Below are 108,789 nucleotides of genomic sequence, written 5' to 3'. Positions count from 1 at the left end.
TTGTCTGTCGTCGTACACTATTTTAAATTTTGATATATATTGACAAACATGGCCACCATGGCAAAAAATAGAACTAAGGGGTCAAATACCGTTTTTTTGTTTATATTTCAAAAACTTAAGCTTTAAGAGCAAATCTGAATTGATCAATTGGTCAAGATTTATCATCCCAAAAATATTTAGGCGAATCAAAACACCCCATTGTTGGGTTGATGCCACTAAATTGGTAGTTTTAAGGAAATCTTGCAGTTTTTGGTTATTATCTTGAATATTAATGGTTATAAAGTTAAACTGTAAACAGCAAATATTTTCAGAAAAGCATAAGGTCTACAAAAATGTTTTCTATGAAAAAAATTGTCAATTGACCCCTTAATGGGTTATTGCCCTTAGAGGCCAATTTTACACAAGTTGTTTAGGTTTTTTAACTTATGAAAATCTTCTCCAATGAATCTAGTATATTTTGTATTTCATTTCCTTGTACGTCAAGGAACACAGCCATTATGGTTAAAATGGACCATAAGGATAAAATGCATGTATTTGCTTCACAGCAAATGGAATAAATTACTATTTTATAGATCAACTGTCAGAATTTAGTCAATTTTAGGTGATACATTCTCTTTTATCTTTTATTTCAATTTCTATTGTTGCCCTTAATATAATGTGGATACGTAGTACAAGGAGAAATTATGACTTCCATGGCCATAAAATTTAAAGATGCCTTTCCAAATATAAGCTTACTGGCTTCTGTTGGTGCTGTTATACCTGTAGCTACTGCTGGTAAGTCTCCTTTATAGTAAATCTGCTTGAGTAATTATTTTTCAATCAATTATATATTCAGCTCCTACATTGTAGGTGTTTTGGATAAATTATTTTTATCTTTTGTTTGTAGTATAGGATGTGAGAGAGGATTTAGTACCATGGCTAGAATAAAAACATTACTCAGGAACAGACTTAGCAACAATATTTTACAAGGATTAATGATGGTGTCTATGCATGGGCCTAAAGAAGATGAATTTCGGGAAATTTAAGAAAGAGACATATTTTGTTAAATTATATCAAAAAGTGTGGACAAAGAAACAAAGAACTTAAGTCTGTTGTTGTTAAATCCATGCTGATACATACAATTGTAAATGAAAGAAGAGAGAAAAGAGATAAATTGTTGAACAAAATCAAATCAAAGAATATTTGACAATTAATATGACTACTTTTATTTATGTTTGTTCAAACTCCATTAAATGTGAATATTATACTTATCTTTATTTTTGTGACCCCCACGTGCACCCACAGTAAATAAAAAAAAAAACGGTTGGACAAAAAAAAAAACCACCCGGTTGCAAGTGATTCTTTTAAAACATTTTTAAAACACACACCTTACCTTAGTGAAAAATCGAAAACACTGCGTACAAAGAGTGACAACTCTTATCTTCCAAATTGTCCATGTACAATCCTTGACCTTTTATCTGTTATTGATGAATTTCAATATCTAGGTATTGTATTTTCTAGAAAAGGTGCTTTTCATGTTAATAAATCTAGACTGGTTCAACAAGCCAGAAAAGCAATGTTTTATGTATAACGTAAGGCAAGAACATTGTATTTACCTATAGATATATAAAAAAAAAAGAAGATGTGGTATGATTGTGGTATGACCAAAATGACACAGACATTAACAACAATAGGTCACCGTAGGGACTTCAACAATGAGCAAAGCCCATACCGCATAGTCAGCTATAAAAGGCCCCAATAAGACAATGTAAAACAATTCAAACGAGAAAACTAACGGCCTTATTTATGTAAAAAAAAATGAACGAAAAACAAATATGTAACAAATAAACAAACGACAACCACTGAATTACAGTCTCCTGACTTGGGACAGGCACATACATAAATAATGTGGCGGGGTTAAACATGTTAGCGGGATCCCAACCCTCCCCCTAACCTGGGACAGTGGTATAACAGTAACCACTGTCCCAGGTTAGGGGGATGTATTGTTTCAACTTTTTGATGCTATAGTTGGCCCTATTCTTATGTATGGTGCAGAAGTTTGGGGGTATGAGAAAAATGATGTTATTGAATCATTGCACTTAGAATTTTGTAAATATATAATGAAAGTAAAAATTGTACACCTAATTGCATTGTATATGGTGAACTAGGTAGAGTACCAATTAATGTCTGTTAATATTAAGGCAAGAATGGTTGGTTTTTGGAAACGTATTGTTACTGGCAAAACAATAAAAATTCTCGTACATGGTATGAAATGCTATATAAACTCGATTCTAGTAATGTTTACCACTCTAAGTGGTTGAATTGTGTAAAAAATATATTATCTGAATGTGGTTTTATTAATGCCTGGAATAATCAATATATATAGTTCTACAAACTGTCAGTTGTCTAAAAATGTGAAACAGTAAAACTTCAATTTGTTTGTAAATGAATGGAAAGCTCAGATATTTTATACGTCAAAATGTTTAAATTATAGAATGTACAAGTCTGAGTTTGGTTTTGAAGATTATTTAACTACATTGCCTTTTGATTTAAGAATTAATTTGTGTAGATATAGGTGCAGTAGTCATATGTTACCTATTGAATGTGGTAGATTTGATAGCATTGATAAATCAGAAAGAATATGTGATTTATGTAACATAAATGTCTTAAGAGATGAGTTTCATAACATATATGATTGTACTTTCTTTAATGCTAAACGGCTGAAATTTTTGCCTGCAGATATTTGTAAACTTAAAAATACTATAAGTTTATCTAATTTAATGAACAGCACAGATAAATTTGTTCTTGTAGGCTTAGTCAAGTTTTGTGAAATTGTAATGTCAATTAACAAATGATATTTACCTTTCCATTTATTCATGCATTTGTAAATATGTTTGTTCATGTATTATTTCTTATTTGTTATATTGTTGTACTATCATGCCTCATGTGAGGCCTTTAGTGAAATAAAATATTTCAATGTTTCAATGTTTCAATGTTTCCTTACATTATCAAACCAAAAATTATTAAGTTACTTTCATCCTTAATATATTTTCTCATTTAAATAATTATTAAACACAACTGATTTATTGAAACCACATTTTATCTAATAAGAATTAAGCTTCTGATATAATAAGGATTAAAGGATTTCAATCTATATTTTAATTTGATTGAAAGGATTTGAAATTTATTCATATAATTTTTCGTACATAAATGACAGAGCATCATAAGCCTCTAAAGGATGGTTGGTGTAAATATGTTAATTGACTGCTTATGTTTAAAATTGCAATGTATTGTATTTCATGTATATGTATAAGTTGTATTCTAAAAAATAATCTATCAATCTATTGAAAAGCAAAAATTATCATTGATGGAACATTTCAGCAAAACAAATGCAACAGGTGAGCGATTCAGACTCTTGCGAGCCTCTTGTTTTATATAGATTAGACCGCGTTGGTTTTTTTCTGTTTGAATGGTATTACACCAGTCATTTTTGGGGCCCTTTAAAGCTTGCTGCTCGGTGTTGAAATACTTTAAAAATACTACTGTTATATAAAACAATTGTAATTAAAATATATGGTCGCGAAGATAGGTCCAGGATGGTAATTTCCTTTAAGACGTACAAATATGTACATGTACCTTTCTATATAGACAAAACATTCATGTTGTGCAAAGTATAATGTAAATGAAATCATCTTATTAATGATATACTTAGGTGAAATTAAAACGAAACAACATTAGAATTTAAAATTTATTCTTTAAGTCGGAAGATCACTAGAGAAGGAAAAAAAGAGCTACATATATTGATAGTTTATGGAGTTCCTTTTCGAGACATTTGATTTCTCTTTTATATTAAAATGGCTGGAAAAGGCTGACTCGGACTTTTACCTCATATTTTTATTTCTTTTATTTAAGTCTCAAATAAAAAAATCTGCTAAAATTTGGGAAAATGCCCTTTTATGTGTTAAGGTAACACGATACCGAATGGCATATCTCCCGATTTCCAAAATTTTTGGCATACGTGTACTTTGAATCGAGTTACATCGGAATATGTAATAAAAAATGGGGGTCACCATTTTTGTTTTTTTGTAATTTTCATAGGAAAACGTCAATTTTGGCGACAAATTTACTTAGGTATATAGGGGAAATGCCTTTTTTTCGGCTTACCTTTTTAGATTTTCGAATGGATGGCTATTTTCTTATATACGGAGAAAAACAAAAAACTAACATAATATCCAGGATTGCATAGTGAATCCATACACGTATAGAAACTCATATGTCACCATCCTTGTTTTTGAAATAAATGGCTTCAAAGTTGATCGACAGGCCCAGAATTTGACTAAAAACGTGTGACGTTATGATGTACGGAATATAACGTTATTCCTTCTCAGAGAAATGGAGAAAAAAATATGTGTCGGGATTTGAATGAGTATATTTTATTTTCATTTCCCCTGTCGACTGTCGTAAAGTTCCTAGTAATGCAATATAAAATTCTACTGAATCAGATACATGTATAATTTTATTTCGTCCTGCACATGGAATTTCACTCATATGAATTAATATCAATATCGTCCGATTTTCACATCAAACGAGCATATCATGACTTGAAACTTGCGTGAACAGGTTCCATGTGAATCTTATGATGATAGTTCATGCATAAATCACCGGAGTTTTGTACACGTTAAATTAACGTAAATATTTGAAATAAAATTATTTAAATAATATCTTTGTTCTAAAATTTGATTAAAACCATAAAAAATACCTTCAGATTTTTGTTAAGTTTACGTGAAAATTAAATGAAACATTTCACGTGAGATTCATCCGAATTACTGATTTTTAACTCCATCAAATTAGACAATGGTGGTATCATCACTGCATCCCGTGAAGCAGAAATATAGTATTTTAAAAAAATTGATTCATTTAACAGTTTTTTAATTGCTCGGTTTGATGGTTGTTTAACGTTCAGTGGCAAATAGTTCATGCATGTTCGGGACGATACAATACAATTTTGAAAACAGTTGTTTATAAAAGACACATTTGATGCACCAGTCAAAAAAGATTTTGTGAAAATTATGAGGAAAAATAATGATCTTGATAAAATACACATTCTAAAAAATAAAATAACAAAACTCCAAGAAAAAATCAAAACGAAACAATCCCTTATCAAATGACGAAATCAAAAGCTGAAAAACATCAAAAGAATGATAAACAGCTGTCATATTCTTGACTTGGTACATACAATACATGTAGTATAGTGTACTCTGCGTTGTGTAAATGTGTTACTTGTTTGCTCAGCAAATCGGACAAACCTTGCAAACTGTTAACCCGAATAATTCAGTCGTTATATTCCGCTTACTACATTAAGTAAGTATGAGGGATCGATTACGGGGAGGGACTGAACTATTCGGGTTAGCAAACTTCAACATTCTGTCATTTGTGAAAAATTATTTACATAACAAATCTTGAGATCATATATGCATTCTTTATATAAGTAAAACAACTGCGAAATTTAAAAGTTCCAGCTTGAAATTCAACCTGTATCAGATGTAAGCCGGAGTCTGTACTCTGTGTGCCTTTGTATTTTTATCAAAATGCCTAATCCAGCTGCCTGTCATGAAACAAAAAAGAAACTCCAGACGATATGCGCACCTATAATATGAGTAGTAACACCAGGTACATAGTTTTAAAGCTGAAGCAAAACTACTGTAGTTCTAAATAATTAGCTGAATTAACTCTATATATAAGTTAATTGCGGGATTAACGGTCGAACGGACAAATGTAAAACAATATGATGATACGTGCTCTATAAGTAATTTGGTGACAATGCATATTTTTGAATACGCAGTTCATATAATGGAATGGTAATTTGGAGATCTGAAATGTAGTAGCAATGTAAGAAGGATAGCATTTCCGTCATTTCGTCTTTGGTGGAAACTTGGACTAATTGGAAATTTTACCGCATCTCCTTATATTTCATAATGGTTTGAATTTTCTAGAGAAGAGCAAAAGTTTTAAGACTTAATTAAACTAATCTTTACCAAGAGACTGAAATGTTACTGTGACAATTATACTACACATACTCAAAATTTTCCAACGTTTACTATAAAAACTATAAATAAGAAGTGTAAAGATACTACAATGTATTCCAATTAGCATTAGTCACGATTTTCTTGATGTCTTCAAGGTGTTGATGTCAGTTAATTAATGCCCAGCTGCATATCACATATCTCCATTTATCATTCTATCAGCCAACTTTTGTACAAATAACATGTACATGTACACAAATTTTTTTTTTTATTTGTACTTGTACTTTTACAAATAAAGTCTCATGTTACCCCACTTCCAAAATGAGCAAGCGGTAACGTAGATATTTAGTTTTGCATAACTGTTCAATTTTGGTCTTCCTCGCGGCCTGCGTTTAAACTTTGTCGAATTTTTTGAAAAAATTAGAGGCAATGATTTAAATTTTAACAACGTTAAAGTTCCAAGTGACGGGGTAAATTGTAGGATTGATTGCTTTGATTATTGGTTGATTAACGTCCAGTGGAAAATAGTTCATGCATGTTCAGGACGAGAACAAGTTAACAATAAATACAATAGGTAGGTTTTGCAATAGAGGCAGGGCATCCGCGATGATGGTCGGGAAAATTTAAACTGACACTATACATGTATATATATACTTGTATACTTGTTCTAAAAACTAATTTTAAGAAAGAAACTTTCCGGGCCTTTTCCGACGCCTATTATGCGAGCATTATGGCCCTCAGAGCCCTAAAAGGTAACTTTGTTAATTTTCTTTCAGTCGTTTTGTCTCCCAACTTGTACATGTACATTATTTCCAACTCAAAACTAAAAAAACACCGAATACCCATGCAAGCGTAAATTAACACGAATATAAAATCTAAATGATTTCAAGATCTAGCTTTTTTACAGTCTCTTGCCGTTTGAATAATAAAAAGTCAGCCGTTTGCATGTAAATTTCGAGAAAAAAATTATAACGGAATCAGGGAACACGGAACCGGTCTGACTACAGCCAGCCCCAACTATCAACTTGCGTTTGTAGACGCAAGTGGATACTCGGGGCTGGCTTTATTCAGATTGTAACGGAACCTGAATTTTGTTATTTTATTTCTGCCGAATTAAGTGCCCATGTATTTCTCAGCTTTCGTTAACTTTCTAATTAGTGCTTCATTCCAATGTTGCTTTCCGTCCTGAGTAGACGTGGTCTACACGATTACAAAGCTGGCACTGTATTTTAAAATATTTCCAAAACTATATCGAATTTACTCTGTACAGACCAATGAATTTCAGAGACTGTTTACACATGGAACACAGGAAAAGTTATTCGGCTAAATAACCACTTTTTTACATTCCATACAAACAAACTATTTTCTGTATGATTTTCAACGGCTGCTTGTATTGTGCTTTCCCCCCTAATTATATCCGTATTCTCATCCAAATAAATTTCAATTTTGTCCGAGCGGTGTTTTTGATGACCATTTTAAAACGAATTAATAGTTGTAAAATTCCCCGTTTTTTTTCACACATCATCCTAAGCTTCTATGAATTAGATTTCTACTTTCAAAACAAAATTTCATAGGGATAAGGCGTGAATCATGAATAAGTACTTATTGCAAAAATAAACCAAAGTTTACTTTTATAAATTGTTATTTGGATGGAGACTTGTCTCATTGGCACTCACGCCACATCTTACTATATCTATACCAAGAATAAAAATAAAGTGATAAAACTGTGCCTGTTATGCATAAGAACATATATAGATAAAGCGTGTGGATGCTTAAATATCAAAGAAACAGAACATTTAAAAAGTAAAGTAATACTTTTTAAAGATTAACAATGAGCAGAATGATTGCCGGAAAACGATAAAACAATCTATGTCAAATAACCGCTACGTATTGCATCAAAACTCTCGGCACTCTGCATCTAGGGAAAGTTACCGTTAAAAATGCTACACAAAACCCGCTCGGCTGCATTGGCTTATATATATGTGTGAACGTTATTCGATAACGTCAGGAACGATAACTCATGGCGTAACGTCATTCGGTATCGTGTTACCTTAATAAAGTCTTATACATGAATATGACAAGAAAAATGCATTGGTGTTATATTTTTTACTCTGTATCATGGGAGGGGGGGAATAATACAGGTGTCCGGATATCTGACACACTCAAATCCCTAACCTCACCTTAAGTACGTCCTTAGAAATATAATATATCATAATATAATATAATATAGTAAGAAATTTTCATGAAATTAAATCAACAAGATCACTGTAGAAATTGTTGTTTACTCAAATGATCGATGTCAACGGAAAAATGATATTTTTTAAAGTCAAAGCTGTACGATCACTTCTCGAAAAGAAAAAGAAACACACTTAAATTAGCTCTTCAACATTTACATATGAACTAACCTTACATTTGCACTTCAGTCAAAATCGTTATTTAAAAGAAATATTAAAGCCTATAAGCAAAAGAAACCACATAAAATACAAAAAACTAACCTGCTTCCTATCATAAGTCCATTTTTAATACTTGGGTTATTAATAGATCGGATGAATTTTTAAAACTTTTAAAATAGCATACGTTGTATAATACTTAATTTTACGCGTTATAAATATAGATTAAATAAAACCTTTTTTCTAAATATACATGAAGTATATGAAATTGTAAAAATCCAATGGAATGTAATGGCAGTGCATGTAAGTTTTTCTTTTCTTTTTGACAACTAATAGTTAATATATACTAGCATAGATTATTCACCATTTTTCACAGCTTAACACCTTTTTAATCCTGGAATTTTTGTTTACAGCGGCCAGTTGGTGAACTGATATTAAACGCAACATTTAGATTTGCTAATATCATTTAAAATGATGTCGAGTCGTGTCCATCATATAATTATCTGTTTTACTTTAAACCGAGTAATATTTTGTTATTTCGTATAACCAATTCTCTCTATAATTTTTTTTAACACTACAGTACGATGAAATGGTAGAAATATCATCAGTTTTTAATGTAAATATGCATATCTTATATGTAATGATGTTAAAGTTATAACAGGAACATATATGAGGAGGGCAACAGGGGGTCCGTTAACATGTTAACAACATCTCGATTTTGGCAAAAATTTAAAAAATTTAAAGTTTGAGTTACAAATTTTATTCAACATTAGGGACGACATCAAAAGTTCAATGAAGGATAAAAAAAACTTAATTCACATTGTTTTTTTCACTGACCCGCCCACCCCCCTCTTAACTTAATTTGGGAAAAATTGATTGACCCATATGAATATAGGTAAACATCAATGTCGGATAACTAAATCTTGCAGAAGTTCACCCCCCCAAACTATTTGAAATAAGTTTTTTTTTTTTTTTTTTTTTTTTATCTTATATTGATCTTTTGATGTCGTCCCTTAAATACTTTATCATATCCTTTCAGAAATAACCTCAAATTAAAAGTCTAAAAATCTACGTAGCACTACGTAGCTGTTACAATATTGAACGCATATTAGGGTTGCCTTCAATGATATCGTAGCGGCTACATACGACCTTACTCTAGCACTACTGACAAAAAAACACGTATGCATTCCGGTAGGTTTGACTTCACATCATAACTTGCCTATCAAATTTCTGAAATTAGAATAAAAATGTTTATCAAAGGGTCAAATAATTAAAAATGGTCCACTGCGCAAATTGGAACCTGGTGAGTTATTTGCCATTAGAGAATTTGTTATCTTCCGTTGACCGTTTAACTTGGAAATTAAACTAAAATCGTATAATTATATACTGTATATATATATATATATATAGGTTTGACAAATCTGTGAAATTATCTGGGTTGTCCTTCAAGACTAAAAAAAAAAAAACCAGTACGCTAAACAAATCCCAATCTGGGATGACGTTGTATCGCATCATGTTACAGCATATGCGGCTGGTAGAATGTTACAGATGGCAAACCCGGGTATATATTGGCGCAAATCTTGTGTGCAAATTATAGTGCCGGTTTGAAACCATAGATCATGCGTATGCTGCATGGAAGGGAAGTAATTAACGCATAAGATCAGAACATCTGTATCTTACATACCTTTATTATTATTCTACTCTTGATTCCTTTCACACCGAACTCTTTGTCTATATGAATAGCATGTCAGCTCATACGAGTATCCACTTTATCGAGCGTACAAAATTATTCTTAAAATCTGAATAACCGTTCTGAGCAGATTTATGGTCCTTGGAAGTGCTAGCTAGATAAATTACTTCCTTATGTATCATAGTAAATTGATGCTGAACAATCGTTTCGCCAAGAAATTTGATAAAGGCCTGCTGGTTTCCAGTCAGGAATGTGACGACCTTCTATATGTGACCAGAAGCAATTGTACAGACGAACTAGAACTTGATTCAGCTTTAAAATAACTGAAGCTGTGTCTGCTAGTGTACGATTTATAGCAAAAATGGTGGAACAATATTTTGTTATCATCAGTAAGAAGAGGGTCTAGGTCTAAAGCATCAGGCAATATACTAAAATATACATGATCTTTCCGTGCTCCCGATATATATGCTTTTTTCCTAGCATATAAATAAGCAATTCAGTAGAAGAACCCTGACATATAACACATGTATCCCATTGTATTTCATTCCTACTTCGTTTAGGGCTTAATAGGCATAGTTTATCAGGACTCACTGTGAATGTGTGCCATATTCCGGGTTTGAAACGTTCCGAAGAATTTGATTTGTTTATTACAATTATAACAAAACTATCAATTAAAAAACCCAGTTAAAGTAATAAAAAAACAACAATTTTTTTTGTCCTAAAACAAAACAACGATTTTCAAACTAACTGGACTATTAAAGACATACAAATCGACCAGACAACATGAAAAAAAGAGAAATGAAGTTAGTGACATTGTCCTAGTTAATGACTAATAGTGTAAGCTACAAAACGATTAACGGCACGAGATAAGACGTGTTTGAATCAAGGTAGAATAATCACTAAATTTGTGTTTTAAATTGCTATTTTCCTCGCACCGACGTCACGGCATTCATGATTGGAAAACATAATGAGTTTCCAATAGTTTGCATATTAATAAAGCCGTGTGTTTTCCGTTAATTACTTAAACTCGTTAACTAGACGCTTTTTTCGATACTGGGCACCCTACTAATAGACATTAACGATCCTTAACTTGATCGTTGTAAAATTGTTTATGTCTCCCTTTCCCCATTAGTTCAAATCTATTTATAATAGCGTATTTCACGAGCGAGACTTTACACTTGTCTTAAATCTGAACATACGAATAGGCAAACTTTTTTGCAGGGCACACAGGTATATTTTGAAATATATATATATGTTACAGTGAATTTGTATAATCAGTGATTATGTAGAAACTCTGAAATTTTCAGGAATTATGTAGAATCACTGGCCAGTTTAGGGATTATATATAATCACTAAAAATTTCAGGGATTATGTAAAATCACTAAAAATAACGACAGGGACTATACATCTATAATACTAAAATTACGAGGTCCAATTTGTCAGCCGTCATCACGTAAAAACGACGAATCAAAGAATTCAACTTTATATATAACTAATATAGTACAAAGGTGTAGATTAAAAATTACACCACTCCAGGCCCTTTTGTTTTCCATGTAATTAATATTGCCAATAATTAAGAAGTTGCGGGTCGAGTCCGATACCGATACCAATAGTATATTCACATGTTACCTATTACCTTATCTGTACGTTCCGCATCTGACAGGCGCACCAACAAACGGTGTATTCAGGATTAATATGTTATATACAAGGGTCATAATCACAGGCCAAATTGTTACCTATTGTAGTATTTTAATCAGTAAGACTTTCTAAGATAACAATACGAATACTAAAAATCTGGACTAAAAATAAGGCGTATAGGTACAGTTTTCAATTTGTTAGCGGGCATGACGTAAAACAGCGAATCAAAGAATTCGACTTTATTTATAACTAATATAGGACAATGCTGTTGATTAAAAAATACTACATTCCTAGACCTTTTGTTATCCAAATAATTAATATTACCAATAATTGATAAGTTCCAGTTCGACGGGTTCAAACAGAAAGATTTGAAAGCACACGGAAAACTGTGTATCTTATAATCGGCATGACCTTATCAGATGACAATACTTATACTAAAATAAGGCTGGCGCATAGTTATATATAGTTTAATTCAGTCACGGACCCGCGATATCACGGGTGTGTTCTAGTAATAACTGAAATGAAGAAATAGTTTTATTTATAAAGAAAATGAATAAAAGTCAAATTATTTATGCTATGAAATCATATTGAAACAGCATTACCCTTTATAAACATCAGTTGTAGAATGCTAAGAACAAAATATCAAAATGTTAAGCACAATATATCAAAATGTTAAACACAATATATTAAAATAATATGCTTCACATCTGTTTTAACAACATTGACAATATCCAAATTTTAGAAAACATTTTCCTTCACATATCAAATAAGATTTTATGACCTGCCTGAGAATAAAGCAAAAACATCTGTAAAAAAGAGAATTAGCAACCTCGAACTGATTCGATCAAGATATGTGTTTTTTTACCAGGTAATATCCTTTTTCAGACTTTTGTTGACCAATTACCATTATGTTTTTTTTATTCCCTTTCCTTTTTTGCTATGAGAATATTACACCAAATGCTCTAAAACTTTCTTCTAAATGTCAGTCCTTAGCTTTTCTATACATTTAGATGTGTAAGATTTCTCTGTTTGGATTTCTTGTTCATTTGAACCAGAAACATGTCTCTGTTTGAACAAAATCGGAAAAAAACATGTTCCATAATCTTCTTCGCCATTTGTTTACATGTACCACAAATAACATGCTCTTTGGATTTAAGAATAGAACATGAATATTCATTTGAAGCTTGCTTTTAGTAAATAAATAAAACAAAACACTGCATGTAAAGTTATCGTTATAAAGGGAATCTTGATATTGTTAATTTTAAAGTCTTAAACTTTATCTCGAAACCCTGTGCTGGTTATATCTTTTGGACCATCCTCTGTGTTTAGAAGCAAAATTATTTCCTCTGGCATCGAATATAAAGGTAAAAAAATGAGAATTTGTTTATATATTTTCATTTTTTTTTATCAAACAAAGGATCCTTAAATTATTCATAATCCCTGAATTTATATTAGGGAATTTGTAGAATAATTATTAAAATGTTCAGTGATTATGTAAAATCACTGTTCATTTTCAGGGATTATATATAATTTCTAATAATTTTAGTGATTATACATATTCCCTGAAAAATCAGGGATTCTACATAATCCCTGATTATACAAATTCACTGTAACATATATACATATATTGAAGTTAAAATTGGTTTTCTATTTTAGTACAAAAATAGTTTTGTTACTCGTGCTGTGTGGATTCAGTAGAATGTGTCTTCGTGCCTGTAGTGTATGCCCTTATATGTTTACAGTTGGGTTTTTTTTTGCTTGTGACAACTTATTTTTATAGTTCGTTCTTATGTTGTACTGTTATACCACTGTCCCAGGTTAGGGGAGGGTTGGGATCCCGCTAACATGTTTAACCGCGCCACATTATTTATGTATGTATCTGTCCCAAGTCAGGAGCCTGTAAATTCAGTGGATGTCGTTTGTTTATGTGTTACATACTTGTTTTTCGTTCATTTTTATACATAAATAGGGTCGTTAGTTTCTCTTATCGGGGCCTTTTATAGCTGACTATGCGGTATGGGCTTTGCTCATTGTTGAAGGCTTTACGGTGACCTATAGTTAATGTCTGTATCATTTTGGTCTTTTGTTGATAGTTGTCTCATTGGCATTCAAACCACATCTTCTTTTTTAATATATCTATACATCTAATTTGTGAATATGGGGTGTCGCGTTCAAACAGTATACGGGAAAATGAGTTTATGAACACATTTCTTCTAAAACGGATAAAGTTGGTCAAAGATTAAGGACACAAGTTCAGTATTTAGGTAAATATATACATATAGGTTGTAACGTTTTTCTAATATTTAGGAATACCGAAATACTCAGATCGTTTGGGGGGGGGGGGGGGGGATTTTATTTGATTGCTTTTCACATGATTAATGGCTATTGTTCATATTTGTAAGAAAACCATTTTTTTTGTATTTTATTGATAACTCAGCTTTTCTTTTTAAAATAAATGTTCTGTGTCGTATGTGCAATAATCTATCAAGAAAGGCTGTTTGAAAACATTTACCTGGAAAGTTCATTATGGCAAGTGACAAAAAAACACATATCGCTGTATGATAAATCTGTCATGTTTAGAATCCCTTGAATGATGCCGATTCAAGAGTGTCAACATGCATGCAGGGGTGTTACGAACGACGGACGGATCGACTGACAGGCAGAAAAATTGAAAGTAGCATGGTGTTACTATTACCCTTCGAAGCATCGCTCGAGAAAGGTAAGTACTCTGAAAAAAGGAATGCTGTCGCGGGAAGAAAAATGTTATCTAAGACGAGATACGGTATCAAATGAAGCAAAATTGGTAATAACATCTTTTTGACTACTTATGTCAAGGAAGCATGATTTGATTCTAAGATTATTAGTTAATACTTCAGTTTTATCATGTACATCTTTTGTATAGTCATTTTATAAAATTTACTGCTTGCAAAAGTATAATTTATTCTAAATAATAGGGATGTTCTGGTAACTAACAGAAAACCCTGGCCGTTTTTGGCACAATTTTTTTGATCTTTTGGTCCTCGATGCTGTTCAACTTTATACTTGTTTCGGCTTTCAAACTTTTGTATCTGGGCGTCACTAGTAGGTCTTGTGTGGACAAAATGAACCTCTTGCGTATTAAAATTTTGAACTTGTTGCCTTTTGTTCGGTGTTGTTTGTGTGTTTCTTTGTCAATTGTGTTCTCCAATTCATTTATATTGTAGTCCTGTGGTGTTGAGTTGTCATTTTGATGTTATATTTTACATGGCTTTAAAAAGAGGGAGGTTTGGCATGCCACAATACCAGGTTCAACCCATTTTTTCCTTTAAAAATGTCCTGTACCAAGTCAGGAATATGGCCATTGTTATATTATAGTTCGTTTCTGTGTGTGTTACATTTTAACGTTGCGTTGTTTGTTTTCTCTAATTTTTTAGTGTAAATTCACATTGCGATAAGACGTGTCACGGTACTTGTCTATACCAAATTCATGTATTTGGTTTTGATGTTATATTTTTTATTCTCGTGGGATTTTGTCTGATGCTTGGTCCATTTCTGTGTGTGTTACATTGTAGTGTTGTGTCATTGTTCTCCTCTTATTTAATGCGTTTCCCTCAGCTTTAGTTTGTTACCCCGATTTTGTTTTTTGTCCACGGATTTATGAGTTTTGAACAGCGGTATACTACTGTTGCCTTTATTTATTGGTCCCGCCCCTTTAACCACGATTAACGTATAATATTAACTTCAGAAAGTTGTACTGGCTTAGCGGTCAATCAAACCAATACATTACCATAACAGGGTTTCGGAAATGGTCATCATTGTATTTTTTTTCTCCTGTTCAATTGCCTTAAGTAGTGGAAATTAGACGTAAGCGACAATCAAAGCTGAATGAAGCAATTATTTTGATTTGGTAAAAATCCGTGTATCGGCTCAAAGGAGGTCTAAAAGTAAAGACTTACCTACAAAATATAGCTCTGAAATTACCGTTTGTATATAGTTTCTGACAAATGTCTTTGAATTATTTTAAATCAAAGAAAACATGTGCTAGTATTTTCAAATTAAAAGTAATTCACAAATAGTAAGAAATCATAATTCAAATTATTTAAAATAACTTTTCGAAAGATTAATCTAATTGTGAATATGCGACATACATTTTTTATCGTTTTCTATAGTGCGAGTTTAATTTCTGTTGTTATAATTCGGGTAGCTATCAGACTATATCTGCTTCATGATAACACAGTGTAGATACTATTCTGTACACTATCCGGAAGTCGCGATTTTCGAAGCGAGAACTTTTTGGAACACATTTTAAATTTATTGGATATACTGAATTAAACGGTAAGATGTTCATCTGTACATTGCTTAATGATTAATTCAGCTGACATCGATATTCTCAAATGGTTTATAATTCAATTCAGCACATTCTTTATTTGTATCTTTGCCTTAATCAAGAGATTTTCAAGTGCATCACTAAGGAAAATCAGTCGGTGAACCTAAAAACAATCTTTTTACCCCTTAGTGTACAAATTAACGGTAAAAACAGACTTAATTAACTAAATAAAGTATATTTCAAATGGTGGTAAAAGTTTCAACCAGATCTTTGAAGCCAGAAATAAGAAAATTACACTTGTTTGAATTTCTCACTGTACGATCAGTCTCGCTTGTATAGTTTGAAACTGTATGATCAGTCTTTATTCACTGTATTCAAGTGGTGATTTCAAGTTATTTACGATACATTTAAAGATGGCATTTTTCTAAATAACACAAATAGTGCGGTGACAGAAGTGTAAAAAGTCGTCTAGATCGCGAGTTTAATCTCCCCAAATAACACACGGCTAAAAATGGTCTTAACTTTAAGACAAATATTTCTTCTTTAGTTTTTGCCCTGTCGTCAGAATTTCGTACGGTCACATTTTTCTAAAAAGTCGTTTTAATGACTAGTAGTATATTGGAGAGTTTCAACCCCCCTTTTTCAAAATCAAAAATTGTGTACGTTTGCTTACATTTAATTGAAATAGTTTTTCATGAAGCCATTTTTATATGTCAAAATATTCTATTTAGTATTTTATTTTCTTCTAATCTATAAAATTTGCGAAGTTTGGACTGTTCAAAATTGAGGTAATTTAATTGCAAATTCAGACACAAACTTTAGTTTCTTCTTCATATTAGTAATAAAAATTATCCCATGATATTTTAAGCATATAGTATTTCATAAAACTAATAAGTGATAAAACTTCTGAACTAAAATATGAAAAAAAAACATAAGAAATCAATGGAAAAAGAATGGACTAAAAACTTCAATTTCAACACGGAACTCAATCACTTGCCTTCCGTCACGTTTTGTGTATTAGTCAACAATTTGCTCTCAACTGATCTATGAAATTACTACCTTTTTCGCTATTATATACACACATTTTCAATTAAAGTGCACGTATATGCCACATACTTTGTTTGTATATGTTTATATTCTATGTTTTTTGTTATAAAACATCAAATATACTTTGTCAGAAAAGTCTTATTGTAAAATCAAAATAATTGACGGATAGTTTCAGTAAATATTCCGTGATATGTCAAATCCGTTGCAACTTGCTCCGATAAGTCCAAAGAAAAGACAAAAGTCGTTCAATTTTATGCAGTGCTTAATATGCAAAAAAAAGCAAACTCGACTGGAATTTTGAGTCAATTAACCCATATAGGGAAGTCGATTTTTGTATCTGCATCGAATAAAAAATTGGATGAGGTGAACATCAAGATGTTTCATGCACAGGCACTTATTTCTGTCAATATGGGTTTACTATCCATACCCGTACGAAAAATCACCCTTGTGATTTTCCGTACTGGTATGGATAGTAAACCCCATATTGACAGAAACAAGTGCCTGTGATTTCATGCGATAGCTGTTAATTCGAAGAACTCCGTGCAGGCAGTTTATCATCGTTCATGCTACAAAAGTTACACAAGTTAACATATTTGTGCCCCCTTTTAGAGCGAGGAAGCTTCTTATCTGATATTTAATGACGACATACAATTATCGGACTGTTGTTCCTCAGTTTCGAGTATTTGTATTCGTTCTAGAATGCAGTCGTTCAACTGGAGCGCTTGTATATTTTGTTGCAACAAAACATTTTAGAAATATTAAAAACGACTCAAGTTTGAATCAGATGAGCGTATGAAGAATGTTTTATCCGTGTCAGATAAAGTTAAAATTGAAATAGTTTTTCCGTCCATCTTTTAAACTTCAAGCACTCTGTCATTTTGGTTGCATTACAAATCATTTGCTAAAAACGAAAAAAGACCCAAAAAAATCCAAACCCGTGGAAGCAGATATCTCAGATCACGATACTGCTTTTACTAATTTTATGTTGGCTATTGACAACGATTTAATGGTCATTCCTCTTGACACCGTTACTTGATAAATATAGATCTTTTCTTCCGACTGACTCTAATTTAAAATATTCTACTTGTAACATGCGGTCTAAACTTATTGATTTCTATAGAAATTCAGTTGTCAAACAACTTCAACAAGTTCAAGGCAAATATAACATAATATATAGTAGCAAAATAACTATTTGAGATGCCATATCAGCTGCTAGGCAATTGAAAACTGACCTCAAAATCTCAATGTCAACGGTAATAGACACAAATAACGGACAGCCATTTCATTCCGCTGCAAGTATACTTAGGAAACACATCGAAACTCTAAAGAAGAATACCCAACTTCGGATGAACTGTCTCTTCCTTCTTCAATTCAGTCAATGCCTTCGTCTTTATTACAATTCATTTCATAGTTACTTGATGAAACTGCATACAGCCAAGACTATTCTCAGGAAATGGCACCAGAGAAATTGCGTAAATGCTAAGCAATTGTTAAGTCAATCGTTTGTGTGGCCAATTTTGTTTTACTCTTTTTCATTTAGGATTGGTTTTACAAATGTACCATGAGTTTGGTTCAAAACACCTTGTTGAAACATTGAATGCCAATGGATTTTATGCTTCTTAAAGTAAAGTGCGACGCTATCTAATGTGTTGCCAACCATGAAAATGAGCGAATTCAAGATAGTGTGTACATCTCGTATATTTTTTTCCTCAGCATCTTTGCAGACACGCAAATGGATGTCATCGCACCTTCCTAAACCCCCTTTTAGATCTCTGTTAAATCTTGGATGAATTGATAGGGATGGTTTGAAACTGGTATTTTATTTCGGAACAAATGTCTTCGGACTTCCTACAATACCTTGTCTATACTTGTAAAAAAACCTCAAAATAACGTGTTTGCTTTGACCAGAACCTTTCATGTGTCTTGTCATGTCTTGTGACGGTTGATGAAAATGAAGATGATGAAGATAATGGTTGATTTGGTATAAAGCTTGTTGCACTGGTACACCCAGGTTAGGGGAGTGTTGGCGCACCCTTAGAAAAGTTAAACCCCGCCACATTCTGTATGTGTCAGTTTCAAGTCACGAGACGGTAATGCCGTGTTTGTCGTTTGTTTCTATATACTATATTTGTTTGTTTCTTATTTATTTTGTACATTAGTCGGGTCGTTAGATTTTTTGTTTGTTTTACATTATTTATTTCGGGAATTGAAGACTATGCAGTATGAGTTTTACTCATTGCTGAAGCCCGTACGGGACCTATAATTGTAAGTTAATGAATGTCTCATTTGTAATCATATTACATCTTCTTTTTTTATATGGAATACTTTTGAAGTTTGTGGTACGCTGCAAGGAAAAAAGGGGGGATATAGGTACAAACCCTATAATGTAATAGATTTTAACCAGAGTAAAATACACAACAACAGATAATACTATGGAAGCAATAATAATTGTGAAAAACCCAAAAGCAACGAGTAGTCTATAAAAAAAACCTGAAGTATCCCCAAATTCAATTTTAGGTCTTATTTGACTGTAGTGTTCTATTGCTTTGGTTTGATACCTCACCCAATATGATAGTTTAAAAAATAATTTTAAAGTATTGTCCTGCATGACACTTGATGTTTACCTGAAATTGAAATTTGTCAGAAGGTTAAGGTGCTCTAAACAATTTATAGGTTGAAAACTTGATTTTTGAAGTTTTGTTTATAAAAGGTCGTTTTATGAATTTTTTTGATAAAACAATCTCAATGATTAAGGTTTATGTATAATAACAAACATTACTAAAGCCAAAACAGTATCAGTTGTATTTAGGTAGAGTTTAGAAATATAAAAAAATGTCAAAATTGAAACCCTCTCAAATTTTCACAGATTTTTACATATGACCTTTGACCTCAATTTAAAAAAAATGTGACCATATCAAGTCTTGACGACAGGCATATTATTATAGTACACGATTTCCTCTTTCCAATGATATATTATATAGGTGTGTGTTCGGTGGGGAGATTAAATTAAAAAAATTCTGCCTTCAGTCACCGCACTAAAATGTATTTCAATAAATTCACATCCTGAAAACTTATCAAACATGTTTTAGCTTGATAGGGTGTACTCGACTTACTACATTAAGTATAAGGATGTTTGAATGTTGCTAAAATAAGAGGAAGGTTTGTTGTTTATATAAGTTTCAGAAATGTCCTCAGTTAAACTTAAAGTTGTACAAACACACAGATTTAATTGTTATATAAAAATGCATGTATTTACAAACATTCGAATTTCGAGGCCGTACTGTAGCCTATAATTTATCACAGTTCCTTCACTTTGTTTTGGATGTAGATCTGTATCACACTCAATTGTACACCACTTTGTAACCCGGGGGTTTATAGTGATGATGAAGTCCGTCTTTCCGTCTTTCCGTCCGTACATTGGGGTTTCCATACATTTTTAAATGGAGAGGGAGTCCAATCCAGGAGACAAGAGGATTCCAAATATATGTTCCCATACAAATGCATTGAAAGTTAAAAAAGGGTTTCAAACCGCCAAATCCCATTTTTTTTTATCCGTCACTAGTATAATTATTAATGAATTTTTCTCGGATTACCGTATCATCACATTGATGATAATATAAAAAAGAAGATGTGGTATGATGTCCACAAAAGACCAAAATGACACAGACATTAACAAATATAGGTCATCGTACGGCATTCAACAATGAGCAAAGCCAATACCACAAAGTCAATAAAAGGCCCCGAAATGACAATGTAAAACAATTTAAACGAGAAAATTAACGGCCTTATTTATATAAAAAAAAGAATGTATTTCGAATTTTATTAAAAATCTTTTATGGGGTTTCTTTATATAAGATACGGACTTGAACATTGCATTATATGGGGGCACACGTCAGGTATTTCAAACACCTCCAAAACCAATTATTAAAGTTTTCTAAAATTGCTCCAACTTAATCAATTGATGTATTATGGACCTTCTATTTCGAATTTTTGGTAAAAATATTTTTGATGTTTCTATACTTTGCCATAGCCTTATATTGGACGTACCTATTTTATATCCACAACTTCCTTCAGACACTTGTCATAACTTAAGGGCATACGATACAGTTACAGGGAAGGTAATGGCGTTGCTAACGTAATTTATTATTTTCGCGACGTCAAACAGTGAGATATCGGGAAAAGATGCATTTTTCGACTGATTTTTATCATTCAAACTGATTTAATTTGAAAACGAGTTCATGGACCCCTATTTTTTAAAACGGCATTTTGTTTCATTTTGCAGGGAGATTATATGACCCAAATTCTATAAAACTGTAAATAGAGGATTTTTTTTAATTTCAATAAACATGCAGTAAAAAATGACGTTTTTTCCTCAATTCATGAACATTTGATAAATATGAGTTACTTCTGAATAAAAAATTGCATATTTTTTTAGGATATTTATAAAATACGGAAATTACCGATTATTTAACAAAAAACAATTTGTGTTTATCTTTTATAACAAAAACGTTATGTCTTTCTTTCGAAAAAGAAATTACGGCCACAAATCTGAATTTTGAGCAAATATACAAAATTTCGACCTCGTTTTACTCAAAAAGTAGCACATGAAGGTATATTTTTTTATTACATATTTGATTAAATTAGGTAAAAAATAGCCTATATGCAAATTTTCATGAACTTGTAAATACAGGATCAAAACTGTATCGTATACCCTTCATGAATCTTTTTTTCAGATTCCTTATCATTTAATTCAATTGTGCACCTCTTAGTTTGATTTTTCGAAAATTCAGCAGTTATCTTTTCAATGATAAGGACTTTTCCACTACCTTATTGGGTGGTACCCATTTATTATACGCAACTTTCAAAAACTTATTATATTAATAAAACTTTCTCAGATTCTTTATTAAATGATGCCCCTGTGCACCTATAATTAAGTGTTTTTTGTGGTTTATTTTTTTTTCTTTTCCAAAAAATGGACTTTAGAAGTGGCGGGGTATAATTTCGTTAATTCTCTCCTCAATACCTCAATTTTTTAAACAAAGCTTTCTCTATCTATTTTTTTGTAATTTTAAAAGAGACAACCTTGATTTATGTTATCAACAACTGGTCAACGGCAGACGATGTAAATAGTCGATAACAATGTGATAGCTAGACAGATAACTTACTGCAACGACACACTAATACAATTTGAAAGTCCACAAGCGAACCATGTATTGCTGTTTAGGCATTTGATTTTAAATAAGACTGACGGAACGAAAATATTATTATTTTGCCGTCTACAAAAATCATCAGAAATATATTTGTATTGTCTGATGAAAGAAATTACACGTTATAGTTCTATGGACAGTTCATAATATCACATAGACACGTATATACCTTCAAATTGCTGTTTTTTTTCCTTCAAAATCACGACTGGTCATATAGACAAAAAAATCTGAAATCGCTTCTAGAATACAGTCAGTTTTAGACTGATTGTACAGTAATTTATATTGGGATCCTCAAGGAAAACATATTTTTTATTTGATATACGAACATTCTACTTAAATACGGTAAGAATATGTAAACAGTATATATTTAACTGTAAACTGATGCAAATATTTGCAATAAAAGATTATTTGCGTTGTACTACGAGAGCAAAATTGGCCATCGATTTCATTTTTTTTCTATGAAGTTGGTGTGATGCACACGTATATTTTATATTCTAATGCATGTTTTTGTTACAGTTACTCATATGTATGATGCTATACATACATTGAAGATGTTCAAAGCACTTTATAGATATAGGAGTGAACAAATGATGAGAAAAAGCACCGTAAGCAAAACCGTTCTGTTAGCCAGTTGGAAATCTTCGCTTCGAAAATCGCGACTTCCGGATAGCGTACAGAATAGTATCTACACTGGGGATAATATAGATTACAATAAACTTGAATATGTAGCAAAACTGTGGTTCTAAAGTGGGATATTAGAAACAGGGGCGGATCCAGACATCTCAAAAAGGGGGTTCCAGAATTAAAGAAAAAAACTATTGCTGTCTACTTTTTCGTAATATTATATCAATCTATTAGTTCAGTTATTTTCGTGTCTGCCCTTCCATTTTGTGACTCAAGGTAAAAAACCAAAAATTGGATAACAGTTGTATTGAAAAGAGAAAATCGAGTGTACCTTTTTATGTTAGGGCGTGTTTGAGTTGAATATTTCGTCTTGGAAACGTATAAAGCAAAAGTATTTGACACATCTCAACTCAGATTCTATCATTTTTATAAGGCTACAGGTTGACTTTATAACATAAGAAATTGACAGTACTTAGATGAAATATATAGGTCCAATGAAATATTTTTAATGAATAACAAAAACAGAGTTGGTGTGTTCGAATAGCTTATTTTTACTAAAATTACTTGACTTTAAATTGGATGGTAAAAATCTTCGAAAAAACATAAACTTTTTGTGTGTGATGATTAGGGTTTATAGTCTTCAACAACTGAAAATTTTAAGTCTGAATGATAGTGCTAACTTAACATACAACAAACGAGAATTTTCCATGTCTATTTTTTACTGACAAGACTCAGGGGCGTAGCTACCCGGAGGCACGACAGCACGTGCATCCACGTGTTTTCACAAAAAAAAAAAGAAAAAAAAGAAGAAGAAAAACAGAAGAGAGAAGAGAGAGAGAGAGATGAGTTTGTCAATCGGTATCGGACAGAGTGATGCATAAATTATCTAAGACTATTATGATTAAGATATTTGTTTAACGTTCGGAGACTGTTTGTGTCTTTTCATCTATCCCGGATATTAGTTTGACAACCTATTTATAAGATATTATAAGTGTTCAAGTCACGCAGAAAAAGATCGTAGCCGCTCTCTATACACTAACACGCAGTTGCATGTACATTGATTCAGCATGCAAGAAAGAAATGGCAAAATAAAAATTTATAAATTGAATGTTGAAGGAAACACCTATGTTTTCACTTTTTTAATTGATGAAATATCATTAAATAATGACATTTGTTTGCAAAATAACATTTTTTTTGGAGATTATGACAAAATCGGAAGGTAACTTGTATCTTTTACAAGATTTGAACTTGTAATACTCAATCTAAGACATGTAGTGTTGAAGCACATTTTACAGTGTACAGTTCATCAGTTTGGAATGAGATGTTCCAATCGGCATTAGAATTATCAGATCCCTTCGATATTGTTAAAAATATGCCGAGGTCGACAGACTACCGCCGCAAATCACCCGGCAACCACGCCAACAGACTACCGGGGCCAATCACCCTGCAACCACGCCGAAACAGTATTGGAAAGTCTCATTTTTGCGTTAATAGACCATATGATAAGGGAACTGGAGAGTTGAGTCGCATGAAGTATTATCAGAAAATCGCTTCTTTGCGCTGTATCTGCTTCATCGTGTTGTAGGAAAGATCCCAAACGAACAAATCTCAATATTGTCTGAAACATACGAAACTGACCTGGCATGTAATTTTGCCGACATCAATTGGTAAACTGTTAAATTGAGGATATTTGTCAAATATTCATCCTGGTAATTTGGCGCAAAATGAATTTCAAATTCTAATACGAACTACCTCTATCAGAATAATAAAATGATCATGCAAAGGCTTTTTTCTATATTAAATGCATATTCAAAAGAAGAGATATGTATGCGCTCACAAGAGAACCTATGAATATTATGAATAAGCCTCCATTGGTTTGAGCAATAGTTAATGTAATGGTTAAGAAATGAAATGAGATAAAATTGAGAAAAGAAATGGTGAATGTGTCAAAACGACAACAACCCGACCATAGAGCAGACAACAACCGTAGGCCACCAATGGGTCTTCAATGCAGCAAGAATTGAGAATGTTTTGTCTTATCACTATAACTAGATTAAAAGAAAAAATGTACATGTTCTTTTTGAGTTCGCTATTCAGTCCTTGTATATTTTAACTTTTCCGTTGCATAATAAAAAAAAAGTGGCATAATAGTGAAAATCTAGTAGAATAGAATTGAAAATTGAAAATGTGATTGTGTCAAAGAGACAACAACCCGACTAAAGAGTAGAAACCAGCCGAGGCCACAAACGTACGAGGAAAACCCGCAACAAGAGGCGGGCTTCAGATGGTCAATAAACAATAGCATGTACTAGATTAGTGAAAATGGACGTCATTAAACTAAAAAAAAATATAAATGAACTGAAAAAAATACCAGACTTAAAAAGGGCAAACGCTCCTGACTTGGGACAAAAAATCCAGCGAGTTTAAAAATGTTTTATGAGATATCAACCTTCTCCCTAATACCTAAAACCAATATATTATAAACAAACACACAAAACTCGATTTAAAGGAAGTCCGATTGCGAATAAATTAATTGAAAGATTATGTGTTCGTCGTTTGAAAATCAAGCAGGAGTCAATTTTACGAGCATTATGCAAACAGATTTCAACAAAAGCAGTATCGCTTTTACTATACGGATAATATTTCTAACCGAAATAAATCTTTTATAATCATTTTTAGGAACCAAAGAGTGTGGCCCTGATAGGCAACATTGAAGCTGTGAAGTTCACGACTAAGTTCGATAATTTAGTTATAGCACTTACAATATTAGAGGTATAATAATTATGCACTGCTAACCTTTCTGTAGTTCATTAGATCACCTTTGTTTTTTTTTCAGTTTGTGTTCCTCAGTTTGATTTTTTCTCAGTTGTGTTTTAAATAATGTAGTTTGGTATTTTATGTAGTTTTTGTGTTATTGCCATGGTAAACAGTTTGTTTTCATTTTTGAATCTGAAATTGTCTTTGTTTTCTTTCTCCTCTTATTATACACAAATGGACCTTGCATAGTGTGTTCACTAGTTTTGTTGTACATTTTTTGTATTTTGCATGGATTCTGATGAAGGTCTCCATTCCGTTCTGAAGTAACCGACCCCAACTGGTTTACCACCAAAGTCATAATCATTTCTAGTTGGAGTACGGTGCGTCTTAGTTGCCTTAAATTTCTAGATAGCGCTCAAATAAATCAACTCATATGATGTAATCAACCATTTGTTCTTCTTAAAATTTCCTGTTATCATGTCTTAAATATGGCAGTTGTTATCAAATAGTCCGATTCTATGTAACTAGTATTTATTTTCTTATAGTTGAGTGATTCTGTTGTTCTGGCTTTTATTTTATAGTTGATGTCTTCTTTCGGTTTTGGTTTGTGGCCCGAATATGTTTTAATTGATTTAAAAATATTGAAGATTGGTATACTAATGTTGCCTTTATTTACGACACTACCTTACATATGCGTCTTATCTATAAACATTCGTTACATGCAATCAAAGCCATTATGCTATGCAAAGGAAAATATATACCTCCTGTTCATTGTCTTTTTTTATCAATTAGACGGATGCGCTATTTCTATTTCTAATATCATGCTGATGGTACAATGTATATTCTAACAGTTGTAATGAACGAGGACAGTTGTGGAATACTGTTTACTGCTCACACTTGCTTTCATTATGATAAACATATGTCAAACTTACTTTAAAACTTAATCTGTATAGTCGTATATGGCGCACACTTTGTAGCACTTATTTGTATTATTAATGCAAAGTTATTAAAATATCTATACATATGTTAAATACTTGCCTTATTTGATGGTGTTAATGTATTAAAATCTTGTTTGATAACAGTACTTCAAAACAGTTCTCAATGTTTTGTATAAAAACATGTTTGAATATGTTTTTCTCTAGAAACACAATGTTAAGATATCTCATGTCGAATCACGTCAATCAAAAGAGTTTGAAGATTGTCATGACTTCATGGTGGTACCAACAACACAAATGAATGGTTTACAAACGGCTATTGACGAGCTGAAGAAAATAGGCAAATGTGTCATCATAGTTGGCGAAGGTACGTTATGTAATTTCATAAATATTTTTGTTTGCGTATATTTTTATTTTTAATTAGACATTTTATTTTAAAATGATAGAGAGATTTAAACGAAGTTACAAGTATAAGGTATTACAAAAAGATGGTGTGGAATATGTATTCTGGCCTTTGTTAGTCTTGTATTATTTTAATTTTAGTTTCTTGTGTACAATTTGGAAATTAGTATATATTTGTTTAGGGGCCACCTGAAGGACGCCTCCGGGTGCGGGAATTTCTCGCTACATTGAAGACCTGTTGGTGACCTTCTGCTGTTGTTTTTTTATTTGGTCGGGTTGTTGTCTCTTTGACACATTCCCCATTTCCATTCTCAATTTTATTTCTCAAAGTTTTGCTTAAAACAATATTAAACGTGCGGAAGTGATCAACTGTTAATCTGCAATGGATCTAAACCCGAACAAAGATATTTTTACCAATAGTTCTGAGATATCCCTATCAGTTTTGATCAGTATAATACCCAAGCTTACACAGAAGAACCATACAAATGAGATCAGAAAAGAGTTAATATATATTTTATTGTTTGTATTGTATCATAGACGACATAAAGAGGGACATGCCAATAATACTAAATAGAACCAAATCATCATGATCATAACACGTGTACAGTTCAGATGCATGATTTTTTGATTGGAGACATATGAGTTTCCTTTGGAGATTTTGTTTTCGACAAACAATCGGAATTCCCATAGGTACCGACTGTGCTTCTCATCTTTCCGACTTCATTTATTCTTATGAGGTTCACTTCATATAGAAACTTCTTACGATAAAAAAAGAAGTAAGCAGTATCCGATAACTACACTTTCAAATATAATGTTGATGGTATTTCACTAAATAGTTTGATATATGGCGACTATGAGAAACGCTTATATCCCATCGAGCTTGAGATTAAATACACAAGTCTGACTCATGTAGTGACTTACATCTTAAAATTGTCAATTAACGTTGATTGAAAACAATATTTCGATTCGAAAGAAACGATTTCTGTAGCAACATTCCAGCAACACCTGCATACAGGGTATATATCTCAAAATTGATAGGATATTCCGGGATATAAAGAAGACGTTTTATGATTGCCAATAAGAGACAACTTTTCATAAGAGACCAATATACACAGTAATACACATATATAGGTTACTGTACGGTCGTGAACAAATGCCACATGCCACATAGCCATCTAGAACCGTAATGTTGTGGTTAGTGCCTCTGACTACATCCCAACAATAAAAAAAACACCAAGTAAAGATCGATCTGAGAGTACTTGCAGTTAGTGCCAGCTAGTTAAAAGCCAGTGAAAGCTCATAGAAATGTGGCCCTCTGCTGGTTCTGAATTTCAGATTGTTCTTTGGTTTAATGCTTTAATTTAGAAAAGGATATTTTTAAATTACTTTTTATAATTGTCCGTAAAATATTATGGTTTTCCACTATGTCTTGACGCTTGGATTTTCTTTTGAAAACTTTAATCTAACTTATTCGTACTATGTTTATACAACGGATATGTATTTCTGGATGAGTACACACCAGAAACGCCAATTAATGTCGCTGGTTTAGATTTTAGAATTGAATGACACTTAATAAGCGATTTAGCCAATGGAAATTTAAAAAAAAAAAAAACCATGAAATACCGAACTAAGAGGAAAATTAAAAATGGAAAACCCCTTATGAAATGGCAAAATAAAAATCTTAGACACATAAGACTAACGAATAAAAACTGTCATGTTCCTGCCTTGGTACAGACATTTTTCCTGTGTAGAAAATGATAGATTAAACCTGGGTTTACAGCTAGCTAAACCGCTCATTTTAATGACAGTCGCTTGGAAGTCAAGTCTAGAACATTAACAAAGGTGCCTGCTGTAAAACAAACCTCATCTTTTGTTCTTTTACCATTTTCATAGTATGTCATCTGCAATTTTCTATTAATATCATATTTGATAAACTATTGACTTTTTCACAGACATATGGATCCCTAAACACGTTTCGGATCTAGACAGATATGTAGACAAAGTTCTGAGCGCTGGGGAGGATCTAGAAGCAGACCATCCTGTAAGTTTTACAAGGTCACATCGTAACTTAGATATTTGCTGTTGTTTTATAATAATTCGTATATTGTATTTTTGAGAAAAAAAATGTCTTCGAGAAACTTGCATAGACTAAAACGGACTTTGTGTAAAAATGAAGAAAAGGAGTAGGGGTGTGATAATGGGTAGGGGTGTTATAAAGGGTATGATAAAGAGTATGATAAAGGGTGCGCATGAAATTTGCGCGATGTGGATTAAACAGCAAGCTTTTTATCAAATATTCAAAAGTGCTATATGTATTACTAAATATATGATGAATGTGAATATCTATATCTAAATTTGGTAGCAGAATGAGTAAACAAATTAAAACAACACGTTTAATAATTTATTGCGTCCGAAGCGCTTTTCTGGATTTACCTTCATCATACACGCTCAACGCCAAACATTTGAAATCCGAAGATGTACAAGATCAGAAACCTTTGAAGAGCTATATGTTAAAAATACCTTAAATAAATAGCCAAATTCATCTTAAGCCAACTTCGCCTGGAGGAGTTGAAATCTTAGTTTCTTAATAATTTCAAAATTTATAAACGGTCAATTTTAGTAATGTTTGTTAAATCATGTCAGTACCGTATTACTGACTACTGGGCGGATGATACCCTCGGGGACTGATAGTCGAACAGCAGAGGTATCGACCCAGTGATGTTAAAAAATGAAAACAACCCGTTAAATAATTTATTGCGTCCGAAGCGCTTTTCTCGATTTACCTTCATTAGGAACGCTCAAAGCCAAACATTTTAAATCCGAAGATGTATAAGTTGTCAACATTTTGTATCTATTCATAGGGATTTACAGATGCAGTATACAGGAAGAGAAGGAAATACTTTGCAGATATAGCTTTAAATTACAAACAGTAAGCACTACTACAGTTAAAACAATTTATTGTAAAATTTCTTAAGCAATTGTTATACTTGTTAGACTGTTTAGCTACAACGATGTTTTTTTTCCTTTTCATACCACCACCTAATGAAGCGGAGTATATACCTATCATTATGTCCAATTCGCACATTTAACCGATAAGACAGTTTTGAAGAAAGTTCAAATTTGCCATGTTGAGTGCGATGACATTTTGAAACAGCATGTCATTCGATACCACTTACTAGTCCATGTCTCCATGATTCTATAAAATTTTCAAGAATATTTCTTCTGATCACTTATTTCAATTATCATTAAAAAAAATTGCTGAGAATGCTAGGAAGGCGAAACATATCAAAAGAAAATTTTAACTAATCGAAAATCGAAAATAAAATGACAATACCCTGTAAAAAAAGCAACAAAAAAAAAACAAACAAACAAACAAACAACATTAAAAATCAAAATAAAAAAATAAACAATAGTATACATAACACAACATAGAAAACTAAACACTGAGCAAAGATACCCATTAAAAATAAATCTGGGTGATGTCAAAGGCTTTGAGAGAATTGAGTATATAATATTGTTCGTCATAAATTTGGTTGTTTCTTTGTTTATTCAGTTGTATGTTTTATATGTATATGAGGCTTACTTTATTTTGTATAGTTTTATATTCAACAAAACTCATATATATATATACCTATGCCGAATCGGAGTAAAGTTTTGTAATTCGATTGTAAATACAAACTGAAGATTATCAAGAATACTTTCTTTTCAAATAATTCAGATAATAATTGAAAAAAAGACTCAATACAAATGTATGAATTATCTCATTTTTTTTTGTTTGCAGTGGAGAATCTATTCCACGTGTAGAGTATACGGAGGATGAAGTTAAAACATGGTAAGTTATTACGAGATTTCCATAAAGGTAACAGTAGTATACCGCTGTTCAAAGGTCATAATTCGATTAAGAGAATACAAATCTGGGTTACAAACTAAAAACGAGGAAAACACATCAACTATAAGAGGTAAACAACGAACTGACTGAACACAATACATGACAAGCCTGCCTGCAAATCACTCGATAAGAACAGTTGCAGTTCATTTAAGCATGTGAAGTTGGGAAATAAATACTTTAATATACAGTTAGCTTGACAAATGGAAGAACTCATAGAATATTCCATTATAAAAACAGCAGAAAATGAAATTTCAAAGTTTCTGGTAATTTAAAAAAAAATAGTTTCATAACGCTGAAACACGGAAGGAAAAGTCAACACATCAACACCAGAAAGCCAGTTTGTAACAGGAAAACCCTTAATTGTCTTGATAAAAATATCATATTGATGGAGACGTCTTAAAAAAAACACGACAGATAAAGAAATAATTGATGCAAGGTATACTCTATGATTGTAGTTTTAACATGGATAGGCAGTATATTCGTGATTTTATTTGCCCGATCAATAATGAGGGCTAACATTACATGAATATAATGCCTACCCATGATCAAACTCCAATAAAGTATAGCTTGTATCTATAATTTTGATTCTGATCAGGCAAATTAAGGTAATTTCTATATCCGATAAATATTAGTGTAAAAGCGTTTGTGAAGGCTCTTCCATGAACCTCCCTTTTTTGTTTCTTAAGAAGCAAACGGCTAGCACTGTGACTTTTCAGAGGGAAGAGTTTTGAACAGTCAACATGAACGGTTGTCGTATCTTGGTCAAATATATCAATTTTGAAATGAAACTTAATAGAGTCATAATAAATGAATAAGCTACAACATGTGCATCATTCAAAAGTTAGAAAGTGTTTTAAGTTAATGAAAACTGTAAAATGCATGACAATTATTATTCTGCAGTGGTCAATATACGCGTATGCAAACAATTTTGTTTAGATTTGGAGCATTGATTTGTTTACAATGCGAAAGAAGCACGTCATATTAGAAAAAGAACTAAAGATGTCATCTCAAGCCATACAAAACCAATATTTTTAATAGGTTCATGGTCGTTAGAACGGTAAATGACCTTTAATACATGAAATGATAGTCGATACGGCAAATGATCGTTGATTAGGTAAATTTTATAAATAGTTTAAGAGAAATTACGAGGAACTGAACATAAAATTACAGTATGTATACATAAAAATCTTTGGCAGAAATAACAACTTATGATACATGGCTTCATGCATTAAAGCACAAATTTTTGATAAAATTTTGCATTCTACTAGGAACGCAATCTATACCAAAATAACAGCATTATGTCCAAAACATGCTTGTAAGGAATTCCTGGAAGCGGTTCCACTCTTACAGCAGAAATGTGGGTATAGTGCTGATAACATTCCACAGCTGGAAGATATATCAAACTTTCTGAGAGGTGAGCATGTTACGATATCTTTTTTAGTAAATGACTCAATAAGGTAAATATTTTTTTAAGGAAGGGGAAAACATAACGAAAATGTTTTTTACTTTTAATTGATGGAGTATTCAGTAAATACGACAATCGGAATATTTTCCTTGTCCTCGGAGTCACATAAATATCATAGTCATTTAATTATCATGGCATATGTAATACTTTCGATCAGATGATTTTTTTTAAATGTAAGAACTGTTGGTTCAAAAAACTGCTACTTTTCTTTCAAGAAAGTCATGGTAACTATTGAAAGCCGTTAAATGTCACAAAAAGATGTATACTCAATATGCGAGATCAGCTGTACTTTGAATGTTTTATTTTGCATTAAGGAAGGCAGATACTAGACGCCTTTAGAAGAAAAAAAGATTTGTCTAAAATTAAAACTCTAAATGAAAGTTCAAGAGTCTATAATTCATTGGTTGATGTCTGTCCTAATACTTTTTGTTTGCTATTTTTTTTTATCAATCTGAAATCAGTTATCTTTAATTATTTCAAAATGTCCCTTGTTAGACTCTTTTGTAGTTTAATATTTTGTAAAGTTTTTATATTATTAAAGGCTGAACTAAAAACCATTGTCCTATGTTGTATATTAGCCTTATTGGTTGGGTGGTTATATGCATTTATTGGATATCATATTGTTTTTCCTTCCCTGAAAATTTAGTGTAAGTAAAGTTTTCTGCAATATGAGAGAGCTGATATTGTCAAAGCTCCCTTTCATACATATACATTGATATCATTTGTTGTTTTTTCTTTTCAGATCGTTCCGGATTCTCACTACGACCAGTAGCTGGTTTACTATCATCAACATATTTTCTGGCAGGATTAGCTTTTCGTGTCTTTCATGCAACTCAGTATATTAGACATGGTTATAAACCACTCTATACACCCGAGGCGTAAGTATTTTCGTACGCAAAATATCAATGAATGTACATATATAAATAAGAAGATATGGTATGAGACAACTATAAATTCATATATCAATAATAAATAATTTATATCATTTTAAAAAGTATCTATTCGTGTTATTGGCGAATCCAAAAATATGCATACAGTGAACAAATCATTATAAGTCATCGTAACCACACTTATATGTTGACTTTAATTATCATAGATATGATCAAGTTTGCAAATTATCTGTGGAAAAATGAATATTTAAGAAATAATAAGGTTTACCCCAGGAATGTGTTACTCCGGCTGTATTTTGCAAACCCTTTCAGGAATTTTGGTTCTCAGTGCACTTGAACTTTGTACTTCATTTGGCCTTATTGCTGGGTTTTATTCGAACGTCACTGATAATCATCTTTTTGAAGACGAAACGCGTGTCTGTGTTCTGAATTGCATCCTGGTATCTATGATTTGTTTAAACCCTTATTTAAAAGACTAAATCCTTTTAAAAATAATGTATAAAAACAGGAGCACATATACTAATACTTGAGATATTAACTTGATACATTACCTTAAATGTATGATGATTACAACTTGATTCCTTTATTAGAAATCTGTTTTAACCGACGATAATGCAACATCATTAGTTGTAGTCTGTAAAATCATGTAGCAATCCGTGTTGTCTATGTTTTTTTCCCTTTGTGTAGATTTGAGACAGTTAATGGCAATTTTGGTTGTTTCAGCTCCTGATATTTTTTATTATGTTTAGGTCAAACACTCACAAATGTTTTAACACAATTCGTGTTTTTAAAAATAACGAATTGTGACTGCCTTATCAAGTCAGGAATATGAAAATTGTTAAATTGTGTATCCTTGCGTTGATGTGGTTGAGCTTTTGATTTTGCCATTTCATTGGGGATTTTCCGTTTTAAATTTTCCTCTGTGTTCAATATTTTTGTTTTTTTACGTTTTAAGAATTTCTACAAGTTATGTCCCAACCATCTCTTACCAAGTTAAACAATTAAGGAAATATTAACATCATGGGTTTTTAGAACTATTAATACCAAATAGAATATCAAATATAGTGAGTTTAATCCGTTTCCTTTCGTCGTTTTCAATGCTTAAAAATTGTTATCATTGTGTTTTAAATTAGCTTTTTAATTTTTTAGAAATGTCTGCCATGAGTTACTTGGTCAAGTCCCCATGTTTGCAGATCCTGATTTTGCACAGTTTTCACAGGAATTAGGATTACCCAGTTTGGGAGCTTCAGAAGAGGATGTTAAAAAACTTACAATGGTATGTTAGATTTTTAAAAGTCTAGTTCAGAATACGGAGGGGTTGATTTGTTTTGTAACGATACAAATATAATAGATAATGTGTTTCATTAGTTTAAAAACTGTAATATGTAATATTGTTATAAGAAGTAGTATAATCTAAGTATTACCTTAAGTTTCATACTAATTATAATCGGCTGTTATAAAATTTGCGAATTTCGAGAGTAGTAGGTAATTCAAGTGAAAAATGTTTCATTTTAATGTAGTAAATGACATATTTAATCATATGTTTGCCAGAGTACAGATTCTTTTGTCCACCTTTGCCATAAAAGTGGACACACTTAAATGTAAGGACAGATTATTCAGATAGACTTACTTTTGCAATAGAATGTGTTATGAAGTTACCTATTTTATTGTGTAGCAAGAAAACATGTAGCAAGAAAACGAGTCCTGTGACTCCATATTTATACTATGATATCCATATAAAACTGGTATGATTTGTGAATGAATGGAGACTATTGAAAACACCCTCTTATAATTAATGATGTGTCTCCCTCGGTTTTAAGTTTGAAACCCAAATTTGATTGCTCTCAATCGACTTATGACTTTAACACTGGTATACTAATGTTGCCTATATCTTTTTGTAGTCGTATACATTTTTACTCAATTAATTTGATTGTAGCTGTACTGGTTTATCATAAAGTTTATGCTCTGTCGTGAAAGAAAAGATGTGAAGGCGTATGGTGCTGGAATTTTGTCTTCATTTGGAGATGTGGAGGTAAGCATCTACATATTAAGAGACAAAATTGAAATGGATTTTTAAACATACAATATATAATTACCTAAATCGTAACAATGATTTTTAAGAAAACGACATCATTGTTTAACACACTTTTCTAAAATTGTCCGTTTATAAATTTTGAAATGATTAAGAAACTAAGGTTTCAACTACCTCAGGCAAAGTTGTCTTTAGATGAATTTGGCTTTCAATTTTTGGTATTTTGTCTTCAACGGTTTCGGCATTTATAGATCCTCGGCTTTCAAATGTTTTTTTTTTGACTTTGAGCGTTCCTGATGTAGGAAGGTAAATCAAGGAAAGCGCTTAGGACGCATTGAAAGCATTAAACGTGTTGTTTTCAATTTTTTGATATACTATCACAGTTTTACTCCCCCCCCCCCCCCCCCCCAATTAGAGAGCTTATCATTTCACTTTAGTTAAAACACAAAATAAAGTTTGAATAATTGCAAAGCCTATTTTATGATATTCAAGATATTGTACGTTATATTGTCAATTAGATACTTTCGTCAGCTAGTAGACGTATATAGCTGTTATATATTCGAAAAAAAGTACGGTTTATGCAATTTATGCTTTACTATCTAAGTGCCCCATTAATTGATCAATAATTGTTATCAATATTTTCACAGGAAGACTTCGATCATTGAATTTCGAAAAAAAAACATTATTTTACAATATTTCGTGCACAAGTTAAATTCAGTTAAATCCATATATAAAAAAAGAAGATGTGGTATGATTGCCAATGAGACAACTACCCACAAAAGACCAAAATGACACATACATTAACAACTATAGGTCACCATACGGCCTTCAACAATGAGCAAAGCCTATACCGCATAGTCAGCTATAAAAGGCCCCGATAAGACAATGTAAAACAATTCAAACGAGAAAACTAACAGCCTTATTTATGTAAAAATGAACAAAAAACAAATATGTAACACATAAACAAACGACAACCACTGAATTACAGGCTCCTGAATTGGGACAGGCACATAGATAAATAATGTGGCGGGGTTAAACAGGTTAGCGGGATCCCAACCCTCCCCCTAACCTGGGACAGTGGTATAACTGTACAACATAAGAACGAACTATAAAAATCAGTTGAAAAAGGCTTAACTCATCAGATAGACAACAAATACAAGTGGACGTGGCCGGGTACTTATACATCCCGACACAAAAAGACACAATGAACAGATCTGAGAGTACTCGCAGTTATATGACAGCTAGTTCAAAGCCACTAACAACTAATAAAAAAATAATGCCTCTTATCCTAAACAATCAATCCGTACACATCCAACATACAATTGATTTAGTGTAAAGACGTCATAAACAGCCAGAGAAAAACATGACCTTGTGCAATGCCAAGTTACAGGTATCGACAGATTGTAGATCCATGAAAGTGTTTATGTATATAACATGCTTTTAATATTTAGTTAGCTTTCAATCTACTGATAACAAAATCAATATTTATACCAATAAAAACAATATTAAGTGATTTTATTACAGTGTTGAATAGGTAACCTTTTAGAATAAGTTTATTTAAAGGAGCAACACGTTTACATGGCTCATTTTTAAATGTTACATATATTGTGTGCTATACTTAAACTACTTATATGGGACACATTAGCCTATGATGCTTTTGAAAAACAGACAAGTGAGTGTTTTTTATTCTCATATTCATATTTAAAATAAAAATTATTGGATTTAGTGATTTACCATTTCTGTGTTTACTTTTTAGTACTGCCAGACAGATGAACCAGAGAGACGTAATTTTGAGCCGGAAAAGGCAGCCATTCAAGAACATCCTATCTCTAGGTTTCAACCAATATACTATGGTCCTGATTTGTTTCTAAGGTAAAACACAATACAAATGTATTTTAATATGAAAGGTGTAAAAAAAGGGTTAAAATGTCATTTCAATCGTCAAATGATAGCTTATTGTACGCTGATTCCAAAAATATATGGTTTCTAAACAATATTTTTTTAGATAAGGGAGATAATCTCTTACTTCCGGTTTGAAAAACTCTATTTCCGATAATATTTGACTATTTACTTGACACTGATTCCAAAAATATCTTGTTCTATATACTTTTATATAATAAAGTACAATAAATAGCTACTTCCGGTTTACACAAGGTCACTTCCGGTTGTTTTTTCAAGGTTAAATGGTTTGATAACGTTTGTCAAAAGTCTCATGACTTTATTATGTATACACATGAGGTAAAAGCAAAGGTCAAAATCTAGAACGTCAAATTAAGCTATGACCTTGAGATCAATTTCAAGGTCATTAACCAAGAACCTCAAATCAAAAGACCATAGGTCTTAATTATGTTTAGTTAATGAGTTATATCACCATACGCGTATTTTTAAATACCAAAGGGGAGAAAACTCCCTTTAACATTCAACGTACCCTTGCAATCAAAATGTACGTGTTACGACATGTCGCAAAAAACAATTTAGAAAAAATAATTTGTCGATATCTTATACGTTTTCTGGAAATGAGTGGAAATGAGCCATATTCAAAAATTAGAATATGACCTTGACCTTTGACCTTGACCTAATTTTCATTTTCTTGGACCAAGGACCTCAAATCAAAAGATCCTTGGTCTCTATCAATTATGGTTTACCAGTTAGAAATGCAATTCACTTATATCAAATGAATAAGGGGAAATAACTCTCATATGGAGCGTTCATATCACTTCGGTCAAAATAGGACAAATCATGCGAAGGATATAACGAGCAATTTTGTAAAATAAATTTGTCATAATATTTTACGATTGCGAAGGAGTTGCGCTAACAAGGAAAACAGTTTTTGGGGAGATAACTCCTACAAAGAAAAGTTTTCGGTTACACAGGGTAAATTTCAAAAGCGCATTAATTGTTCGATATCATATACCAAATATCTAAGCGACATATTGCGAAACAAATGTTTATTGCAAGAACAAAATTAGGCGGAAGAAAAAAAAAAAAAAAAAATCAGGAGAAAAACAATAGGTCTTTCCACAGAAAAGTGGAAAGACCTAATAAAAACAATTGAAATAGGTGTCGGATTATTTGTTTTAAAAAAAATAATTTTTTATATTATTCCACTGCATGTTGATTTTGATGGTGAAATCAACATTTGATTGGTTGAAACTATCACACGTGACGTCGAACAAAACTTCATATCCCCCCCTGAATATCATATTCCCCTCAGAACATCATATTCCCCTCTGTAGATCGGGTCCTCGAGAAAACAAACGTATCCAAATTAATATAGTATACTCAGTAAGTAAACGAAGCATAGGCAGTGGAATAAAACATTCATTTCCCTAAGCTTCGAGAGATATGAAGATTTGTTCACCCTCGAAAAATCACATTTCCCTCGGGCAAAGCCCTCGTGAAATATGAATATTCTTGGGTGAACAAATCTTCATATCTCCCTCAGGAACGGGAAATAAATGTATAATATCCACTTGTGGATAGGAAAATGTATATTAAACAATGTATCAGAAAAGAGAGAAGTGAACTCAATAATATAAGTACGATTATTAAAATCACAAATAAAACAATAATACACAAACCTATAATAAAAGGTGTTAAAAGTTGATGTTAAGAGTCTGAAAGTACGAATGATGCCGATATGAAATGAAGACGTTTATATATTTCCTTTTTATAGAGTAGGTTTAAGACAGCACCGTCATACGCAATACTAGGACAACAGGACGTCGCTATCTTGTGACATACCCGGAATGAATTTTGCAAAACATCATAACAATGTTATATGATTGCTAATAACTGTTGACAAAAAGACCACAGGACACAAAACAAATATATGTCCACCAATTCTTAGTCATATTATACGGACAAATGGTTGTTTAAAGTAAACTGTGATATTATTAAAAATAGTAGACCTAAATTTGTATTTGACAAATACATTCTCTGTTACATATCACACCAACAGGTAAATCACAAAAATACTGAAGAAAATTCAAAATGGAAAGTTCATAACAGGTAGGTAGATAGAAGCAACATGTATGCACGACTTAAAATCTTAAAATGAGATCTTGGTTGTTGCTTGTTTAGTGAAACCATATCACATTATGTTTTATTATTTTATAGAGATTATGTATCTAAGATTCCTCGATCGTTTAATGTGCGTTACAATCCATTCCTTAACAGAATTGATGTCATCGATGGGACAAAGGGAGTGGTTACTCTAGTCAAAAAATTGCAAGGTATAAACTTAAGATAAAGTTTTGCACGCTTGATGAATAACATTATTAAGTAAGAGATATATTAGATATGATATTTTGAATTAAAAAAAAAAAGAAATCCAAAATGATGGTGTTTTTCTATTAATTTCAAACTTCTTCAATACAACAAAAAACAACAATGCAATTATGAAGAGAAAACCCTTTTCATCAATTGACAAATCAGATGATAATGCCTTCAATAATGTTTAAACCAGAAAGATTGATATGTCTTTCGCGTATTGATATTTTTGTAAAGAAGTTTACTGTATTTGATGAAAAACAATGTGTTGTTCGAAGTTGAAATGAACAGTTTGAAAATGATCAAATTTCAACTTCATATGCCACGCCTTAATTCGATTTGGTCGAGCTATACAAGTTGTGAATACATTTACTTCGGTACTAAACTGATATATATACATAAAAAACTTTAAAAATCCCTCTGCCACAGGTCGGTGGTTCACTCCGAGCACTTCGTAATTATTCGTAAAAAAACATAATATTAACGAAATAACCACCAGTGCTGAAATGTGATATATACAACCAATCCACCAATCAATCAGTCTAGAATTACCCGTTGCAACATTGAGAAGTTAATTCGAAAATAAGCGAAAAGACTGGTCTGCTATGAATTTGTTCACTCTTTGGGGGTAATCCTAAAGTGGCTACGTATTTATGCAACACTGGTTTATTTTTTTATGAGGAGCACTCTGAACGAACATAATAAATATTAAAAGTCAATTGTTCATGAACAATTGAAAGCTCTTTCCTATTCCATTTTATTGATAGTCTTCTTAGTTAAAATATATTGTTGCTAAGGACTTTTATGTTCATAACAAGTGGTTGTTTAGGACAGAAATCATTCCTAAGAATAAGAATATAACTTTAAGTATTATGAATGTGATATGCACTATTCATAGTCTTTAAAGTTAAAAAAATAAGTGATTACTGAGGACTTATATGTCGTTGTTAGGGACAAAAATGTCATTTCCAGTATTGAAAATTTCTATTTATATTATTCATAGCCTTCTAAGTTCAAAAATATAAGGTTGCTAAGGTGTTTTATGTCGTTGCTAAGGATCTTGACCTCTGATCTTGACCTAATTTTATAGATCTTATTATGCTGAACATTTTTGCAATTCGGAGTTTCTTTCTATCTCTAACCTCTTTTGAGTTATAAGCAAAAGATCATCATTTTGGAGCCGAAAAACTGTTTTGGTGCCCTAGGTCCATAATAGTTGGTCCAAAAATGTTGGATCCAAAATAACAAATGTTTATCATGACAAAAAACACATTTTCTCAGTTACAAGTTTCCCGATAACAAGCATAGGTCAATATCTACGTCATGACCTTCACCTTTGACCTTAGCTCAATTGTCATGGTCACGTGACTTGCTGATCATTGGTGAAGATCCTAGGTGGCTATAACTTACGGTTTCTGAGTTTTAGTGGCCAACCGACATTGGTTAATTTTCAAAGTTGCATAACCTACCAATGAGTCGTTCAATCTTCTCGATCCAAATGTAATGAAGAACCAAGGTCTGCTCCTGGACAAATTCCAACCTTCGTCTTTTCATACCTTTTATGGTTACGGAGTAAGAATGATAACTTGGTTTTCGGTGTTAGGGAGACACAGCGATTACATTTCGCAACCGGAGGTGGACTACAGCTTGTACCTAAACCAAACGGTACTTGTTCAATGCAAATGGACGTAACACTTAACTACACAACATATTAATAAACTGTATTTACCTCACATGAATAGGATAAATAGCGAGCTGAATTTTTATTTCAGTCTAAATGAGTCCGAAACACGGTGAGGGTAGGATAAAAAAATGCTTCCGAAAATCTGCAGAAAAAACATTGTTGTACTGATATTTAGAAATTTCATGGATATATATATATATATATATAATTTAAAAGTAAAAAACACAAAAAATCACATCATAAATCGAACATTGTTTCTGAAACAATGTTCGATTTATGATGTGATTTTTTGTGTTTTTTACTTTTAAATTATATTTTCTGTACCAAGGACTTTTTATTTATCAAAATATATATATATATATATATATAAACGCCTAAAAAGTGTACATAACAACACCAATAACACAAAAAGGAACTATAAATGTAATTATTTATAAATATTTCGGATAATAGATATCCTTCATCAGTATATATGATTGTAATGTTGAATGAATCAATTATCAGTCTACTTAGATTAAGCTGTTACAATCTTGAAGTTTATACAATTAAAAAGGTCAAACCGAACATCAGGTAAGACGCTTGCACAGTTCTAAAAATGTGTTAAACACATGAAGGATATCTGTTATCCGAAATATTTATAAATAATTACATTTATAGTTCCTTTTTGTGTTATTGGTGTTGTTATGTACACTTTTTAGGCGTTTATATAATTTATTTTATTGTGTACATGTATCGTTACTTGTAACAATCCAGCGCCCTCGTGGGGAAAATCTTTGACTATTATTCGTACGTTTTATATATATATATTAAATTTATATTCAGATCCATTTTGTTACATCTTGTGATCAATTTTATTTGGCAATCGTCAATGGCAGTCAGCAGGGTTAAAGAACATCAGTTGTTCGACCTGTTAGTCGAATGCGTTTTGTTTAAATATACTTTTTCACTTTTTTGGTCTTTGGAAAATGTTGTTTGTGCTGTTTTTAGACCCTTCTACAACGAAATCTGTTTGACATGCACACGTATAAAAATTGCGGTTTTTATCCAAAGCAATCATAGGTTTGAACGTAGTTTTCAATTTAGACTCGTATATATATATTTGCGAAAGCAAATTTACAGATCTAACATTGTTGGGTTGATGTTAAGACGAGTTATATATATATATATATATTTGCAGAGCAGGCATCTGTTCATGTTTATCCTTTTTTTATATATATATCTTGCCCATGCAACTGTACACTTTACTTTTACAGGTGTTCCAGTTACAAACACGTTTGATACTACTTTCTGGATTATTTATCGTAGAAGTCTTACTAATTTGAACCGTAACGTCGAGTTACCAGTTGTTATAGACACCACACAAACAGCATGGCATGAGAAGCGTGTTGTGGTATAGATAATTGATCTGTTTATCAATTTATTCAGTGGAAGCATATTTCACAGTTTCAGATTGTCAATAAAGTTTTAACATATAAAACATAAAAATGCACAAGAAAGAAAAAACAACCCAAAATAAAGGCAAGAACAAACCAACAAACAAACCAACAAACAGATTACTTCAATATATTTTGCTTGGAAGTCTTATTAATGTTTTATTTACACATTTCGTTTCAAAATATGAAATAGTTAACGGAGTGTGCAGTTGTGAATGTAAATGAAATTTAATAAACAAACTTGAAGTCAATATATATCTGTAGGTTTATCAGTTGTGTAAAATAATCGTTGCAATTATGTTTTGCTGTAATTCGCCTCTATATATACATTGAAGATAAAACTAAACTATTGGGTTCCACGTAAGTTGCTGCAGACAAAATATCTAGCTGTGCTGTTTTGGAAATGGATTTGACTAGTTCTAATGTCAGTAAAGTGCGAGCATTTTATTTCCTGGTCAGTTAATCCGTTCGACTGTCCCTCCGTCAAATGGTCCGTTTCGTACAAAGTACCAGTTTTGAATAAGGTTAGGGTTGTATACCGGAATGTGTTGTCATATCAACTTGAAACTAGGAACGAATGCTCACTAGGAGAACATATTCTGGTTATTTTTTGTGATTGAAGATAGTTCAAATGAATACATTGTAAAAAAAAATTGAGTAGCCAGACACATTTTGTTTTTTTCTCTAAACGGATAACATTTCCTTCAGATAAGGGTAAGACTCATTTCGTTCTGTGTCATAATAATCAGGAAATTTGAATAAGCATTCATCAAAATAGAAACATTAAACCAACGTTTTGAATGTTTACAGGTACTTAAAAGATTTGGTTGCCAACACATGCCTGAAGAATATGTGGGTTCAAGGAGAAAAAATTACGATGAGTCAATTGAACTATCAAACAAAAGTGGTAATGGTCACAAATTCGGATCATTCAAACAACGTAAGTGCATTTAACAATATAGTATTCTAGGTTATAGTTTTTGCGACGTTTGAGAGGACAGGGATCAGTTCAATTTGATCTCTTTGTTACCTTCTATGTACTTTTTGGTAGCCTTTGTCGTTTGATTACATATTCTATTCATATTGAATATTTACTACTGGATCACAAATCATCATCGTTTTGTATGCCCCATTTATGGGCATTACATTTTCTGGTCTATCCGTTCGTCCGTCATTTCGTCGTACCGTTCGTTCGTCCGTCCGTTCGTCTGTCCCGCTTCAGGTTAAAGTTTTTTGGTCGAGGTAGTTTTTGATGAAGTTCAAGTCCAATCAACTTGAAACTTAGTAAAGATGTTCCCTATGATATGATCTTTTGATTTTTGTTATGCCAAATAAGATATTTTATCCCATTTCCACGGTCCACTGTACATAAAACATGATTTTGCGGAATCCGTGTAATTTTTTTTATCATTTGAAAAAGAGTAAAAAATCATATCGAACGAAAGCAACATTAGTATACCGCTGTTCGAAATTCATGAATCGATTGAGATACACAAATCCGGGTTACAAACTTAAACTGAGGGAAACGAATCAAATAAAGTAGGAAAACTACGACACAACATCGTTTCTGACTTTGCATTTTACGAATATTAACCTTAACGTAAATTACAAGTTTTCGCTTTATAATTTGTAGATTCTTATTTATAAAATGCTATCGCAGATGTACTTTTAAAACATGATATTTCAAATATCTAATAACAAACGGACAGTATAGAACTATTAAAGATTAACATCTTTTTTAAATGCAAATCTGCATTCGATAAGTACTGAAGTGCAAGTTTGAAACAAATTATATTGCGAAATCATCAGGCCGAATAAATGATAGTTGAATAAAACTTGTCAAACATTAAGATGAAAAAGTGTTTGCTAATTGTTGAAGTCCGTACAGTGACTTATAGGTGTTAACTTCTATGTCATTTGGTTTATTGTAATTATACAAGCTCTTCTTATGTTCATACACAAACATTTTTTTCTTTTATATTTGCTGTTTTATTTTATAGTAAAGTGACGTTTTGAGTCCCTTGCAAAATATCAATAACAAATAATGTCTCAGATATCATTTGATGAAAGTAATGTATTTACGCCAACCCTAAATGAAATTCAAATATAGACATTGAAAGACCAGAAAGGTTTCACTGTCATATGAGCCGTCACCGGGAGTCTTTTACAATATATTTTAAATATCAAAGACTTCGAAAATATCAATTATGGTTTCTATAATTAGGTATGTATCATATATTATGATATTTTCAGTGTTTTCACTTAATTATAATTAATGCGTGTTTATTTAGTAAAATACTTTTTTAATTAACTTGATTGGCCAACGATAAGGAAGACTTGTGCTTTATGGGGTAATATTTGTAGACAATGATAATTTGTCAGAAAAAAAAGATTTCCATCGCTGTTTTTTTTTGTCTTTTTTGTCTTTTTTATACATCCTTAACGCGTGATTATGAGAATGGGATATTGCTTGATATCAACTGGAGTTATTTAGTATAGTAATTAACTAATGCATCATGCTTATAATTTATTACTTTAGACACGCGTTTCGTCTACAATATTTGTTTTAGTATTGTTGCCTCTGAAATTTCATTGTTTGTCAAATATTGGCGAAGGTGCCAGGAGAACAAATCCTTGCTCAATCACATTGAATTATTTATTCTAAACGTAATATTATAAGCACAATATGCTAATTGAAAAAGGCCAATAGTAGTACGATATTGAAAAAATTGCAAAGGGAAAAACAAATAAAAAACCTTGTCCCTTTTTGCAAAGGTAACGACAACCATACTGAATATTCCGAATTCAAACAGTTCATCTACAAATGGCACTTAACATGTTTTAAAGTTTCACAACATTTGAAGTATATCGAGTTTTTTTTACATTTTTGTTCTTTTCATGGTAACGATGACCACTTTCAAAATTCCAACTATCGATGCGCCATTTGCAAATGTCATGTGGCATATCCAAATTTAATTAGGGTTGATCTAATATTCCTGAAAAAAAAATGCACAATATTGTGTCTATTTTCATTAGATTTATGTTAATTTTTCTCCTGTTTCATTACAATGACGGCCATTTTTTAAATGAAAATACTGTCTGTACATCTAGACATACCAAAAAAATTTCCACAAAGTTTTACCCAGTTAGGACTTATAATAAAATATAACACATTTTGTTCTTTTTCAGCATTTTAAAAGTTTCATAGCAACGCTAGCCATCTTGAAAATGCCGTACACACCCCGATTGCAAATCTGAACATCCTGATTAACATCATGATATCGTTTATTTCATTTATACATTTCCGATGTAATTTTGATATTGAGCTATGGTACTTATAGGGTTCAGAAATACATTTCATATATTAAGATCTAGTAAAATAGTGATATGATATCCAGCGTGTGTATGTACATGTGTCTGCATGAAAATGATTTGAAATAAAAAGTAAAATTTATCGGTTTCATTCAACACACTTAGTTTTATCAACAAGTGTATTTTCAATTTTTCGATATTTTTTTTTATATGAAGCGTGAAACGAGAAAAGACATGTGTCTGTAAAAAACAAAATGGAATTTTTTACTTCCATTTACCAACAAATGATTATTAATTGAATCATATAGTCAGCACCATTTAAGAAAACAGTTTAAAATGATAATGTCAACGAGAGAGCAAACAACTGGTATTGAAGATTTTTATTGGATGTTTGCAGCTTGCACAATAAAAATAATTTGTTTTCAATAACTAGTAACATGATTAATCTAATATAATTTGTTTTCAATTGATCATATGCCAACATAGTTAATAAATGTAGGTGGCAAAAGCATAGCGTCTTTAATTTCATTTCCACGAGACACAGATTATTCTCAGGTCATTCTCCAGACAGGGATAACATAACATTAAGATTGATATAATTTTTTCTTGATCATCGTTGATCTTCAGTCAACATCTGTAAAAACATGTATTAACATTGGAAACTTATTAAAATGACAAGGAACAAGATAGATTTTCCAACGATACATAAGCAAATCGAAACCTTAGGAAGAAGGACTACAATGTTTCTAGTAAAAGTACATAGAGACAAAATACAAGAGTGAATACAAGAAATAATAGTTTACCGCTGTTTAATAGTCATCAATTGATTAAGCGAAAACATATCAGGATATTAATCAAAAACCGAGGAAAAATAACGTATGACCGAAGCACTTAATTGCTACAATAATAAACGCAAAAATACATAGATACGGACTATTTGATATCTTTTGTAACATCCCTGACTCAGTACTGGCCACTTTAAGAAACCAATGGCAGATTGAATCTGGTTTTATGGCTAAGCTCCTGCTTAAATTGCAATGTAAAAAACACCGTTCTACTTGACAGCTTTATGTGACTCGAATACAGTCAATATAAACAAAATAACACCCAGGACAGAAAAATACATTAATAAATTATGATAGTGCATTGCAACATGGAAACCACAGAATAACAACGGACAATGTATACACACATTTCACTTCAATATAATTCTAATGATATAGCATTTACCATAGTTGTTAGGTACCATGCTTATAATTTAATACGACCGACGTGCGTTCTGTCCTAATGGGTCTCATCAGTGAGGCTCAGATAAAACAGTTGTAACCCCACCTCCTTAAAAAAAAATACAAAAAAAAAACAAGTCGAAGAATATTGAGGGCCAACCATTCCAAAAATTGCCAATTACGGCTTAGGTAATCATTGCCTGGGATAAGAAAATCCTTAGTATTAAAAAAAAATCACACGTTTGTCAAAAGAAAATTAATAATAAAAAAAACAACAACATATAACAGATTTCCATGTCATAACCTTAGTGCTGATAAGTGGGCTGTTAATACCCCCAGGACGACCCAGTGGTGTTTATAGTTATCAAAGGTACCAGGCGCGTTTTGTTTACAAAAGATTCATCAGTAACGCTCAGAAAAAATATATCACAAGACAGATGATATTCGCAGCCATATTGTTCCTGTAATGCTAATACATAAATGACAAAATGATTTGTTTATATTCGCATATTTTAGCTACAATCATTGGTGTAGTTATTACTGCTTGTTCCGGTGTTTGGAAAACATCTCTACGGTCAGATCTGTTGGCAACTGATCCACATAACATTGTTAAGTTTTTAAATCCAAGTACGACACAGCGGACTGTTAATTATCGTAGTGAGTTGGCACTGGTATGTAATACTGTAATAGTAGATTTGGTAAGGTTAAGATCTGATGTCAACCATATATCACGCAAGGAAGACATATGGATGAAAATCGAACATTTCGAAACAGTATGGAATGATATCGAGGTATGCATAATAGTTCTGTTTAATAACTTATTCAATAAATATGAAAAAGAAGATATGGTATGATTGCAAATGAGACAACTGTCCACAAGAGACAAAACAAAACACAGACATTAACAACTATATGATACCGTATGGCCTTTAACAATGAGCAAAACCTATACCGTATAGTCAGCTTTTAAAGGCCCCGATAAGACAGTGTAAAACAATTCAAACGAGAAAACTAACGGCCTTATTTATATAAAAAAATGAACTAAACACACATAAACAAACAACAACAACTGAATTACAGGCTCAATAAAGCCTTTATAAAACAAGTGTTGAAATTTTAGAACCATTAAACACCGTTAAAATTCAAATTTGACATGTTTCACAATACGTCTCTGGTTTTTAAAGGTTTAAAGCGCAAGGTAATAATAATGATTATAACTTAAAATGTTGATTAAATAATTTAAGCCAGCCTCTTTCTTTTAATGGATATACTGGCTTCCTTTCAAACATTTGATATGTAATCTAATATGTAAATTTATTTGTGAAAGCATGACTAACTAAAATTGTGAATGAATTTGAAGAGAGTTTTTGTAGTACATGTACTTATATTATTGTGAAATTCCTATTTTAATTGTTTATCTTACAAATTACGAACTCCGGAATAGGTAAAATTAAAATATAATAATGATAGCAGGGCATAGGGTGCTATGAACACATCATGTTATCATATTTATTTTTTATTGATAAAACTTGAATTTGGTGTAATTTTGAATCTGCAGAGTATCAAACAAAAACCATGAAATTTTATCTTTTACAGCAAACAATGTTATCTTGTGCTAACATTTTTGCGGGAAACTACTTCAGCTTAGCCGATGATTCATATGGGAAAACAAGTCACGAAATCTTAGGAATAAGAGGTAAGAACTGATTTAACGTTTGTGGCTTATTCTACTTTTAACGGTAGTCATGTTAGTGGAACATATGTAATGGCCTGAAGAGATATCACAGTCCCTGCGACTCGTCGATTTGTTATTGTCCAGATAAAATCATCCAATATTCCATTCAGTTTATTCCAGAAAACAGGATATTTAAAACTATCAGAATTACATTATTATATGATAATGAAAAAAAAAGATAATGACATTTGTACGAATTGTGAAAATTTTAATCTAATGTTTGTTTAAGTTATACTCTTTCTCAATTTTTTTTTAAACGGTTATCGAATTTTACGACTTGTTTGTCCTGTTAACAGGTATCACCGATTCTAAGACTTTTGATTTTACACTGGTGCAAACACAGCTTTGGAAAATCACTTCTGTTATACTTGGTTTCGAACAACTACCTGATAGTAAAGAATCAACACTAGCCCCAGATTTAATAAGAGTTATTCACCTCAGAAACTTGCTGCTGGAACATCGTCAAGATGAAAAGGAAGATGAAACATTATTCACTACAGCTTGGAAAAATATAAAAAAGGTAAGTAAATCTAGAACTAAACACTATAAAATATATCTGACACATCTTTAAGATGGCAAGGTCGGTTGCACAATATTCACTACGACATGCTATTGATTGATTGTTGGTTGATCAACGTCCATTGGCAGATATTTCATACATGTTCAGGACTACGGAAGGATATGAGTGATGTAAGAGTACGGTGCCTTAAAATATTTTTTCTAGTCCTTCCTGTAGCTCGGTTAATGTAATGAATATTTTCAACTCTGCTCCTCGACGTAGACGCAGACAATGGTCATCGTCATTATACATCACCAACCCTGCATGATGTCTCTATTTGCGACTTGCTGCCATTTATTCAAACGCCGTTCGATATTCATCACAAAGAACGAAACTTTATTCACTACCCCTTTACAAACTTCATTCCCTGTTTAATTTATGTTTGGAGACCACTGTTACAAACCTTTGCCTCATTCAAACCAAAACAAACAAAACAAACTTACGGTGTGAGCCAAGGCTCCGTGTTGAAGGCCGTACTTTAACCTATAATGTTTTATTTTTTAAATTGTTATTTGGATGGAGAGTTGTCTCATTGGCACTCACACCACATCTTCCTATATCTATTTACAGCTACAATGTATCATTTCGGATATTGCACGGCACAGACCTTTCAAACGAGCTCGCAAAAGAAAAGATGAAAAAAGAAAAAAAAATTCTTAAACTTTTCTTTGTCAACAAAAGTAATGATGGCATAAACCTGGGCATTATCCTTCATCATCAATTAGTTGAATTGAAAATATTCTAAAGATCAATCTGTACCCATTATTTGATAGAGGGTTGTTGCTCACAAGGAAGCTATTAAATAAACTCATCATACATGTAGACACCAGGACTAAATTTTATATATACGCCAGACGCGCGTTTCGTCTACAAAAGACTCATCAGTGACGCGCGAATCCCAAAAAGTTAAAAGGGCCAAATACATCACGAAGTTGAAGAGCTTTGAGGACCAAACCAAGAGTTCCAAATGGTGAAGTTTAAATCATCCCTTCGTAAATTTTACGGACGCCAATACGAGTCGGTTGATCATTTAGGAATATCCGTATTATAGATGATATCAAATATGTTTCATATGTCGTAACTACAATTCCGTTCCCTTTTCACGAATGTAACCTACCGAATTAGACTATTTACCGGGTTTGTAATAAAATGAGCAACATGACGGGTTTCCACATGTGGAGCAGGATCTGCTTACCCTTCCTTAGCACCTGATATCACCCTAAGTTTTTGGTGGGGTTGTGTTGCTAAGCCTTTAGTTTTCTCTGTTGTGTCTGGTGTACTACCCGGTATTATTTGTCTGTTTTTTCTTTTAAACAATGGCGTTGTTAGTTCATTTTCGATCTATGAGTTTTAATGTGTCTCATGTATCTTTCGTCCCTTTTTAAGCAAGAAGGAAACACAATAACACAATCTTGTACATCCTCTGAGGCGAGCCATAAAATCCCTTATGTTTTATGCCATACTATTTATTTTTTTCCTCTAACGAAAGTCACTGAAGCGCGCCATAATGTTTATGCATTTTGTTGACGCAAAATGTATTTCAACAAACACTGCAATCTTGCTATACTTTGATATGCCGAATCTTATCGTGTAATTATCATTTTATAAAATTCAATCCAGGTTTGTATTTGAATCTAAATTTAGGCTGAAACTTAATTTGATTTAGCACAAAAAAAAATATTTCAAGGGGAGTTCTGAAATGCTAAAATTAGTTTTCATGTTTGTGTTGCTAAGCCTTTATGTTGTGTGATGTGACTATTATTTGTCTGTTTGTCTTTTAATATTAATTTAATATGTGTATTTAGATTTTGGATTTTGCTCCATTATCAAATAGGTCCAAAGTGAGGTCCAAAGGGTCCAAAATTAAAATTTGTTTGATTTCATCACACATTGAATGCTAGGAGTTCTTTGATATGTTAAATCTCACCATGTATTTAGATTTTTGGTATTAGACCATAATTGGTAAAAGTTTAATCTAAAATATTTAAGTTCTAAGTCACAATTCATTCTATTAAAAAATACTATGCTATTTTCAATCTTTCATAAATCATACCTAATAGATATAGGAAGATGTGGTGTGAGTGCCAATGAGACAACTCTCCATCCAAATAACAATTTAAAAATTAAACCATTATAGGTTAAAGTACGGCCTTCAACACGGAAGCTGTTTTGCACAATGTTAATAGAAATTAATGAGTAGGTTCATAGTTAAAAATACATATAGCCCGGAGAGTTATTTCATTTATACACCGCTTACTTTTTAAATGTTATAGACTTTTGGAAGACTGGCTTATCAAAATATGATTGATGAATGGAAGGCAATAGTTTTTGAAACAAGAGGTAAGGATAAACTATTTGAACCTGTAAACAAAAAGGCTAAGATAAAAACCGAAGCTTACTCTGTTGAAACATTGGAGAGAACAAACTGTGCAGACGGTACACAAGCAAATTCGAACATTCAAAGAAAGAGTTAGATTTTGTAACTGCACATACATAAGTTTTTATATTCACTATGAGTATGAGTAATATGTATAATATTGGTTTTTAATATGTTTGTACATAGGTAGTAAGATGAAAGAAAACACTTCACACTTCAATCTTCTATTTTAAATCCTATATATATATATATATATATATATATATATGGCATATCAATATATATTAAGGTGGTATGGGTGTCTTCCTCTCCATCTTGGATTGTGAAAAACAGAGAACCAAAGGTCCAGATTTTCTATCAAGTTAGCAAAATTTGATGCAGGAATGCAGATTTTTAATGTGAATTTTCATTTAAAAGAACCAATTTATAAGAAAGTAACTTATAGATATTAATATTTTTGTAAATGTTGATTATTTTTGGTTGTTTGTATTTTTTTTTTTAAATTAGCATTTTCAGGGGAGGTAACTCTAAAACAGTGTATTTTCTGAGGGATTCTGTTTGGAATTTTCCTATATTGTATTTTAGCCGGAAAAAACGTACGGTGACCCTATCTTTTCTTTTGTTATTCTCAAAGCATTGTCTGAAAGCTATCTTTTTCTTAATTATTTAACAATTCTATCATTTTGTTTAGTTTCTAATCACAAAATTGGATTTTTTTCCTGTATAATCCATACAAAATGTGTCATTTTGTCACGTCCTGTAGCTTGAGAAAATGCGTGGTGACCTATCATTTGTATTATATTTTTCAACATATATCTATAGATACTACGTTTTGGCAAAGTCTGAGCCTATTCTATCATTTTTATTTTAGACTCCCATACCACCTTAAGGATCATATGTAATACAGACTAATTTGAAAAATACTGCAAAAGTTATAATACTAATAGGTTGCGTTTCTGATGTTTTGGTGAAATAACTCTATATTTTTTTATGTGTCATGTGTTATGTTTAATTCCCTACAATAGATGGACCTTCAAAGTACACCAGGAACACTTTAGACAAAAATAGAATTGTAAATTACGATACACTCTTCACAATATTGCATGTCTGTCCCATAACTTAAAAATAGTATGACGATCTAGGAAGCGATGGCATTGGCGTAAATATTTCCTTCAACATAATCATTTAATTTTTAGAACCCAGTGATTTCTACTGCAAAATATTATTTTATAGATATAGGAAGATGTGGTGTGAGTGCCAATGAGACAACTCTCCATCCAAATAACAATTTAAAAATTAAACCATTATAGGTTAAAGTACGGCCTTCAACACGGAGCCTTGGCTCACACCGAACAACAAGCTATAAAGAGCCCCAAAATTACTAGTGTAAAACCATTCAAACGGGGAAAACCAACGGCCTAATCAATTTGTACCTTGATATTTCTTAAAAAATTGATATCCAGATTGTATCCAATTAATATACCGAAAACCTGTGTCTCGATTTAATAATCTTTCAAACAACAATTTATTAAGTTACCTAGTTTGACTATGTAGATCATAGTTATGTATTCGGGTTTAGTTTTCTGTAATTAGTTAATACTTCAGTTTCTTTATGTAAATCTCTTTCATATTCATTTGATAAAATTTACTGTTTGCAATAGCATGAATTGGTCTATATAATAAGAATGTTCTTATCCCGGGCATAAAAACAAAGCCGTATTTGGCGAAACCTTTTCAACTTTTGATCTTCAGTGCTGTACAGCTTTGTACTTTTTTCACTTTCGATCTTTTATATCTGGGCGTCACTGGTGGGTCTTGTGTGGACAAGGCGCGTTTTTGGCGTATTGAATTTTAAACCTGATACTTTTTGTTATCTATTATTCGTTGTCTAATATGTTCTCCTATTTATATGTATTGTAGTGCGGTAATATCATGTTGACATTTCGATGTTATATTTATCTTTGCCATTAAAGTGCGAGGTTTGGCATGCCACAAAACCAGGTTCAACCCACCACTTTTATTCCCCTTTAAAAGTGTCCTGTATCAAGTCAGGAAGATGGCCATTGTTATATTATTGTTCGTTTCTGTGTGTGTTGCATTTTAACGTTGAGTCGTTTGTGTTTTCTCTTATTTTTGAGATATTGAGATAAGACGTGGCACGGTACTTGTCTATCCCAAATTCATATATTTGGTTTTCATGTTATATTTGTTTTTCTCGTGGTGTTTTTTCTGATGCATGGTCCGTTTCTGTGTGTGTTGCGTTTCGATGTTGTGTCGTTGTTCTCCTCTTATATTTAATGCGTTTCCCTCGGTTTTAGTTTGTTACCCCGATTTTGTTTTTTGTCCATGGATTTATGAGTTTTGAACAGCGGTATACTACTGTTGCCTTTATTTGCCATCTTTCTTAATATGCAACTAATTGAAATATTCAATAGCTTATTGAGGTCTTACAGTCAAAACAAACAAAAAAACAATCGCTATACCTTTTATACACTATTTTAACCAAAAAATTATTGTTTATGGAGGTTTTCTCATGGAGAAACTATGTATGCATGTGGATTCATCAAATCGAAGGAATAACAACAGGTTGAACCAGTGGTCAACAGGGATTGCTGGTGATGTTTTTGTTTGTGAATCAAATGATTCAAAGATATTTAAACGCATGAGAAACACAACGCCAAACATTACAATAGTAGGCAAGAAAGGTAAACTTAATGTATTAAGTACGCAAAATGTTTTAAATTGACTAATGAACGCTGGATTATTTTTCATAAAACACGAATTTGAATTCCATAAAACGAAATGTTGAATATGACAAATCGGCATAATTTCTGCACTTAAGATTTGTAAAGAAAACAAACAATCACCTTTGAAAATATGCAAATCACTTACATCTATACAAAAGGTTAGAAACGTTCCATTTATAACCAAATAAACGCACTGAAGGAAACAAAACGTTCATAATTCTCATAATTTTCAATGTGCATTTTTATAAATTACTGATTATTTATGACTACTGATAGACAAATTTTTAGGCAAAATTATGCAGGGTATCTTCGATGCAAACTACTTTTCTTTTATAGGTGGTACTCCTGTTAATCTTGTCGAAAATAAGTATGCCAGCTCTCTAGTACTGACTATTTGTAATTATTTAAAAGAATCTGAACTGAACAAATATGATGTAATGTTCTATTGTAAACCAATGCATCGTCAAGTAATCTTAAATGGATTAGTTACTGAAGTTAAAAACACAACAATTGAGAAATGTACAAAAATGTTGATTCATGGGAAGGACTTTAAAGAGATATGGGATATAAATGTGTTACAGGATATAGCAAATCATCAAAGACAGTGCAACACGTGGATACAAGAAGATTGTGTTAAAGTAAATCGTGATGAATTATGTTTGCACCTTGATGGTAAGAATAATGTTAAGAAATGTTTGAATAGTAAATTGATAAATTCTCTTCATAAAATGTATTTAAAAGAAACAAAATAACAAAGCATCGATAGTCGAACATGGTACGTAAATAAGGACAGAGATACTCAAAGATAGAGATGAACGTTTTAACGAGTCAATTGTATTCCTCTGGGCATTTTATTTTTATTGATGTTAAGCTTAAACATGAAAAACTTTTAGACAATCTTAGTCAGAAACGAAGATGAAGATTAGGTTGTAATTATATTTGAATTTCAACGACAGTTTGTATTAACATTACAAGGTTTTAAACAGACAGTCGGTATACAATTGGTATTTATTGTATACCCCTACTAGCGACCGATTTTGTACACATAAGAAGAAGAAATTTTACAGAGTATTTAAACGGTTTTAGAACCCAAAACATTTGTGAAACAGTTAAAAAGAAATGTAAATTAATCATACGTTTGTTTTCGAAATTTCAAATTCAAATAAATTGTTAATTTTGTGCAACTAAAATTTCAGTGATTGTTTGCATATCTTACATCCGTCTGCTTCGTCTCTTCATTTCTTTGGTATATTAACTCAGAAAACGATTTTAGAATACTGTCTTTGACATGTTTGATGAGTAAGTAAGTAAGTAAGTAATTATTTATTAAAGTGACATGTGTATCACAACATACATTTATACAATTATATACATAGCAATTTTATATTTACATCCGGCCCATTGGACCTATATGTCACTTTAAACAATATGATATCGTATCCGAAAACGTAAAAATTTACAAATTAAAATACAGAATTAGAAGTAAAGTTGATTTCAACATTCCAATTATCAACTTTCTAATCGATGAAATCCAATTTGCTCAATTGTACGTCATATCATATCTCAAATACTACGTTACACTTGTGTCTAAACACATTATACACACTTTTTTGTACGGTTTTCTAAACTCGACACTTAATCAGCTTTTATAAACATTCTAACGAATTGTTTTACGTATACTGTCTCAATTCACTAGTTATATGTTTTCGTAGATAATTAACTTCCCAAATAGCTTTCTAATTTGTTAATGTTCCAGTTGTTACTGTTTGAAAAAGTGTAATCCATAAACAGTATTAGCTCTATCCTGTCAACACAAGTATTCTCGCTAATGTTGTAAGGTTGTTGTCGTCCGACGATATGTGGTTTGTAAAACATAACTTTAGCATAAGTGTATGGATCTCTATGAAATTGTACTCAGAATCTCTTATCCTAAAAGTACGGTTGGAATTGATTTAAGGATTACTGTCCAAACTGTTCAAAGGGATGAAGGGGCATAAAAGAGGCCAAAAACTAGCATTTGTTTTCTTTTTACCTTTTCAATACTAAGTTCCCTACCGACGAAGTCGAAGGAGACTTTAGGTTTGCACTCCGTTCGTCTGTCTGTCTGTCTGTTGTCCATCCGTCAGTCTGGCAAATCAGTTTTCCTCACTTTTTGTCTTTGTTCTTGAAGATATTGATTTGATATTTGGTATATAGTTTTATCATGACAAGTTATAGATCAAGTTCGAATTTTGTTACGGTCTGGCGATTAAGTCTTCAGTTATGGTCCATATCTAAAGTACAGGGTATTATGTTAAACCATATTTCTGTACAAAGGGAGATAACTCATTTTTTAAAAGATATTATTTGGTAAATTGTTTGAACAATGTTGTGCAGGTTTTATTTTATTTTGAATAAACTTATTTTCTGAATGCTATATATATAAAAAAAAAAGATTAATGAAGTGAAATCCTTTAATTAGACAATAATCTATATTTATTAAGGTATATAATTTTCATAACATAACATTGTGTTCATACAAATTTTAAAAATAAAAATGTAAATTAGATTTTGACAAATGAAGGAAAATACATTTGGAACTATTAATTATATCTGATTATAATTTGAAAATAGATATACATTGTCTGGCGTAAATATAAAATTTCAATCCTGGTATCTATGATGAGTTTATTTGTATTACATCATATGTAATTTTAGAGAATTATTAATTATATCTAATGTTAGAGTGTTTTCCACAATTTTTTTCATCATGCTTGAAGATATTGATTGATAATTGGTAAATGGTTTCATCATGACAAGTTACAGGTCAAGTTCGATTTTTTGTTTTGGTCTGATAATTTTGTCCTTGCACTTGAAAAATTCACTCATATTATACCACTGTTTATAGTCATGCTTGAATATATTGACTTGGTATTTTCTTTTTGTTTACACCATGACAAGTTGTAGAACAAGTTAACATTCTGTTCCAGTATAATGATTTTTTACCCGGTAGTGGACTATTTATTGCCATGCTCTGAGAATGCTTGCTATTCTTTGATTTATGGTTATATCCTTCAAATGATTTTGGTTTGTATACATAATTTATTAAAATTATGTTGCTGCATTTTCTACATTATTACTTTTTCTTATAGCCTACGCATTAAAAGATTACATTTGAGAATTCACTAACATGTGTGTCTATTCTGATTTTGTGATATTTTCTTATAAAGATAAGAAGATGTGGTTGATTGAAAATGACGTCATTTGGTTTTTGAAGGAAAATTTTGTTTTGTGCATTCTTACCAGACCATTCACTTAAGTTAGCGTTTGTTTTGTTGCAATTCAGTGTTTCCGTTGTTTCCCACTTATAGTTGCTGTGGTTTGACTTTGGAACAGCGGCATACTTCTGTTGCCTTAATCACCCCCAGTTATTGGTTGGTGGGGTTAGTCATGCTTAATCTTTATTTTTCTATGTATTGCTTTGTGTACTTTTATTTGTCTTTTTCTTTTTTAGCCATGGCGTGTCCGTTTATTGTTAATTTATGAGTTTGAATGTCCCTCTTGAATCTTTTGCCCTTCTTTTACAGGATTGATCTGTTATCAACATTAAATGGAGATAACTTGTTAGATAATAACGGGACTGTCGATGTCGAGAAGAATTTTCGTAATTTTGTACTCTTTTAACAGCTTCTTTATTTTGTTTCTTTTGACAAATGGTATCTATATCATAATCAGTTTTATTTAATATCAGATAAGATTAAAGATGTGAAGAAATATCACAACAGCACAGACGTGCCATGGAAGGACAATCATATTTTTCTGGAGAGGGTTGCAAATATCCAAAAATATTGTGACCAGCTTTTTGCTTTTGTGACGAGCTCTGTGCAATTTTCAGAAGAGCAAAAGTTATGGTTGGAAATGCAGACAGAGGTTAGTTGTTGTATTGAGATTTCAACCAATGAAAATGTCGGGTTTTTTACATTTTTGTACATGTCATAGGTTTGATAATTTCATGATAGTTCATTTATTAACTGAAAGCAGCTTCCATGGACATATTGTAAAAACATACATATTTCAACACAAATATGAGTAAGTGTAAGTTACTACATCATTGCAAAATTTTAAATATAATATACTGTGGATTCATTTTCGAGGGTAACAATTCCGTTGAATAAGTGAAAAACACATTTTTGTGGATATTTTAATTGATGATTTTGCCAAAATCTGTATATATAGATATAAGAATGTGTGGTATGAATGTCAATGATACAATTCTCCATTCAAGTAACAATTTGTAAAAGTAAACCATTATAGGTACCACCTTCAACAAGGAGCCATGGTTCACACCTTACAGCAAGTTATAAAGGTCACCACAAAATAACAAGTGTGCTACCATTCAAACAGAAAAAAACCAACGGTTTAATCTATATAAAAAATGTTCGGCTAGTTATTTCTATTTGCATAATCTATGATTCTGATAAAGGAGTTCTAATTAACCATGAAAGACTGGTTTTGTGCATTTCACAATTCACTTTCGATTTTGATTAAGTCTAGCTATCCAAAGTACATTTAAGCCTTTGCTAAACTTATTTAAGTGACTATATGCAGTACTTTAACGCTATTTGGAATTAACATGTGTGGTTGTTATTTGTAATTAGGATCTTCTGAACACTGCATATAAACGCATTTTTCAATTACTCGTAACATCAGAAGGAAATGATGGTTTATGCAGTGAATCTTTGACAGTGGCGAATGATGATAATGAGGTCAGTTTAATTCATTTAATATATTTACTAGAATTATTGTATCACACCTAAGTATTTTATATATTCCAAAACTGAAAAAAAGAAAACAATCATAGTTTAATTGTATTGAAGCCTGTTGAACTATTTAATATTTTCAAATACCATGTTCATGCTGAACATTCAATTTATTTTCGAAAATAAACAAAGATATAAAGATGTTTATGTTGTAATGTGAGGTATAGCACAGTAGTAATTTCATTCAAACGATTAGGCAAAATATAACCACTTTCTCCTGACAAAAGACATTATTTGCAACATTTGCAACACACAAAAAATGCAACCAAATGGCGATACAAGTAGAAGAAGACCATCCTAATTATAAACATGTTTGAAAACTAAGACTTATTGTGTTGATTTTTTTCCCTCTGCAATTGTAAAAAACACTTATTTTTTTTTCTTTCTTATGAATCTAAATAGTGTTTGTTTATAAGTAAACATTTATCAAACAACTCCTGTTTTTGAAATTAACTTAACATGTCCAGTTAAAGTATACATTTGTATAAGTGAACGTTTATCTTATACTATATTACTTGATTTAATTGATCTAAGTAACTATTTTCAAAGTAAACGTACAATTTTTCGTGCATTTCGTTGAGACGAAAACCGCTCACAATTAAAAAAGGATTGTATTAATCATTGGTCAATTTGAACAAAGATTCGAATACAATATAGATGTCATAACAATATCTACTTTTAAAAGTAATTGTTGTACCAATACCGTCCGTAATTTAATTCTACTGATATCATACAACACTGAGTAAAATCAAACACCATTATTGACGTTGCACTATAACGAAGAGGGAGGGACAGACATTAATATATTCCTGACATTTTCAACATTGAAAGACTATAATATCAAACAAAATTTCAGAAGATTAAATCTTCAAAACACATTCCACTCCTACAAGATATATATGATCAACTTATTTTTTTTATAACAATGATGGATTTGGCCACACAGAAAGAAAAGTAAAAACAGAATTTTTTAGAAGCCAATTGATGTCTGTCACTGGCTGCAGGATTTTCTTTTTGCAGGACTTGAGTTGTTTTCTTCTCTTCGGTCGGCTTGTTGCCTCTTTGATGCATTCCCCGTTTCCATTATATTCTATTACCTTTAATTATCTTAATGATTAATGATGATGATATTTGTATTAGTTTGTCAAGGGTAATGTTATAAAAAAAGATTACAAAAAAAAAAGATGATATAATGTCATTCGTTAACTTCTCCAATATAAACATCGAGATGGGATCAATTAGAAAACCATTCAACAATAGTGTGTTTGCTTGTTTAATTTCTTTTGACCATGTAAGCGTACTTATCTTCGCTTTTTATAATGATAAACTCTATTTTGCTATTGATCCAGTGTTAACAACATTTTGTTATGACACATTAACTTTAAAACATTCCATTCGTGACCTTATTTTGTCATTAACTTATCACGATACTGAAAATAAAATTACAGGTTACAGTCAAATGTTTCTCTTGTTTTAGGGAAATGCTGTTTTAGTGCAAACCTGCGATGGAGCTTTTGAAGAGCAGTACCATTTTTCAAAACAGCAATTAACCGAATGCCAAATGTGCATCGACCAGAATATTGCATTGTATTGGTGTAACAACTGCAGAATGAATATTTGCAGCTTTTGCAAGATGTATCACGAAACAGTTTGGACGGTGATGAACCATGATGTGCATCCTCTGCACATACTTTCTTAAACTAGTTTGTGAAGTACATATGTGTAGTGGAACTATTCTTTGAGTAATGATTTTTCTTAATGACAATTTTATTTGTTTGTACCTTTCTGAATATATTTCAACATAAAGGAATATTTTAAAATGTAAAGAATGACTTAATAAAACAGCTGAAAAAAAACAAACCTACATCTAAAAATGCCTTGTTATACCTTTTCCTTTAAACGTCGAAACATTGAAATAAAACGTACTTGTTATCACCCCTCCCTGCATAGACCCACTGGTTGAAAACAAAATACCTTATATACCAGGAGTAAAATCCCTCTACAAAAGACTCATCATTAACTCTCGAATGAAAAAGATTAAAAAGACCAAATAAAGTACCAAGTTGAAGCATTACGGACTCCAAAAGGTTTTTGCCAAATAAATCTAAGATATTATTTTTCTAGGGTAGAACATTCTTAGTATATCTAAAATACAAAGTTTTGTTAGCTGTTCATTTACAACTATATTATAAACATATCAATGATAGTTCCTGTAAAAAAGCGTTGACTGCAGGGCTGCATTCAGACTGTTATTATTTATGTATTTAACTGTTTGTGAACTGATCCCATCTCCTTAAATCGCTTACCGTACGGTATTTTGTTTCCTTTTGGTACAAACACCGTACAATGACCTTTAAAAAGTTTGTTTTCATGTTCTATGTCCGAAAGCGAAAAATGTTGTAACCTTAGGCCTCTGTTTAATGTTATAGTAATGTCTGTCGTCCTACTCTGCTCTAATTTTATAGTCGTTCTGAACTTCATCATTATACCTGTCTACAGATAAACCAAACAATCTGAATTTCCATTCCAGTAGTGTCTCTTACTTTGAATGAATACATAATTGTGAATCACACATCTTTCTGATTTGAACTATTATGTTACTTTAACAGTTGGCAGGGTCTTTTGTATACACCCAAACATATTTCAAAAATTAGTTCTTTGAATTGTGAATTCCTTTACCTCGGCTAAAGAAGTTTTGTTAATGATTGATCAACTTATAAAAATAATAATATGAAAAAGGGCAAAAAAGGGCATTACCCAAAAGTTATCTTATTGTATTTTTTTAATAGATATTCGCCGCTACATTCCTTTCGCTCGCTTTAACATGTTTAAAAGGTCATGATCTTTATCAAATATAGATAACGAGATCGCTCTACCGAGTTGTATTGTTTAACAAATTTAAAAACATTGATAAAGTTGACTCAGTATTCTATTTTTAAGTATATATCATCAAATGTAAATAGATTGCTGAAATCTTACTATTAATAAAGATAAAAAACCGAGATATTTTTAAAAATAGGGATAAACCCTACCGAAAAAATCCAGTTGCTTATTTTAGAAAAAAAAGACTTTCATCAGGACATTTTATTATCTATTTTTATCAAATTGTTGACTAGCTTGCAATAGTGCCTGAGTATGGTGGTGATTCCATTATATTCATTACAATTGCAGTTTGTATTTCTCATTTAAAATTACTTTATTAATGGCGCATTTGATGATTGGGGTCTTTATTGCTTCTAAATTGGTTCTTCAGGTTGTAATTAACTTTCTATTTCTTTTATCAACTTTTTTTTTCAAAACTAGCTCGAAAGTGAAACCGGGTTTTCGCTAAATAATTCAAGGATCACTGAAATTTGAAACAATACTTTTTTTTGAACAAATAGAGATTTACTATCAGTCAATGATTATCATGCATGCATGCATACATCAGCCATTTATTTTCATTTTTAACTGGTGTTCAGTGTTAAAATATTCAGTTTATGTTAACGTATATTTGTTCATAAGAATACAATTTTTTTTTCATAGTATGATTATATTATAACAATATTTTCGTAAATACAAATACGATCAAAAGTACGTACTATAGTGTAAACTATATTCCATAAAATTACAATAATTATCCGCCATATGAACTTTGCTGTAAGTCAATCTGGAATTGATTATTTTTTGGAGTATGTTACGATCCCAAGCATGTCATATTTTGCGAAAGATTTATAATTGTTATTTTGTCTAATGAACATTGTTTGAAGAACCAGGTCATATAAATTGTATAAGAGATTCGTAAAAATATGTATTATTGCACGTTAGTATTCTCTCATTAGTACATTCTGTTGTTGAATTAAATGAAACTCAACATATATCTTTTATATCAAATTTGAACAAAGTACATTTTTCCCTATTTTATTCATTTACTTCACCTTTTGTTTTCAGAATAATTAATGGAAGAGAACGTTTTAGGGGAATAATCAGAAAATTAAAACTTGCCCTGAAAAAAAATGAAGCTGAAAATATCGACTAGATATAATTTTGCAACGAAATAAAATCTATACAGATCAATCAAGGATCAAAATAGATTTTAGTTTAAAGGTAAAAGAGAACTTAATTTAAAAACTTTTCTTAATCAAAGAAGTAGGGACACTATAGCCTTTTTTGTCATTAAAAATCATTGTATTATTATACACAAAAGCCTACATGTACGATCTGAAATGGGCAAATTTCGATAAACTATTAGACCCTCTTTATGGTTGCTGTCTAATAGGTTAATACTTTGATAGTGTATTATATCGTATCTAGATTAACTGTTGTATGCTGTTTTAAAGTTTATTACTTATAAGAAAAAAGCACATTGACTGCACTTTTCGGATAGAACAACGCTATTATAGAATGGTATACATTGGTAAGATACACATACTCACAAAAACTGTGGAAGTCCATTCATGTAGCAGTTGTCGTTTTAAGTAAACACTGTTGTGTAGGCACAAATATAGTCAAATGATTATTTTCATCAGAACAGTGGCTTCATAATGAGTGATTAATGATTGCGTCAGAACTTTTTATTTTTGCATTTGTCAGATATTTTCAAATATTTGGTCATCAAATTTTTATTATTATTACTGGAATTAAATTTCACAAACTTTAAGATCCAATATTTATTTACCTTTAGTTTTCACAATCACTTATGAATGATACATTTTTTATTGTTAAATGTATTCGCTATATTTTCAATTTTAGATCTTCAAAGTAAAATGCCTTGTTCACTCTATTTTTTTGGGGTTCATTAAAGATATTATTGCACATTACGGTTTGAATGGATACTTTCACCTCCTGTTACAATACAACGATCACACGCGTACGGAAACCAAAAGAGCAATCAAATGTTCAAGATATAGAAAAGAATACATGCATTTGAAGTACTAACAAATGGAATAATGCAAAGGATGTGGACCAGTACAAATCATAAATAACAGAAGCCCGCTGATGCTTGAATTGTAGAATTGCTTAAATGGCAACATTACCTATTTATTGATCAAGCGAAAATAAGTTATTGGAAAAAAAATGCGTTTGGTGAGTTTTTTAACCGGATTTTTGTGACAAAAATGTCGGTTATTGATTTGGGGATGTACGGCGAGCGGGCGGCAATCAAATGTTGTCCGTGCATTTACTCATGAACCGTTCAACCAAAGCTCTAAAAATTTTAATATGTTATTACTGACAACTATACGAAGGTCAAGTTCAATAATGGTGATTTTGACTTTTACCGTTCGGGAGTTATGGTTCTTGAAAGATTGAAAAATGGAGTTTCTAGTCGTGTCCGTGCATTTACGCATGAACTGTTCTACCAAAGCTTCCCAAATTTTAATATGTTGTTACTGATGACAAAATGGAGGTCAAGTTCAATATTTAAATGTTGTTACTGATGACAGAATGGAGGTCAAGTTCAATAATGACGAATTTGACTTTTACCGTTCAGGAGTTATGGTTCTTGAAAGATTGAAAATGGAGTTTCCAGTCGTGTCTGTGCATTTATGCATGAACTGTTCTACCAAAGCTTCCGAAATTTTAATATGCTGTTACTGATGACAAAATGGAGGTCAAGTTCAATATTTAAATGTTGTTACTGATGACAAAATAGAGGTCAAGTTCAATAATGAAGATATTGACTTTTACCGTTCAGGAGTTATGGTTCTTGAAAGATCGTAAAATGGCGTTTCCATTCACGTTGTTGCATTTACTCATGATCCATTCAATCTAAGCTTTTCAAATTTTAATATGTTGATATTGATGACAAAATGGAGGTCAAACTTGATATTGACGATTTTCACTTTCACCATTCATCAGTAATGGTTTTTGTGATATTGCCAGGACACAAATAAATGTTAATAAATCCGGTTTGCTGTCGTTGTGACAGCCTCTTGTTTTCAATTCGACTGAAATTATTTGAGAACCTATCGTGTGTTTGAACTTTTGCGATGCACAAATGTTTCAAATGTCTCTTATCCAGGCATAGATTACATGTACCTTAGCCGTATTTGGCACAACTTTTTGGAATTTGGGATTCTCAATGCTCTTCAACTTTTTACTTGTTTGGCTTAATAAATATTTTGATATGTGCGTCACTGATGAGTCTTATGTAGACAAAACGCGCGCCTGACGTACTAAATTATAAACCTGGTACCTTTGATAACTATTAGGCGTGATTGTTTGACGCTATGGAGAAGACATTTAGAAATGAAATAATCATAATCAAACATTGTGAAAAAAGCGGTCGCGTTTGTTGTATTATTAATTTTAGATAGTTTACGTACATATAGCTTTAAGTTACATTACACATTATTATTTTCCTTTAACATTCATGTATAACTATAATATATGATAGATAAAATAGATATAAGGAGATGAGATTGTATGAATGCTCATGAGACAACTCTCCATCCAAGTCACAATTTGTTAAAGTAAACCATTATAGGTCAAAGTACGGTCTTCAACACAGAGCCTTTGCTCACACCGAACAGTAAGCTATAAAGTGCCCCCCCAAAAAACAGTGTAAAACAGTCAAACGGGAAAATCAGCGGTATAATCTATATAAAAAACGAGAAAACAGAAACACTTATGAACCACATCAACAAACGACAACCACTGAACATCAGGTTCAAGTGCAGCGGGTTAACACGTTTTTATAGGTACCAACCAATAGTGTAACATCACAGCATAGAAAGACACACTATAAAATATCAATTGAAATAACTCAATCAAAAGACATATTAACATAAACAAGTGAATATATACACTGAACGAATAAATTTGATCTATGACACAATGTAAATACAACATCAATAAAATAAGAGGTGAGATGTTAAACTATTTCAGAAAGACAACCATAACCTTGAACAAAATGTCGCCAAATAGAATAATTTACACAGATAAATGAAATTAATTTTGTACAGTAATGGAGAACGGAAATATTTTTTACAAAAAATAATTTTATCGTTCATAGTACGAGAACAGGAGTGAAAATTTATAGTCATACCAAACAATAATTACAGCTGGTATATATTAAAAATAGAGATAAAAGGTTGAGTGTATAAAACGAAGTTAACGATAGACTGCTATAGTGTGAGAAAACATGTTGTGAGGGAATTCGAGGTTTGCTTTACCATGATTCAATTCAACACACGTTATGACAATACCAATCAGAATGACATTTGTTGCAGTGTTTTAGGATTTCAAATATTTTGGCCACGAGCATCACTGAAGAGACATGTATTGTCGAAATGCGCATCTGGTGCAGGAAAATTGGTACCGTTAATGTTATTGGACTAAACATACGCAATGAAAGATCGGAAAGCTATACCAAATAGAACGTCATATTTTAAAAATTATAGCAAAACCATTGGTTGGCAAAATATCATTGTTATTATAATCAAAGTACTGAAGTACTGAAAATCGAAGGCACCGCAAGTTCTGGTGGATTCTCACAAGCACTTGCCTTCGAAAAAAAAATCTACAACCTGAAAGGTAGGTTAAGGTATATAGATATGTATTATTTTTCTGAGAGAAGTTCCTGTGTGGATGATGAATAAATGAGAGGGAATTCCACCTCACCGTTATAACTATAATATTGTAGTGATATAATCATTCGTTTTCAGTATAACACGGTTTGTTGTTACATATCATATTAATATTTCACGGCCGACACTCGGCTAACCGAGAGATTGGTCGGTTAATCTATATTGAGTATGCGGCTATATGGGAGATTGGTCTGTTAATCGGGTTGGTTATACGTCTGTTAAGAGTAAAACGCACAATTTAATGTTAAACTCTATTAAATATAAAGATTTTTGGCATATTATAAGAACCAAATCAAAAAAAGAAAACTGTCTGACAAAATGATATCTATCATAGAACATTTTCCACTTGTAAAAACATTTCATAGTCTACGTAGTTTTCAGTAAAATCAAAAGGCGTCGCGCAAGTATAGGACACAAAATAGTACTTTGGTTCTAAAACATAAATGTCCTCAACAATCGACAATAGTCTTTACTGCGCAATATGACAAGGTCTTGCTAAATTAGTCTAAACATTACAGCTAATATATCGATTCATTATAATCTAAAGCTCCCTTCATTTTCTACTATAAATGTGATATGTATCAAAATCATGAAATCCTATATTCAAGGATTTGTATATCTTACTATACAAATTTTTGCTATATTCAATACATTAAAATACAACTTTAGGGAGCTACCATTTGATTTTAATGGGGGGGGGGGGGGGGGGGGGGGGAGGGGGGCTAGGATGAAAAAATTTGTCCTGCATTTTTTTTTAGCTGTAATCTCTGTCCTGCCTTTTTATTTTTCACTCTGTTCGGTCCTGCCTTTTTTTTCTAGTTTATCCTGACTTTTTTTTTTTACCTAAATTGTCGTCCTGACTTTTTTTTGCAAGTGTCACATCCTGCCTTTTTTTTTTTACTCAAAACTCCTGTCCTGCCTATTTTTTTTTCAAATTTCATCCTAGCCACCCCCCCCCCCCCCCCCCCCCCCCCCATAAAAATCAAATGGTAGCTCCCTTAAGTAATAAAACAGTGATGTCATTTAGTAAATTATTGTTAAATCTATGCAAACAGAAGATTTTTAGAGACAACCTTTCTTTAAAAATGTTAAATAATTCATAATTCAGAATATTTATTAATAACAGGCATACTAACAGCTTTTAAATTAATGTAAATTTCATTTGTGATTTTTTTTATTATTCAATACATCTATATATCCGTACAAAATAGTATGTGTGAAATGTTACATGCTGAAAAAATATAGTGTAGGTAGGTAGAGAATTTTTCTTAATTTTAATATTTTGTTTACATTGAGCCTATGCCAGCAACATTGTGACTTCAACAAGGCTTAATCTCAAATCGTAAAAAAAAAAACTCTTTCGGATAGGGGATAAAAACTAGGGTAGGTAGGGGCATAGTAGGTTAACACACATTCTTTTTTATTTAGCCTAATACATGTATGTTCCTATGAATGTCTTAAATGACACTCCTGTAACATTCATCTTTTATATTTTAGTAGTCCAAAAATAGATTTTCGCAATAAATGAGCTTTATGTCAACCAGTGTGTTGACTAGATAATTATCTTGCCTATCCTACATGTTAAAGATAGGCAACTAATTTCCACTGTACTAAAATAACTTAACATATACAGTTTCACTTTGCACATGGCGTACAGACTATATTAAATCTAATTATGGATAAACGGAAAACCAAGATCTAAAAGTAGATATCAAAATTTCACAAGGACGTATACATATCTTAGATCAGATTTAGATAGAGTTTAATGCAAATGATCATACTATGAAAATGTACTCACAAAATATGAAATATTTTTATCCTCGTTATTTAATGTAAAACAACAAATTTTCTCCTCTAAATGTTTTTATCTCCCAAAGTTGTATAATGTGTCAGATTTATTTTTATCACAGTAATTCTTTTAAATCAATCTATATCTATAGGTATTCATTGATATAAATGCTTCCTATTGATAAAATTAAGAAAAGAAATGGGGAATGACTTTATCAACATATAGATATACAAGACAAATCAAGTTTATATCTATATACATTATGTCAAGCACTTTATCGTCATGATTTTTTTTAACGGTCAAAAATAAGAAGATATGGTATAAGAGCCAATGTCACAACTCTCCATCCAAGTCACAATTTGTAAAAGAAAAACCGATGGCGACTTCCAAAATTATGTGAAAGCAATATTGAATTTGACACTGAGTCATCATCATCACCAACTTTGAAACGTAAAGCTAAGAGTTGAAAGACATTAAATACTTACATCAACCCTAGTATCGTAATTAAATATATATCTTTATAGCAAGAGCAGCAGCAATAAGAAACCATTACAGGACTAGAATTTGTTTATCAAATGAAATGAATTATTTCCGTTTCTAAAGCCATTGGATAGACCCCAACCGGAAGCAGTGATATAGCGCTACACATACTCTTACTACATTTAGAGACCATACGTGAGGTATGAAATATTTCAACAGTTTAACATTGGTTTTTTTAGAATGTCCAGCTCTGCATTATAGACTTATAATACAGACTTTAAAGGATGGAATTTCTTTTCTTTATATTGACTCAGTCGTATGTCTATATTAGTTCTAATTGGACACTCCCCGAGACTAGTAGTATTTCTTCAGCAAAAACAATTGAAAAACCCGTTCCAAATCATATAGTCTGACTACAGAACCGTGAGTCATAGTTAATAGAACATGTTATAAAAAAAATACAAGGGAAAAAAGCACAACAAGCGACAGCTAGCAGTAGGGCAACCACCTTTCCCTAAAACAAACTCCCGTAAAACCTATAAATATATATATAGAAAGAAGATGTGGTATGATTGCCAATGAGACAACTCTCCACAAGAGACCAAAATGACACAGAAATTAACAACTATAGGTCAACGTACGGCCTTCAACAATGAACAAAGCCCATACCGGATATAGTCAGCTATAAAGGCCCAGAAATGACAATGTGAAACAATTCAAACGAGAAAACTAACGGCTTTAAGGTTTATTATAGAGATCCAATGAATTTTGCATGTTTTCATTTAAGTGTTCGGCTTATGTTTAATATGCTTAACGGCCGTCAGTATGAGAATGGATTGCTCGGATTGATTGAAGCGTGCTTCCTTTACTCCACCTTTAACTAAATTCGTATATACCGACAATCTCCGGCGCAGTGTGCATATCCGTTCCATACATTCTCCGCAAAACTACACTTAACTGTAGTGTTACGAAGTATTGAAGGGAACGGATATGATCTCTGCGCCGGAGAAAAATATACCGAGTACTTGTTATGCCCTTAAGTACATGTACATGAACACGGCCGACACTCGGCTAACCGAGAGATTGGTCGGTTAATCTATATTGAGTATGCGGCTATATGGGAGATTGGTCTGTTAATCGGGTTGGTTATACGTCTGTTAAGAGTAAAACGCACAATTTAATGTTAAACTGTATCAAATATACAGATTTTTGGCATATTATAAGAACCAAATCAAAAAAAAGAAAAGTGTCTGACAAAATGATATCTATCATAGAACATTTTCCACTTGTAAAAACATTTCATAGTCTACGCAGTTTTCAGTAAAATTAAAAGGCGTCGCGCAAGTATGTAGTCTTTATGCTTATACGCATAGGAATTTTTTAGTAAAAGTCGAAACAAACAATTTTAAATATCATTTAAAGGACACAAAATAGTACTTTGGTTCTAAAACATAAATTTACATTGGTAAATATTTCATAATTGTAATAAAAAGTAAATATTACCACGTTTTAGTGAAAATTATGGGAATAAAGTCTGTTAATGGGTTGGACAATTGAAATTGTGTCAGTTAAGAGTAATTTAGCCACAGTTATTTTTGCTACCTTTATATTTTCCTATAGAAAAAGTTAAGAATGAGATGTTCCTGAGTAAAAAAAAATGATAATACGATGCAACAGTATCCTACGGAAGCGAATTAGCGCAACACATTTTTTTTTTTAATTTTCGTCCTATATTTGCGTTACAACGCAAACCTTTTGCGTTATAATGCAAACCTTTGCAATAAAACGCAGACCTTTGCGTTGTAACGCAAACCTTTGCGTTATAACGCACTTTTGCGAAATAACGCAATTTAACCTCAAATATCTTGATTTCAATTGTTCATTAAGTTTTATATAAAAAATGTCCGTCTGTCATTCATTTCGGTTGTGATTTACTAGTAAGAGCATTTTTATTTTGACTTTCTTTGCATTTTATTGAAGGGTGTGTCACTTCAATATATTGTGATATGGATTGGTCGCTGGAATACGCATGAATTTATTATTAACGTTTTCAATCAGCCTCAATTTTTGTGTCTGTTCAAAGTAACACGTTCTCAAATCCGACTGAAAGTGTCTTTCTAATACAACACAGGGTACATATACCGTGTTGTCATTCTCATATGCACATGGTATTTGTTTAATACTGGACGTTTAACCCTAATTCGTAAGCATCGTCCAATTGGTTCTTTATTTTTATTACTTAATCATATGTTGTTTACAAATCATTCTCAAGTAGTAAATGGAAATGAGCGAATGCAGCTACATTTGGTCATCTTGAGTTTTAATACATTTTATTCCGTTTAGTTCCTTTCTTCATAAGTGTAGAGGAGAACGGCAGTTGTCCGCATGTAAACTTCTAGCATTTGTCACCAATTAGAGTACATCGAAATTTGTTACTGTTTCAACACCCAGGGATGTTTCTTAAACAATTATTATTTTTTCTCTCTTTTTTAGCAATGCATCACTCTCTACTGTCCTTATTTATTATTCTATATTCTGCTACTCCATCCAGATTATCGTGTATACCATGAGGGTTCGGATTAGGGGGGGGGGGGGGGGGTTATTTCTGTGTTCTTTAAATTATGTCACGTTTCCTTCGTGACTTTTTTTCCTTTTACCTTTTATTTATCTTACTCATTATTCTTTCTCTATTCTTTATATTTTAGCATCCCAATATATTTTACTTACTGATGTTTAGTTACATTACGATGTTTATCTCTGATCTATATACTGGTTACCAATGTAGATGACAAATTGGTGTCATTCATGACAATTAAACAGAATCCACATGACATATGCGACCATTCTTGGAGGAAATTAACATTACTTTAATATTACACGTTTTGAAACCGTTTTTATCAATTTTCAATTTCCATTGTTTAAATTGTTCATTGTTCATGTGTTGTTTCCGTATATTTATGTTTCATTGCTCATGTGTTGTTTCCGTATATTTTAGCCGCTCGGCTTGAGCCTACCCATTTGATCCGATAACACCCCATATAGCAATAAAATTATACTTTTATTGCCATTCATAACTCTTAACAGACCAATTAACAGACTGGGTTTTATACATCCGACCCATTAACAGACCAGGTTTTAAATAAAGATTGATTTATGTCACCAAAATACAGATTTTCGTGAAGATTTTTCACACAATGATTTCATTATGGTTAACAAACATAATGCCTGTCTTTTCTCGATGTTCAAAATATTGCATGCACGTAAATTCAACCAACGTGTCATTTTGTGTACAGGTTGTGTGTGTAAAATGTGTATAAATTTATTGATGAGTAACCCGCCTTTTCATTTTATAGATCGTACATTGAAGCTAGAAAAATAATAATTACACCACTGGATTCAGTACATTGAATTGTTTTGTTAGACATGAATATTTTTTATGATAAAAATATATTTAAAAAGTTATACAATGAAACATGCTGAACTTTCGATGATTTTCTCGATAACACCTGATTAACAGACTTTAGCCAACCCGATTAACAGACCAACCGCCGATATAGCCGCATACTCAATATAGATTAACCGACCAATCTCTCGGTTAGCCGAGTGTCGGCCGTGTATTTGTATAACGGTTATACATATGGCAGAGCATCTTAAGAACTTCAAAACAAATCATAATCATAAAAGTTATGGATGAAATTAATATATAACAATCGATAAGGAATTGGCATTCGATAATATCCGCGTAATTTTTCTAAATACGTTCGATGATCAGTTAAGAGCGTGAAGCAATTTTTGCGGCTACATATCACAAATTTGACCACTAAAGGCAACACAAGATGTAAAAAATTAGCTTGCCTGTCATTTTGTCCTATTCCAGTTTACCAATATTAATTATTCAATATGGACCCAGTATTATAGACTAAACTCCTTTTTAAGATTTATTGGTGTACAAACTCGACCAACAAATAAAAGTGCGAAAGACTTTTATGATATGTTTTTGCGTGACTTGGCCTTTACAATTAGAGATAGGGAATATACACACTCGTTACCTCTATCACACGTTGATTGTATGTATTAATAATTACATTAGATGTATGTTTCATTACAATACGTTATTCTGATTGGCTAACTGCACATCATGTGTTATTCCTTAAGCAGTTGTTTCACTCAATAAAACTTCTCATTCATGATGACACGAGGTCCCACAATAAAGTGCACAGGAAAATAAAATATAAACTTGATAAAAGGCGTGTTTTCATGATCCTATAGGTAAAAATGTAATTATAAGTATTGAATGCTTTTTTTTGTAACTTTATAGGGTTGTAAAAGCGTTGACCGTGCGCACATTTTAAGTATGAAGCGCTTCCGCGCTTCATACAAAATGTACTTCGGTCAACGCTTTTACACCCCAATAAATTTACAAAAAAGAGCATTCAATTCTTAAATGACTTCGAACTTGTTATAGACAACAAGGGTTTTCCGTTTTTTTTTTCTCAAAAATATAGTCATCTTGACGTTTGCTGCTAATCCGGAATAAAAGTGGTCCTCAAGAGGTACAATCGTTTGGCTACCATCTTTCGAACGGAACAGGGATGTTGTTTGAACGTTGTTGGAGTTTATAACGAATGCATAATCGAAAGAGGGCTTAGATTGTCTCCTTTTTCGCTGTTTATGGATTAACTCCGAAAAAAACCCTGATGTTACAATATACTAATAAATATAAGGTTGTTTTGAAGGATTTATCAAAATGTACACTCGATCGACTTACTTATAAACTGTTTGCAGATGAAAAACCGAGTTTACCAAGCAATACATGCGAAAACATAACCTATTATCACCCTGTATAACCCTGATACTAGTATACAGATGAATCCGGACGTTGACGCGTTCGAATCGAACACACCGTGTACCACTGAGTCCTGACAGTAAAGAATAAATATTTTTTATAGAAAATCCAATATATACACATGGAAAAAAGTATTGCACCACCAAATTGAAATTAAAATTAAAAAAACACTTTTCATTTTTTGGGGATATAATTTGGTAAAATAGAACTAGTTAAACGTTATTTAAGTATCACCTGAGTTAAATCAATAAATATCGACTCGATAATTTTTTATCTGCACATGCAGCTACTGTACCCGTAAACAGCAAAACAGTTGTTTTTATCCTCATTGTTTTCAACCCTTTAAATAACCAAATTTTTAAAGTTATGTAATTGACACCATATAATGGCTCCTTGACAAATCTTGACTGCAGCAAGATGGCAGATTATCAGCATAAGGGAAGCAGGGATGTCGCTGTAAAAACTGCACGTATTGTTGGTCATCACCATTTCACTATAAGTCGTTTTGAGAATAAATCAGGCAATAAAGACATTCCAAGATAATGAAGACCCCCTATACCATTTGCTAAGGAAAATCAAGCATAATGAAGCTTGGTCAGAAGGAAACCCATTGCATACAAGACAATCCTAAAAAGAGAGTGGTGGCCATACAGGAGCCTTTTAACAAGAACTGTTCGAGATCGACTCATCGCTACTGGTTATCGTGCGATAAGACCATTTCGGAGACCTTCGCTAACGAACCGACACACAGTTTTCCGTATCCAATGTAGTGCAGAGCTCGCCAAAGTTGGAAATTAGCATCGTGGAGGAAGATCCAATGTTCAAATGGAATTCGGTTCATCTTCCTTGGCACGATCGTAGCCCTGATTTCAACCATATCGAGCATATTTGGGAAACTATTGGGCGGAAAGTGCGCGAAAGGACACCCCAATTCAAACACATCCTGAAATAAACAATGCCCTTCATCATAAATGGTTGCTGCTAACTTAGCAACAAATAAGTCGATTTATGGCAGGAAACAGAAGACGTTTAGATGCGGTTATCCGTTTGAATGGAGGCTGCGCACAAAGTACTTATTCTTTGGCGTATAACGATCAACCATGATATGAACAGTCATCTAAGGATTAATTTTGGAATGTCTGACATTGTAAAGTTCGACTACAGTAAAAGTTGTAAAATGCATTTTTTTGTACAAAAAACACTCCATTTTGGTATTTACATTGTGGTTATATAAATCATTTTTTTTTTCAAACATTTTTTGTTTGTTTCAATGCCAATGTTATCATAAACTATGTTTCAATAATATTATACACATATTTTTTTATATTTCATCCAAAAAAAGAGGCTGATTTTTCAAGTTTTAAAAAATCAAGGTGTTGCAATACTTTTTTCCATGTGTATATATTCTTCGGATATTTTGCTCCAATACATTCTTTGCCATAATACTCAAACTTACTAAAAGGTTTTTCAAATATTTGACATTTTTATACACAAACATCAACAAACGCACGACGATATCAATGATAAAACGTGCTTGGTATTTTTAAACATTCAAAAATTAATGTTTCTCGTGCCTCGTAGTTTTAAAACATACATTTTAAGTTTAAAATTAACAAACTAATAAAGATGGTAGGTTTATGTTGTATCTAGAAACAAAACAAAAAACACGTTTTAAAGTGTCTTTATTTTCATGTTGTGTACGCTTCGTTGACATAACACCTTTTTATACTGTACGCTTCGTTGCGACAATATTGCGTTTGTCAATGAATTTTGCATGCATTAAATTATGCTTTGATATGATTTAAAAAAAAATACCACCATAACATGCTGACAGCAACCCATAATATCCGTTGTACATGTATTATCGAAACACTCTCGGAGGTATTTTGTACATGCAAAAAAAGCCTTAGGCAGCAACCATTTGATTTTCTGGGGGGGGGGGGGGGGGGGGGGCTATGGTTTTTTTTGGAAAAAAAAGTTTGTTTCCAGGTTTTCGTGAAAAAAATAATTTGTTTTGGACCCTGAGTAAAAAAATTGTTTGTTTCACCCTCAGCTGCCACTATATGTAATGCTAAAATTGAAAGAAAAAAATTGTCTTCGGTTTGTCGCTAAAAAAATAGATTGTTCTTCGCCGAAGGCGAAAAAAAAAGTTTGCACAGAAAAAAAAACCATAGCCCCCCCCCAGAAAATCAAATGGTTGCTGCCTTATGTATACGAAAGTGTAAATTGGTAGGAAAACACAATTACTCGACAGATGCAAATATCACTGGCTGAGCATAAAGATACACACGTTCGATTTCTTATTTGATAGCATTTTTGAAAGTGTTTACCATACATTCAATGTACGGTTACACCACTGTCTCAGGTTTTGGGCGGGTTGGGTGCCCGCTATCGTGTTAATCCCGCCATATTCTGTATGTGTCTGTCCGAAGCCAGGAGCGTGGTGTAATTCAGTGGTTATAATTTTTTTTTTGTTCACTATTTTGTGCATAAATTAGACCGTTAGTTTTCTCGTTTAAATTGTTTTACATTTGTCATTTCCGTGTGTTTTATAGCTGACTAAGCGGTATGGGATTTGCTCATTGTTGAAGGCTGTACGGTGACCTATATAGTTGTTAATTTTTTTATCGTTTGGTATCTTGTGAAGAGTTGTCTCAATATCAAATCTTCTTTTTAATATAGACAGCAATCAGAAACAATCAATGGATTATAGGCTTTTAGCCTGAATCACAGAGGCGGGTCCTAGGGGGTCATGGATTACAATACGCACGGTATTCGGTCTATGTTTCATTTGACCATTTCTTGATGAATAAGTAGTACGAAAACAAATCAAATCTACGAATTATTAAATAGTAACTTGTCTGTATTTGAATCGAAATTAAATAAAACCTGATTTTAATAAATAAAATGTTATGTCTTATTTTATGATTAAGCAATGATTCCGTATTAACAGTGCCATATTTGCCGTGTAAGACGTAACAACAAGAACCAACTATCCAAATATAAACGAAGAAATTAATACAAACTTCTGCATGGATTTCGACAAAATTTGTACAGATGAGATATAATATGATCACATTTATGATGTGAAACGGTCGTGATAAATACCTAGTCTGTTCACAATCTAGCGGCTATTTTTGAAATTCCATAGAGCTGTAAGATTTGGAATTCAAGTACAAAAAAATGAAAGCAAACAGCTTTGGTACCGTATGTGGCCGTCTCTAAACGATATATATGCCTATACGTAGATACATATGATGACGCAATCATGAGGATCATAGAGGATTATGCATTTTGCAACAATTGATATGCTTGGACAGTGACAAATATTTGAAATATATACTTTCGAAAAGTTAAGATTATGATGAAATAAGGTTTGTTTGTAAAAATTATATAATCAGTCATGTTAACAGTCTAAAAACTAAAACATCAAAATGACAGCTAATTTAAAAAAGAGATAAAACGCGTTGACGTTTTGTACTGAAGTACAAATGTAGGTTCAAATAATAGATAACGACGTTGAGTAACGTTACCATTACTAAACCAAACACCGTGCGTAACGTAAAATTTGTGTATACAATGAATATTTATTAACCAACTAAGTACATTATTGCCAAAAATGACTGGTTATTAAAAATAACATATGTTCTGTAATGGCCCTGTTTTTCTGTAATTTCTGTAATAGCCCTGTTTTTTCTGTAATGGCCCTGTTTTTCTGTAATGGCCCTGTATTAATGCCCGGTTTGTCTGTATAAAGCACAGTTAGGGTTTTTAATAAAGTTAATAAAAATAAGTTGTAAAGAGTATAATACTTTTTTGTATTTTATTTAATTTAGTAACCAGCAACCAACATTAAAGAACCATATATAGGGATCACTGTTCCTCCTGTTTTTCAACACATAACTTCTGTCAACTTAATATCTTGGATATTTGATATATTAACACATACACTTTTATTCAGTTGGTTAATAAATGTATTAAGAAATGGGTGTTTTTATAATGGCTCTGTTATATGGGCTCGGGTCAGTAATAATGGCCTCGGATGTCTGTAATGGCCCTCGGCGTTGCCTCGGGCCATTACAGACTTCCTCGACCATTATAACAGACCTTGGGCATATAACAGGGCCATTATAAAAACACCCATTCATTAATACTATAGTAATTTATAGCCATCGTTAATAAGTAATACAGTTTCTTTAATACGGAGAAATGAAGATAATGAGATAATTCTTAATATTAACTGGTTTGCTTTCTTCGATTATGTTTTTATTTTTTATTTTTTAAGATTTAAAGATTGTGCTTAATTTCCTCGAACATTTCAGTCTTTCTACTGTGGTGCCAATGCAAAATCTAACTGATTGTTCATTCTGGTTATATGAGCAGCTTAAAGTCTATACCCACCCATATGCATTTCATTCAAATTTCTACCTAACCATAGACATGTGCTTTGTTGCTTCTTTTATGTTTTAATAGTTATCAATAAAAAATGTAACGTTTCAAAGTTGCTACTGAACAATTTATTGACCCCCTTTATTTGTTAATGACACGCCTACGTAATGGCTGATTGTTAGTTGCTTAACGTTCACTCGAAAATATTTCATGCATGTTCAGGATAATCACAAAGTAGCAACACATATAACATGTTGGTCCCGGAAGAGCCCTGCGGAATTACGTCAGAGAAGTTTGGACTGCCACTGGATAAAATGAGGTATAATATAGAATAAGGCACACATTTTGCCTTGCAACAGGCCATTTATTGTAAAGTTCGTACAGTGTAGTGAGCGTGGTGCCCTCTCTACATGAGACATTGGATATTGTATTCCCATTCGGACTGAACGTGACTGCCTACTTTTAAATCCCATACAGCTAAACGGATGACTAACTGTGGCCAATCTACTAGTATATTTCTCGAACACCCTTTACCAAATTCTTTCATAGATACAAAAAGAAGATTGGCTACAATGTAGAAAATTTTGTTGTACCTGTTAAATCAAAACATCACTTAACATTATTACAATATATGCACACTTATGAGAACTCATAAGATCGTACATACTCTCGATACTGTTAACTTATATTTGGCATTGCACGTCAAGTTAATGCGGTTTTTTAAGGTCTTTACAAACATCCGTTAGATATATACTGACTGATACTTTAGTAACATGATTTACCTCTTTGTAATTTGCTTTGAGATGACTATCAGTTACTACAATAACTCTTTTGTCGATATTTTATGTATATGGTTTTTGTGCCTTGTACTGACATTTTGAGTTGAGCCAATTGCAATTGTACAGGTTTATTTATCATGTTGTGCTGTGACACCAGTGTCCCAGGTTTAGAAGAGGGTTGGGGGCTCACATGTTTAATACAGCCGCATTTTTTTGTGTCTGTCCAACGTCAGGATCGTATAGTTAATTGTTTATATAGATTTTTATTTCCACTGGAATAAATTTATTAACAGCTTATTTCATCTGGAATAACGTTGAAAGTCCCAATTTTCAATAGTAACATTTCTATTAGATGTTCACTGGTTAAACATTGCAATTTTGGCTTTGGATGACTGATATTTCATGTTGAACTACTTCGACTAAGTTAACAGATGCAAATTAACAATAGAATACACAAAAAGGGTCGCCGATGCCATCTCGAATACCTTAATAAGAAAGTGATTTGTGACGGTTTTTGTCAACGGACTGTACAGTGATTATTTAAAAACGCACAACGAACTCGACACATTTGGTGAGACGAACGATACAGTAAGAGAAAACTTATGAAGTATGCTATTGTGTTTATTCTGAGTTCTATGGAACATTTGAAGGCACGTAGTAATTCAACGCATATAGTTTTTGTTATTGCTTAAGGTATTAATACGCAAAGGTGTATGCACGAAAAGATATTCAGCATTGTTTATCTCATAAAACGTATGAAACTGCACTATGTCTGTGCGTTTTGCAGCTAGTAGTTTTATAAAAAAAAAAAAAAAAGTAAAAACACAAAAATACTGAACTCCGAGGAAAACTCAAAAAGGAAAGTCCAAAATCAAAAGGCAAAACACATCAAACGAATGGATAACAACTGTCATATTCAACGTTCTATGCAATATCTAAAACAATATTACAATAACTGTATAATTGAATAAATAAACTAACTTGCACATTGACATATTTATTTATACTAAATAAGTTCTAGAGAGGTTTTCGAAATTGTTGGCATCCCAAATGTTGTCCTGATTATCGCTTCGAACGTGTCAACGTCCGGATTCATTTGTATGAATGTTATACAGGATGATTATATCGATAATTTTTAATTAAATTCAGAAACAGGTTAATGCATACATATTTAGTATATCGCTGTAGATAACATCGTAGAAGTATTCTTCAGTCGTTATAGAGCATTAATATTGCAGCAAAGTGAACACATAAACAGTTATTGTATAAAAAGGCAAACATATAAACAAATCTATATTTATTGGGAATATTCTCTATAAATAGGAAAATGACGGAGTTGGCCATGTATATAAATAAGTAAGTCTTGTCTTTTTGACCATGTTGTTTTATTATAAAAGGCAAAACAAAAATGTTGCATTGTCATTTAAAATGTAAATTCATATTAATTGACGATTTCGGATGTATATGAGGTGGATTGAGCTGTATCTATTCGGCACAGTAGATTCAGATAAGAAGACTAATGTAAACTCTAATGGACAACGGAACGACGGACGTATATTATAAGATAGGCCATCTATGCCCAATTTCTATAAGTTCTTACATATATGTAAAATATCTGTAATTAATATGTTTTTATTTTACTTTTGTTTGTTATTGCACTTTTCCCCCCGGTGCAACACAGTGTGGATAGCATAAGATTATTGTGCCCGTTTGTCCGTTCGTCTAGTCTTGTTTCTGCTGCAACGTGTACAGCACGTCTGTGTTTTGCTTTTTCCGCCAAATGGCATTTCATGTGCGCCTGAAAAAAATCTTTCTTTTGGGCCACAGACCATATTTTATTTTTTATCAAAAATGAAATCTTTCATTTGCGCAAAAATTACAGGTAAATGGTATAAAAAATAGAGCATTTTTTGTATGCAAAATTAAACATACTCCTCGGAAATATGTCACCATAAAACCATGTTGTGTCATTAATCAACGTGATAATGAACCTAAGCAGATTATAACATGGCATTTTTCATATCGCATGTATTATCAGCCCTAGGTTCAATATAAGCCCAAGAGCCGCATGGCTCGAGGGCTGATATTGACCGAGGGCTGATAGTATATGAGATATAAAAAATGACATGTTCTGATCTTTATCATATGCTTCAACAATGGAGAAAAATAACAGATTCATATAATGATTCTTTTACGTGGTTCCAAAATAGAAGTTCAAAGATTGAAAAGTATTTTGATATGGACGAACCAACAAAATAAATAATTCAACAATTTACATAATGAACACTGTTTGAAAAATACCCTTTTTTTTAACTAACTTTCTAAATGATGTTTGAAACTTTTAAAAATGCATAAAAATTAATATTATTTTTTTGTTTTCAGTTTTTTATTACTTTACACAATATACTTTCCAGTATCCAAATAATTGTTTTGTATCTAATGTTTTTCACTGAAAACGTAGCATTGAGGTGTATTTTCCAGAATTTGCCGAGTATCACCGAAATGCCATGCGATATCGTTACGGAAAAGCATGTGGTAACAACCGAAGCATGTGATAAACTTTTCGTATCAGCCCGCCCGCTCCAAAAAAAATATGGATTTACGTTAATTGAATGTTATTATCATCCAGTAAAAATCATATGTTATTTAGTCTAAGTATAATTATGATAAAACACTTTATCGCTATCTTACGATTTTTTCTTTGATTTTGCTGACTGATAATTTCCTTCCTCATCAGAGTCAGGTGATATGAAAATTATCGCTAGAAACTAAGGGGTCACGTGGCGTTGTCATTAAAATTGACATGAAATTGACAACGTCGTCTGAGGTTAAAATTAGCGATAAATAGAGTATTATCGGTCATTTCAACTCGATTACACTAGGGTAAAATTATAGAACAGTTCTACACACTACACGCTATAAATGAAGTTAAAAGTCTTTTCTTTCCAAGTTTTGTATATGTGTGGTCATCACAAATTACTCTGTTTGTGTCTGAATTGACAATGTCCAAAATTGCATTTTTTCCAAAGCCACCAACAGTCACTTTTATTATGCAATTCAAAAAAAATATTGACGTATAAAATCCCTTTTTTTACATTTTCGCGACGATGTATATATATTTTTTTTAAATCGCAAACGACGCGAAAAACAAAATCGATTGCGAAAATTAGTTGGCTTACAGTAAGTAAATTTCATATGGGATTTACTGACCCAGTATATATTGTATATATGGTCACCAACACACTATATAACTAATAATCTCCGGTCAGAAGTATTGAAATGTTTAATTTAACAAATATGGCTACTCATGAAATGCCGTGTTTTGAAGATGAAGTTTACCGATTGACACCTTATAGTAAACAAATAACAAAAAGCATGGGTATTGAGCATGTGTTTATATATCTCGTAGCGAGTGCCCCTTTAAAGCGTGTAAATGATTTCTTCTCCTTTTCAAATACTATCATGGTCAGAAAAAAATCACGCTTGTGACTCAGTTCGTCGAAACATGGAAAAAAATCACTGAGCGACCACCATATAAGATTTGTTCAAAGCCACCAACAGTCAAAGTCCATTACCAGGTTTCTCTCAAAAGCACACGTATAAAAATTTCCTTTAGACAATGCTTCTCTTTTTCTTTTCCCGGAGAAGCTCAGATTTATGTCAGAAAAAATAACATCAGAAAGTATTTTTTGGCTTGAAACTGACAAACATTAATTCCCGCGTCTAAGAGATCGGCTGTGCCGCGCTCACACAAGTTTTCTGTAATCCACACTCAAACGTATATTTTACAACGTACACAAAAACAACAGAAAAGTGTATCTTTTGGACTCTATTTGCTGATAGAATGTAAGTTTTACACGAGAAACCTTTTCTATAATTTTGCAAGCGACTTTTCCCATTAAATATTTCTTTAACTTTATAAAATTGTAGTACATAATGTCATATAAGTCCTCAGTGAAAAAAAGATACAGCGTAATTATATTTAGAGTTAAAAAAAAAAATCACCAATATCTCCGAAAGAGATTCAACAAAAAAAAAACTTCCTTCGGTGTAAGCCATAAGACTAAGAAGAACTACGTAGTCCTTCAGAATCTAAACTTCAAGCAGCGTTGGGCAACTAGTACACAGATAAGAAGTTAATAAGGTACACAAATTAAAACAAATATAACAAAAAACACACTTTGTCTCATAGAGTTTTATAATGCGATGAATCCAATTAATGAACCTATCATGGCAATCATTGTTCGTACGCACAGTCGACTTCAAAATGCCGCATAGTTTTTTCTGCACGAGTAGACAGGTGAAGGTCCGATGCGAAAGTGCAGAAAAACTATACGGTAGGTTGTTTCCGGCATGTTTTTTTTTTGTTACTTTTGTGTTGTATCTGACTTGTACGACGTTTCAAGAAAGTAGTAGTAATTCAGGCCGGTACAGGATTAGGGAAATGTTCGCCAACCCGCCAACCTTGTCGCCAACGTCGCCAACATTCTGAACAGTACCCTGTTAGCCAACGTTGCCAACATTCTGAACAGTACCCTGTTCGCCAACGTCGCCAACATTCTGAACAGTACCCTGTTCGCCAACGTCGCCAACATTCTGAACAGTACCCTGTTCGCCAACGTCGCCAAAATTCTGAACAGTACCCCTGTTCACCAACATCGCCAACATTCTCAACAGTACCCCTGTTCGCCAACGTCGCCAACATTCTGAACAGTACCCCTGTTCGCCAACGTGGACAACGTCGCCAACATTCTGAACAGTACTCCTGTTCGCCAACGTCGCCAACATTCTGAACAGTACTCCTGTTCGCCAGTGTCGCCAACATCGGCAACATTCTAAACAGTACCCCTGTTCGCCAACATTCTGAACAGTACCCCTGTTCGCCAACGTCGCCAACGTCGCAAACATTCTGAACAGTACCCCTATTCGCCAACGTAACCAACGTCGCCAACATTCTTAACAGTGCTCATGTTCACAAACTTATTAAAACATTCTAAATAATACCCTTGTTGTTCAAATTCTTCAACATTGGAAACATTCTTAACAGTATACTGTTTGCTTAAAATCTAAACATAATGAAGGTTCGCCAACTTAAAATATATTTGATGTTATTTAAATATAACATCTTCTTAGTTTCGTTTGTGTTTGTAACAATGCATTTGATTTAAATAAAAAATATATCTGTATTACTATTATTACACCAGGGTTTTCTTTATCACAAACTAGTCATTACATTGACTAAATGTCATCATTGATACAAAGACATAATTCATAAATAAATCAACACGCAGACATCTTATATGTCATGTTCAGGACAATTAGGTATTTGATAACCAACTTTTTAGGGTAATATACTATAAAAAACACAAAAATGTTATCATTCCTCAAAGCTAACAAAACCTAGTTATTCAGAAGGGATATCGATATACAGATATAGTTCCATAATCCTGTTCGTCAATTTCCACAACTTCTAAATAAATTTTACAAGTACCCCTGTTCTACAGTTTAAGAGTCTTTTAAACAAGTTCCACCTGTTTGCCTAAAAATTGCCAACATTCAAATCATAAAAAAAAACATATAAAAATAAAAATAAATAAAAAACTCATAATGACAATCAATACTTAAGAATATAAGGGATATATATACTTGACCATCTTTTGTAAAATAAAAAAAAATCATGCAAATCTAATACCATCTCTAAAAAGTAATAGTTTAATCAAGTTGAACAATTGCAACCTATCCAGACACTACAATTTTTATAATTAAATAGCTATAGACAATAGATAGTTTCCAAAAAGGAATACAAAAATCTTCAAAAAAGACTTATCAGCCTATAGCTACTAACAGCCATTTAAACATCATTATAAAATGTATCAAGGGCAATGAAGAGCTTTTAAAATTAAAAGCAGTAACTCAACAGAGAAAATCAGGTCAATTACATTTACATATAACAGACATTTATTATAGGATTAAACACATTTTTTCTAGAGGTTATTGATGTATAAACCGGGGCGATTAACTCACAAACTGAATAAAAGTCCGAATGGCAAGTCGTAACTAAGGAGTACGCCGCCATCTTGACTTTCTAAAAACCATAAATGTCCGATAAATACAACGGAATCTTAAATGAAATAGCACCTACCTCAAAAACTTCATTTTGATTAAATGTTATCCGAAGCGTACACGCAGTTGGAAAGCAGGTCACGGTTTGACCCCAAGTTTATCAGCAACAATAGAGTCACGTGACCGTGAAAATTCAGTAAAAAAACGGATGAGACAAACCTCATTTTAACTCACTGAATACTATTGTCGTAATAAAAACTTATTGACCTAACTAATCTTGAGTATCCATAGTTTATTCTCGTCAAAGCTCACACATCAAATCAAAGTCCTTTATTCTTTATTTTATCTGCAAACTTGGAGTTTGGGTGAAAATTGTCAAGTCTCTTGAACGAAAAATCTAAATATTTACGAGGAAACTAAAAATGATGGGCTGAATTTAAATTTAATAAAGCATCTCATTAAGACAAACACTCGATATGAATATCTCGGCAATAGAATGTTGGATACGCAAACGTCAAATTGATTTCAAACCGAAGCGGTGGGTTTTATGCCGATTTGTGCAAGTGGTTATCTCCCCTTAATATCACCATTCAAAAATAAAAACCCAGCAAAATGCATAAAAATTAAAAAAGGAGTTTACCTTACAAAAATTAGAAAGAAAATAAACGAAACTCGATTTATAACTATGTTATGATAATATAAAGAAGAGATACTTCCCCCTATTTTTCAGAGAAGGACTAAATGTAAATATTAAAAGACAAAATAATACTGCAGTAAAAAAAAAACAATTCAGAAATGTGGATAATGACACCTACATGTAAAATTAATAACCTAGCTATATTGAAAGAAATTAGATCTGGCGGATGAAATATACTACATGCAGAATTTTTTTAAACACTTCTGATTACTTTTAATGCAATAAAACATAGTTTATACAATTTCAATAATCTTTCTGAAATTGATATAATTATTAAATAAATAGTACTGATCATATATATTTTATATTCTATAAAGTGTGACCAAGAGTCTCAACAAATTTCTTCAAATAAGAGAGCCTTTAAACTCAAGCCTAACGTTATGTTTCTTAGTTGAACAGTAAAATACAAAAAAAGGGATTTATAAGTTTTATACCAAAAATATTGACAGAAATTTTGTAAAAAAAATATATGCTTTAAATTATAAGTGAAAGTGACACAATTTTGAATTTCAGAATCATTATTATTGTAAAATTAAACTATTAGATTAGCTTGCACAGTAGCCCTTTGTCTTATTTCTCATGGTATTTTATAGATTATGAAAGTAAACTTTTTGGAAAAAATGGGGCTTCTTCTCTTGAACAGGTTGCTGTATCAGCTTCTTTAAATAATTACATATTTATAAACAAAGTATTGTATATATACTTTATCTGAATACTAGTAAAAGGAAATGAAATGAAACTGGTGGGACAAATTTTTTGCATTTTACTTCAATAATGATCAAAGATGCTTAAATTTGCCATTTGAATAAATTCAATTTTGTAAGAACACATCTCTGAATAAACTTCTTGTTTGGCTGACTTGGCTTGATAAGCTAGTTTTTGCTCTTATTACTATAAAATTGAGAATGGAAATATAGCTTACTAAGTAAAGAGATATTAATATAAGCAAGATTTTATTAACTGACCTTCATTTTCTTTTTTCATGTTTTTTTCCTACAGAATTTTCTTTGCAATGCATTTTCTATTGCTATTTTTGTGCTTTTGTCCATCCATACAGTAGGCTATCAATAGTTTGTCAGATCTGTCAGAATTTTCCAAGACGTTTAGCTTTAAACGCAATAAAGAAGATCTTTGTTTGTTGACTTGTTTCACTTTTCCAATGTGTAAATTTTTACTATGCACATGACCCTGACACATATTTTGTTATAAACGTTACATGACGTATGTTGAAAAAAGAAAACAATGTCACCGTCAATTTGTGTAGGGGATCAAAAGGGGTTTTAGTTACTTTAAAATACAAGTATCGTATGGAATTGTGAAAATCCACAATTTTTAATCAAAATTTCATTCATGTCTTTAATAAAATCAGTATGTTAGAGCACTTTGAAACAGGTTCAATGAAAAGAAGCTAAACTTCACTGTTTTGAAGTTGAAACGTAGCTAAAACCAGATACAAATTGACATGGCTGGTGGTCACTAAAATTGATGTATAAAAGTAAAAAATGATGGCTTCAAAAAAGTGTATAAATTTGAAATAGGTTTCCAGGTTTCATTTAAGATTATAACCGTTCTTTTCTGTATTTGGATACGCAAACGTCAAATTAGGAAAAATCGATTTTTTTGGCGAACAAAAAAGATGGCTATTTTTATAGGAACGGACAGGAAAAAAGAATAGCAATAACAAGCTATTTTTTGTAATGTTTGTATGTCGTAAATAAATTATATTGGTCACAAAACCTACAAATTTTAAAATTTAATTATAATAAAAGCATGACAAGTTGCAAAAAATACTTTAAACGTCAATCTTTTAGCCGATAGATTTGGCGGACTTTTTGACGTTACGGACGACTGTAGCGCCACCTAATTAATTCCCCCTGCTATTGTTGCTGATAGAGCTTGACGACAACGGCCGTATCGAAGGACTTGCTTTCCAACTGCACGTATTAACGAAATAATCTTTCCCTTGAAAATTTCCATTCGTATGACGTCGTGTTTTGCCATGACGTAATTTCGCCAAATTCTTCATGAAATTTCGCGGAATTTTATTAAATTTTATTTTTAGACATTTTCGAAGCTTTAGTGCTTTAAATTAATTTCTTTTTTTTTGTTATATATGCACTAGAGTAGTCCCAACTGTTATGCAATTGTTTTTAAATCTCAATTTGCTGAAAATCCCGGGATCACTGCAAGCTTGTGTATCGCGCATGAATAGGTTACACAAGTAGTTTCGTAAACATGGTTTATCGAAGTGTAAACTTAGAGAAAAATTCTAATTGACCAATCCAATTCAAGTATTTATAGATATGCAAATCATATAAGAATTATAACTTCGTAACATTATACGTTATATATCTGCATAGAAATAAAATGTAAAAATCATTCAATTCTTTAACTTTAAAATAACTATAGGCTCTAAAGAGCCTGTGTTGTTGACCTTAGTCTAAGTGCATATTCTACAGAGGACACATACTCTCCAACATTTTTCTTGTCAGATTATCTCAATTCATTACAGATAATAGCTAAATAATGGACAAAATTTGCATCTTACCCTGTGTGCTATGTTTGGCCATGCCTGCCATCTTCGTTAGCAGGCGGACGGGGTCAGAGGACATATTTTACCCCAAAAAAATACATACTCCATTTATAATTGTAGCTATGTCTGGGAAATTTTTACCTACACGTTTCAGATTACATTTTTTGTTAAAGTAAACCATGTAAAGAAACAATTTTAAATGGACATTAAAAGACAATAACTCCATTCCATTCTTATTGAAGATCTTACCTTGCTTATCTAAGATTCTATTTTAATATATATTATAATAATAAAGATATAAGGCAAACACTCAAAAAATTAGTAAAAATAGTCACTAAAAGACAATAATTTACTCTAATAAGGATTGACTAATGATTTTGACCATAAAACTTAATTGTAAAATTTGTATTCCTGGCCTTGCGGTCATAAAACTTTCGAGCACGATTTTTGTACTCAGACTCAAGAATCAACCAATCAAAATACTGGATTTTGTGTTTCGAGCACTTATTTTGTACTCGGAGTACTGAGTAAAGTTTTATGACCGAGGGCCCAGATCTTTCTAGTATTTTAATGTTTTTCTCTATCTATAATATATGTTATAGTTTATTTTCTCTGTCTATTATATATGTTACAGTTTTCAAGATAATAAGCACAATTGAGAAAAAAAGGGGCAACAACTCTCATAATTCTTAATAAGGTTTTGTCATATAGAACAAATAGCATGAATAGTAGTGCTCGACATTCTTTACAGGCAAATTTCACGTGAATTTAAATTCATGTGAATCTCACGTGCAATTTCACCTCAAACGAGCTTATACGTGAAACTCACATGAAAACAATTTTTGTGAGTTTCACGTGATTCTCATGTGAAACTCATGTTAATTTCACATGAAAATCACGTAAAATTTTTCATGTGAAATTCACATGAATTTTTAAAATAAAGTAATTCGAATAACATATAAATTTTCAAATTTAATTAAAATCATGAAAAATATCAAATTTTTTTGTTGTAAATTTCACGTGAAATTCATGTGAAAAATTTCACATCAGAATCATGTGAATCTCAATTCACGTGAAATTCACATGAAAATTTTCACGTGAGTTTCATTTTTAAGCTTGATTGATGTGAATCTCACATGAAATTTTTCATGTGAATTTCACGTGCGATCGATGGGAAATTCATGTGAGCTAATTTTGCCTGTGTAAACCTTTTTGTCCTGTTGTCCATCTTGGTTGACAGGTGGGTTTATCAGACAAATTTCTTAAACTTTATATCCCAAGAATGATTTTAGCCAAGTTTACTTTTAATTTGTCCTAGCAGTTCCAGGACAAGATTTTTGTAAAAGTTAACAAAAACAGACGATAACAACAACAGACAACAAGTGATAAATAAAAACCCACTGGGACATTTGGGCCAGGTGATCTTAAAATGTTAAATACAGTAAGTGTATGTCATTGCTAACCCAAGATTAAATGATACACATGTATGTAATTCCGCGACTTTAAAAAAATCAACTGCTTTGTTGAGCCCGGCTGGATACACCTGCAGACTGAGGTCCAACCCTGAACAGTTGGGGCGAAAATGGACACAATATTCAAGCTTGAAACAGGTCTTTATTTTGATGTATTTAATATTTAACATAATTTTTTATTATAGATTTCTAAATAAATGTAGTCAATGAACTTGAAAATGGTTATATAAATTAAATTTATATTCAACTAAAGATTTCTTGCTGTTTAGCAATACACTGTGCTGTTGCGCAATACTTAGTAAATCTTTTGTCAGACTATAAACAAATAAAGTTCAATAACTTCTCAATGTTTTATCAGAAATTTATAAAAAAAAAACTAAAGGGAGGTTATCTTAATAGATAAAAATCAGTCATCAAATTTTAATAAAAACTGCTTTAAGCACTTTAAGGATATTGTCAAAACTTGAAAAAACAACCCTTTTTTATGAATAAAATCTTATAACTCGGAAGCGCTAAATCTTCAATTTATAAAGATCAAAAGGGAGCTTACAGCAATAGATATAAACAATCTACCAAAGTTTAAAAAAAAATGCTAAAAGCATTTTTTAGTTATTGTCCGAAAACTGGAAAATCCCCCTTTTTGTAAAAAATAAAACCCCATGAATCAAAAAAGGTATAGTATAAAATTTATAAAAATCAAAAAGGAGCTCATGTAGATAAAATTAAACAATTCACCACAGTTTCTTGCAAGTTATTTTCAAGGTTTTTTCAAGGTTATTGTCCGTAAACGGGAAAATCTCCACTTTTTTAATGAATAAAAGTAGGAAACGGTAAATTCGATATTATAAAAAAGAAAAGCAACTAACTTCAATAGATATAAACAATTCACCAAAGTTTTATGCATATTGGTTGAAAGGTTTTTGAGTTAATGTCCAACATGTTGAAGACGAACGAACAAACAGACAGACCAAATTTCAACGATATACCATCATCATCCCATAAACGGGCGTATACCAAGCATTCTGTGAGTATTGCATGGCAATGCATAGTCCCCTACCAGTTAAATAATTCATTATATTGGAACAAAATTGTAACTTGATTTATAACTTGTCGTTGTAAACATTATAACAAATATCAAGTCAATATATTTAAGCATGACGAAAAAAGTGTTTAAAACTGATTATTTTAGTTAATTTTCTAAGCCCAAGAACCATTACTCTGCACAAAATTATCAGACCAAATCAAAATTTAAACTTCAACTGTTACTTGTCATAATAAAGCTATATACTAATTATCAAATCCATTTATTTAAGAATGACAAAAAGGTGAGGAAAACTAATTATTTTAGTGAATTTTCAAAGTCAAAGGACCATAACTCTGCCCAAAATCATAAGACTGGAACAAAATTCAAACTTTTTTGTTACTTGCAATGATAAAATAAAAAAACAAACATCAATTCAATATCTTCAAAAATTACAAAACAGTGAGTAAAACTAATTTGCAAAACTGATGCCTATGGAGGGACACACAGATACTTCAAACTTGAACTGTTCATGGGTGAGGGATTGATTTGAGGCTCTTAACAAACTGTCACACACCTAAACATATAAATTTGCACCTTCAACAAAGGCAAACAAATGTCCACTCTCAAATCTTTATTACATAGTATAAATCTGAAATGTAATTCATGACTTAACAAGAATGTGTCCATAGTATACAGATTCCCCACTTGCACAAGTTATCATTTTCTATCATATGTTCTGCAGTTCAGTGGACCGAAGATCAAAACTTGGCATTAAAATTAAAAAGATCAACATGTGGCCTAAGTTTCAGGTTAGTTGCAATACATTTTCATCTAAAACTACCATTCATGACCAAACCTTATCCTGAAGCGGGACAGTGAGTGAATGAGATGAACAGACAAACGCAGTCCAGAAAACATAATGCCCATGATTTGGGCATAAAAACTATTTTAAATTGTCTTGCTGATAATTTTTGCTGTTTACATTATTTTAAACCCCTTAAGTTTTCCCCAAAAATGCATATATAATATGGGAAAAATCATCATGGCAATATTCCTATAATAAAATAATCCTCAGGGCGCAGCTTGATACAACCGCAAAGGTAGTACCCTGAACAGTAGGGAGAAGTACGGACACAACATTCAATCTTGATACAACTCTTAATTTGGATTGTGATTAAATATTTGACTCAGCATAGGTTTCTGACACAGAATAAATGTGGTCTAAGAACGTAAAACTTTTAAATTTTCCTATTATGGTCCAATATCCAAAATCTAAATACATGGTTAGATTCAAACGGGGCCCAAACATCAAAAATGTAATAACGTGGTGAGATTCGGCATATCAAAGAACCAAAAGAACTCAATTTTTGTTGAAATCAAACAAAGTTTAACTTTGTACCCCAAATTGGACCAACTTCAAAACTGGGCCCATTATCAAAAATCTAAATACATGTTTAGATTTAAGATATCAAAAAACCTTAAGAAATCATTTTGTTAAAATCACACTAAGTTCAATATTTGACCCTTTGAACCTTAATGTAAACCAATTAAGAAACCGTACTCAAAATTAAAAATCTAATTACAGTTAGATTCAGCATATCAAAGTACACCAAGAATTCATTTTTTTATGAAATCAAACTAAATTTAATTTTGGACCCTATGGACCATAATGAAGACCAATTTGAAAACGGTATCCAAAATTTAAAATATAAATACAGAGTTAGATTGGGCATATCAAAGAACCCCAATAATTAATTTTTTAATAAAATCAAACAAAGTTTAATTTTGTACCCTTTGGATCTAAATGTGGACCAATTTAAAATTGGGGCCCAAAATCCAAAAATATAATACATGGTAAGATTCAGCATATTAAAGAACCCCAAGAATTCAAGAATAAAACCATGTTAAAATTGGTCAAACAAATAAGCAATTTATACAAAGAAATAGAAAAGTATTGGTTTTGTCCCCTAATTCCTAAAACGTTAAGGCCATAACCCCCAAAATCAATCCCAAACTTCCTTTGTTTTGGTATGGAACCTTGTTGTTCAATTTCAGAAAGATCCATAAACTTACACACAAGTTATTGTCTAAAAAAAACTATAAAATGCTTATTTGGACCCCTTTTTAGGACCTTAATTCCTAAACTGTTGGGACCATAAACCCCAAAATCAATCTCAACTTTCCTTTTCAAGTTTACATCCTTGAGTTTAAATTTCATACAGATCCATACGCTTAAACTAAAGTTATGTCCGAAAAATTAACTATTCCTACTCATCACTTTTCTTTATTAAAGTTTTTTTTTTATCTATGTACATGTTGTACATTTATGACAAATTTTAAGGTACATTGAATACATTAAAAGGTAACAAGAATTAAGTTGTAAATGAAAATAACATCAAATTGAGTTTCGCGTTTTCAGGCGTTTATCACCTTCAACATTCTATGCCTATTTTCATATTTATAAAGTACCATAACTCCTAAACAGAAAAATAAATATATATTAATATTTAAATGAATCAAAATACTGAAATGCAGTGACCATGGTAGGAGCATATCACAATTTATAAACATGATAAAAGCTTAGGCTTAACAATTCATTAGTAAATTGTATAAAAACAACATAAAGTGCAAATTTTCAATCTATAAAGAATTATAAGTCAATAATGAAAATTGTCAAAATTTCAATGTATATATTTAACTTTACCATGTTTACTATTGTATTATCACTAAGATTATTGTTTTCCTATATTTATGATATCAGTCTTTGTTAAATTTGAGTTTTTTTTTTTAAATTGTGCATAATTTATTTGTGTCAACATATTCAAATAAAGAAATACTAATATATTTGTTTAGGGGCCAGTTGAAGGACGTCTCCGGGTGCGGGAATTTCTCGCTACATTGAAGATCTGTTGGTGACCTTCTGCTGTTGTTTTTTTCTATGGTCAGGTTGTTGTCTCTTTGGCACATTCCCCATTTCCATTCTCAATTTTACTTCATATGAATAAAGTTTTATCCTGTCCAGTAAATTAGCAAAATTTCACATAACATTTCATTGTATTAAAAAAGAAAACAATCACTAGAACTGCACAAAGATTTAATGAAATTATTTGATTTTTACCCCTTATATCATTGCGGCATACCGTGTATATGGCAGATAACATAGCCTGATATAAATACTGCATAAACTCACAAAAATCTCATTTATTATCTCAAATGAAAGTTTTATACCTTAAATTTTATTAACTGATAGTAAATAACACATTTAAATGACCATGACTGCACTTTTGATCAGTTAATAGTCCCATTACTGACACCAGGTGTAAAAAAGGGGAGTAAATATTCCTTAACTCTTCAATACCTTCGATTTTTTACTAAACTCATTGCAAAAATTGTGGAAAGTATTTAAAGCAGTAGAACAAACAAAGAAAAATCATATATATATTTTTTTATTAAATGTTTTAATCTTCCATGGTATCGAAATTGAAGTCTATTCTGTCAATAATAAAACATTTTTTATCCGTTTCATATCGGTCAGGACATAAGTAGTTTCAAAGTCAAGTTGGTCAGGTCAAGTTTTCTAACTCTAATAAATATTTTTATATTCGTTTTTAATTATATTTATTAAATACAAGTTCTCATCTTGCTTGATTCCAAATTTCAAGTAAATCCTTCCAATACTAAAAAAAGATTTAGCATTTTCATTTCTGTCAGGACACTGTCAGTACATTGTCAGGACATTAGTGTAATCCAGAGAAAACGGATGTTGACAAATTGTGTATTTCCAGAGACAAGGACGGATACATAAGACCGAAATCCGAATTTAATTTTTCGCCATAAAATTGTTATAATAATATATTTTTATCTAAATTTAATGTTTACGAACATACTAAACAAAACATAAAAAATAATTTTTGCAAACTGTTTATTTCAGGGACAGATCAATGCATATTGCGATCACCGTGTTTTTACGAGATGGTCACGTTAAGGTAATTTTGAATACGGAAATATGTCCAACGAAACACAACCGAGTTCACTTTACATTCAGCATGGGTTATCAAGAAATTCTACTGTTGAATCCGTTCATCGTTTTGTGATGATTATCTATATAATTCGTTGATTCGTGACCCACGACTAAGCGAGTATATGATCATCACAAAAATTATTTCAAATAAACATTAACCGTTGCGTTTGTTTTTTCTGTATTGTAAGTTCTCAACAGGTTTCTTCTATTTATCGAATAAGTTCACGATTTCTGTTTAATGACGTTAAATCAAATGTCACCTTGAGGTACAGCCACCTATATTAGAGAATACGACGGTTTGGAAATATACTGAGAGACTCGGCTTTTGAGCTGGAGGTAGCACAGTAGTGTTTGCATTCCAGAATCTAGGTACTTAAGTAAATGTATCTGAACAGTGTTATTGGGAAAAAATACGGTATCGACTGAACAAATTTTCCCAAACTGATGTAGAAATTTAAAAAATATGAAATAATTTTACATGCAGGTGAAAATGAATTTTTGAGATTTTTTTAAAGTTTTGTATTCACTGCATGAAGAAGACCTAAACGCATTAGTAGCCTTAGGTTTTTAAAGATATAAAAAAAAAAAAGTAAACGGTCATGATGCATATTCAAATTCATTTCTGAATACTAATAGTATAATGAAAGCACTTCAGTTAACTGTGTATGTAGAATTTGTGTATATGTAGAATTTGTTAGTGTAAGAAAGAGGTGAAAATTCTAAAAAGGCTATCATTATCCCTTATGGGCCAGGAAATACAACCGTGTTACCTAAATGGATTATTGAAAAAGTTGTTAATATTATAGTGACTGACAAAAAATCATAGGACCAAGAAAACTAATGGATATAGAGTAAATAATCAGAAAAAATCAATATGCACCCACATACTGTAAACCTTGCATATGTTTATGCCTGTTCTTCAGTAATCATTGAAATAATTTGGTATTCGATTTCGTAGTGCATATAAGATATGTTATATTGTAAAATTCCAATTCATATACAAAATACTATAAAAAGTGCCCGTTTAACGGGTACGTCAACCTACCCGTTAATTATCGGGTTTAACGGAACACTTAACGGAGACGTTAACGGGTGCGTTAATTAACGGAGGCTTTGTGAATATGAATTAAAATTAGCGGAAACTTAACGGAGATATTAACGGGTCCGTTAGCTAACGGATGCTTCGTGAATAAGCTCCCAGTACATAAGAAATAATGTTGAAGATGTTGGTGAATAAAACATACAAAAATAAATGTTGGCGAACTTGGCTAAGTTGGCGAATATTACATATAAAACAATGTTGGCGAACTTGGTGAACAATAGTTATTATATTAAGGTTGGCGAACGTTAAGAATTCTTAAAAATTGGCGAAGTTGGCGCACACTTGGCGAACAGTAAATGTAAGGGAACAGTACAGGTTTCGTAAAGGTTAGCAATGATAGTGATATTGCATGGCGAACAGTAATGTTTTCCTGAATGTTGGCAACCCAAGCGAACAGTATTAGTTTATAAATGTTTGCGAATAGTTATGACTACAGAAATCTTGGCAATGATGGCGAACAATAATGATTTCCTAAAGTTGGCAACGTTGGCGCACAATTGGCGAACAGTAAATGTAAGGGAACAGTACAGGTTTCGTAAAGGTTAGCAATGAAGGGATATTGCATGGCGAACAGAAATGTGTTCCTGAATGTTGGCAACCCAAGCGAACAGTATTAGTTTATAAATGTTTGCGAATAGTTATGACTACATAAATATTGGCAATGTTGGCGAACAATAATGATTTCCTAAAGTTGGCGACGTTGACGAACAGTATTGAGTTTGTAAATGTTGGCTACCTTGGCGACATTGGCGACGTTGGCGAACAGTATTGATTTCATAAATGTTGGCGACGTTTGCGACGTTGGCGAACAGTAATGATTTCATAAATGTTGGCGACATTGGCGACCGGTAATGAGTTCCTAAATATTGGCGACGTTGGCGAACAGTAATAATTTCGTAAATGTTGGCGACGTTGGCGACATGTGCAAACATTTACACAATCCTATACCAGAATGATTTTTGTTTTGTATCTGACTTGTACGACGTTTCAAGAAAGTAGTAGTAATTTATCAGACTGAACATTTGAGAAACTTAAATAGCTATAAAGCAGTAAATGTAAGTTATAGTATCAACACATTTCTTTTCATGTCCTTTCAACCGAGAATTTCTTTCTAGAAAAAAAGTCAGGAATCTTATAATTTCAAGATCCATTTCAAGTAAAAGATGAATGAAGAACTCATTTTAGACTTTTTAAAATGCAACTTCGTAAAAAAATAATAATAAGTAAAGAAATATTTAAAAGTAATTACGCCAACGTTTGAATTATGGGTGAAACGGAAAACGGGAAGGGGGCCTAAATCAATTTAAAATAAACAGGCAGTGATCTTTATTTTGATAAAAAAAAATGCAGGATTTGCCATTTCATCCCCCATTCCCCCTTTAAAAAATCGTAAAAATCGCAGGTTTGCTGCCAAATACATGAATTCAATATTCAGGGGGGAGGTTCTTGGGTTGGAACCCCCTTTTTTGACGATCATTGCATTTGAATAGGGAAATATAGTTGGACCCTCCTTTTTGTCCTGGGTTAGGAACCCCATTTTTTTAAAATGACTGGATCCGCCCCTGATATATATGAATTCAACTCAATATATATTAATTCAATAACAATATAAATGTATCAAAATAATGAATTTACTACCTCATTAGTGAATAAAATATTATGAAAAAATGTATTTGTCTGGTTATTAATATATATATTAAGGCATAAATTGCAAATGTTTGCACCTGTCCTAAGTCAGGAATCTGATGTACAGTAGTTGTCGTTTGTTTGTGAAATCTATACGTGTTTCTCGTTTCTCATTTTTTATATAGATTAGACCGTTGGTTTATTTTCCTGTTTGAATGGTTTTACAGTAGTAATTTTGGGGCCCTTTATAATAGCTTGTTGTTCGGTGTTGAAGGCCATACATTGACCTTTAATGGTTTACTTTTATTAATTGTTATTTGGATGGAGAGTTGTCTTATTGGCACTTATATCACATCTATAGGACACTTCATAAACGTCTAAACTTAAATTAACTTATAGGATGCACTTTGTACAGCTGTTTTTCAAACCACGCCACTTAAGAATATTCAAATACAATTAATTTTGTTTACATACTTGTTCCCAGTTATGATCTCTGTGTTCTATCTCATAGAGACATAACTTAGGAATGCTACCAGTAAATAAACATGTGCATATTGTTTACATTGAAATCTGTGGTAACCCTTCATTCGAGGTAGGGGTAGTTAAGAAAATTAGTGTTAGTTTAAACTCTGAGAAGTTCAGGGCATATAAACGTTGAAAATATGCCGCACAGCCCTATATTTTGATCCTTGAAAAAAAATTGTAGTGCATATGAACTTTCAATTCTAGGATAAGATTTTTTTTCAAAACTTTATAGTAAAAGTGGTACAGTTTTAGCCGTAAAGGAGTTACTATGGGAAATTGCATTGTCAAATTGTCAATATTTATAGATATGCAACCTATACACACTGTCTAAATTGTGATTCTATTCATACAAAATGGCCGTGTAACAACTAAAAAGAGTCCGTGTATCATATAAAAAAAAGTCCGCCTCATACCTGTTTATGTACTGTTTTTCTATAACTCAGCGGGGGGGGGGGGGGGGGGGGGGGGAAGTCGTACAAATCGAGGTACTAAGAAAGTCCCTTTATATTGTATTACTGGTTGTAGAGAAGGCCATATAATTCACTGTGGGCAAACAATATTAACTCTCTATTATGCCGCCAATACAACAAAAAATCAGTGGAACAAAACCTTAATGAATGTGAATGTAACTGTGAATCGAAAGAGTACTTTTATTTAGCTTTGAATAATTCAAAGTTGTAATATGTCGTTGAAATGAGCAAATATTTTGGACAATATATTTAAAAATCTGTGTTACTGATCTATGAAGAATTAACATAAAAAATGTGATGCACATTGAATAATCCGCGCAGCAGGTTTTTTAAAAGTGTGCACCACAGTGTTGATGTTTTATTTAGAAGAGACAGACAAATATTACAGTCATTCATTATAATTTAATTTAATTCTAAATTCCATTTTTTAGGAGTCATGTCGTGAAAAAATCGTTTATGACAACACGGTCACATGACACAAGTATATCTAATAGCTGAAATATAAAATATGTTTAGCCAATCAGATGATTTGAGGGTGTCAATCTGACAAATCTCCATTCAAATCATGATGTTTAAAAAGATAGATCAAATTACGGCTTTCAACACAGAGTATTGGCTCACACCAAACAAAAGACAATAAAGGCCACCGAAATTGACAAGTTAAAAACAGTTCAAATAGGAAAATCAACGATCTTATCTGTATACAAAACCAGAAACACCTTTGTATGAACCACACTAACAAACGGCAACTACTAAACAATTGACTTATGACAGGTGCAAACAAATGCATGCAGCGGATATGGATGTTTTGCTTAAAATTGTGTCTGTATTAGCACCGCACATCTCCTTAAATTTGTTTATTCTAACACCGAAAAATGGACAAATTAACTTTGATAAGAGATTTCTGTTAATGCTCGAAACAGATTAAAGTGTTGGGAATAACATTAACGATTTCCAATGATTATCATGACTGAGAAGTTTTTTTTACATTGTCTTTGTATTCAAATGGCGTGTTATCGACAAAAACATCAGCAAAGTACTGCAAAGGTCATAATACTGTTTCATAATGATTAATTCGAATTCCAAAGTTGTTTTTTATTGTTCTTTATTGAACGCTCCAACTCATTTTGATTCGTGTCAACTATTCATACAAATTAATTAAATGTAAGCACGTTAATGTTCATTTATATCACAATGCATTTTATCTTTGTTTCATATCGTTAACATTTTTAAATGGTGTGTAATCGTTTAAAAAAAGATACCTGGTAAACTAAAGGTAAGTTGTCATTCATTCTTAATTTCATTCTAAATCAAAATACTCCGGTGAACTAAATAGTGATCATCGGATAAAGCTATACTTATTATTTTAATATTTTCATACGCTTATAAGACTAATGTTAATCAAACGCGTCTTGCATTAACGATTATAAACCTGGTAATTTTAAATTTTTCAGTGTCATACAATCACAATGAATAGGTTCTTCTGTTTTATAGTCTGTTTCAACTGATATATCTGAATGAAAACATAAATCATCGATTGTCCAGACAACTTATGGATTCAGTTGTCAAAATGTATGAAACACTCAATCATTCGTTTTCGTCTTCAAAAAAATGTTTTTAATTCATACCTTATTCCCTTTTTGATTATTTAATGTGGTTTTCTGATACTTCTAAACTAGGGGTCACTAAAACTTTATTAGAATAATAGATTGGACTAAATTGATATGTAACAAGTCAAAATACTAAACTCCAAAGAAAAATTCAAAGCAGAAAGTCCCTTTAGAAATAACAAAATCAAAAACTTTTACACATAAAACGAACGGAAAATAAATGTCGTATTCCCGAATTGACACAGTGATTACCTTATGTAGAAAATGCATTTTCACAGTTTATTCAAAATAAATTAATTATTTTTCCTAATATAAAGGTCTTACTGCGGCCGACTCTCTACCAAAATCCATGAGGTCAGAATGATTGATTATATGGTTTATTATAACAAAAATAATATCAAACTTTGTAATTTGGGTCTTTTAAAGTCACAGACATGAAAATATATATAAAAAAAAAAAAGACTTGTGATACACTATATACGTTCCTTTGGTATTTCAACCAAAGATGAAGAACTGGATCTTCCATCACTGTATTGGATACCTAAACTACATAAGTGTCCTTACAAACAACGGTATATTGCTGGGTCTTCCAAGTGCTCCACGAAACCCCTTTCTAAATTATTAACATCCATTTTATCAGCAATCAAAGACGGGCTTCAAAGTTATTGTGAAACTGCCTATTCTAGAGGTGGCGTGAATCAGATGTGGATACTTAAAAATTCCAAAGATCTTTTAGAGTACATACAATCTAACTCTCTTTCATCTTGTAACAGTATTAAAACATTTGACTTTTCTACTCTTTACACAAGTATTCCACATTCCAAACTAAAAGACAAATTAAAAGAGTTGGTATTACTTTGCTTCATAAAAAAGAATGGCCAACGTAGATACAAGTATCTTGTCTTAGGGAGGGATAAATCATACTTTGTAAAGAACCATTCTGATTCAAACAAAAAATTCTCTGAAACCGATATTATCAAGATGCTTGATTTCTTGATTGACAACATATTTGTTACGTTCGGAGGACGTGTTTTTCAACAGACTGTCGGCATCCCAATGGGAACAAACTGTGCCCCTCTACTTGCTGACTTGTTTCTTTATTATTATGAGGCTGACTTCATGCAGGAACTTCTTAGGAAGAAAGATAAGAAGTTAGCAATATCCTTTAACTCTACTTTCCGCTATATAGATGACGTTCTTTCACTAAACAATTCAAAATTTGGTGACTATGTGGATCGCATCTATCCCATCGAATTGGAGATAAAGGATACTACAGATACAGTTAAGTCGGCTTCATATCTTGACTTACATCTAGAAATTGACAATGAGGGTCGGTTGAAGACAAAACTTTACGACAAAAGAGATGATTTCAGCTTTCCAATTGTGAACTTTCCATTTCTAAGTAGCAACATTCCAGCAGCACCTGCATACGGGGTATATATCTCCCAATTGATACGATATTCCCGTGCTTGCATTTCCTATCATGATTTTCTTGATAGAGGGTTACTGCTCACAAGGAAGCTATTAAATCAAGAGTTCCAAATGGTGAAGTTGAAATCATCCCTTCGTAAATTTTACGGACGCCATCACGAGTTGGTTGACCGTTATGGAATAACCGTTTCACAAATGATATCGGATATGTTCCTTACGTCGTAACTACAATCCCCTTCCCTTTCATGAATTTGACCTACCGAATTAGACTATTTACCGGATTTGTAATCACATAAGCAACACGACGGGTGCCGCATGTGGAGCAGGATCTGCTTACCCTTCCGGAGCACCTGAGATCACCCCTAGGTTTTGGTGGGGTTCGTGTTGTTTATTCTTTAGTTTTCTATGTTGTGTCATGTGTACTATTGTTTTTCTGTTTGTCTTTTTCATTTTTAGCCATGGCGTTGTCAGTTTGTTTTGGATTTGCGAGTTTGACTGTCCCTTTGGTGTCTTTCGTCCCTCTTCTATATACAGTTTCGAGTATGAAATACTATAAAACATCCTTAATGTTTTATTAAACCCTTGGATTTGACCAGATTTAATTGTATTTTTTTTACTATAATACCTTTCATACCTGAAATAGGACTATTACTTATTTCATTTGTTGTTAGGATTTATGAATAGGTGTATTTTTGTCGAGCCTTCGAATTTTGTCGAAAAAGCGAGGCATAGCGATCCTACATTCCGTCGGCGTCGTCCACAAAATTTCAATCTGTGGTTAAAGTTTTTGAAAATTTTATAACTTTCTTAAGCTATCCTTAATTTCTACCAAACTTGGACAGAAACTTTTTATGACCATAAGATCTTACCCAGAAGTAGAATTTGTAAATAAAAATATTTCTTTCCATATTTTCCTTATAAATGGACTTAGTTTTTTCATCCGCTATGAAACATTACATTCGCTCTGTTGTTAAACTGTCTTACAAGTGAGAGGTTTAGCTAAAAATAAAACCTTAACAAATCTAATTTACCATTTTCCACCTCAGAAAGTGCATGAACAAAGTCCAGAGAAGACAGTCGTTATCCATTCGTTTAGCGTATTTGAGCTTTCAATTTTGCAACATTTGGCGTTTGGTAATTTCTTTATTTTTTCTTATTATAATTAATTGCGGTTCCTACAACCAACATACGTAATAAATCTCAAGACTTCTAATTATAATTAAATGCGGTCCTCTTCAACCAACATACTTAATAAATCTCAAGACTTCTAATTATAATTAATTGCGGTTCCTTCAACCAACATACGTAATAAATCTCAAGACTTTACACCGTTTTTTTTTTAATATCATTTAATGACAGTTTGTTGCCTATAATTAAAATAATAACTAACAGTGTTTCGGGATTTTTTGCTTATACTATTAAAGCATGGGTCCCTTTTCAAAAGCCACCCAACTATTTACTTGATTTAGCAAGGTATTCTTTGATAATTTGTTACGTTTATATGCTATGATAGGCACCTGGGTGAAGATTTCACTACATTGTTCGTCTTTTTGCAGATTGCTCCAATGTTTTCTTATGACCTTACTAAGGCTTTTACCATTGGATTATATTTAGTTATGAGAGTGAGTGGGACATTCTTTGTCCTATCGGCCTTCAATAAGGTTGTTTTTTCTGTTTGTGGTATTTTTAATATTTCTAATAACATTCTCTTTTTACAGTGCCTCTAATAGAACTAAAACATAATGATAGCATTTATATATCTAAAGCCGATAAAAATAACGCAACAGTGATTGTAAATAAGATCGATTACATCAAAGCAGGAACAAGTCACCTCAACATTACTTGAAAATAAATGAACCAACTACTAACGTTGTTGTCAAATCTATAAAAGATATTGTTGAAAATCTATATAGGAAAAAAGAAACTTATAATTTCTTGAAGAATAATAACGAATCAAAACATGTACACATGTACCTTCTTCCAAAAATACATGAAATCAATCTAGAAAAAAATAATGAAGCATTTCAAAATGGTCAAATAGTTGGAAACATAAACATTCCTTACAGACCAATCATCAATAAGTGCAATTTCCCACGAGACGCATTTAGAGATTACTAGACCTAATTTTAAAACCATTATTAAAGAGGCATAACTTTTACATTCAAGATACAAAAGACTTTATTTATAAAATAGAGTCACATGCCGACTTGGGGTAATTGTAATTGTAATCGTTAATCAGCTGTAATTGATTACAATTTTTCAAGTAATCATTGTAATCATTAATCAGCCAAAAATCTGATTACATGTAATTTAATTTAATCAATTACTTTTCAAAATACCCTGTCATCCTGATTACGTTTTGATTACATTCTGATTACAATGAAAAAATCTTAAACTGTGTTTATGGTCAATAAATGAACAATTTTGTTATTCTTATTTAATAAATATTTACATGTTAAGATAGTTTGGTTTACTTTATAAAGCATGTTAATTGATTTGTATACTTCAGTAAAAAAATAAACTGTTACAATATTGAAAAGTGATCATTTATAGCCTAAGAAGAGACATGTAATACAATTAGTAAAAGATATTGTACATATATTCACAATTTAAAGATGACTTTGTACACATATATATTTGACTGTTATATATATTCAAGTAATATTATACTTTTCTTTAACCCTGAATTATAATCTTTTGTTCATATTGTGATTTTTGTAAACATTGAATTGACAGGTAGGAAACCAATTAAGGTTTGTTTTTTATTGCAATTTCCAATTGAGTATAGCTGTAGGACAATGTATATGATAAAAGATTAATCAGACATGTGACAATTTGTCTAATTAGCACAAACTAAACTAAAAGTTGGACAAATATCTTGTTCAAGATGAGCAAATTTTTGTATTTTCTTAAACTGGACATGTAAAATGCAATAATTTATAGGACTTGTATTTTGTTTACAATTTGATTAAACAATTCTATAAAATTTTACATAGTTTTTAACTGGTAACTTTATTTTATCCATATTTTAACTTCCATAAACTGCACCTTGAAATACATATAAAGTCTCAAAGAGGTCAGAACACTAACAGCAAACTTTTTATAATGCCATATTTAATTGAAGTCAAAATAATTCAGAGATCAATGCTCATAAAGTGTAATGGGTCATAACCAGTGACACAATGTTCATGTATGTATGTTGTGAACTTTTGTGGTTTATTAAATAGATGAAGTTTGAAGTTATCATTTTCTAATATATAAAACAAAATCCTTTCTAAAAAGTGCTTTAGTTGTATCAAATGTTAATTCATTCATATCATTCAAAATTGTAATCAGATGTAATCATGATTACTTTGCTAATGTAATCATTAATTTAATCAGACACTTTCAGAAATGATGTAATCATTAATTTAATTTAATCGTACAAATGACAAAGTAATTGTAATTTAATCAATTACATTGAAAGTAATCGGACCCATCTCTGGTCACATGAGGTCAAGAAAGATTGCATTCTTATTGCCTATGATGTAACGTCAATGTACACAAATATGAACATGGATAACTTAGAAGAAACAGTTATCAATGCATTAGAATCAATTGACACACAAGAATACACTTGAAAAATTCCCAACAAAAAAGATTTAACGGCATTTGTTGAATTAATACTAAGAAACAATGAATTTGAATTCAATGGACAATTATACAAACAAATTATAGGAGCGCCTATGGGTGGTATATTTTCTCTAACACATTTACATCTGTCTGTACTATTAATAAATATCTTTAATAAGGTCTAATTGAGAGAAAACATCAAATTACATTGTCAATACAGAGATGACTGTTTTATGGTCTTCACAGGCACATTAAAACAGGTCGAAGATTTCTTTAACATAGCGAACAAAATTGACTAAATTCACATTTGAGGAGTCTAGTTCTAGTATGACCTATTTAGATACCGAAGTGTATAAAGGTGAAAGATTCCATAATAATATCATCCTTAATGTTAAATCACATATTAAAAACACTGAAACGTATCAATATTTACCTATCACTAGTGCACATCCGAAACACACATTCACAAGTATTACAGTGTGTGAATCTAAACGTCATATTAGAAATAAAAGTTACATCAAAGAGTTAGATAGACATTTAACTAACTTACAAGATCAGTTAGTTGAAAGAGGATAATGTAAAAATAAAAGAGAGAATGTGATTAGAACCGTTAAAAATACAACAAGCAGAAAAAAAAAACCTTATTGAAGGCCAATAGGACAAAGAATATCTCACTCACTCTCATTACTATATATAATACAATGATAAAAAACCTTAGTAAGGTTATAAGAAAACATTGGAGCAATCTGCAAAAAGACGAACAATGTAGTGAAATCTTCACCCAGGTGCCTATCATAGCGTACAAACGTAACAAAAATATCAAAGAATACCTGGCTTAATCAAGGAAATAGTTGGGAGACTTTTGAAAAGGGACCCATGCTTTAATAGTATAAGCAAAAAATCCCGAAACACTGTTAGTTATTATTTTAATTTAAGGCAAACAAACTTTCATTAAATGAAATTAAAAAAAGGTGTAAAGTCTTGAGATTTATTACGTATGTTGGTTGAAGGAACCGCAATTAATTATAATTTTTTGTATATCCGTCCATGTTTGTAATTGAAGCACTCGGATTCTGACTATTCCCATAGAAGATATAATCATATTCTTAATATATCAGTATTATACTTTTAAATTTCAGGTACAGTCAGGTAACAAAGACTATTTAAGCGATGGAAGGCAAAAATATTTCGCCAGAAGGTAATTTTTACTTTAAAAGTTCATGTACTTTTCAAAAATTAAAACCATCTACTATTAATATTTTTAATTGTTTAAAGACACCTGCAACAAATTATTCAACTGTGTACGACTCAAGATTTCACTAGTACCTGAACAGAAAAAATGACAAAATCTCTTGAGTCCCTGGACCGTTCTACTGACAATGTCGTTTACTAAATTCCATGTAAAGCCCCGTTCACAATAGATCGTATGATATTTTTTTGTCGTAGATGACCAATAAAATAGTTGTCGTTGCACTATCGTGCAAAATGTCAAAAAATATTTTGAGTGGTCACATCAGCTACGATATGTTCATGATGATTCCAAGATGAGTATATTACGGAAAAAAGAATTGTAATTGTACTGTCGTGGGTTTCTCACTAGTGAGTCGTGCGACATCGTACGACAATCGTGAGTTGTTTGGTGCTATTTTTCGGTCATGGGATGCACATGTTTCGTTGAACGACTGTCACACAACGGTCGTAGGTTACTCGCGTGTTTGACTACGAAATACTAGTCTATGAAGAAGTCCAGATTTATTGCGTGCCATTTGCTTTCAATATTATTCAGTGTTACTACAAGTTCGGTCCAAGTAAACGGCGTTTTTCTTATTAGTTGATATCAAAATCGTTCAGCAAATTTAAATCAGGATGCACCAGAAAAGGAAAAATAACAGAAGAAAGGTGGTATCAGTAAAAATGGGTGATGTTGACCAGACGAAGGACTCCCCTACCACAGGCTTAATCGATTCGGAAACTGCTGGAGACGACCCCGCTTACAATGTCGTCACTGTGATATCCGATGTGTTGTTTAAAGAGAGCGCCACGCTCTTTGCACGTTAAGAACTCTCGCAACAACTCTTTGAGGGGTCCGTAAGTGGCCTGTTGCAAGGCAACATTTCTGTCCATATTCAATATAATACACTCATTTTCCAGTGGCAGTCCAAATTTCCCCCGACTATCATCCCGGATGGCCTGAATAATTAGAAGACCTGCCTATTGTATTTATTGTTTACTTATTGTCGTCCTGAACATGCATGCACTATTTGCCACTGGACGTTAAGCAAGCAACAATCAACTAATCGATCAATCGTCACTGTGAAAGGGACGGGGAGGAGTCTACGGACATTCCCGCCGATTTTTTTTTTTTTTAATAAAACGAAAATATGTTGCACGACGAACGTTACACTGTCGTACGACATACAATCAATGTTGTGCGAGCATCGTACGAAATTTGGTAATCTTGAGTCAATCGTGCGACTGTATCACGAGTGTCTTGCGACAGTCATGAGATTGTCGTATGACAGTTGTACGACAAACGCACGATTGCTTTTATTAAAATAGTTTATTTTGGTACCCACGACAATGTGATTATCGCACGACAGTCACACGACTGTTGTAACTAAGACACTCTCGTGACAGCCACACACGACAAAAAAAAACGTACATGAAATAAAGGTGCATGTTCAATTTTCGTCCCACGACACCCGACAGCGCCACAGTGCTGAAAATATCGTGCGACTGGCGTGGAACTGTCGTACGACGATCACAGATGACCTGCGATGTGACCAAATTTCATGTTGTTTCCCTGCATAGATGTGCCTTGGGTTCGTTGTGACCAGGGCTTTATTTGTCCGGACTACTTAATATAGAAAAACTCGGCAAACCGTGCGTAAAAGACAGGAATACCATAAAAGACGATAGCACAATGACGCAATAACGGGATACATCAGTACTGATCCACGCCACAAGAAATTTACCAAAAATGGTTAATGATTTACAGAGACAAAAAAAAATATATCACACGTAATTAAAATGATAAACAACGACATTGTTTGTCTTTACTTCAATATCAAACTACATGTATATTATTTGTGAAATTGGCACTGAATATTCACTAACAAGGTCTTGGCATTTTCTTTGAATTGTTTTAAGAAAAAGGTCGATAGGTTTATTGACATAACTCTGGTTCATCATTTTTTGCTTAGACACTAGTGACGTTTTATTAAGTCTAAGTAGCATCTGCAACCTCATGAATACCGAATGGATTGGGACATATATATCCCATATACAGTTGAAGTTGGTAGCTGGCATGTCAGTAACTGCTAGTAGTCTGTTG

The 108,789-nt window shown here is 31.9% G+C and overlaps 1 protein-coding gene across 1 annotated transcript; it reads left to right on the top strand.

The window, feature by feature from the left end:
* The first annotated feature begins 683 nt into the window (after positions 1–683).
* On the top strand, positions 684–61,272 carry LOC139492982 (uncharacterized). The gene is made up of 24 exons (XM_071281129.1): positions 684–774; positions 1,501–1,571; positions 25,584–25,676; positions 26,804–26,963; positions 28,951–29,039; positions 29,860–29,927; positions 30,780–30,830; positions 32,156–32,301; positions 33,095–33,230; positions 34,392–34,518; positions 35,179–35,274; positions 37,031–37,146; positions 39,394–39,509; positions 42,484–42,620; positions 43,474–43,603; positions 47,718–47,992; positions 48,798–48,897; positions 49,233–49,456; positions 51,769–51,835; positions 54,398–54,577; positions 54,956–55,291; positions 58,350–58,528; positions 59,257–59,364; positions 60,896–61,272. The coding sequence occupies exons 1-24, from the start codon at positions 684–686 to the stop codon at positions 61,115–61,117; spliced, it is 3,318 nt and encodes a 1,105-aa protein (XP_071137230.1). The 3' UTR covers positions 61,118–61,272.
* The last annotated feature ends 47,517 nt before the right edge of the window (positions 61,273–108,789 follow it).

The sequence above is a fragment of the Mytilus edulis genome, chromosome 10 (assembly GCF_963676685.1).
Source record: "Mytilus edulis chromosome 10, xbMytEdul2.2, whole genome shotgun sequence".
NCBI classification, from domain to species: Eukaryota; Metazoa; Mollusca; class Bivalvia; order Mytilida; family Mytilidae; genus Mytilus; species Mytilus edulis.
This window is presented reverse-complemented; position numbering and strand designations above follow the sequence as displayed.

Coding starts and splice junctions, on each gene's coding strand:
- LOC139492982 (XM_071281129.1), top strand. CDS start 684: ATGACTTCCATGGCCATAAAATTTAAAGATGCCTTTCCAAATATAAGC. Junction 25,677..26,803: donor TAGCACTTACAATATTAGAG/GTATAATAATTA, acceptor GTTTTTCTCTAG/AAACACAATGTTAAGATATC. Junction 34,519..35,178: donor ATGTTAAAAAACTTACAATG/GTATGTTAGATT, acceptor ATTTGATTGTAG/CTGTACTGGTTTATCATAAA.